At 40.2% G+C, this 144179-nt stretch overlaps 2 protein-coding genes across 7 annotated transcripts; one reads left to right on the top strand and one right to left on the bottom strand.

Annotated features, from left to right (window-relative positions):
* The first annotated feature begins 29058 nt into the window (after nt 1-29058).
* On the top strand, nt 29059-53337 carry WDR41 (WD repeat domain 41). The gene is made up of 13 exons (XM_031610150.2): nt 29059-29214; nt 32345-32460; nt 36726-36774; nt 37653-37784; nt 38138-38200; nt 38703-38814; nt 40238-40300; nt 41492-41602; nt 43506-43690; nt 46102-46223; nt 47083-47171; nt 48666-48796; nt 50709-53337. The coding sequence occupies exons 1-13, from the start codon at nt 29164-29166 to the stop codon at nt 50859-50861; spliced, it is 1377 nt and encodes a 458-aa protein (XP_031466010.2). The 5' UTR covers nt 29059-29163; the 3' UTR covers nt 50862-53337.
* Nucleotides 53338-53400: 63 nt separating this feature from the next.
* PDE8B (phosphodiesterase 8B) lies at nt 53401-132949 on the bottom strand. 6 transcript variants are annotated; one of them, XM_090132695.1, is made up of 23 exons: nt 120579-120738; nt 120186-120330; nt 97188-97247; nt 90312-90502; nt 89029-89088; nt 87932-87989; nt 84590-84678; nt 80322-80400; nt 79672-79812; nt 79193-79281; nt 78475-78535; nt 70107-70158; nt 66824-66901; nt 65949-66025; nt 64603-64767; nt 63768-63813; nt 63211-63346; nt 61950-62148; nt 61116-61333; nt 60544-60679; nt 57473-57640; nt 55401-55530; nt 53401-54903 (listed from the first exon to the last, which is right to left on the bottom strand). In XM_090132695.1, the coding sequence occupies exons 3-23, from the start codon at nt 97212-97214 to the stop codon at nt 54788-54790; spliced, it is 2316 nt and encodes a 771-aa protein (XP_089988821.1). In that variant the 5' UTR covers nt 97215-97247; nt 120186-120330; nt 120579-120738; the 3' UTR covers nt 53401-54787. The 6 variants fall into 6 exon arrangements, with proteins under 6 accessions (XP_089988821.1, XP_089988819.1, XP_089988820.1 ...); XM_090132693.1 differs by lacking the exons at nt 120186-120330; nt 120579-120738 and adding an exon at nt 132771-132949; XM_090132694.1 differs by lacking the exons at nt 120186-120330; nt 120579-120738 and adding an exon at nt 132771-132949 and having other exon boundaries at nt 97188-97244.
* Nucleotides 132950-144179: the final 11230 nt, after the last annotated feature.

Raw genomic sequence — 144179 nt, 5'->3', positions numbered from 1 at the left:
AGCTGTTCTACAAACTTCCAAAGTAAACAAGGTCATTTATTTCCAGTAGCAGTGCTGAAGGACATGGAGGTTACCTGCAGGTTAGAAAAGTACTTGTTGTTGGTACATTGTGAGAGTCTCCATTCTCCACAAGAAAGCAAAATGTAAAACATTACTCACGAGGAACACAACTGACAGATGTCTGCACATCTTTCAACATACAATAAATTTTAAGCTGTGTTATACTTTATTACCCCATGAAGTTACATGTTGTACTGTCTGTGACATAGCCCTAGGGGACATTTCTAATGCTGGTAAGAATGGTGTACCATAAAAAACAAAAACCAGATCCCAAAAGAATCATGCATTTAGTAACACACATTTTTTCATCTATATAATTCATTTAAAAAAGTTGTGCCATTTGCTAATTTTTGGTGTCTATTATATACTGCCAGGCATTACACATGCGAAGTCAAAAAGCTTTTTTCAACTCAGCTCTGCTGAATGGCAATTACACATTCTGAACAATCATACAACTTCTTTAATCAAATGAGGTAATATGAAATTGGCTAGATTTTCCTCAATACTTTCAACTTCAGTGAAAAATACAATAATTAAACTCTCGGTACAATGACTTTCAAACCTCTGCGCACTCTCAGCTCCCCACTCCCCCCACACTTTCTTTGCTCTCTGGATAATAAATCCTTATGAAAGATGCCACCACAACTGAGACAGATTGTGAAATTGTTTAATAATGTTGACTCAAGTGGTGACATCATTTGGAGACTTTTGCTTTTTTTGCAACATCTTTTTGAAGACAACTGCTAACTGCCGGATGTGACAGAGCAGATACAGCCCTGGCAGCAGGAAGGAAGGTGCATGCTGCAGGAGGAGCACGTCCCCAAGTGAGCAGGCTGGAGTGGGGTGAGACAGCTGTGCTGCCAGCCATGGATGAGCATGAGATAGCATCTGGGAATGAAACCAGAGCACTGCTACCTTTCTCCTTCACTGGTGGCCCATCTTACAAACCCTTCTGCAAAATTCTTCTTTCAGAAGAAGGACAGAAGGAGATTAGGTGATGCCTTGTACTGTGGGAAACAAGGCAGATGCCCAAGTAAATCTGTTTAACATGTTTGGGGAATGGAAACACCTAGTGGAAAGTAAGCTCCGCAGAGTCTTCTGTACTCTCAAAGCAGCCGTCACATCAGGGCTTAGTCACCTTGTGGTCCTGTGCAGAGGCAGCAACCAGGCTATGGAAACACACATTTGACAAAGCTGTGATTCTATTTATCATAGAATCATAGAATCATTTAAGTGAGAAGGGGAAGGTCATCTAGTCCATCTACCCTGCAATCAGCAGGCACACCTACAGCTAGATCAGGTTGCTCAGAGCCCCATCCAGCCTGACCTTGAGTGTCTTCAGGGACAGGGCACCTATTTGAGAAACCTGCTCCATTGCTTCATCAACCTCACTGTCAAAAAGTTATTCCCCATATCCAATCTAATTCCCTTCTCTTTTAATTTGAAACCATTTCCCCTTTACCTATCCCAACAGATTATGCTAAAGAGATTGTGTCTTTCCTTCATATAGTCCTCCTCTAGGTACCAAAAGGATCTTTTACCCAGAGGATGCAAATCTGCTTTAAGAAGATGATAATGAACGAACCCGTGAAGTTCTTTCCCACTGTCATGCATTTTCATGCGCAAGTGACATTAGCGTAAGTCTCACAAATATTGCCAAGGTTTATCTCAACTGGCTGTACACTGGGAAAATCCCACTCCTGCAGCTCCTGCTGTGGAGATATGATGAGCCTGAATACCTGCCTGGGTGGAGGACCCCCTGTGTTCCAACAGGCAGCAGTGCACTGCGAGACAGCAAGCCCTCCCCAAACATTGCCCCTCTCTGGAGGTGGGTGTCTGGTAAATCTGAACATTACCTATTTAAGTGAATGCAAAATGTCTGTCTCCCAGAAGATGGGCTGTAATTCTGAGGATGCCATGGAAAGAAGAAGAAAAAAATTACTAGCACTAGTAACAGATGTGAAATTACATTAGATAAATATAATCATTAGTTTCAGTCTCACCCTGGTTAATTTGTTTGTGGAAATGTGCAACCCATTATTCATTAGGTAATTTTTCACACATTGATTAGAAAGGCATGTCGAATTGTGACCCAGCACATTGGGGTTTGCCTATCTCACAGTGAACTATATCGCTTACAATAGTGGAAATGGGGGACAAAATGTTTATCTCAAGCTGATTTTGTGCCAATAAATAAAGTAAATCAATAGCCAGTGAAGTGTGAACGACATTTCTCTGCTGTATAATATGGTTTTGGGGGCAATTTGACATGCTACAAGGGGAAACAAGGGTCTTGAACAGAAAGGTAATAAAAGCAAATCATGCTGGTAACTGTTACTGAAGTCTTGTATTTTTCTCTACATGGGCAGCTTTAAGATGAGAAAAATAAGGCCTAAAACACCGAGACACTCCTCACCCCTGTAACACAGGGATGACACCCAGTGCAGTGGGCCGGTCCCTGCAGGGCAGTGTCCTGGGTCTGGCACTGGGTGCAGTGGGCTCTATGGAGTGAGGAACTATATAGGTGGTAAACTGTCCTGCATCGAATTGCAGAGACAGAACTCCTACATTTCCAGGAGACAACCATAGCGTGGATGCAGCTTTTGTTAAGAGGAATGGTGCAAACGGGAGAAACCTTATCAGCTTGGTGCATTAGTCCAGTTCGCCACAGCAAAGGACTCAACCCTTCATCATTTGCTGTTGCTAATTTTCTTTTGTGAATTGCAGGTAAGATAAAGAGGAAAGGAGAGAAATGCTGCTTGCAGCAGATACTGCCACATCTCGTGTTCGCAACCATGCCCAAAGTACTCTTTCCAGAATGCTATTTGTGCAATACATGTACAACATCAGTGAGTTTTCCTAAGCATCAGTTATGGGGTGCCTTGTTTAACCCACATGACAGTTAACGAAAGGCAAATAAGAATAAATCAAATTATCTTTATTTAAATTCTACAGTTGCTCTTGTTGGCATTGCTCAAAGAAAGAATGGAAGTGAATGTGCAGCTCAGTGCAAGCCAGCTATCAGAGAAATCTCAGAGATTATTCTCAGGTACAACTGTTGTCAGATTAAAAAAAAAGAGCAAGAGGAGCTTTGGAATGGCAGACAGGAAAAACGATTCCTCAGGCACACTTAAGCACCTCTGAAGCACTCTGCAGTTGCACCACTACAATGCTCTGCACAAGCCACTTCCAATATCCATGTCTGGTAAAATGTAATACCAACCCCAGGCTGGAGAAGAAGCATTTTAACAAACTCATTCAGGCTCCTACAGGCCCATGAATGGAGCAGACTCAGCAATCAACACTTTCAGATTTTTGGGGCTGTTTTTTCCTTCCAAATGTGCCAATTTGGTCTGGCTAAAGCCAGAAGAAATCCTGGCAGCAAGGAACGTCTGCCCAGTTCTATGCAGTGGAGAGAAGGCGAGGCATCCAGCGTCAGGCTGCAGGAAGGTTGCTCCAAGGCATACCATGCTGGGACCTGGGACCTGGAATGGCTTTGCCCATGGGGATGGGCACAATAGTATCTGAGGACAGCACTGCTGAGGTTTGGAAGGACTCAGTTTGTGATCTACCTTCACACCAAAGTAAATTATCCAAATATGTATGAAAAAAACATCAATACACCTTAATATCACTTAAAATTAGTTACTAACGTTATGTTTGTAGTTTTCACAGAAATCAAAGTAAATTGCCTGGAACAGTTGATACCTGAACATCTGCAGAAATAGACCAACGCATTCATTAAACTGATAGGAGTCTCTCGACACCAAAGGGGCAAGAGCACTATCTACCTGACAATTCATAAGCTGCCTCTGCCTGGCATTTTAAGCCTTGGATGTTTCCTTTAAAATACGGATTAAAATAGCTTGCAGTTTTCCACATAATGCAGACTGCATTAAGATAATTAACATTTAATTAACAGCAGGTTTTCCTCGGCAGGTCAGATTGCGAAGGGCTCACAGTTGTTGCCATAGAAAGTGGAAGGTTGGGCTGTTCGGTTTCCAGAACGGGAACAGCTGCCTTTGAGCCCTGGCAGCCTGCAACCATCCTGGGTAGTCTATAATTCTCCAAAGGACAAGGAGCCAGGGAGGCTGTCAGTGTCACAGAGACCACCTCAGGCTGCTGGAGAATGTCATCTGCTTTAGAAACCGGTGTGCTGTTGTTAGGATATTTTTCTAATTGAACTGACAGTAGAGCTTTAAAACTCCTGTAAGCACTCAGTCAGCTAATTTAACTGTTTTCCTCTGATATGCTCCTTAATTGCATGAACAGAGCGGTGCAATTATTTCTCACAGTTTTGCTTTTCATCTTTTATTCTTGCTGCTTCTCTTCTCCTCAGATTCTTCACTCTTTCTCTTGGTAGCCATTTGGGGCTCGTTATGAATATTATCCAAGAATAGATGGATGCACAGATTTCATTAAAAAGTCACATTGTTGCTCTGAATTGAAAACTGCTGTCAAGATGTTACAAATGATATTTGTAAAGGGATCTTTTAAAAGGACAGAAATACTGAAATGAAGATAACAAGATAGATGTAGTGAATCTGTAATAACACAGACTAATACCTCCTGGGGATAAAAAGAAAGCAATCTCAGACAGAACTCGGAAGAGTGCGGGGGCTCCCCAAAGGCTGGTCGAGTTTGCCCTTTCTCTCCAGTAGGCATGAGACAAGGCTCTGAATGGTAATATCAGAAACATGCAACAGCCACCGACTGCATTTATCAGTAGACTGATTCAAGGCTACATGATGTGAAAGCAGTTGGTCCCAGTCCACTCGTGGACTTTGACAATTGCAAGCAGAGGGGGTCCTGGAGTCCAGGGCAGTCAGGGGCAGAAATTCAGACAAAAGAACCACCAGTGGTTCAGCCTGTGGTTTCATTCCCCCTTCTGTTTCAGATAAGAGTTATGAAGCAGCTTTCCCTCTGTTGGTAGCAGCCCTTAATCACAAAAAGCAGTCATTCAACTGCCCCTGAGGGTTTGCTAATCCCCATAATTATGTATGGCTGCATGAGAATCTCAGGAAGTCGTGACCCTAGGAATGTACGTTACACATTGTAAATATATACAATGCATATGTATGGTGATATGTGAATCCAGATGACCATTTAAAAAAGGTTTGATAAATACTGAGTAGATGCTGCTCCTCAGGTTTTGGAGAAGACAGAGAAAAATGTAAAGTAAATAAAGAAACTGTGCTGTCTGCTACCCATGGCTGGTCTGCCCAGCCTGCCCCAGCTTTGCCTTCCGTGGTGCTGGACAACAAGATGGGTTGCACTGGCCCAGGAAGCTGAATGCATGTGGCTCAGATAGACTCAGATGAGAAACCCAGAGGTGGACGGACTTTTTGCCTTCACACACCAGTGCCAGAAAGCCATAGGAAGTAACTGAACCCAGTGTACCTGAACCCTTCAAAGCTGCTGCACACTTGGAGCCAGGTGGGCTGTGGACATCCCTCTCCCCAGTCCTGGAGTTGGAGCCAAGCATCGGGGTTTGGGCACTGCTGCATGCCCTGTGTCTCCTCTCACTCCAGCTAAGGACCCCGCTTCATGCAGAAGACTTGGAAAGCAGACTAGTGCTGTAGTCACAAAGCAGAGGCAAGAATTTCTGAAGCAAAAACTGCCCCAGTGCTAAACTGCTGAGTAGTGAAGCAAAGTAGCTTCTTCACAAGATCCACGCTCTGCTGAGAGCTCTGCAAAATGGGGAGAAGAACTATCAAAGTTTGCTGGTACCTCAGTGGCTTCATGCTTGGCCTCCTCCTGCAGTCAGAGCAGCATTGCATCCAGTGCACGTCAAAATCTGTATGTACATTGGGATGAGACACTATGTGAGAGCAAACAGCTCCCGGACAGGTTGAGCTATGCCTGAGCTGGCCGTGCAGGACCCAGATGTTGTAAATTGGTTGCCATGCCTTGTCTCCCACCTTCCCATTTTTCTTTTGTTTCACCATTATTATAAAAAATTGGTGGATTGCTAATATTACAAGTCCAGGGCAAAACTACTCATACGTTCAGTGTGAGGACATTTAAATATTTAAAGCAGATGGTTCCCAATGACCTTACATGTCTCCTTTATAAATGTATGTACTGTCTTATAGAACCATCTGCATCCCAATATGCAGCTCATATGTTTCCAAGTGTTTCCTCGTTAACTGGCAGAAAACTTCATCTTCCACCTGACACGAGGTACAGGTTCCAGCCCAGCACAGTGGTGCAGATCTGCACTGCTGCTGGAGCAGCATTTACTCCCAGTCGCAAGGTCTGGTGCCTTGCTTTTCTCTGTCCAGGTGGACTTGGAGTCTTCCTTCCATAAGTGGAGCCTGGAAAATTCAGCTGGAGAATGGGTGATGCACTAGCACATGGCTGCTGCCTTGGCAAGGCTGCGTGAAATGCAAAGCAATGCAGAGCCACCCTTGACTCCACTTCCTTGTGGATCAGTCTTGCTCCTCACTTGTAGAGGAGAGCTGAGCCAGAACACCAAAAGCAGTTTCCTGTTCCCAGAGGGACCTGGAGAGGTGGGTCTTGCTCTCACACTCTTGGCTGATTCTTGGCTGGTGTGGAGCTGTGTGCTCATTTGAATACCCTGGTTGTCTGGCTCCTTGCAGAGGAAAATCCTTTAATTTTTTAGCACTTCCCCTGTGACTGGCTGCCTGCTACCTGCACTTTTTTTTTTTTTTCCTTTCTTTTTTGGTAGGAAATCAGCTTAAAGGATTGTCCATAAAGCATACTTAAGTGGCAGGTAGATGGGAAGTGGCATGCCTCTAATTTAAATTTCAATTAGAAAAAAAATACAGAAATGTATTACATGAGGAACTGCTAAGAGTTGTATAGAATACTGTGTTTTAAGACCTACTGTAGATCTATGTCTGTGCCTGTGAAAGAGAGGATAATTAGTGCCCGTACTCTCAGTCATATCAGACTAAAGGTAATGGGGTGTAAGAAATGGTTCATTAGGCTCTCTCAAGTACTTTTACTGTGTCCATACTATTTATACCAGCAGAAAAAATTCAATGTCTTTAAAATCAAGTCAAAGCATTCACTTTAGATTCTTCAGTTTAAGAAATAACATTGAGTGATGATCTCTTAAAGTCAAATGGAAAAAAAAAAAAAAAGTACATTAAAAAAAAACCCTTAAGCTGCTTTTATTAGCATTCTGTGTCGCTCCAACACAGCCACCGTGCCTATGCAAATCCTACTCCTCTGTTGTGCTTCCAGCTATATGTTTAGCTCGCACAGGGGAGAATTTGTGGACACAGGAGGCAAGCAGGCGAATGCCTAGCATTTATTTTCAGAAGAAATTTGCGTGTGGAATATCATTTTCTTTCGTGCCTGAACAAAAGAGCAAGCTGTGTGGAGAAGAGCAACAAATGTGAGCAAGGGAAAGTGAAGAGCGGCTGCTAAAAAGGGGTTAAAAAAACAAAATACGTGTAGCTTGACTAAGTGGGGAGGACAGGATGGCATGCTACAAATGTTTGAAGGGTACAGCTATCAAATGAGGGTGGGAAAGTTATTTAGGCTGACAAAGGAGATATAAGTAGGAGTAATAGGATGAAGTTAACAAAGGAAAAATTTAGGTTAAGAATCAGGAAAAGCTTCCTGACAGCAAAATACATAATAGAGCTCTAGAGCAATTTCTCTTGGGAAGCAGAGAAGCCCCATCGCATGAAACACTATGCATTTAAAACTAAATTGGAAAAGCGTTAGAAAATATAAAGATAAAAAAATATAAGGCACATTTCTGCACAAATGAAGCTGGGCTGGGGCTGCCCCTCATGCCCTCTGCTTCCAGGTTTTTCTGCTCCTTGGCTAGCAATGTGCCATTTGTACCTTCTAGAGAAGTACTAGCACAGCAAGGGTAAATTTGGGAGTCAGTCTATTAGCATAAATTACACTATATATCTACAAGATAATAAGGGCACAGCAAAGACACATTGTACTAATACTGCATTCAATTCTGAGTGCACTTTTGAACATACTTCATTTTTTGATTTGCTGTCCTGGTCGTCTCCATTTTGAGAGTTTGGCCCCGGACAGCATCTTACTCTGGTGCCTGTAGAGTCCCTGTACAGCCGTGCTTGGAACTGTGAGATCCATACGTGGCTTAAGCACCAGCAGACACCATGAGAAATAGCTGTGGAACACTCGCTGCCTCTGAGCAAATCTGGGTGTTGGGTTCTGTTTGTTTTGGGACACTGGAAGGGGCTGCATAAATCATTCAGATTCCTCCAGGATAACATGCTTTGCAATTGACCTCTCTAGGGCACAGATTGGCCCAGTGGTTGTATTGTATAAGGACGAGTGGGACGCTCAGCTCTTTAACATACAGACAATGGATGCCTGCACCCAGAGAGAATACGCAATTAAGGCATCCTGATTAACCTGATATCACTGAGCAGATACAGGAGGAATAGGCACATCATGAAAGAGGTAAAGACCAATTATCTACCTATGCAAAATCTATGCCACGTGCATTTAAGTGCCGATTTAAACTTGGGCTATTGCCACCTATTCTAAAACTGCCCCATGAAAGGACGAGCTTCTAACGGCAAGATATTATTGGGAGGTTTAGTTATGCTAGCATTGTAAATTGCCTTTGCATACATTGTAGAAGATGTGGTGTCTTGGTTTCAGAAAGCTGAGGCTTTCCTTGTGCAGAAGAACAGCTGTTTCTTGGCTAGAAATTGTTTGATGTGAATATGGAGTTATCTTGGAGATGCTTGTCTTAATACAAACGTGAGCAAATGGTCAGTAATCCAAAGCCTCTACAGAGAAAGTGCTTATGCATAGCTTTAGGTTAAATGCCATTCAAGGATGACAGGGAGCAGCTCATGCGTAGTCCAACAAAGAGGTCCAGAAACCAATGGATCCAAACACAGACCGAGCCCTCATGTTGCTGTGCACAAAGGCAAATCAGCTTTTGTGATCACCATGAACACGTTGGCTTTCACATTGCCTTTGACATTTTCCTTCATGCAAATATTGCTCCCTTATCTTCCACAGTAGTTTTTGTTTACCTTGAGAATTTAAGCTAATAAACATAGCTTCCACGGTCCTTACAGAGATAGAAAAAAATGTCAAAATTTCAGTTGACTTCAGTGTTTGTTGGATTTCTTTTTTTTCCTCCTAAGCAAGGACTGTAGAACCCCTCTGTAAGTACTTCACAAACCAAGAACTGAGCTCTCAGAGTTCCATGCATTTGATATTTGCTCCATGTCTGATGCTCGATCCTGGGAAAGACTGAATGTTTTGTATGTTTTATACTCCTGTAAAAAGGAGCCAGATATCCTCTGTCTAGAATTTAGAATGAGATCTGCCCCCACATATTAACACATCTGGTGAAATTTTGCTCTATGACTGCTTTTTACTTCAGAACTGCTCTGTAAATCAAGTTTTATCACAGTCCTGTACACTCTGAAAGTGCTTAGGAGGTTCAGCAACCAGCCACCATCCTGCACTGTCCTATGCATGGAGCTGAAAGGTGATGTCCACGTCAAGGAGGTGACACTGGTGACAAACAAGCACTGAACGACATTGCATTTGCTGCATGGGCTGGAGACTCCAGGCTGAATTGTATCAGTGTAAAGCTGGAATCTGACCTTCTTACTTCCACGGAGTGATTGCCATCTCATGCAGTGGCACCAGCAGGAGCTGTGCCACGGATTGGGTCAGGTCCTGCAGTGCTGGGCGGGGCCCATCTCCCTCCCCTCCACATCAGGTGTTTCTGCACAGAGGCGTCCTCTGTTGTAGACCTTTAAATGGCACTTTTGGCAGTTTCACGCAGAGCACCTTTAAAAAGAAATTGCTTTTCAGACACTACTTTGTGGCTTTCTCTAGTTACACATTTTTTTCCCCCAAAATTCAGGGGAATTCCATAACATTTTGCAATTAGCTAAGGATTATATTTCCTTATTTTTATTAATTTTATGTAAAGTGGGATTTATCAGTGGAGCATTCATTGACACTGACTTCAATTTATTCTGATGAAACTGACTGACATCTGTGTGTGCTGTTCATCAGTCATAATTTAAACCATTCTTAATTGCATTAAATGTAAATTAAGACATTCAATTTCAGCCATTATTTTTCATAAAACATTGTGAACTGAATTTTAGTGGGTCATGAGATCTTACACTCAAAATAAATAGGGTAAATTCAAAACTTACCATTGATGTTCATATTTCACCCTTTGTCGACTGCATTTCTTTTGTAGCTTGCTAGATTGGAACAATTAATTTTCTCTCTGAAGGGAACATGAATGGCTAAAGATGATGTAGCTGGATTTTTTAACAAATGGCTTTATCATTTCTAGAGCTCGCTTGTTACCACAACGTATTAAATATATTAAGAGGAAACTAAATTAACCTTTCATCTAAACCAAATGACAAATTAAAACAGAAAGTGCAAACAATGCCAGAATCAGTTCTCTGATTTTGAATTCACAAGGGTACACTGCTGGAGTTATTTGCTGAGCTTCCTTGATGAGGTTTTCAAAGCGAAATCTGTAAGGCAACAAGGGCTTGGAGGAGGCAATGCTCAAAATAGCAGGAGGCTGAGAAAGCCATCCTATCTCCAAAGAAGACTGGTGGTCAGAGGGCGGGCACAGGGCCCTGGGGAGGCTGGGGTGGATCCTGACACTTGAACGTTTTTGCAAAATGGGGTTCTTGAGGAACGGCTGCAGGGCTTCCTTCTGATTGCATTGGGTTTTGATGGACGGTCACCAATCTCCTGTCTGCTGATTCTGGGCTGTCTGGCATGTCTACACAAGCTTTACAGGAAACAGAACAGAGTTTCCATCTCAGTCTCATCCTTGCCCAGGCCATGTACTCGGGGTGCTGGTGTGGGATGAGGTCAGCGCCTGCAGCCCCATGGTGCTTCCATCCTGCTCCTCCCACTGCCCTCCCTCACAAGGGTTCTGCTAACGATGAGAGCCATGGTGTGCCCCACTTGGGCCCTCAGCTGGGGCTGTGTTCCCGGGACCCATCCCCTTCACCCACTGAGCAAAGGTGACCTGTGTGGCCTTGGATCTCCGGGATGGGGTACAAAAGTTGGCCAGTAAAAGGGGGACCACAGCACCTCCTTGCTTTTCTTACATGTGTTGTAGAAATTTATATAGCTATTATATACAGCATTTACATTCCCGTGTCAGTTCAGCTGATGGAGAATGAACTGTTGCAATAAGTCTGGAGACGGGTCGTGATGCAATCATTCTACCAGTTTCTTGCTATTAATATATGTCTCTTACTCATTTTTAAAGATAGCATAAATGAGAGTACTGAATATAAATGGCTTTTCTAAGTCATTGAGGTCAGTGAAGCATGTCATTGTTTGCAACTTGAATTCCATGAAAGCTCCGGCTGCCTAAGATGCACACTATGTATTTTTCCCCTAAATAAAACACACAAACAATATTCAGTATGTTTAATGATAATTATAAAATAATACTGTGTACCATGAGTTTCCAGAACTAGTTGGTAGTGCTTAATAACGTGACCTTATGGTGTCATCGTTAGTGTACGTGATGCCTATATGCCAGCAATGTATAAATTATTTCTCTGGCTGTACGTTAGCAAACATTTGATTATGATTTATTTTGGGGTTCTCTGAAAGATGAAGTAAGTTCTTTAATATTAGCATTACTAATGATTTTAATGAGGCATTAAAATGTTGCAGTATTGTAGGAACATTTTTCTTTTTTAATATTATTTCATTAATAGTTTACATGAATGTTAATGTTAAATTGATTATGGAACCTGAAAGAGTAATCCACAAAATGTCAAAGTGCCATTAGCACAGCGAAAGAGCCCTCCAAAGGCAGGGATCTTCTAAGAGCTAATGAGATATCTCTGTACTGCATAACACTGAAGCAGCTTTTTTTCTAAAATTAAAACTGAAAATTAGCTTTTAATATTCTTCACTTTGGGACTCTCTGGCCATTTCAGGGACTGAGTGCTCAGGCTCACATGCACACAATGCCTGCTCTGACCCCAGGACCAGAGATTCCCACAGAATGTGGGTCTTAGGTACACGAGCCTGAATTAAACACTTTAAAAAACCACGTACAAGAAGATAACAAGAAGGTGTTTCTTAGGATACAAGGACTGCATTATCTGTCTATTGATGCCTCTGCAGAGTGGATCAGCTGCAGGGATTTATGGTTCACAGGCTGTAAGTTCTGTACATATTGCTCTTCAGTCAAACAAGAGAGAATGCAATGAACACCTCCAGCAAATTTTGCTAAAACGGTTTTGAACTAACACTGCTAAAATAACTAATTTAACTCACATTTTTCCACCCCAGAAGGCAGGCATGTTTGGAGCAGCATGGGAACATACACTGTGTGAGGAAACCTAAATGGCAGGAAGGGACAAGGAAGGATGGAAGAGGATTTGGAGAACATATGTGGGGCTATCCAACAATTGACAGGCTTAGGAGGTAGGAGTGTCCTGAGAGACTCATCCTCCAGCAGCTCTGACTTCAGCAGCCGGCACTTATGCAGCAGATGACCCAAGGTTTTACTGACCTTGACAGCTTTACACAGAGAAGTTGATGTAAAGATGAAATATTCTTAAACAATGTCATCTGTGTGCTAGGTAAATTCATGCTTTTGTGTCCAGTCTATACATTTCTTGAATTTCCAACAACAGTTTTATTATGACTGGGGCAAAGAAAATTTGCTCTATGTTTGCTTTTTTCTTGCATGACAAGAACACACCAAGAGGTGAAACAGGTCCTTCTCTTGTTCCCTGCTAATGGAGCTCTGTGATATTGTAGATATGAGACTATCTGGAGATGCTTATTCATGTTTGAGCATCACAGCCGCACCAAAGCAGAAGGTTTATTGTCTTCTAGGTATTAATAGTTGTGCCTACCTGTCGTGTCTCAACAGGCCAACTGCTATGATGATTCAGTCTTGGTTACTGATGCCCAAAGCTTTACCACAGTGGTAGTTTCCTGGATCAGATGTCACAGTATTTTCCACTAACAGGGCCAGATTCTTGACAGCACCTTTCCAACAGGCATAGCTAAAGACCCAGATGTCTATGGATCCTGAGTGCTGGGAATGGGAACAGCCCCAGGTGTCAGGGCAGGGAAGGTGGCCCTTGTACACTCAACCTGAAAAGCACTAAAAGAAGTCAGGGCTTTGTCCCTGCATGGTGTCCTTCATCCATAAGACTCTAGTTGCATTCCAATAATGGGAATTAATTAGCCCAGCAATATCCATAAGTAAAGCACTTCTGTACTGCGGATGAAGAAACTAAGACTCCACAGCCAGTGAACAGGTTCTGTTTTTTTTTTCCTGTCTCTCAGAAATGTGATGGCAACTTTAATCACTAAGCCAACAACTTTCAAAAGCAGTTCATAGTTAACAAACAGATAATCAGGAGAGACCAGACCAGTTGAGAGAGGAACAGTTCTGGCCTTTATGTTGAGTTCCTCATTCCTCAGTTCAACACAGAGCTTTTCTTCATTACGATTCATCCAGGAGTTGCATGCAGAATCTGAGGGTATGATTTACTCCATTGCACTTAAGAGGGTACGCATTTATTATCACTTTCTGTGTGTGTGTATCTGTGTGTAATCTGAATATTCCAACTGGCACTTATTATATGGAAATTGTGTATCACCTCAATGTGATGTTCTAAGCACAAGGAATATGTTCATCCTCCATAGACCTGTTTTGTAGAAAATGGCAGAGTTATAGGATTGTTAAGGTAGTAAGCTGCATTGTATTGTTCTCTTCACAGCTGACAAACTGAATGGCCTCTCCCTGCACCTGTCCACAGAAGAACCTTCCACCAAGCCTTACTGGAGATGTTCCCAGGGTGAGCACTGCAGGGCTGTCTTGATCCTTATATATTGGTGAATAAGCAAAGAGTTAACCTGAGAGCCTTTGCCATTTGCAATCCGGTGTGCTGGCTTCCTTCAAGGCAGAGCTGGGAGTGAATTCATTTTCAGCTGAATATGTTATTAAGGAACAGGATTTATTAATGACTTATTAATGCAGATGGGTCAAACCGAGCTGTGGTACAAATCCTCTAGGATTCAAAGGAAATACACTGCTGGTTATGGGGCACGTGGTCTGTGTATGGCTAGGTCCCGCCATCGGACGTGGATATATGGGCAATATTACATATTCTGTTTAACACAATATACTTACATTAATTACCACTCAGAATAATAAAAACTTCCCATTTTACAGTGACATTTATTTACCGCCAAGCATCAGCTCAGGCGGAAGAACTCCCAGTTCTCTACTGTATATAATCTCAGGGTCTGTCATTCACGTGTAGAAAACTCAGCTCTCTATTTAGCACAGTGTTGGTGAAAGATAGACATTTACAGGGCCCCTCTGCCCTTGAGCTGTTCCATTAGTGCATGGAAAGCACCTTGCAGCCTGTGACAAGCGCAGCAGATCGGCACTAAATCAAAAATCAGTGCCAGCCAGGGATCTAAGCCACCATGAAGGTCACAGCCATCAGCTGCATGCCATCTCAATCCAAACAAAACACGCTGGATACAGGGGGATTTTCACTACTCACAACAGGAGACAAACACTTCATGTTAAAGTAATCCCCTGATAGCAGCAAAATGGGTAACTGACCTTTTAAAATACTTCTGAGTATTTAATAAAACTTTGAAGGCAGAAGAAAGGAGATGTTGGTAATTTTGGGGTGCTTTTTATATTGTAACTGAAACGTTGGCTCTGTGCCACAGTAAATCAGAACGTTAACAAGGAATTTCTCTCCTGGTGCTGGGAGAGCCAGAATGTTCTAAAAAGCTCATGAGTTACTTCTCAATATCCTTTCCCCTCCCCCCCAAATACATGATCTCTTTTCAGAATAATTTGCTGTTGAATGCTCTGAAGCTTACCCAGGTATCTCCAAATGGTTGGTTAACAGGAAAGAGATTTAAATGAGGATACAACACAGCTATTTTGTGAACAACATCTTTCCTAAAAAAAAAAAGTGTAAACCAAAGCAGTACCCAGAATTGCATATTATAACAGCAGAACAGAACTAAATGAAAGGAAAATAGTGGAGGGACAAAGAGATTAAGAGGCTTAGGTGAGTTAGTGAAGGTGGTCTACAGCCTAAGCTGAAATGAGATGAAGAGATATGGGAAGGATCTGAACTTCTAAAGCCACGTGCCTTCTCTCATTTGGACTGCAGGAGAGGAAGCAGTGCTGGGGATGAACCCCTATACCAGTGCAGATGTGTGCGGGGTCTCTGCCTGGGACTGTGCAGGAGTTGCCCTTGCTGTATGTGGCTCAATCCCTTCCCTGCACAGAAATGACATCTACAGCATCTCCCCTCTGAAGGACTCCATCAATCCCAAAGGACAGAGAGGGAAGACTGGGGTGGAAAGATAAATATTTATCTGTGAGCCTCAGCACTGGGTTAGTTGACGGTCCACAGTGACTGGAGCACAGATGTTTCTGTCCTTCTGCAAGTTCCCCTTGGTCCACACAGAGCCTGGGGAAATGTTGGGATTTGAGAGCTAAACTTCAGCAGGATTCCACTGATTTTACACCTTCTATTTGGAAAAAAAAAAAAAAAAAAAAAAAAAAAAAAAAAAAAAAGGAGCAAACTCCTTCCCAAGTAACCTCTGCAGTACAATGCTTTCCCTGGTTTCTTCCCTTAGGCTTTGCTGAAGGAGAACTCTTCCCCATCCCTCAGCATGGAATGTGTGCTCTGACAGATACAGTCTGCATTTCCCATTTCAATTTATGTTTGGTAACAAGGAAGAAGAAACACAAATATGCTGCCTGCCTGTCTGAGTATGGCATGCAGGATGTGTGGAAGAGCAAGATGGTTTCCTTCCTACACTGTCCAAAACTGTCAGCCCCTGTGCCACTGTGCGGGAGGAGAATAGAGGCCCTTGGAATCAAAAGCCAGGGCAGGAAGGCAGAACTGCTCCCCTTGGAGATCTCTACCTCCTGCTTCAGGAATTTCTGTTAAAAGCGTAAAGGGCATAAAACAAAAGGAACGGGTATTATATAAACAACATTTATGTAACCTACAAGAACAGATCTATTAAGTGTCAAAGCTTATTTTAACTGTAGCACTTCAACTTTTGACAGGCTATTTGGCTGCATTGTTAATTATACAGAAAGCTAATTTAAATAAGATATAAACAAAGGCATTGAGTCATGCTACAAGTCCTCTGGTGCACGGCAGCAAACATACTTTCTTAACGCTGTAGGAAGTGGGGCACACGTAAGCAATCCCTTCCTCACTGTTCCTTTCTGGCTATGGGAGTCAGTCTCGTCCAGATGTTGGTGTGTTGTATTTAATAACATCCACAGACCTGCCTTCCACAGGCCTATCTATTCCTTTCCTGGAACTATTTCAATGTCCTTTTTCTAAATAAATAGGAAAACCAAAACAAAATGAACAAAACAAAACAAAACAAAAAACAAACCGACTGCTGATGTGTTTTTTGGAAGGCATGCTTTCTCTGAGTGAAGAGTATTTGTGAACAAATAAGGTTTGAGTAATGAGTAATAGCGCTGCTCTTAATGCTCATTTTGCAATTGAAAAAGCATGCGCATCCACATAGCTGATTACTGCAAGTTATATAAACCTTATTTTTGTCTCAGAATGCGCTTGCAAGCGCAAAGAGCTTTACAGCCTATAGCAGAGGCGGGGTGCTCCTCCCGTTATCTAAAGGCTGCGTACGCGAAAAGCAGATGCTTTGAGACCATTTTGAATATCGGGAAAACAAACGGAGTTTTCCCCCAGCCCGAAAAGTTCCCTGGGGTCGCGGAAAAAAGGAACGTGACGGAGAAGTGTGCCTGGGGGGCGGCTGCCATCTGGCGGCACGCAGGGCCGGGCCCGCGGCTGGGGCAGCGCCGTCCGCTCCGCACGACCCGCGGGCACCGCTTCGCCCTCACCAAACTCACTGATGCCGAGTATTTGTTTTAAGGTACCTTTAAAGGAAACTATTCTTAGACTCTCAAGTGACGAAGGCACTTGAGAAGTAGGCAGCATGAGAAGCGTCCTTTCGTCTTTCCTTTCTTTTTTTCTTGTTAGTTAATAAAGTTTCTGCGTTCATCACTCATCAGGAGTCAGCCTGTGAGTGCACTGTGTTTAAACGCTCTGGCTTTTCACTTAATGCATCCCATCTGTTTCTGAAATAAATTGCAATAATCCGTGTTTAATGTTAATCAATGTATTACTAAATATGCAAATTATATTAAAAGACGTGGTTTGAAAAAGCTTTCATTTGTAAATATGGTAGCTTAAAAGAGGAAGCATATCTAAAAGCCATTTAGATACAGTAGCCTAACTCTAACAGTGTGGCTGATTTATAAAGCAGTTTGCAAGTTGATCTTTCTCCCACAAGGGGATATGTAAAACTGTTGCATATCAGATTTTGTTAACATCTGATGGGTTACTGCTAACAGTGTAAAAGCCTAATATTCACAACCATGCCTCTTATTTAAATTAAGGCAATCTTATTCCAGCTTCCTCATCCCAACATATGAATTTGCATGAAGAGTTTATGAATCACAGTGAAAGCAATTTGAACAAGCTTTTTAATCAGTGCTACACCTTACTACCTGATTCAGGTAATCCATAGTCCAAGGGGCTTCTCTGGCTTCCCCTCCCTGTGTCGGTGGGATGAGTCCATTGGGTTACCTGTCCCCACAGGCACAGTCCCTCCACTCCAGCACACTACTCTGCAGGGATGTTTGCCACTGGGGTGCTGTGCCCATCACCAACATGGCCCCAGTCCCAAGTCCAGGCAGGCTGCACCGCTGTGCTTGTGTTTCTGCATCAGGCATGAAGCAGAAGATTCTGTGCCTTCATTGACTTCCCGTAGAGCAATGGTAGTGCCCTTTGTGGAAGGGCATGGACAAGGCTAGCCACTGACTCTCTTGTCTCTTTTTTAGTCTTGTTTTCTTGTTTACAGTCCTGCTGCCTTCACCGGACAGACTGCTTAATGAAACCATGTCTTCACACTGCAGCAGCCCTAACTGGAAGTCCCAGGTGTCGCCAGCAGGGCGGCAGGTGAGAGAGCGAGCAGTGATCTGCAGAGCTCACTTGTGGTAAGGAGCAGGGAGCCCAGGAGTTGCTTATGGCTTTCCAATGGCTAGAATTGCATGATGATTCACAAGTTCCATCCTTCCCTAAAAATGGGAAGGAACTTGTCATTGTTCCTCTGCTAGCAGCGTTTGCTTGGAGTGTTTGTTTGACAATGCAGTTTCTCTATCTCTGTGTCTAATTAGAGAAAATCCTTGATGTTTAAAGATATCAGTCAACTTCTTAACACAGTTATTTGGAAGGTAGCTTACTCCTTGCCCAGTGAGTCAAATTGTAGCTGCATACAAGGTAGTTTCTAGCTTGTTTTCTATTTTTAAATCTTTTTTATTTTATTTTATTTTTTCCTTTGGTATTTTCTAGGGTAAAATGACCCAGAGGCCAACTTACCTTACACTCAACTGTGCTCTATGGGCATCTCATGGGTCCTTGAAGATTTGTCTTCATTCCTGCACCTTTTGGATGTGTGAGTACCATTTTGAACTCTCAGATAAGAAGGAGCAAAACTGAAAAAGTTTGACTATCCCTCTTTCAAATAGCACTTTTACGACATATTATCTAATGTTTGATGGCTATCCCACAGTTTCCATGAGAAACTGAGCACAGGTGACTTCACCTAAGTTTTTTTTTAAAAAAATGCCCTCAGATCTGGTCATATCCGTATATGTCAGCAAGATTTGCAGGAGCTGAAAGTGGGAACAAGGTTAGCTCAAACTCTGTGAACCAAAACCACTGAATTCCACCTGTCTCTGTTTATGACACCAGTGCTGCAGCTCAATAGCCTTGTAATACCACACATCATGCAGAAACAGAGATAGTGATCGATTACCATGCATTGTTTTATGTTTGACCATATGGAAACATTCCCCTTTTTGCCCTGTAAGCTTAATAAAAGTATTTTTGGAAATGAAAAGCTGAGAAGTAAATAAAATCTCCTGTTTTATCCTGGAGAAGAAAGAGCAGGGAGAAGCACACTGATAGGATACCATGAAATGAACTGCATGTGGGGCTTGAAAACAGAAACAAGGGGATAGCAGAGAGTATTTACTTCTGTCACTGAGCTGCTCCACCCAGAGCTGGCCTGTCAGGGAGGTGATATGTATTGCTTTTCCTTTAGTTTTATTCTCACTGCTGCATGCCTATAAGCTGAGTGCCCACTTCTGGGTCTGAAGTAGTGGCTTAGTTTGACCTCTCCTTTTCAAAGCAGCACTATTCCCTAACATCACAAAGCCTGAGGTTTGCCCTCGGCCCTCTGGGGATTTTGGTGATGGCACTGTGCCTGGTAAATGAGATTGCCCTCAAGGAAATTTTTTTCTCTCATTTAATCAAAACAAAAAAAGTTAAAGTAACTACTAGGTTTGGAATGAAGATCCCTATTCATAGAGGATTTATTGACAGTACCTTTGAAAGTCCTGTTTAATATGCAAGGTAAACAAATTAAAATCCCAGCTTGCGGTCCAAGGGCATTCACAAATTAGAAATGACCCCCTGCCTGCCCTTAGAGTGCTAATGATGTAAAAGCTGAGAGAAGCTGAAGCCTCTGGAGAAAAAAGAGTGGGTCAGAGGGGATTTTGTTGAATGTACCAATCTGTTTGTCTTTGACAGGCTCTTTGTCTAACTTGGGAGATGACAACAGGAGCTGAGCCGTCTGGCGAAGGTGGGGATGTCTGCCTACAGGGAGCTGTGAGCCTTGGATGTGTAACGTTGTATTCATTTAGCTGTTAGTACCTCTTGGCTGTCTGAGACCAGGGAAAACAATCCCCATTGCCTGCAACCGGGAAAGTAGACAAGGGGAGTAAGTAAGTATCTAAAACTGTGGCACAAGAAGAGTCTTCAATCACAAATCCAGTTAATCAGTTTTGCTTCACAAAACATTGTTATCAGAAAGTTTGTTTCTAATCCAGCCTGAGAAAAGAAAGACGTCATCCAGTACATTGGGCATCCTAACCTCACCCGAAGGCTGTCACGGGGAACAGTGTGTGGTAGCAGTGTTGGTATCAAATACACCAACTTAACAGTACAGCTTGAAAGCCGGCCTGGGTGTTCCAGTGCTGCTAATGACCACATATGAGAGACAATCTTCATCACACATTGGCCCATGCCCTTCAAGCCATTTTTTTCCACTGTGGTCATGAAGAGAACACTATAAGAGAACACCTTCTCAGGAATCATTTGTGCACCAAGTGGAAGATGGCAACTATTATCCAACTTTCTCTGCAGCCCAAATGCAGCCTCTGCCTCTACTTGCACTGGAAAACACCGAAGACAGATTTCTTGAGGGAGTAGGTGAGGAAGGCCAGCACAGCGACAGAACAAGTGACACAACCACTTAGCAGGCGCTCAGACACACTCTTCTGCACCACTTAGACTTTTCTGGCAAAAAAATTAGCCCTGAAAACATCTCTCTGCAACTTTCAGTTGTACATCATGCAAGGATTTATGTGATCAAGTCCAAAGAAAATGAAGCCCTCTCCTGACTTAAGCTTACTCATTACTTTAAGGGGGAATTTGTATGAAGAAGGTGCAAAGTATATGGTCTAGTACTGCTGTCTTTGGTGGCATTTCAGTGGTTTCATACAGGGAAGGGAGTCAGAATGAGAAAACCATTTCATTTAATGACATAGTATGAATTAATATAGTAATATTTTTTAACCATGTTATGTGTAGAAAAGAACTGTTCCCTAGCCAATCTTCTAAATCATTATGGCTCATCAATTACAATTTTTCTGAACTTATTATGTAAAATTGAATGACATTTTATCTCGAAGTGTATAGACTGAAATGCGAAAGAAAAAGTCTCAATATATAGTGCACATGTAACTTATACTTCAACATATTTCCTAACTGAAATTCTGGAACTAAGTTTGGGTTTGGTGATCACTTTCTATGATGGAATATTTACTCTTCTATGTATTTAGTTACTTGCTATCCTGTAGCTTAATTTGAATGAGTGGATGAAATATCAAAATATTTTAAAGACTTTGTCTTTAATCTGTTGCTCTAAGCAGGAAGACTCCTCTTGAATGATGTGCCACCTGAAAACTAGTATCAGCATGTGACCCACATAGAGCTCAATGTACTTAAAATGCAAACTTACCTTCTACTGTTTCGGTAGGACAATTTGGATGTGCACATTGGAAATGTGATGAAAGTACTTTGCTAGATTGGGCTTGTCAAATGAATGTTGAAATGTCCACATCATTCCCTCTCTCATTTAGAGACTGGAGCAAGGTATGTATCATCTTTTATTTCCATCTGATTCTATGGCTGAGGTTGTTGCCTAAGGGCCTTGTCCCAGCCTGGTGGGCCAGGAGATAAATTTAGGAAAGGACTTCCCTAGAATAGCCAACTCTGCCCCTTCAGGCACTTTTCCTAGTCTGACTATTTGCTGTTGCACAGCAGCGTATTGACTTAGGGGCTTTTCCCACTGAAATTTTGCATTTCTTAAAAACAAACAAACAAACAAAAAAAAACCACTCCTAATCCTAGTACAAATTTATTCACAGCAAGTTGAAGTATGACCACTCATTCTGATACAACATCAGTTTTTTCTTCTCCTTTCTAGTGTTTCCATGATAGTCCAGGGAGAGTTGTTCTCCCTTTTCTGCTTGTGCTTGGCTGAGATAAACTTCAGATGTCATTTGCAGTGAGCAGCCTTGGGTCTTATAGTCCAGCTCACATAATGGCATTAATCTGGTTAGGTGACCAGATTGGTACACAACACTGAGTGAAATCTTGCTACTATCCTGCACACTGGTCTTTATAGATCCATATACATTCTAGAAGTATCCTACCATGGAAGTTATATAAATTATTTGCAGACTTACTTCACATTGCCAATGCATCCGTATGCTCAGGAACTTCTTCTGAGGCAAGGCCCCCCAGGAGCAGCAAGAAGCAACCAGATTTCACATCTTTGTTACTTAGCGGGGTGTAAATATTGAAGACTTTTGCTGTTGCCAGTCTAGGGTTCATTGCTTTTCCATTTTGGACCTCTTCAGTACACACAAGAAATTTTACTTCTATCAGCAATCAGGCTATACTTTTCCTTTGAAGAGTAATTTTATTTATTTATTTATTTATTTATTTATTTATTTATTTATTTATTTATTTATTTTTAAGGTCAAGAATCTTCCCAGCCACTTCTGAATTAGGGAAGAAAGAACAAGCTATGGTCCTTTTTGCACTTATTGTGAAGGGACTTACGTGTTGAAATTTTGAATCTTGTTTAATACTTAAGTATTCACGTACCTAAATGCCACCAGAGAAAAGAGCATGAAAAATTGTTATTGGCAAGGAGGAAGATAACAGAAATGTTACATACACAGAGCAAGACTGTCTAGAAAGGGTTATTTGTGAATCTTGTTCACAAGTACACAAGACGTTTCAAAATCAAAGGAATTCTTCATTGGTCCAGTCCAAAGCTCAGTAACAAAATCACCTGCAACTGACTAAAACAGAATAAAGCTTAGCTTCTTAATTGATAGTGAAATGACTTTTCAGGTGAACAATTGAGATTTTTAAGGTTGAAACATGAAAGAGCAGATGGAAATTTGATCTTTAAGCTTTTCTTCTGCATCTCATGGCTACAACTATCCTTATGTTGCTGCAGCAATTTTGCTTTAGAAAGTGTGACTGATGATAATCCGACTTACTGTCTCCTCCAGCAGTGTGCTCTGAAAGATTTCGAGGGCACCGTGTAGGCTTATTTTTATTTATGACCCATGCACAAATGTATTTTAAACAGTAATTTAGATTAGCTCTGTTTGCTTTATTAAATATGATTGCTGTGTATTTGTGCTTCTGTATCCCACTGGCATCCTAAGCAGGTTCTAGAACTCCTTTCGCCCAAGTGCTGCACAAAAACAAATTTAAAATAGTCTACCTTTCAAAAAGGTTATAAAAGAAATTCAAGCAAGGAGACCACAAAGAGACACAGAAACTGCAGCACACATGGGGTGTGTGACTAGGTGACTCTTACGGTCAGTGCTGTAAGGACAACCTGCAGCACACCAGCCCAGCAGTTAGTGGGGAAGTTATGTATGAGAACTGGAAGAAAGGATTAAAGGGAAGCAGTGTGCTTTCTTCACAGACATTTCTCTCATAGGTTCAATAAAGTGTGGGGAAAGCTTATAAGTAAATGTTTGCCAGCAAAGTAATGACAGGGCATGAAATGGCTGAAAGGGGAAAAGCAAAAGAAAGGGCATTTTCACTGCTCAGCATCAAGCTCCAGCCTTGGAATCTTAAAACTGACAGGGACATAAATACTTCAGGAGGGTTCAATGTGCACAAGAATGTGCCTGGAATGACCAGAGTCAGTCTCTGTGGTATGTTTTTTCCTCTGATGGCAGAGAGAGCTGAAGATGTACCAAGAGCACCTGCAGCACCTATGTTAGGTGCCTAAGTTAGGAGGAGCAAGTCGAACTTCTTGTTTCTGCTTCTGGATTGGAACGTATATCGTACCGGAATCCCTTTGGTTTCATGTAGCCATAGTATCAAATTCTGTCTGAATTTCATCATGGCCTGGCATAAGTTAATATCCATGTGTTGTAACGTATTAGTCATAATTGGATTTAACTTTTCTCGTAAAGTTGTTGAAATGTAATTAATTTTAATGTAATAGTGATCTCTAAAAATTGAATGGTATCTTTTATCGAATGGCTGTTGCAGGACATCATTAGCTTACAGACTTTAGTATCTAGAATATAGTAAAATTTACTTGATTCCATTAAATGTCTATCAGATGTCAAGCTGGGTTTAAGGCCACTGAATTTAAATTATTAAAACATACACAAATTGGAAACTTAAAAAAAAAAAAAAGCAGCAGAGTACAGCTTTAATTTCTTTGTTCAAATCTACCATGAGGGTGAGGAAAATTTCTTTTTAAACAAAAGAATCAGATCTATTCCTTATGAAAACAAATGATTTAGAAAAACAAGGTTAGAATGCCACCTGGGGGCTTCTATTGCCATCACACCGCACTTAAGATCAGAGCTGCCTGTGATTCATATCGTCAGATTAAAAAAAAATATTCTGCCCATTTTCTTCATGAATTATGGCAAGACTTTCAGGAAGGCATTATTCCATTTTATGGCATCTTCTTCCTTAGTTCTTCAACAAACATATAAAAGGATAAACGGGCATTGTAGAAGTAAAATTAATATGTATTGCAAAGAGAGGCACAGCAATATGACTTTATGTAGGATGATACATTTAAAAAAAAATAAATTTAAGACAAACTCAATATACATACATATAAAAAAAAAACATTTTTCTTCATAATATGCATTAGAAAACTCTTGATGATATCAGTGACACAACAAGGCCACAGAGTTCCTGCAAGCAGATATGGAATCATTCAAGTACAAATAAACTTTGTAATGTGATAAATCAAAGCATTAAAATGGAAATACACAAATCACATTTCTAATCCACTGAATTATACCCTTCATTATGGCTCAGACCAGACAGGAGAACCAATCATTCATTTTGCCCAGTTAGGTGTTAAAGCTAGAGGAGAAGAGGTAGCCTTATTTCTCTAAAAATTTTTCTAAGTAACCACTAAACTTTGATTCAGTTAAAGACAATTCAACCCCTTTCTCCTCTCCTTCCCAATCTCGTGAGGTTCTCTTTGAAGCGGTGAACTGTAGAACTGCCCAACCTAACCCCAGCAAAGTCAATGGCATGAGCTACAACACAGTCATAAGAACCGAAAGCACTCAGGTACTTACTGCTGGATCTCTGCACTACATGAGCTGCTCTGAGGCCAAAGATCTGGAAACCTGGCTATCCTATTCCAGGTGGACATTGTGGCAAGATGGAGCATGAAGTAAGTCTGTGTCTCGTAGTGGTGGCTGGTGTTATTTTGTGTTTATCTACATCATGGATTCATCACCTGAACAACAGAGGAAGAAGACTTTGTGCAAAGGGGATCCCACATAGAAGGGAAAAACGTGAGTTTCTAATGTCCCTTCAAGTCTAGTTGGAGTGTTTGACTGGTAGGAGTGTCAAAACCATTGCTTGCAGTCTCCTCATATCTGGAAAAAGGCAGTATTATTTGTTTGCATTTGTGGATCTGAATCCCCTCACTTCTTTGGCCCATGGCAAACTCTGTATAAGCCAGTGACCCCTTCTTCAGAGAAGAGACATTTCCTCCCTCTCAGACAAGACAGACTGAAACTGCAGAAGACACATAGATTCAAGCTAATTATCACTCATGGTTGGACTTCCACTATCTAGCAGGTTCTTAGAAGCATTTGGCTCCAACCTCACAGAGGGGTAACATCTCTGCAGGGTGTCTGAGCGTTTGTGTTGCTCACTTGACCTTGGAAACGTGACTTAATGACCTCTTAGCTATTTCCTAAGAGGATGAATTGGATAGAAATGGAGTATAAAGAAGTGTAGAATGGATTTCTAAGGCATGTGTGTTGTTCATAGAGGAGTGTAACACACTCTTAAAATATCATATGTTGGTTGGAATACTCTGTTTCCTTAATATGTGAAAGACTATATTTGATTCTGGCAGAGTGCGAAACCCTTGCAGGCACTTTTCAACTGACATATTTATTAGAGATAGGGGAAAATACTGTCTGGATTAGGTATGGATTTTGAAACTGAAGCACTGAAGCTGACTATATCTCATAGGTATACGGTTTGATTGAGAGAACTCATCTTTGAAAAAAAACAAGTATTTTCTGGTACTTCCTTTGTAGAAGTCTTTCCAATTGCATCTTAAGAAGACATTTGAAACTGTTTATTGTACATTGCTGTTCAATTCAATAAATGTGGTTTATTGAAAAAATAAAATTTGTAACTCAAGGAAACTGTGATACATGCTCCAGCGATATGTTAACAGAAAAACATTAGTGCATTAATAATCTTTTCCTTCTAGTATATGAAATTAATTTCTGATGCATGCACATGTTAGGCATAGTTACACAGTTCTATATCTGTATGTTTTGTATGTAGATATATGTACATGGAGATCTACACACATATGCATGTTCATGCAGCAAAAAGATTGGTTCATTTGTTTAAATGTCTAGTTTACTAGTTTGTATACTAAACTATAGGCCATTACACAGTTTGTTAACAGGACTGCAGGTGACTGTGTGAAAGGCTTCTTATTATTAATGATTATTTGAGAGATAAAATGATGAGAAATAGAAGCGCCATACGTGTCTGTGACACAAATCTGAGAGTATTTGGAGAAAAGTAACAAATACTAAGCACCCAGACCTAGTGGTATAGCTGTTCAGTATTCTTACTATGAAAAGCTCACAGGAATATTAATGTTGTCAGTCTAAAGTAACTATAAAATTGCTGTTTCTGAAGAATTTGGATTTTTAAATGTACGAGGGCTGCTCTGAAAGTAATATTCCCTACTTCATGATGTTGGCCCATGATGTCTGAGGCAGATGGTTGTATGGCAGCAGAGGCTGAACCTCGCCACCAGTACTCATTCTGTTATGTTTTGATGCCGTGTCACAGACGGCAGCAGAGGGGCACTGACAAAATGGCATCTGACATGAAGAGAGGGTGTGTCACTGAGCTCCTCCTTGCAGAAAAAATGGCACCTACCATTATATATTCATTGACTTGCTGAACATTTATGGAGACCAAACAGTGGATGTGAGCTCAGTGAGGCAATAGGTGATGCATTTCAACATTGGCAACAGTGGCAGTGGTTCACCTCCACTCGTGCAGATTTTTATGCATGTAGCATGAGGCCAGGATTTTACAATGGAAGACATTGTGCTAGAAGTTGGAAAGAAAAAGTGTCCCTCCATCTAGCTACAAAGGACTAGGGTCTAGAAATGACAAGCTTGAGGAAGAGGGTCTTTGTGTAAACTAGAATACTTATATCAGATTTCATGAAGTGACAGATGCCTTCAAACATTATTCTGATATTGCTTAAGAGCCCTAGCACAACTCTTTACCAAAAGGCAATGGTTGACAACAATAAACCATTGCATTTAAAAGGAAACTTCATCTCAGCCTGGCAACTGGCATGCAGCAGTGTATCACACCATTACCTAACATCTCTACAAACATAGTAACTGTACAAGCTGCTCCAGGAAATGGGCCTTTATTTATTTATTTATTTATTTATTTATTTAAGTATTGAAAGATGGATTTAAAAAAGAGGAATATTGAAATTCAAACAACATACAAAGACAGAGAAATGGAGACTGGAGTAAGAGACAGAAGCAGATTATGCTCTTAGTTTAATGAAGGATTTTGAAGATGTTTGGATGCAGAGCTCTGAAGTCAAATTTAATTAAAAAGACAAAAGGAGTGCTCCTGAAGTCCTTCAAAGCCCCACAGTGTTCTTGAATCCACGTAGACCATGCTGGAACATGGTACACTTTCATCTCATATGTTTTGAAGAATATATTCCAGCAATTTTTATGACTGTATGACATCTACAGTCTTCTAGGCTGGCTGCCATGAACAACAAAACTCTGTATTTCTCCACACAATCCTACACACTGCAGCTCTGTGGTTTTTTTCTATCCTGTTCCTTCCAATGTGTGAATGCCATTACAACAAAACAGGTTAAAGCAGGGAGGTATGGTGGGAAAGGAAAAGTGAAGTTGAGGTGTGTATTTTCCTCAATGCATTAAAGAAGAAAGAAGATCCATGTTTGTGTTTTTGATCTGAGTAAGCAGCATTCCCTGTTCCTGCCCCTGTTGTACCAAGTGCTCTCTCCTTCTTTTTTGGGTGGTGGGATGTGGATATCATCTATGCAGATTACAGCTCATACAACTGTAAGAAGTGTTACGTTGTACAGTACTTCCTTCCAATAAGTCAGCTGCAATTAAATGCTCACTGCAGAAAATAACAAGTGCCCGTATGGAGAAGATAACAAATTATTTAGGGAGACTGTTAAAGAACAGATTAGTGAGGATAAGATATTACCATGGAAACCCCTGCAGGTGTAGCTGCAGGCACACAGTCATCCCGGTGACTGCGCCCTTAACCAGCAATCCAGAATGCTGCTGAGCTGACAATCCAGCTTCAGTGAACTTTGCAGACTAAGTAGACAATCAGAGCTGTGCTGCTATGGGAGTAAACTCCTCTTTAAAACTGTTTTATGGTGGCCACCAACTTCAGTCTTCTGGGAAGCAGTGGAGAATTCACAGCTTCTAACAAATGGCAATATTCAGATTGCATGCCACCCTGTACTTGATGAACATGCCAATACAGGCACTTCATCCCAGACACTGCCATGCTTTCCATGCAGGTCTGTCACTGCTAATTCAGGTCTGAGCAAGCCACTATTCTCTCCTGCTGTAGGTACTTTGGAAATCTCAAATACACCTCAGGATGCAGTGGGGCGCTGATTATCTGTAGCAACATGGGTGAGCAGTCAGCAGGACGGCAAACAAAATATGTGGCTCAGAGGCAGTGAGTAGCGCCCATCAGATGTTTTTTTTCTTTCTTTCTTGGCTTCCTGTGTCTGCCCAAAAATGGGGTTTGCATAGTCTTTTGGTTGGCTTGCATTTATAGTCTTGCCCCCTTGAGCATTTGGAACTCAAGCTTGAATCTTCAAAGGAGGAGAGGGCAGGACTGAGGGATGTGAGACCGGCATTTAACCTGACCGGATAGCCCCGTTTTGGAGGCCGGGCAGAGTTGGATCCTCCAGTTCAACGCAGACATCGTGGAGCCCAGGGCGGCTCAGCAGTGGAGAATGGAAGCAGTCACAGCCAAGGGAAGCTGCTAAACGCAAGAAAATGTTAGACACAGTCAATTCGGGAGACTTTTTTACTTCAGGAAACAGGCAGGAGGGTAGCAATAACACGGGATTGTTATTCTCAGATTGCAATACATTTCCTCTGCAACTGGCAGCCGGAAGATCAGTACCTAGCGAAAGTCCTTTCCTTTGTCACCGTGTGCAATCAACGCACTCGGCGCTCGATTGCTCAGGCCTCTCCCGGCCCGCTCGTTCGTCGGCACGGAGCTCGATTAAGGAGGCCCTTCCAGCGGCGGGGAAACCGTGCGCCGGGGCGGCGCGCAGGCAGGGGGTGGCCCGCCGTTGCGGAGAGGCGGCGGCAGGGGGATGCTGCGCTGGCTGATCGGGGGCGGCCGGGAGCCGCAGGGCCTGGCGGAGGTACGGCGGGGCCGAGTAGGGCCGTTGGTGGGGGGACGTCTCCCTTCGGCCCCCGGGAGGGGGTTGTGGGGTGAGGTGGGGCGTGCTGCCTCTCTGCGCTGAGCGGGGTGGCGCTGTGAGCCCCGCGCCGGGGCCGCGCCCGGTGGGAAGGCGCGCTGCGGGCGGTGAGGTGTTGACATGGGCGGTGTGTGGGCTGGTTCTGCGTTGTGCTCGGTGTCACTGCCCCGTCCCGGGGAATGCTGAACCGAGCCTGCCTTTAACAGGAATTAGCAGCGCTGCTGTAGGGGTTTTCACTCTTAACGCTTTCGTAACCCAGACAGGCACGAGGAAGTCATTCTTCAGCTGCTGTGCGTGTGCAAGCCGTGACAGCGTCTCGTTTTGTTTCTAATGTCAGTGTTTACCACGGCGGCAGTGCCACTGACCTGTGTCATCAGCCCAGACCTCGGCTATACTGCGGTTGTATTCAGCAGGTTTGTGTGCAGGGCAGGAGTTGGTAACAGCAGTGCTGAGATGGGCTAGGCAGCTCCCCTGCTGTTTGCTCCTTCCCGGAGTTTAAACTTGAGCTACTTTCAAGGCACGCCGTACCTTGACAAGGCATAAGTGTGGTGGAGTTCTCCCATTCTGCCTTTCTTGGCTTTCATAAGCATGATCTATGGGACTTTCCTCCCATTGCGGCCACTGGTGTCAGTGTTCATTCCACGTGCCGAATGACGGTATTTTCCCCCAGTGGAAAACTGACAAATAAGTACTCATAAAGATGATTTCTGAAGCGTATGTTCCCCTTTGCACTGTGTTGTGCTACAGACAATATGAAGATGATCTCCATAACCATTAATTCTCTTTGTACTCGAACAGCGTAGATGAGGAAGTCCATTACAGTCAGTAGGCTTTGGGATGGTTGCGTTTGGTTTCTTTGCGTCTGGTTACTGTGGCTTCAGTCGGTCACAAAGAGGCAGAAGCACTAGAGTCTGAGAGAATAGTGAAAACCTCTGGCAAAGGTTTTTAATTTTAAATTCAGGAAATATGAATGTCTCGCTAGCCATTCCATTCTTTCAATTTCACAAGGTATGATTTAGACTTGAGCTCCTGAATTTCTTATGTTGATGGCTGCAGTATGTGCCTGATAGTCCATGTAAACTATTTTATTGTCCTCCAGAGTACAGGGTAACTGCAGAATAATCTCTATATACTTTTGTATCCAGTTTTGGCAGATTGCTTTTGAACATCCCACCTTTAAGTGTTTCTAATCACAAGGATTATCAAAAAGTTGTGAAGCTGTGTTGAATGTTATTATTGCAGTGACGGTTACAGGCCCTGCGTGAAAACCTGTAAGTTGGGAATCAGTTCCATTAGGATCAGCATCTAATCTTCTCTTGTAAAAACTTGGTGTTGCTACAGGAGGGTTCAGTTAACTATTAGTTTACATCAAGCAGACTTATTTAGAGAAAAAATGCAAGTATAATCTAACACTTGAGAAGATACTGGTGAAGATCTGAAGCAAGAATGGCTTGTAGTATGGCACAACTGGAGGAAAAACTTTTGTTTTTTTTTTTTTTTTGGTTGTTGTTGTTCTCTATATCACATTGCAGCACTACCTTTCAGTATTCATGGGCTTTTTTTGGTGAAGTGGAAGTAAGAAAAAATAAAATTAGGCAGGTTCAAAGGAAGTATCACTGTGTTATACTGAAGAAGAGGCAAAGACAGAATATAGAATTAGGATGTTAATGTTACAAGTCCTGGCTTTTTCAAAGCAGTGGTACAATTATTTTGTGAATATATGTTTCCGTTATTAAATAAAAGAACTGGACTCTTGACTATAGTACTACTTGTCATCAGCTCAATGCTACTGATATATTTTAGGATTTCTAAAATGCTAGATTTTTTTTTTAAAGGCATATTTTGATTTGCTTTTCATGGCCGAACTGTTAGTTTTCATATTTCTCTGACTTTTCTTTATATCTCTGAGGACTATACTTCCAATGCTTTAAATGGGAACTGCTATTCTCACATAATTGCATAAAATGAGGAACAGTTGCTTCATGAAATGCATCAGATACCACAAAACCAAGATAAAATTGCAAGAACTAGCATTTTGACAACCTCTTCATTTTAAATATAACACAGATTTCCTTCCCTTTTTATTAATTTTGTTGTTCTTAACTTGTGAAGTACCAACACAGAAATAATGGAAAATAATTGGTTGTTCCTGCAAGAAAATTGATGTTTCTGAGGATGTTTGTCTCATGTAGGTTTATCTCTCATTTATGCTACAGTGTTCAGTAATTACAGTTTTACAGTGTAGTTTCCGTGATACCTTTAAAGAATAGATAGTCCTAGAGGTAATAAAGTTAGGAAGTGGAAGAATTTTGTCACTGAGTTACTGCTTAGCAATTTATATGTCCTTGGCATTTTTAAAATTTATGTCTAATAGCAAGTTGTTCCATAATGCTGAAGACTGTAAGCACAAAGAAATTGCCTTCTATTGAACAAACTGGTGATTGGCATCAGCATAACTATCCTATTCGACTCTGCAGTCCTTATACAATGTTTTGTATAAGGCTTTGACCCTGCCATGTGATCAGCTTGCTCCAAGTGATTTATAGTGCTTTTAATTAATAGTCTTGTTGACGTAATTGTAGATGCTGTTCTATGAAGTGATTAATTGTCCTCCATGTTTTTTTTTTTAAGCTGTTGGCTTTGGTATTTTGTGAATAGAGTCACAGTGGATGAGACATGTAGATATAGATACATCATTGAAGGTGTTGTCTTTGTATATAATTTCAAAATTGAGTGGTAGGTGAAATATACGGAAGATGAAACCTCTCAGGAGGGTATGTAATTTAATGAGAGACTAAACGTATGGTGTATGTAGCTGGTGACTGAACTGGCTTTTTGTCTCGGTAGATCAGTAATAAAGCAGTACAAAATGCTTTTTTCAAACAGAACATGCTTTATTTTGATTTAAAATACATTCTCTAGAAGGATATTATCTACTTGAAGTGATAAGAAATGAGCCTTTCTGGCGATATTAATTAATTGCACATGAGGCTATAAATAGATTGTTAAATGTTACAAAAACCTGATGAAAGTAACAGCACAAAATATTTTTTTTTTTTTTTATGAATTTTAGAAATCATCTGTACAGACCATTGGTGAAGAACAAGTACAAAATCCTTATACTGAGCTCCTTGTGTTGAAAGGTCATCAAGATATAGTACGTTTTCTTGTACAAATAGATGATTACAGGTATGAAATTGCATCTTAAGTTGTTCTATAATGCTCTTGGGAATGCTTCAGATAATAGTTTTGAAAATGTAGAAATGTTTTCAGTTCTATTTTTGCTGGGGAAGGGTGGGAAAGCACTGGTTTTAAAAAGACATGGGGTGAACACTGTTTTATTATGTTCTTCCATTGTTTGTCTTTTTATGAAAAAAGAACAGTGAAGGAGTTATTTTCATTTCTCAAGTTCATTTATTTGAAAGAAACACCTTTAGCTAATTGAGCCCATAGTTTTCTGGGCTGAACTTTCCATTCTGTTTATGCATACACACACCTGAGACATCACGGAGTAGTGCTTCCTTTTTTTTCCTGAGTGGTCTGATGTGTTCTGTGTTCTTGATTTGAGTTTATTTGTTACATTTCACCTTTTGGTTCCACAAATGAATGTACATCTCTTACAGATCCCCTCAATATAGTAACTGAACACTATATTCTCGGTGATACTGAATGTTGCTATTCCTGGGTCAAAAGCAATGCATTTGTTGTCCTTTGTTCTGAAATTCCAGTGCTTAATTCACTTGACCTGCAATTGACACAACTGAAATACTCAAATCCTGAAGTGTTCAGTAGTTTAATCCTATGCATAATGGCTACTAAAATTTGAAAAGGGGCTAACCACTATATTGTATATTTACTCCAAATTCCAGTTTTCAGTTTGCTGTACTTACTTGAAACCTTACAGTTCCATTATCTCTCTCATGCAGTTTTAACTGTGCATTTTTTTAATGTATTTCCTGTTATCTTTGTTCCGTTTTTATTTTTTTTAACTAGTTAAATTCCAAGGAAGGTGTCATCTAAAAAAAAATCTGATTATGAAGCAAAGGTGAAGTCACTAGCTTTACCTTTGCCTCTTTGGAAGTGTGATTAGGAGAATGAAGTATGGTCCTTTTTTCTTAGTATAAAATTAACCTTGCATGCACTCTCATTTAACCTAATCATTAAACAGAGGAATTAATTAACCGCCTTAGAATAAAGTTGTGAAGCTTTTAGTCAATAGTAACCAGAATGACTCTTATCTGTCTTGAAGAATTAAATAGAAAACCCTCAGAACTAGTTATGTTACTTAATAGTCAGGAGTCTATTTGCTGAGGAGTACTTATTGTCTTTTATGGATTGCATGCAGAGGAATCTTTCTGACGTACTGTTCAGTACAGTACACAAACAGAAACCAAGCTCTTACCTATACTTTGTCTTCACAGTGTTAAACAGGCATTTTGTGAAGGAATATTATAATATATTAATAATATATTTGCAAGGCACGTCTTTTCCCCTTAGTTCATTTTTTCCCCAACTAGATCATCTTATGTTCTGTGGGGAAGTATTGGTGATAAGTGGATGGTTGGACTGGATGATCTTGGTGATCTGTTCCAACCTTGGTGATCCTGTGACTCCAAGATGTAGAATATATATATTCCATATAATCTTCCACAGAGTGAAATATATGTTAGCTTGTCAGTTTTTGTTCTTAATTTACAACTGTTTAACAGGAAATTTCATTCATTTCCATGACATTTTTTCATTACGCTAGTTGACCAGAAGTAAAATTCATTTAAAGCTAGAAGATTGTGATTTGTTTTTCCTCAGTCCTTTCCCTTCTTTTTCAGAGAAGTTATAAATTTTCTTCAGGTTACACTTTTCTTAAAACATAGACTGAATAAAATACCAGACTGTTCTTAGGTTTCAGGCACTTTCTGAGGTAAAGAAATCTTTTATCATTTGGGCATCATTTTATGGAAGTAGGTAAATTACTGGAGTTTAAACTAATGGTGACTGGCATAAAGCTATAGGCTAGTTGGCTACATGGAAGATAGATTGTGAAATAGCATCTGGATGAGGAGTAAGTTACATAGGTGGTTAATATTCTGAGAGTTTGGGGAGTTTGATAATCGCCTCACTGAACAGTAATTCATGGGTTTTATTTATGAAAAATATTGTAGTTTCTGGGTTGTTAAACAGCTGATAATATTTTTCACTTGATTCTTTTCAGTAAAATTAGTATTGTTACTCAGCTTCTGAAATGTTTTTATTTAGTTTTCTGCTGCTATTCCATTGTGTGCTTTTTGTCAACTGTTGTAAGCCAAGTTTCACGCTTCAGATCTTTAGATAATATCATCTTATTGAGAATTTTGCAGAAGGATTTTCTTGTTTTCTCAGTGGCTCAGCTAAAACCAGTGAGTGGAAAATTTTCTCAGATTGGTTTTTGAAGATACTAAATAAATCCTGTATAAATGTAACAGAAAGCTGTTTTTTTTTTCCTTTTATCTTGTATTTTTTTGATCATGAAGTGAGGGTCGTATTGATTGGGAGATTGCTAAAGAAGGCTAAGACTCAGCAAGTGTCTTCCAAAAAATGACTGAGATAAAATTGCATGTAATACTCTAGCATTTGACACATTAAACTAAACAGAGTTCATAACACATTTTAAGAATAGCTTTCTTGGTTGCTCATTTGACCATTCCTTACCTCTTCAGGAAGCAGACAGGGTAACAGAGGATGGTGATCATGGCTAGAAAAGAATCAGGTCACCTGCGAATCTCCACCTTGGTTAACAGGATGTACTTGTAGAGTCAGCTACCCTACAGTGTACCCCTTTGCTTAAACAGAAATCCTGGTTAGATGTTGAAGACGAAAAGGTGCAAAAGAGCACTGCATTAAACTTCTGTGCTGATAAATCATGCTCAAAACTTCCTTCAAACACCAATTTCTTTCTCAGAATTCTGTAAAGCAGCACACAGTTCCAATGTTAGTTGAGAAGCAACTGGAATTTAAAGGGATCATGCTGAAATGTGAGAGTCTGATTAAGTTCTTGACCTTGTGGCAAAACAATGTGTAATTCAGCTAAAAGTACACTAAAGATGAGATATAACTGTTATTAAGGGCACACATGGAAGATTTTTTTTCACTATATTCCCTTTTAAGAAGGGGTGTGATAGGATGTAATATAATAAAAGATACAAAAAAAGCGTATTTAGCACACTTTTCTTACTGTAACAGGAAAAAAAAAATGAGAGCATTTGAAAATAATTGGGGCTGAGGGAATACAGCTTTCTGCCAGAACACTTACTTTGTGAGCAGGTTTCACGGGCGATGTAACTGCAAAGTAAGAGTCCAAAAGAAAGGACTTCTTTATAGTTAATAAAAATATTCATATCTGGCAACAGAAAAAAAAAATCAGAAGTGATATAAATTTTCTTCTTCTCTACTTTCTTGCACAGAAGTAGACATTTTAGTTCATTGAACATAGAATGGCTTGAGTTGGAAGAGATCTTAAGGCCATCAAGTTCCAACGCTCTACCGTGGGCAAGGCTGCCACCCACCAGCTCAGGCTGCCCAGGGCCTCATCCAACCTGATCTTAAGTGCCTCCACAGATGGGGCACCACAGCTTCTTGGGCAGCCTGTTCCTGTGCCTCACCACACTGTGTAAAAAATTTCCTCCACATATCTAATCTAAATCTCCCCAGTTTAAAACTGTTTCCCCTTGTCCTATCACTATCTTTCCATGTAAAAAGCCTGCCTCCTTCCTGTTTAGATGCTCCTTTTAAAAACTAGAAGATCACGGTGAGGTCTCCCTGGAGCTTTCTCCAAGCTAAACAAGCCCAGCTCCCTCAACATTTTGTAATAAGAGGTGTTCAGTCATTTTCATGGCCCTCCTCTGGAATTGCTCCAACAGGTTCACATCCTTCCTCTACTGGGGTTTGTACATGGTACTGCAGATGGGGCTTCACAAGGGCAGAGTAGAAGGGACAATTGCTTCTCTCTCCCTGCTGGCGCCTTAAATACAGACCTTCTGGCAGGTTTTTAAGCTACCTGCAAATATCAGTAAATACTGGGCTCTTCTACTCCTGTGCTGAACCCAGATGAGTGGTTTCTAATTTGTTTGATGTCGTGCAGTCAATTGGCTCTGACTGATAATATTTGGCTTTAGGGTGTGAGGTTATTCAGTATATAACATATTTCATTAAATTTTCAAACAACAAGAGAATTGGTTCTGCAATGTGGGCTTCTGTTTATAATAGTATTTATTGGAATTCTCTAGCTTTGTTCTTTGTTGGCAAACACCTATTTAAATGTACTGACTTCAGGACTTCAATTTGAAAACTAATTGAGATTTATATTTATTCCTTAGATCAAAATCAAGAGTCTCATATTTCAAATATTTTTTATGTATAATTTTACTTCTGTTCCATTGTATTATGATATATTCAAGGTTTCACTTTGTATTTCTTATCAGGTTTGCATCTGCAGGCGATGATGGAATCATCTTTCTGTGGAATGCTCAGGTTTGTCTTTTTTAATGTGTGTGGGGGTAGCTGATTTGTTTCAGAGGGGGTAAGCATTACGAAGAGCTGTTTGAAATATCTGCTAGCATAAAAAAAAATTGCTGCATTGGTTTGTATCAGAAATACTATTTGAGAATGTAGAAGTGGAGTTCGTCAAATCTCAGTTTTAAAAGAACTCGGAAAATAAAAGATGTGTTATGGACATAAGAAAAAAATAACTTTTGAAAGTTAAAATGTTTTGTGGTGGCATAATGATTTTACACACATTGCAAAATTATATGTTGATGTGAAGAGCAGAAGTGATTATGAAGTTATGACTAATTATTTTAATATATGCTCAGTGCTTGCTGAAAACACTAAGGTGCTAACTGTGGACTCTGATTATATAGCAAGATCCCAGTATTTATCTCTTTAAGGATATCTTAGTAGCTCTGTTTGCAATAACTGCATTAAAACTGATGAGACTAAATGGAGAGTAATGCAAAACTTCACTGGAAAAACATCAATCAGTGATAGTTAAATTCTTCACTCAGTGTCAGAGCAAGGCCTTGCTTGCTGTGATAAAAATCTCATTGTAATTTTTAAAAATCTTTTAAAATAAAGTAACTCATATGGAAAATGTGCTCTGTAAATGTGAAAACCACTGTATCTGTTATGTAGTACACTTCATGTATATTTTTTTAATATGTTATTTAACCCAGGTAAGATCTTGGAAAGTGTTGAAGGTCTAGTGAAGTGAAACTTCACTAGATTTTGGAAACTGAGATTTTAGACTCTTAGAAAATTTTGCTTTCAAAAGTACTTTGATACTTGTGTCATGTATTACAATAGGTTTAATCCAGGTTTTACCCTTAATTTTCCCTGTTCTTATTTTTCAGACTGGAGAGAAACTTTTTGAACTTCATGGTCACACACACAAGATTACAGCTATAGCACCATTTTTTTCATCAGATGCTTCTGAAGAAAACAGTCATTTGATTTTAACAGCATCAGCTGATAGAACAGTTATTGTATCCTTAGATCTGGAGAGGTTTTGAACTTTTTTTTTTAATTATGTTTTTACTGGAAGTGTTTACAGAGGCTATGTGTTGTTTGAATTTATCAGCTCGTAATATGCAGTACGTATAATTGGATCAAACTAGGATTTTTTTCTAGTCATTGCTCACAATTAGATGTAATCCCTGCTATGAAAATGAATCTTAATGATATGCAATTATTAGTATGTCATTTTGGCCTTTTGAAAAGATGATCGGAAGCTATAGGACTGAGTTTCTGCATATCTATATCTGAAACTCTCCTTTAGTTAAAAGCACAGCAGTTATAATAAATATATAAAATCAATTTCCTTAATAAATTAAGTCAGGTTTGGGACTGCACTACTGGCAAACAGGTGCAAAAAGTATCATGTTTCCATTCTACTGTAAAGGTAAACTGAGGAAACCCAAAATCTGCCTGACTTATTGTGCACAGTAATCTTTTCCGTGTGGGTGTTCTTATGGGCAGGTGTATTTAAATGAACAACAGTGTAATTTTAGAAGATGTAACCCTTTAAAAGTGACTGCTTGAGAACTGTTATTAGGAAGTTCTTGGTTTCTTTCTGAGACTTTGAATTCCTCAGTTTTGTTTTTGAAAGGCTATAGATTAAGGGTGATTTTATACCTCTATTTTGTTATTGCATTGGAAAAGGCAATCTGCAATCAGACTATTGAATGTTAATTGAAAATTTCATTAGAGGTCAGATGTTGCATTGTTGATGGATAAATGTAACATATAGTATGTAATTAATTCTATATTTCTCAAGAAACTGACATTTAATACTGTATTTCATAGTACTTACAGGTTCATCTAGCTAAAGCTCATGATCACTTTAGTGAAAAATTCCCTGTAGAACTTTTGCAGGGGACATATATCTGATTTTTGTTCTACAGTGTTTGACAGTCCTTCAAAGACTGGATGTATGGTTGTCTGGAGGGAGTGATCTATGTGTTTGGAACCGAAAATTAGATCTCTTGTGTAAGACCAGTCATCTTACTGATGCAGGTAAAAATGTAAATGACTCATTATAGCAGTTAAAGTGCAAGTAAAATGGATCTGTATAATGATGCAAAACCAACTTGGCAAATTCTCTTTAATTTTAATGATAACATTATGTATTAGAGCCACTTTTTAAAAATGTCAAACTTAATCATTTCAAAATTAAGACTGCTTTTAGTCTCCTGTGCTGTGTGAATTTCAGAGTATGTCAAACCTCAGTACGTGTAATGCTTTATGGTTACTCTAAATATTTTGCAATAACTGTATTCCAATTAACTTGAAATCTTAGAGGGCTGTACTCTCTATTGCTGACTTACATATATTTACTGTAATGGGGGCCAGATTCTTTCACTTTCTCTGTGAAGGAGCTGGAGTTTTATTATTTCTATTTAAAACTTAATGGTATTAGTAGTAGAGTAGTAAAATTTCTTTTTATTTTTAAGAATCAGTGATTTTTTTTTTTGTAGAAGATTGAGATCAGATTATATTTACTGTATTTCTGTCAAAACCTCAATGTCAGTCATGCTTTTCTGTTAATAGCCTTATATTATTTAGCTATGCAAAGAAAATAGTTACACTTTATTGCTATGCTTTACGAAGATAGCTATGAAGCTGTTAATCAAATTCAGAGCTGAAACCAATATTTTCCTTATTTCTGTCATATAATGTAATAGCAGTAAGTAAAACCCTTCTGAATCTGTGAGGATACCAGTATTTCTTCAGGTTTGATGCAAAGTATCCTACCAAATACCAGTTCTAATTGGTGTTTGTAGTTGGTAGCATAGAGTGCTGTTTAAACTTTCGTATGTAGGGTTGATCAGTGGAATGTGCTGCACTGGCTCTCCTGATCCTTTTCTTCCTTTTCGGGTGAAGAGACTGTTTTATTCTTTAGGGAATTTTTCCATATTAGTGTGACAACACAGGCTGGGGCATGTCTATGTGGAACGAAGGCAGGATAACAGTAAGCTGGACATCTTCTCTTGTGCAGTGTTTTGCTTCAGCTGGCTCTGCATAATATTTTAATCTCATGTATATTGTGGCAATATCAGTATCTAATAACTTCAACAACTTGTATTTAAAGTTTCAGTAATTACCACAGTATCCTTTATGTTGTCCAGCATTAGGACATATACATCTTAGCCCTACTTAAAATAAAAAGATTATTTGTAGGAACTTTAGCTCCTATATCAAGTTCAGTGCTAAGAATTCTGCTGTTTTCTGAACCAAACTCTACCTCCATCTGAAGTAATCTGTTCATTTCTGTTGCAGTTTTAGTTTGGCTTTTGTGCAGCATGATTTTGTTTTGCTAGTAATTTGTATGTGGACAGAAAATTACAAAAAACGTTATTGAAAAGGATTTATCAGTTAACTATGTTTTCTTTTGGTCAATAAATACTGTTTTCTCCCTTATTTCCTTTATTTTTAAAAGGTATTAGTGCTTTGGTTGAATTGCCTAAAAATTGTGTTGCGGCTGCTGTTGGCAAAGAGCTAAGTGAGTATTCTGGATTTCTGTTAGGTCTTTGTATCCTTTGTCATTGTTTATTAGAGATACAACTCCAGCAGTGATACAGGTATAGGAAAAGTGAAAGGTACTAAGGTGTAATTAGCAACCTTCCTATATTTTTCTTTATTTGATAATAAAGCAGATAGAACTCATCTCCTTCAGGAATTTCATTGAGAAATGGTCAAAACTTTTCTGCATTCTTTTAGTATTATTAATGCCACCTGTCCAGATCTGACTGTGGGTATCTGCATTTATCCTTCTGGTCTGGAACTTGTTTTCATACCTGTTCAATGCCTGGGAACTCTGTATCCTAAGATACAGAGTGCAGTATTGCCAATAAAACAATATGCAAAGCTGCAAGGAGATGATGTGGTCATTTTTGATACTCACTTAGAGATAGGCTTTTCTATGTATGCAAACTGTAAATCATCTGCTAGCTGTTTGTGGGGAGCCTTTTAGAAGTGTTTTATGAAACTATTGAAATGCCAGAATGTATGAGTTGTGTCAGGAGATAAAGTATAGCAAAAAGTACACAAAACAAAAGATTTTACCTGATATTATTAAATACTTGGATGAAAAAAAAACATCTAATAGTGTGCTCAAAGATTTAGGAGCAAGCTAGAAATAGTCTTCCTTTGTTTAGACTTTGGTATATAGCATAAACTTCCATCTGAAGTTCCCTCAGTTTTGACATGCCCTTGAGATAGCATAAAAGAAATTCCAAGACTGATAAAAAGGAAGTCTTAATTCCTGGAGGTTTTGATTGTGTTATTACAGAGTATTACATCCTTCTGTTTAATAAGTCTTTGAGACAGTGATTGTTTTTTACCTTATTTATCAATACAGATGTTGAACACTTTCCACTTCTGCTTTGTACAACTTCTGATCTGGTCAGTTCTCTAAATTTCAGAGTTACTAGGTAGAAATCTCGATCCCTACAGCTGCTGTAGTAGGAGACATTAATAATAACACTGTAATAAATTATTCACATTTTTGTGTTATGAGGAAAGCAGTTAAAGAGATGATCATAAATGGTACTGTGCATCTTGCACTGTCTCACTTTTAATGTGCTTAAATTTGTGTCTGTCTGAATATGATCTGTTTTATTTGAGCATATCTATATTTTATTCTGACAAATGATAAAGCTTATTTAGTCAGTTTCTCTCAATATCTTTGAAGTCATTTTTAGGTTAATTGCTTCCAGTGAAAAGTCTGAAGGTTGGAATATCCTTGAAGTAAAACGCCTTGTCGATCATCAAGATAACATCTTGTCATTGGTCATTGTCAATGGTAAGTGGGGATTTTGGTGGAATATTTCAACTGCAAGCTTCTTCTTGGGATCAAACTTGTAACTGGAGTAAAGCTTCATAACTTGTAGGTGATCCTTTCTGTGGTAGCTGTGAAGGCGGTGAAATGTGAAATGAAATCAGGTACGTTTATGATGTAGAAAAGGCTCAGGGGTACAGATGTAGGCCTGCACTTAGATGCATTATTTAGATGCTCTGGAAGATGATGCAATCTCTGTTGCTTATTTTGGCAAGACCAAGGGACTGCTTGAAATTCTGCCTAGGTAAAGACTGCAGTTACCCTTCTGCTTTGTTGTCTTATCTGTCTCTTTGAGTTCCCTCTGAGCCCAGGACAAATTATTCCCATTGTGACAGAGCGTATATTTGTACTCTAGCTAATATGTGCCAGCCAGATTGGCACAAAGGGCTTATTGAACTGAGATAGAGAGAATCACAGAATCGCCAGGGTTGGAAGGGACCTCAAGGATCATGAATCTCTAACCCCCCTGCCACACGCAGGGCCACCAACCATCCCACCTAATGCTAGACCAGGCTGCCCAGGGCCCATCCAATCTGGCCTTGAACACCTCCAGGGATGGGCATCCACAGCCTCTCTGGGCAGCCTATTCCAGTACCTCACCACTCTCTGTAAAGAACTTCCCCCTGACGTCCAACCTAAATCTCCCTTCCCTCAGCTTAAAACCATTTCCCCTTGTCCTGCTGTCACTCATCCTTTCAAAGAGTTGATTCTCCTCCTGTTTGTAGGCTCCCTTTAGGTACTGAAAGGCTGCAATGAGGTCACCCCGCAGCCTTCTTTTCTCCAGGCTGAACAAGCCCAGCTCTTTCAGCCTGTCCTCATAGGGAAGGTGCTGCAGCCCCCTGATCATCTTTGTGGCCCTCCTCTGGACCCTCTCCAACAGCTCCCTGTCTTTTTTGTACTGGGGGCTCCACGCTTGGATACAGTATTGCAGATGGGGCCTCACAAGAGCGGAGTAGAGGGGAACAATCACCTCCCTGTTCCTGCTGGCCACCCCTCTTTTGATGGAGCCCAGGATACCATTTGCCTTCCGAGCTGCAAGGGCACACTGCTGGCTCATATTAAGTTTTTCATCTATCAAGACCCCCAGGTCCTTCTCCACAAGGCTGCTCTCAAGGACCTCTCCTTCCAGTCTGTATGGATGCCTGGGATTCCTCCGGCCCAAGTGCAAAACTCTGCACTCTGCCGTGTTGAACCTCATCAGGTTCACCCGGGCCCACCTTTCTAGCCTCTCGAGGTCCCTCTGAATGGCATCCCTTCCTTAACCGTGTCAACCGCACCACTCAGCTTGGTGTCGTCAGCAAACTTGCTGAGGGTGCACTCAATTCTGTCATCGATGTCATTGATAAAGATGTTAAAGAGCACCGGTCCCAAGACAGACCCCTGGGGGACGCTGCTCATTACCAGCCTCCACCTGGACATAGAGCCATTGATGACCACGAATAAAACTTGGGTTCTCTGGTGGTTGTTTCTGGCTTACTGATGTACCTACTTAGCAAAGGAAAAAGAGGCTTTTTCATGTAAGCAACATATGAACTTCAAATATTGTACATACTTTCAGTGGTGGGTCTCTGCCTTTGTCATACTGTGCTTTGCAACAAGTGAATGTCCTCTTTGCTAGTTCTGATTTTACAGGAGAGATCTCATCTTCTTTCGATTGCCTCAGCTATTCTAAGTAATCAAATAAAAATTTTCTCAAGGGGGAGAGGAATTTGTTCAGTCAGTTAGTGACTGTGCCTTCCACATAGCTTTATGCTAACATAAGCTTTATTGTTGTGTAGGGCTGTAACCTTGTCTGAAATGGATGCGTTTGTTTGTTTGTTTTAAAATAATATGATTTCAATGTAATTATTATTTTTTTCCCCTCTAGATTTGACTTTTGTGACAGGTTCTCATGTGGGCGAGTTAATAGTTTGGGATGCACTTGACTGGACAAAGCAGGCATCTGAGTGCAACTTCTGGGACTCTTCTGTCCAACCAGATGCACGGACAGAAATAAAACTATCCCAAAGTCCAAATGAAACTTCAGTTAAGCACTTAGCATCTGATGACGAGGTAGGAATTCTTAAGCTGAGCAAAGTACTGAAAAGGGCGAATGTTCTGTGTTTTCAGTTTCGTTGCTGTTTTAAGCGGATTGATAGACTTCTTTAAAATGGACACAATTTTCATGTATGGCTTTTGGTCACTGAGCTAACTGCAGATTGTAGGATGTTGACTGTATGGGAGCTAACATTATGGATTGTTGCAACAACTATTTTTTGACTGAAAAAAGAAAATCAGCTGCTTGCAGTACTCCTAGAAAAAAAACAAACACATTCTGATGGTGTATATCTCTCTTGTGTCATGGTTCTGGAATGGCATTTTTCAAAACAGGACATCTCTTATACGGTTACTTTGGAGATGACCTAGGAGAGCTCAGTCACTGTTGAGAAAATGGTAAAAATCCTCAGACTGCTGTTTACTTCTGGAAAATGTCACTGCCCGTTAGTGACAAAGGAAAAACGTTTTATTGTTGGAGTACAGTGGGATTCTGTTCTGGAGCATGAAGGTGCATTGCAAGGGAATGATTAAGAAAAAGAGCTCTCTTAGGAGCTCTGTTGGCAGACTAGGTAGTTAGTTAGTTGGAGAAGAAGAGCTTGTCTAATTTGATGCTGTGTTTGAATTCGTAGCACCATCCAGAATCCAGTGGGATGGTGAAGGTTTGGCAATACTAAAGAAGTGTGCTAAGGAGTGCAACCTCCTGTCCTGGTGTATGCTTAACCTGCCTGTTAACATCAGTGTACAGTTCATGCTTCCTCATCTGTTTATTTTCTTGGGGTTTTAAATGACCACAATTTTACCAGGACTGATGTAAAAGAAGATTTTCTGTTAAGAGCACGTTTAGCAGAGCGTAAATGGAACCTATGTAAAAGTCAAGAGTGTGTCTCAAAATGGAAGACTAATGGAAAGACTTTAATTTCAGTGGTAATAGAGCTCTCACCATAGATGTACATAATAAACAAAAAAGCCCCCCAAACTAAGAACATTAAACTACTATTGTATGTTGAGACAGTTGTTGAATGTAGGCCGGTCACTCTAAAAGTAATGCCTCCTATTTATTTCCATGGAAACTACAACAGCTACAAAAAGCACAATAACACTGTTTGATAGAGCTAATTCTTAGCTACTCTAGGCTATTTTTCAACATAGTCACCACTATTAGTCATGTATTTTTGCCAGCAATGGACAAGAGCCTGCATGCCATGCTTATACAAATCTGCACAAGTGGAAGTGGCCCACTGCCACCACTGCTGAAATGTACCATATACAATCTGAGTACGCTCATATCCACTGTTTGATCTCCCTAAATATTCAGCAAGTGCTGATGAATGTCAGCGGGTGCTGTTTTTTCCATATGAAAGAATTCAGTGACACACCTTTGCTTCATACTGCCCCTCTGCTGCCATCTGTCACACAGCAACCAAATGTAATGGAATATTGGTGGGAAAGTTAAACCTCTTCCATACTGCCAACTGTCTCTGAAATGAGCCAACATAATAAAATAGGAGGCATTATTTTGGAGCATTCCTTCTCATGTATAAATAGGAAATTTTAGTTAAAAAAAATCTAGATTACCAGTGTTATGAAATGTTGACAAGTGCGTAGAGTGAACTGCTTATGAGACATTGATGCTGAGGCTCTGTGGATGGAAGCAGGCCATTCAGGGAAAAGATCCTTAAACAAGGTATGTCCTGGAATATATTGAATGGGTGTGGTTTTCATTCCTGTTTGGCAGCCAGTATTTATCAGGTATGGGTGTTCTTTTTTGAAATCATAACAGCTAAGTCACAGTAAGATCCAGGTCCAATGATGTGCCAGGTATTTCTGGCTTCTTAGAACTGTGGTGGTTACCAGATGAAATCCCTGTGTTTTACTGAAGAAGAACATTGCATGTAAAATGCTTACTGGTCTTCACAGTATTGTGTAAGATATGGGAGTGGAGCCTGTATCCTTGGGTAAGATCCTTTTGTGCAGATTTATTAAATTAAAAAACAAAAACGATAAATGCAGAATTCTCAGATTTCTCCAGAAATTCTCAGAATTCTGGATTCTCACTACTCCTTGAGAAAAATAGGGTTCGTTAAAACACACAGAGCTGTACTTTCAGTGTAAATATATAAATGTTTAATTGTAGAAATGTTTTAATTTATTGGTGTTCCTGGTTTCTCTTTAGACTGTAGGACAGAGAATGAAAAGTACTGAAATTCAATAACTGCTTTAGTAGAGTCTCTCTCATTTCTTTGAAAAGATCCATCTTTTTTTCTGAAATTTGCTGTTTTCATATGCTTAGGATAAAGCAGTTAACGTGAGTACAGAATCTAGCCATGTAATGCTGACTATCATAAGGCCTGCTGGAAATCCATAACACACAGGGTGATATTTCACTGTCTGTTTCTATAAGTTGTTCCATTGAATTTTCTTTCCAGTATGTGTATGCTGCAGTTGGGAAAGGCATATACGTATATAATCTCCAAATGAAGCGTGTGATTGCCTGCCAGAGGACTGCTCACGACTCTTCTGTACTGCACATTGAGATGCTTCCAAACAGGTACAAGTCATGGTACATCTTGTCATGCAGTAAAGAAGCTCAAAACTTGGCAGAGTAGTTAGTCTACAAAGCTACATCTAATTTCTAGGGCAGGGACTTAATCTTTAGCTTGATCTGCTTTTACTAGGTAGAACTTGTTGATTTGATTTTTGAAATGCAGTGTTTTTTTTGAAATAACTAATTCAGCGTGCTTGATAGACAGACAGATTCAAAATAAAATATCTTGGCTATATTCAAAGTCAGAATTCATAAACACTTTTGTCTACATTGTGAAAATACAGCTTAATGGCATTTTACTTATATAAAGCAAAGACCTATGGCAGATCTGTTAAATCATTTTCATTAAATATCTAAGAACTAACAAAATATTTTAGCAAAAAATAACAACTTCCAGCCTTCTTTCATTAGAGTGGAATTTCTGGCTAGAATGTCTTTTGGACAGCCAAGTTAAAAAAAAAAAATAATGAAAATTACATATAACAAGTTTTTAATGTTATCTAGGAGTTGCATTTTTAAATCCCTTTATTTTTAAGTTTGGAGCAAAATTCTATCAGAAGCTAAAAATTGGGGTCTTGATTTTGAAAATTCACGTTTTTCAAAGCACATCGTTTATGTGTAATGAAAAAGGCTATTTCTCCTTATGTTCTCTTTCCATAAATAATATGGTTTTGCTTAATGAAAAAAAGCTTGCTGAAGTCATTTTGTGTGTTTGCAGAGTCCAGATGTGCTTTAGTGTGATTTTTTTTTTTTTAAAGTTTGAAAATGTAAATTTTCCATTTATGTTTCAAGTCCACTATAGTTTGTCCTGCTACAGCTTATTTGTATCCATGCTTGTATTGCCTATCAACTGTTTTGACAGGCAGCTGATATCCTGTTCAGAAGATGGCAGTGTCCGCATTTGGGAGCTCCGAGAAAAGCAGCAGCTGCCAAATGAACCAGTTCCAACAGGTTTGCTTGGAATGTGGGTGGAGTGAAAACAGCATTTAGAAAAAAAAAATCAGAGAACTCTAATTCAGGCGTAAAGAAGCTTGAAGGCTTTGTAAGACAAAATAATGTCATGTGTTCAATCAACTGGGACAGATGTAAGAGGGGAACCTGAGAAGACATTGGGCATACAAGCCACCTAGGATCTGATTTGAGAATATAGAAGGTCCTACTGGAGCAATTCTGTGCCATAAATATTATTTCAGTTTTCACTTTTATTAGTTGGTCTAAGAAAAATTACTGTCTCTCCTGACAAACTTTCATTCACATCTCCTTTACTGAGTACTCTACCTGCCAAAAATAAGTTGCAAGATTTTGTAAAGACAAGTTTGCAAATGAACAGCTAGCACAAAAAAATGATTTCTATATCTCTTTCTTGAACTTCGAACTCACTTTGAGACTGTCCCAGCTTCATTTGCATGCAGTCCTCAGGGTCTTGTTGCCTGGCTGATAGAAATGTTGTAAGGATTTTTTTCTAATATTTTTTTCTAATGGCAGATCTCTTTGCTTTCTGGGTTGGTTTTCAGGAATGTCCTGCCTCAGTATTGCTGATGACAACTGGTCTGTGCAGTTCAGCTGCTTGTTGTGATGCATTTGTTTTCATGTTGGAAATATCTAACTTTGATAATTGGAGTTAGGTTTGAAATAAACTATATGCTATAGTGGGATGGCTAGCCTGCTGTTGCTGTGCTGTTTTCATTCTAAGGAATCCCTTAAGTAGTTATTCATCTCTCCTGTCATCTTTGTACCAAGGCCTTGGCCTAGCACACTTCTTTCTGTCTACTGATAGACCTGAAGGAGGGGTTAGGAGCAAAGATGAAACTTCACTGTGTACAGAACTTAAATTTCTCGTTCTGTAAATGTCATTACACAGTTCTTCAGATAATGTATTTTCTTGTATCTAAGTGGAATGCGTGGAGGATTATTGGTGCACATTTTGGATGATGATTTTAAGACTAAATGACAAGTCAGTAAGTAGTATGAAAACAGGCAATTCAGCACCAAAAACTTGCTTGCTACTTGTGTGCAATGCTCTAATGTGCAATGGAGGACGCACAGGGATGAGATTGGCACCTCATTTTTCTCTTCTGAGCACAAATGACAGCCAAGTAGTTTAAGAGGACAGAGCATCACTGTCCTGCATCTGTCTTTGCCATTCAGTTAGTTCATTTAAGCATCTTCTGGAATTTCTGCTGAATACATGTATTTTCTCATCCAAGTGAGTAATGCAAAATTTGCCACATTTTAACAAGATTCAAAATGTCTGTTTTCCTCTGCCATCAAAATGAGTAATTCTGATTCAGAAATGCTGCTAGTACCATGCTCTAGTTACTTTGCCATGCAGACTGTCCTACTTTTAGATTGCAAGCAACTCTCAAAGATTTCTTTTTAGCTAGTGGAAATTAAAATTGGTTTTTTGTTTGTTTTCCAAAAGAAAACATTTTTTTTTCCCTACAGGGTTCTTCAACATGTGGGGATTCGGAAGGGCAAACAAGCAGGCAAACCAAGCTAAGAAGGTGCAGGAGAATACACCTATGCATTTTTTGGAGCTCGTTGGTGATCTGATTGGTCATTCATCAGCTGTACAGGTAGGCCAGTTTTAGTAGGATGAGAAAAAGAATTTCATTTACTTATGTAATTTTATGTTCTTTAATTACTTGTGTAATACTTGTGTATATATGTACTTCTTTAAGCAGCTGTAACTTTTAACTCTTCAAGCCTGGAGGCTGGGAATGTCTTCATCGTACTATGAGTTGTATGGGAGTCCTGGGCGTTAGGTCCTTCTAAATTCATCAGAAATTTAGCAACTAATAAATACACACATTGTATGGAATATGTAGAACAGTATGAAAACAATAATATTAGTAAATTAAAGTTCATTAGAGCTCAAACAGTGACAGATGCATGAAGACTGGCTGTACAAAAATGCTACAGAAAATATGGTAGGATATTGGGTTCCTTTGTAGACTGCTAACAGTCCAACTGGAAACTGGATGTTTATTCAGAATTTCACCTTAAGTTTACAATCTGTACAAAGGCTCATAAAAAATGAAATCAATTCAGTAATTGTACCCCCTGTGCTGTGAGCCTTAAGGTTGTCTTCTAAATTTAGATCAGGTATTGTGCTGTGCTGCCTAACAGAGTATATGTATTTTTTTAAATGGCATTTCCCCTTCCACACTTCTGTTTTCAGTGTTAATGTTTGGTGAAAATATTGGAGTGAAAGATAACAGTTCACTGTAAGAAAGCTATACTCTTGGTAGGAGTAGGAGAAAGGTTTGGTAATGAGGAAGGGAGGAGGGGGCAGGTCCTGGAGTAATTTTGCTTGAAAGTATGCATGAGACTAGCAGGATTTCAGAACTGGTAAAAGCTGGAAGATTCTCACTAATAAATAGAACGATCCCATCTGCTACAGAGATTTCTGCAAATCTTCCTGCCTCTCTCTCCCATCTTTTTCTCTAGAACTATTTCTAAAACTATTAGAAAAGACTATCTTAGCAGTAAAATAAGTAGGTACCTACAAAAGGAGTGTCTAGTTTGTCTCTTGCCTTCTTTGCTCTGTCCTGATATGTTTTGTCTTTACTGTGATGCTTTAGAGTCAAGTAACAGCTAAAATAATGGTGAATATGATTTCCTGCAGTGCTCTATGTATGGAAAGTATTTTAGACCTTTGACAGACTGGAGCAGTTGAGGCTGGAGATGTTGAGTGGTGGATGAAACGTGATGGTCAAAGATGTGCGCTTGGCCTGTATATTTTACTGGAATCACAGAGCTAATAACTGGCTGTTCCTGGGGCAAATAGGCTGTAGCACAGTCTCGGTGCTTCCTCCAGGCAAATCTCTTCAGTATCTTTAGAGGTCAGAGCACTGCAAGCATGCCATGATGTCTTTGAGTGGCCTTGTTCCACTGGATGCTGTGTTGAAATGTTAGCTGATGAGAGGCAGCCTTGTGGTCACTGAAGTCAGGGATCACTACTTATCTTACTGGCTCCACTGCTCTTGTGGAATTCCTCCTCTACTTGTATATTTCTCCTGTATCATAGTTCTCACTGGCCTATCGCTCTCTGTGTGTGACCTAGGCCTGGTGGGAGTAGCTTGTGTTGTAGTGTGGGTATTGTGTAGTCAAATGAACGGTACAGTGGCTTTTATTTCTGAGCAGAAACTGTAAAACAGAGGTCATGCAACTCATGCCCGTTCTACTACTGACTTAGAAAACGTTTTATTCAAGTTGTTGCACCTTAGCTTCTCTATCTGTAAAGCTTTACTTCCTTCTCCACATGGAAATCTTTCAGGGCAAAGTGTTATCTGTATGAACACAGCCCTTAAATATTTTATGACATCTCAAACATACAGAAAATATATGTTGTAATTTTGAATACCTGATGTTTGAACAGAACCATTTCAGAGACATGTACTTCTTCAGTTCAGGTTTACACTGAACATTTAAGCCAGCTGATAATGTCGTGTGAGTGTCATAATAATTGTAATGGTTTAATTGCAGATGTTCCTGTACTTCAGTGAACTGGGACTGGTTACATGCTCTGCTGACCATCTCGTTATTTTGTGGAAGGATGGTGAAAGAGAATCTAGACTCCGCAGTTTAACGTTGTTTCAGAAACTGGCACAAAATGGTGATTTGCAACCAAAATTTTAAATTGCTTGAATACAGGCTAAATATGCATAACTGGATATACATTAAATGTGAATGTGAAGGAAAGTCTGCAGTTTTACTGTGGGTTAACCTACACTGGAGTTGATATAATACCACTATGACGTCTAGCATGAAGTGTGAATGATTCAAGTTAGTCTTTACATAGCATACTCATTGAATTCATTTGTTTGTCAAGAAGGTGCTGTCCTTACTGGGGATTTTCAGGATGTAAAATATTTTCATAACCAGGAGTAATTGATCTGTTCTGCCAGCTGAGCACTGAGTTCTTGAATAAATTTTGACTGCAGAGAAACTTAACTATGTATGTAAGCCCAAATAGTATTTTAGAGTTTAAAAACGTAAAGCCTCCAAGTACACAATGCCTTTTTCAAGTCTGAGAAAGCAGCAGTAATCTGCAAAGCTGAACAGATTTAAAAACAAACATAATTTAAAAAAAGAAAAGAAAAGCGCTGGGGGAAAAGAACAACCAACCAACCAAAAACTCTCCAATTCTCCAAAACCCTCCACTAAGTTAAATCCAGAGCAGTTATTTATAATCATCATGAGATGGGGAATAGAGGAAGGAATTATCAAAATCATTAGAAAGGAAGTGGGAAGGAGGATGGATTACCATTCTTTTACTGTTTCTTCTGGAACAGAGAGGACCTAAGGTCAAGAAGACTTGAGGAATTTAAAATAGGGCTCCACTGCCCTCAGTTCTGCTCCTCAGACCTAGCGCTCAAAATAGCTCAGGATAAGTCTTCTGGAACTTTGCAATGCCATCGCTTCCTTCTGAATCAGTGAGTTAACTGTTTTCAGTACTGTAGACTCCAGTGGTTTAATTCCAGATTTGAAGTCCAGCAACTGCAGTATATGTAATTAAAACAAAGTGCTAAGTGGATCCTGACCAGAGCAAAAGCAAAAGGAGGCACTCCAACTTCCTAGGAGGAACTGAAGAAACTTAGATTTGCTTCCCCCAGTTCCCATGGATATATGCATTTCCCATAACATCCAAAAGACAAACATTGCCTCTTGAGTCTGAACATAATTATCCCTGGAAGGGAGGGGAAAGAACAGTAACATTTTAGGTTGTATTTTTCCCTGCTTTTGTGAGTCTGTTGAATTTAGAACCCCAAATGGCATTAAAAAACAAATAAACAAAAAAGATAATGGAGGAATTGTTAAGTAATGCTTCCCTTTATATTCAGGAAGGTGAAGCTTTAAATCTTGGAACTGCATGTTTTTTTTCTCAAGATGGCTATCCTATGGTAGGGAAAGAGATTGGATTACAGATGGTCATAGGATGCCTTTGGGTATGTGTTACTACACATGCGAGGATGAAAGCATGTTAACTTCATCTGCTCATTAGTCTCCATCTAATGCACTGTTTCAGATAGTGTTCATCAGCATGTGTTGCACTCTGTACAACTGAGGTACAAAGGTACAAAGTGGGCGAGGAAGTTCCTCTTTGGTTCTTTTTCCCCACTGTGCCTGGGCAGCCCAGAGGGCCAACTGAGTGCAGCAGGCCCAGCACTGCCAGCGGGTGAGGCGAGGAGTTGTGCCACTCTACTTTGTGCTGTGTGGCCCCCCCTCCTGCACTGGGTACCATTGTAATGACACAAGATAAGGACATTAAATGTTAGACAGTGTCCAAAGGAGGGCTGGTGAAAGGTCAGGAGGGCAATGGGCTTTTCGTTGTTTCTACGATTCCTTTTAAATTTCTTTTACCAGATCTCAGTAAAGCAGAATTCTGCATGTTTTTGTGAAAGTAAATGTCTTTGTCAGAAATAGCCTTAATACCTGTACAGAGAAAAGAGGCAATTTAAGCATGTATGTACTGATAATAGTATGAAGCAACAGAAGTAGTCACTGGGACAGGCAGGAGTCTGACAAAAGTGGTACATAAAGATTAATTCACGCTTATTTCTTCTACTCTTAAATAGGACATTAGTCCACATGAATTACTTTTTACCCACAGTAAAAAAGTACACAGGATCTGGCAACAAATATTTCACATTAATGCTTTAACTCAGGTACTGAGGCTGAACTTTATTTCTTACGTCCCTTCTACCATTGACATTCCTCTTTGTCTGACAGAGCTGTGACAATACTGAATTGAAATGTTTTACATGACTATGATCTTACAGTTACGCAGTATGATCTTACAATATTTAATAAATTAAGAGGACAAAGTTTGAAAGTTTAAATTCTTTTCTCTAATGCATGCTGCAGTGAGCATTCAGTCATTGGAACAGTTAAGATACAACCACTGAGAGCACTAGTTCTAGATAACGGAATGGTAAAAGCAGTTTACTGTATAAAAAACAGAGGTTCAACTCATCTGAATAAAAATCCCTTGAAAAAATGTTGCATGTATATTAAGAAATAATGAATATATATCTTTCACCAGAAACACCATTCTTCAAATATACACAGTGCAACATTTTAACACATAGCAACCAAAAGTAAGGTTCTATTACAATTCTAACAAAAATATACCTTATATACATTTTTTTCTGCACATACATTTTATTTTATTGTTTTCCAAACTTGGTACAAAACATACAAAAAAGATTGGCACATTACATAAGCTACCTGCAGTAAACAATCACTGTCACTTTTCTTCCACAGCTATCTAAGCTCCTTTTATTTTTTTCATAGTTCAGTTGTAGATACAGTGTAAAGGTGTGGAAAAGAGTCTGCCTCAAGACCCTTCGTTTCGACTCAAGTCACTGATATGATGCTTTTGTCTGCAGTGCAAAGTGTTTAAAAATCAGCAGTTCTGCCATTATTAACTGAATAATCTGAGAACAGTCTAAAATTTGAACTCATGTTCATGGTCTGCATGTGGTTAAAATGAGATGTACAAAAATACGCATTTGTGCTTAGAAAGCTTTAGCATAAATTTCATATTCTAAAACCAATGAAAAACTATGTCTGATTTCTGACTTACTTATTTACAACTTCTGGAATGTTTTTTTTTTTTTTTTTTTACACGACCAAACAAAGCAGCATTTTGTTAGGAAGGAAGAAGCAGTACAAACTGTAATGCTGTTATAAATTATAACCTGGAAACTTTTTTTTTAAACAAAAGATGGAGGTTCATCTGATAAGTAAGCAGCACAATGTATGGCCTTGTCATAAAGTTTAGATCATTTTAATAAAATTGATGTCTGTGTACAACCATCACATTATAAAAAGGGATGTCAATCAACTGCCACAATGGTTTATATGTAATACTTGACAAAGTATCACATGTTAATATCTAAGATGGCAGAAAAAAATGTGGATGGCACCAATTACACAGAACATGCTTATTTTCCTCCACTGTATTGTCAATTTATGGGAATTTCACAAAGTTCACAAAGGAACAGGTTTATATTGTCTGTAATGAAAGTTTTGCTTTAAATGGTGTTGTGTTTGTTTTTAGTGTGCCCAGTTTCTTGAGGATTACTTGTTCTACTGTGCATACTCTCTCTACAACTGTGCTTGAAAGAGCTAAAGAACTTTGGCAGAATTGGAGCAAATTTATGCTAGGTAACTGAGAAGTGTTTATGGTTGTTTTTCAACTTATTATTTTCCTGGTGACTAGATTACCTGTGTCTGAGAAACAGCTGTGTGAAGTGCTAGTGGATACAGTTGTATTTGATACAAGATTCGACAGATTCATATTCAGTACTAGAAATTAGTTTTGGAAGTACCTTATCTGCCACAAAATGATATTTCCAAAGTGCACTTGTTTATGGCCTTTTTGAAAATATTTTTGTGTGGAATTCAGAGAAGCTTAAAAATGATAGATAAAATACTTTGTTCTTGACACATAGTCTTAGTTTCACTTGAAAGAAAACACTATCCCCGTTGTATCCAAGTTAATAAGCAATTCACAGTGGAACTGGTAGTTTGGGAGGTCAGTTTTTCTTGTTTTAATGTCAGTTGTTGTTTTCTGATGGAAGCCTGAGACTCTTGCATTTTAACTCATCCAGCATTTTCCAGTGTTTGTAGTTGTTGGCCAAGTGTTGCATCAAAACAGGCAGGTGTGCGAATGCTGAAACAGAGGAACAATTTTGCTACATGTACAAAAAGTACAGCAGAACAGCCCAGCCTTGTCTAAAACCAGCGTTCTCCTATCTCTTGTAAGTTAATGCTAATAGAGAAAGATTTTTTTTCAGTCTTTCTCCTTCAAGTTAATCCCTTTCTTAGTGTATAAGGAGTTTAGCCATTTATTCCTATCATGCAAATACTTTGATATTCGTTTCTGCTTTTGAGCAAAAAAGACCTAGATAGAAAAGCTTGGATTTAAGCTACTATTCCTTCCCTCTTTACATAATTGGTAAGTACTCAGCTTTTGTGAAATAGGGAGTGTCACATTGCATGGTGACAGAACCCAAATTCAACATCATGTGCTGTACTGCAGACTGAAGGCTGCCTATTGAATACTGTGCTGCCCCTGTGGAAAAACAGACTAATGGCTAGCTTGAGATTATTCTTTTTAATCTGTACAAATTGCTGCCTCAGAGCCAGGAAAAAGCCAGAACTACTTACCATCCCATGCATCAAACATGTCTGTTATAAAATAATCAATGAAGGAAATCTGAGACTTGGGAATGCTGCAGGTGTTTCTGTCAAACACTGGCATCACAACAGGCAGACCCTGTCTCTTCTCTTCATCTGTCTAAGAAAATGAAACACCAGTTAGCCTCAGCAGCTTTCCTGCCTTCATGTTGAAAGAGCAAAGGCCAGGGGACTAGGTGAATTGCAGTGGGAGGCTTCAGACAAAACTTTGAACCCCAAAAGCGAACTTCCTGTGCTTTATTTCCTCTGGAACGGGGACTAAAATTAACATCTCTTCCACCTCGCAAATACTGCTGCTGTGGTGCTGTGACTGTTCTTAGCTCAAGACAGAACACTGTAATCTGGTGATTGGGGCACACCAGTTAAAAATGGAAAATGGAGTTTCAAAGTCCTTTAGCAGAGGACAGATTTGAACTCCTCCACAGCTCTGGTTGCTGTTCCAAACCATTTATCTTTTAAGTAAGAGGGATGTTGCTGCCTGTACTTATTTTGCTTCTCTCTTCTGTTAAAAGAATAACAGAAGTCAGAATATGCCTTTTAACTCTGCCCATAAATTTAAGAGGGCTGACTGTATTGTTCTTAGTGTGGTGGTGGAGCCAACCAGCCCAGTCAGAATTGTAACACACATGTGAAGTATCACAGAATCACAGAATGGCCAGGGTTGGAAAGGACCTCAAGGGTCATGAATCTCCAACCCCCCTGCTACACGCAGGGCCACCAACCTCCTCATTTAATGCTAGACCAGGCTGCCCAGGGCCCCATCCAATCTGGCCTTGAACAATTCCAGGGACAGGGCATCCACAACCTCTCTGGGCAGCCTGTTCCAGTAACTCACCACTCTCTCTGTAAAGAATTTCCCCCTGACATCCAACCTAAATCTCCCCTCCCTCAGCTTAAGATCATTTCCCCTTGTCCTGCTGTTATCAATCCTTTCAAAGAGTTGATTCCCCTCCCCTTTGTAGGCTCCCTTTAGGTACTGAAATGCTGCAATGAGGTCACCCCGCAGCCTTCTTTTCTCCAGGCTGAACAAGCCCAGCTCCCTCAGCCTGTCAAGTATTTTTGTCAGAACTGAATACTGGACGTGGCAGCAAAGCAGCCCCAAAATTACCAGATGAGGTGAATGAAAAGGAGAGCAGTTCTCAACACCTTATATTGCTGTAGGCTTGCTACTGCCCAAGATTGGCAATTTAAAACTAGATTGCCTGCTAGTATGCTACCTTGGAGGCTTGAGAGATGCACCTCCAAGCAATCCTTGATCTTGCTCTGAAAACAATCAAATGTATTCAGAAGGATTAAAATAAAATTAATAGATCCTATTCACTAGTATTCTTTCCTCCTGGTAACAACTATTGTCTTTATGCTCTGAATTTGCATGGCGGGCATGCTAGGACACCCATCCATCCTTCTGTCTCTCTGTTCTAAGCTGTAGGTTTCCATGCCATTAGCGGCAAATAAAAGCTAAGAAAATGACACTTGCTCAAAATAGAGAACCTGAATAGTGCTTCACTGCGAAGACACAACTGTTTGTGTTAAAAAAAATTAAGTATTAAGAAAGGACACTGGACTTCCAGTTCTGTTCTTAGGGATCCCATGCAGTAAGCATTTTTCTGCCCATGTGCCTGCATACTGGCCTGCCCCATCCTCTGCCTATGGTAATGATCCTTCAGGTACCATCTTAGAAGAGAAAGCATCAGATTCAGTTGAGGGGTTTATCAGGCATGGAATTGCTCATCATGCTCTGTTCAGGGCATGTATTGACTGGGACCAGAAGCTAGAACAGTGATGATGATTGAATGTTAGACAAATAAATTTACTGAAGTTAGTCAAGTAACTTGGTTTCTGTTAGATGGAGAAAGTTGAATGTCTAATGCCTTTCTACCACTCTGTACCACAAGCTTCAGAAGAAGCAAATGAACTAACTTTGGAGTGAATTCTTCTCATGAATGGAGAGAAAACTACTGTAGAGTCCACAGTGATGCCAGACAGATTCCACTGGAACAACAGACCAGCTAATAGTAATCCAGTGATAAAAATGTACATACCTGTGCAAAATATTCCTCTGAAATCCTCCCTGCCCATTCAATACATAGTTCTAAGGGACGACATGGATTTGCTACATCTGCACATTTAATCATCATACGCTTGATCAGTGTTTGGTTATCTGGAAAGTTCTTCATGCTGGCTGTACATTCACAGTCACTTCCTTCACTCTGTAACAGAGAGTTGGTTATAAATACTGATGGCCAGCATCCCTGCTAGGAGTAAATGCCTCATTATTAGCAGTGCGTATGTGGCAGGTAGGTACCCAGCGTGATGCCTTCTTCCTCTGTGCAGAGTACCAGGAAGTCAGAGGAGAAAGCAATGTCTGAGAACAGCAGCCTTGCAGAGTAGCTGATGGTAGCAGCACCACTGGTAGTAGTTTGGGATGTTCTCAGAAATAATGTATTTTGTGAAATAAATAGAAGCTCTGTTAGCTAGGGTAGGTCGCCTTTCTCTGCATCCCAGCCTTGCCTTTTGGGAACTGGACCAGAGCAGGAAGTCATCCATCTACAGCAAGCTGACAAACCATCGTCACTGCTGTGTTTAGAGTTTGAGGGCTATGATGGGAAGAGACTGCTACATCCAGGTGGGTGTTTTCAGATTTAATTCACAAATTAGAAAACTCAGGCACAGAGGGATGATTTGATTTGCACAATTTCCTTTAGAGGCAGAAAAACAAGTGTATGCCACTCAGTTTCATCACGTTCAGTTCCATTGTGTTTTCAATGACACTTGCCTCTTTTTGTGCTGGACTTTGTACCTTAGGCCTGGAATACCTTTTGTCTTTGGTACCTGCTAAATTTGAGCCTCACCTAAGCTAGGAGATTAACAGTAGGAAAATGAAGTAGTGGCAGACTGAGGGCAGGCAGTCTCTGCTTGCTAACAAGGCTGCTGCATACTGAAGCGTCCACTGACTGCTGTGGAGAATGAATGGAAGGAACTGAACATTTGTGAAATGTCTGCTGTGACATCATCTTCTGGGTCCTGAATAGATTAGAAGGGCACAGGTATCTTATGTTCCTTACTGAGTAATAAAAAGCCTCTACCTCAGCTCAACATGGCATTAATGCTATACTCAAAATAATACATTTGTGTAATTATGGCCTTCCTTCACTGCTAAATTCAACTCTGAGTCAGAAATTGAACATAAATACTTTTTACCACCACTGCTAAATTAATGTCTTTGTGGTTTATGGGCAGATACTTTGCAGTTGCCAATTCAGCATTAATCTTTTAACTTTATGTTTAGCAGTTAATTTTTTCAGCATGGGCAGCCCAGCAAAGAGCTGCTAGATTAGACCTGCTTGTACACCGCTGTTCAAGATTAAAAAGATTAAAAGTGCCACCATTAAGAATAAGGAACAGAACAATCTACACTAGGGAAAAAAACAGATCTCTAAGATGTGTGTGGCTTTTGCTACACTTGTATTGCTTCTAACTCATCTATGTTATAAAAAAGATAAAGGAGGCTGATTAAAAAAAAAACAAAACAAAACATTTTCCAAAGGTACACTGTGGTGATTGGAGTAGAAAATACAGAAAACATACAAAAGCTGTTTAGGAACTTTTAGAACAGATGCATTAATGTAATAGAAGTAAGATTCTCAGGACTGCATTTGGAGCTTGGAAACACTGCGGTTTCAATGGGACTTGTGAACCAATCCTACAGACTGGAATGCCAGAACGTGGAGATTCCTTAAGGAAGGAGGTGGAGAAATACACCTGATCTGCCAGAGGGAGACTGCAGTGCTATCTGAGAGTGCTGATTTCCCTTTGCCAACTCAGAGAGCTCTTCAGAAATTGGAGCTTAAATTGGAGCTTTTCAGAAGTTGGAGCAAGTTGCTGTCTGGCACATGTTTTAAGCACAGGCAGAGAAATCTGAAAGTGGCTGATTCTGCTAAGTGAGGCATTACTGTTCTCTGTGCTTTGATGTAGAGTGGAATTGCTGCTGTCTTGGCTGGCCTATCCCATGAGAACTAGCCTGTGAAAAACTCTGCTTAGGTGGTGTGATGGCAGCACAATGCAGAACAGTGACGGAGACCTCTGTGGTGTTTAACCATTGTCCCTCTGAGCCATGTGGGTTCTGGCAGCACAGATGCATCAGGCAGAGTCAGACGCAGTGCCACATCAGTGAGCCCTCCAGAGCTTGGAAGCTCTGGGACTAACAGTGCAAAGGGTACACAAAGCCAATGAAATTCAGATGCATTTGTGATTTCCAGCTCAGACTGCTGGGAGAATGGAGCTCAGTTGTCCCTCCAGGCAGGCCAGTTAAAGTTATTCTGAAGTCATAAACCTCACCAGTCCTGGTTGGTTTCTGCATCCATGACAGTTTATGGAGGAAAAAGTTGAGTTATGGGGAAGTAATGGAAGCTATTTTAATTTTTTAGTATAACTGAACTTTACTTTGTTCTTATTTCTTTTTCCCATTTCTAATTAAATGCTTCTTTCACCAAGAGGTGATAAGATGATCTTTGTTTAGGTTACTAATGCTGCCAGGAGAACAATGTCAGACAATGTTCAACCTCAAGAGGCAACGAATGAAGGCAAAGAGGGGCCTGAGCTAGTAAACACATAGATAGCACATGAAATAGGCCTGGGCTGGCTGTGGAGCATTAGTGTGCATGAATTGACAAGAAAAATGGCCCAGATTGCTTTTGATGAGATCAGAAATGGGGCTGGGGTGGAGAGTTGTCAGGAAGCAACAGAGTTGTTCCTCAAGGCTTGAAGACTCCTGATTGCACAGGAACAAAACTGCAGTTTCCTCAGAGCCCCAGGCGTAGGGAGGTCCCTCTGCTCAGAGGTAGGATTGTAGGCACAGGTTTTTGGGTTTTTTTGCATGTACAAAAGCGTCTACTTCCATGTCCTGGGAACACAAAATGGCTTTGAGAGCAAGGCTTAAAAAATAGAAGTAAGCTAAAAGCAGTGTCCAGACATGCATAGGAAATATTTTTTCACACAAATCCAGTTGTGTCCTTTGGGCAAGGTGATACGATGTGAATGAAATGATACCTTATGTTATCTTGGAAAAACTTCACTGAGATGCTGAAAGGTGTGAAGTCATGCAGGCACTTACATGTGAGCTGGTCTCCTCAGATGCCATTGGCTTGTTGATGCTGTTCACAAATTTGTTCACGTGTTCAAAGTGCTTTGTCATCTCTGTTGCCAGAACCATATCAATAATGGCCTGGCGCAATGTCCGATAGTGATTTCTAGGAAATGAAAGTAGTTCTTGCTCACAGTCCTGCCAGACAGAACCTTGTCCTTCCCTTGTCCCTTCCCAGACTGTTGCAAAACACGGCTCAGGGGCTCACTCACATGAGCTGATGCCTTCATGGCTATGAAAGGGGCAGGGTTTGAGAAGGGCCTGCTAGCTGGACCATGCCACTGCAGTCCATAAAAGATTACCAAATACCCACGTGCTTCCAAACAATAGAAAACATACAGTGCGACAAAATGCAGAGCACAGGGGGAATCAAAACCTATTTTAGAATAATGTTTACTTGGGATTCTGGAAAAGGTTAATTATCAATGTCTCCATTCAAATTACATTTCCTGGTTCAAAAGTTAGGCTCTTAATCTGCCCCAGACTGAATTCCCCAAACGACCAGCCCATGCAGACATAATGCCCTTCTCCAGCAGACCCACCTATCAATATTCTTGAAAATGTTGCATTTGCTGTCTTTAGCTGTCAGCTGAAATGCCAGTGCTGTGTGATGGCTCTCTAGCACAGCAGTATCATTGTAAAGGACAGCTAATTCACTGCCTGCGTTGCACAGGAAAGAGTTGGTCCGTCCAGGGTGATCTACATCATGAATGGTGGCTGCTATTAATGCAGCCACTTCATCTAAATGGCCAAGACTTCCCTACAGACAAGAGAGAGATCATGACATGGCACAAAAATTATGACAAAATAATATATGATCATTTCTGTGTACCCACAAATACACAACCTTAAGCTTGAGTGCAGGGACCCGCCTCTTTGCAGTCATTTCTCACTGTGCACACTGGTAACCTCCTCCAAAATCCTCTATCCTCACCCAAACCCTACTTTATTAATTTACATTTTACTGTGTTGTCCCCTAACAACATCCTCTTGTAAGCACACTTCCACTTTGCACATCCGTCTGAATGACTCTATACTAATGGTACTCCTACAGACCTTGTATGTTGTGCAAAGCTTTACAAAGAACTAACACTCAGTTAATAATAGAGAGAAAAGATCTTTTTTTCCTTATTGTCACTAGTTGTAAGTATAAATTCCTTCCTTCTATCAACAGACTTCAGAGAAACTGTGTGGGCCTGCAGGTATCACAGGAAAAGACTTCAAGGGCAGAGTAACTTTATGGATCCAGGACCATTATGGATCCAGGACCATTATTTGAGTAAACAAATGACTTTGAACGATACATATAAAATGGCAGTTCAGTGTGGCACCTGAGCAAGCATACCCAACTCCTACCTCCTAGGCAACAGTTTTACCTTAACTCTCTCCTTTCCCAGAAAGAAGGCAGTAGCATGCAGGACGTCTGCAGCGTGCGTGGAGTTGTGGTATGCATTGGAGGAGTGGTAGTTGGCTTCCATCACCTGCAGCCATGCTCGCAGTGTGGCTTCTGAGCAGTTCAAAAACTCAGGGACCCCAAACCGGCCAAAAACTTTTAAGCCTAAATAAACTAGTGGCCTAGAAAACAAGAGAAGATAGCACTGCTGTAATGTAAGTATTTCTAAAAAATGATGTTTTCGTCAAAGAAACCAAGACCTTAACAATAAAAGGTGGGGGGAATACTGAGCACCTCTATTCTGCACCTGAAAAAAGCCTAATCAATTAGGTTTCAAATGGTTACATCTTCCTTCAAACTTGATGTGTTTTGCAAAGTGGCATAGTTCCACTACAGATTCACCAATTCTTAAGATTTTATCTTGGGTTTCAAGAAACCTCAGATAAAAATGCTTAAAAGCTCTGTTCCTTTGTGTTTTGAGTATCTCTCAATAAATCAAAAATACATTTTCTTTTGAAGAGAAAAAAGCACAATTTCAACACAGCCACATCCCAAAGGCTAAAAAACAATAAGATAAAGTGCCAAACACTTAGAGTTTCACATAATCTTACGACTCCATGGGTACAGATTCCTACTTCCTGAATGTATCAGGTTGGCAATATGCAAACTATATTGTTTCGTCTTACAATCACTACAATCAATTAATCAATCTCAGGCTCTTGATCTTATCACTGACTTATCCTCCAGCCCCATTTTTGTTCTTGTAATCAAAAGCCACAGTTGTCTCACAGCTCACAAAATCATAGGGTTGATTTAGTTGATGGAGGGGAGCAGCTTGCTTTTTCCTGCCTGACCATTTGTGCAATAGCAGGAAGGAGGGCATCGGTGAGACATCTAGAATGTAACAACACTGGGCTGTGATGGTGTGACCTGAGAAAGCTGGAGGGAGTCAAACAAAGTAGGGGTTGAACAGGAATTGAGCCTGTCAGGGTCAGAGATGATGTCAGGGAAGACAACAGCCTGCAAAAAGCTTCCTGTGGCCTGTGCATATATCTTAAAGCTGATGCATGCTTGGCTTGTAGATGCTGTCACTGATATGGACATGTACATGCATGTACACAGAAAATAGGAAGACAGCTCTCGCAGACTTGCAATATCTTTCTTCAGTTTTCCTGAGTAGAGCACTTCATGCTACAGCACCTCAGTGACAGTTTTATGGGCACCCAGAGAAAGGAATCAAGTACCTTTTATTTGTAACAGCTTCCAATTCAAAGATATTGAAGTCCCAGCTTTCCTCATTATCCAGGAGCTGTGCAATACAAGGTGGAACATCATTGATAGTATTTGGCACTGAAAGGTGACTATGGCTCAGGTTCATATCTGTTGAAATAGAATTTGGGAATTACAGCATTTATGGATTTTTTCTTCCTACATGCAGTATTCTATTTAGAAAACAATTCTTTCAAGAAAAACAACTCCTTCCCTTACAGTACGAAGTTTGTAAAAGCCTACTATATGTGGTTTTTGTCACATCTGATTATCTAGAAATAAATGAAATAGATCAACAAATGACAATTTAGTTAAGTTTCTGGCCTGATTTTCTACATTTTAAATGCATTGTTTTGGCTATTTGAGCCTGTTTCAGATCCAAAATGGAGGCAGTCCAACACTCGCTCTACAGTCATTTATATGACCTTTTCTGAAGACATACATCCTACTGCTAGCATGAATTTCTCTGTCATTAGCACCTACTTACAAATGAAATCACACACGCAAAGAGAAATTTAAAATGGTGGCTTACTCTTGGAAAACACATACTCATTTCCGGACAGTCTTCTCAAGCCATCCTAAAATAAACAAGGTTATTAGAAAATTATGGCAAAAATAATTTCCACGTCTCATTTCTTGCTAAAACACTCTACACGTACTCCCTCTTATCTACTGCACCGTGCGCTGAAAGTACTGTCCTACTTGTAGCACTACAATAGAATTGTAAGTGTCATTCCTGCTTTAAAGTCTCTCAAAACAGACACGAAAGGATCCAAGGAACACTAGCATGAGACCTCCTGAAAGGATATTACTAACCATATAGTGTACTGCCCTTCTTGACCCCTCCATTCGCACTCGAAGCATTTCATCATTCACGTTAACCATCATCATTTATTTTCTGTTTCCGTTTCATTTTTTTGACAAGGATTAGCTCAGTGTTCATTACAAAATGGGGTAATCCACGTTGAAACCCAGGCAGTCTATTTTTGGCAGACAGCTTTGCTACTGTTAGAGGACCAAAGTCATACCTTGATGGAAGTAAAAGCCACTATTCTCATCTAGTTGTCAGATTGAGTAGCTGTAGAACAATCCCTCTAATTCCATCCATGTTTCTAGAGTATCTAAAAAGTATCCACTTGAGACAAGGCAGATCAGATGATACGGTTTCTTGTGGTGACTATGTTCACCACTATGAGAATGAATGCATCTGAGAGACTGAGATATAGCCGTCCTGGTACATAAGCCAAAACGTTTAAGTAAAACAGCAATACATTACAATTCTGCTTCAGCTGCTAATGGTAGCGGGTCACTGCACTGTGATGCATGACTCTGGTAACAGTGATTTCATCTTTACTAATTTTACTTACAGTCATCAGACCTCCAACAAGATCACTTGTGTGAGGATCCTCATCTTTGGTACCTAGCTGAGGGGAGTAAAGTTCTGTTGTCCGCAGGATTTCCAGAACTCTGTCCAAGGCCTCTGCTACAGTGATGGGGCTGTTTTCCTGGGCAGCATTAATTATGTTAATAACCTGAAAGCAGATTAGGGAGGTAGGCAAGGAAGAGTGAATACCAAATATTTTTCTAGCTATGTAACAGGACTAACTGAATTACACTATTTCCCATCTAGCAAATCCTGTGTAGTTTCCCTCAGTCCTTTAACTCTGAAAATGTAACTGTGTGCTTTGAGTCCCTGGTACCCATCTGTTGTTTGTTACTGGCAGACTCCTAGGAAGTGAAAGCAGAAGGGTATGAAGTACCCAGAATAGCTATAGGCAAACAGACCAACACATAACCACATCACAGTTCTGCAGCACAGCCAAAGCTGCTCAGAAGAAATCACTTAGTCTCAAGGAAAACTAAAAACAAGAACACCTGTGAATCAGATATCCTCACAATGGATGTAAAGCCTTCATTTTCTCAAAGCAGGTGAAAAAGAGCAGAGAGCAGCAACAGTTGGGCTGTGAACAAGGGACAAGAGGATGGCTCTTTGTTGCCATTCACAGTATGTCTAAGTTGCTATACAGGAAAGTAGCAATGGCACAGCAACCCTAAGGACTGCTCCTGGCAGTGCCTGGACTCAGATAAAACTTCAGTCAGAACTGCTGCAGGGGCACGACTGGCTGTGCTTATGGAGAAGGAGAGGAGTTAGCTGCTGCAATGGAAAGGCAGGTGCTAGGAAGCAAAGAGCTTGATGATTAGAAGACTGGGAGAGTAAAAAATGGTTTGAGGACAGGAGAGAGCAGGCATGCTGTTTGGTGGGATAAATTATCATGCAACTGGTTTGAGATAGCAGATAATGTAACATGGATGGTGAAGAAATGAGTGCAAGAAAGTAGGAAACAGAATGTAGTGCCGAGGCTGCCTCTTCTGTATGCTGTCTTAAAAATACCAATGACAAAAGCAAAGATGAGACTGTGAAGTACGTGTTCTCCTACATAAGCACAGACAACAAAGCAGGTTTCTTTTCCTGCCACAAGCAGAGCACCTAGCATGGACAGACACCCTTTTTACCTCTTCTGTCTTTTTCTTCATGATTAAGTCTTGGAATGAGAGGTGCAGACGGATTTAAGAAAGGAAAGTCTAACTTTAAATATTTTGTTAAATAAAAGATGCAGTAAAGGTCTGGCTGTACTGCCAAAAAACTATGTATTTCCCTATAAGGGCAACTCCAAACTCTGAGCCTGTAAAAAAGGCAATGCTCAGGACTCACCTTTGTGATAGGAGCTTCTATTGTCATTGAGTGGATCCTTGCCATAGAAGAGTACCGCCGGGTCTGTAAACTTGGAGCTGCCATGAGAGAGAGCACTGTTTAGGCACAGCAGAGTATAAATTAATTATCTGACACCATTTAGCCAGTGCCAAAGACTGCCATTAGGGAACAGCATGTTGGAATCCAGATAGTTTCTGTTTCTTCCCTCTCTCTTCTTCAAGTTTTTGCTTTGCTGTTCCTTTTCCTGCATTGTAGGCTGCCTCCAGTGCAGCCACCTCTCATTGCTGCTGTCAGTTTTTCTCCATCCGTCCGTCCGTCCGTCCATCCATCCATCCATCCATCCATCCCACACTTCAGCTATACCGAAAGAAAGCTGTACTTACACTATACTGTACTTCATGCCCAGGAACTCCCACTCTCCCCTTGTTTGCCGATGGACTTGAGTCAGCCACAGCTTTTCCTGTGAGCCCCTCATTTCAGTGTTGCAGCTGCTCTAATGAAAGCCATTATTGCACCCTATAAGGTGTGCTTCTCTCACTACACACTGAGGTAGAAGAAAATCTCTGCCACCACTGTCCCAGGCCTGGCAGGGAGTCATAGGTGGGATCAGGAGCAGCTCTGCTCTCAAGTAATCAGCAGAAATCAGTCCCTCCATGTCCCCCACCAATGAAGCCACCAATCCTCTCAGTGAAGGCACCGTGCACTGATGCTCGTGCTGGAGCATTGCTATGCATTCAGAGTAAAGAATTTTTAAAGAAGTTGTAAGACACTGAAGAAATCTCTGTTCAATCACCCATGAGCCTGACTGGTTCCTCTTTCACTCTGTGTTTTTGCTGCCTCTGTTCTTTATTTCTAACTGTTTTCTATTTTCTTACCATCACTACTTTGTGAAGTTATCGACTTAACATCAACTGAGTCTTTCCTTCTGTTCTTGCATTTGAAGGAATGGGATTCTGTAAATGCAAAACAAAACCTTTTAAAATGTGCCAGTAACAAATGCTTTTCCAAACTCTGAACACTATTTAAATAATCTTTACGGTACTACGTAAGTGGGGAAATATTGTAATCTACAGCTCAGGACTGGGGACTGAGGGACTGATATACAAACTTGGAGTACACGAAAGTATAGCAACTTGCCTAAGGACACCTGGAAAAATGCTGTGGAAGCACGACAAAACCATTAATGGAGCAGGGAGCTCACTTCACCTAACTTCAGCCGCCTAAAAGCAGCAGTCCTTCAGCCTGTCTTTACTTGAGGTAGCTATCAAAGACCTTTCTGCAGTAACAGAGATAGGCAGTGGCACACCCATTAACAGATCATTCTACTTCAGAGTGGACCCCTCCAGCAACCCTTCCTGTTGCTCTCTGCTGACCACTGGACAACCCTGAGCTTAACTGCCAGAAAGTTTGATAAGCGAGAAAAATCCCATCTTAGCCAACACTCTCCTGGCCCCAGCACAAGGATGAATCTGCTCTCTCCATATTCAGACAGCTTTTGTTTTTAATTTCAGTAATTATTTGTATGCTATTTAAGAAAAATGCAACATATTGAGAACAATTACAAACAATTAACCAGTTGCTGGGGAAATTAACCATGCACCACGCTGTCATTCTTGAAATTGCCATTTTCTAAAACAAATAAAAAAAATAAACAGAAACCATCATATTCAGACAAATGAAAAAGCCAGATGAAACTAACTCAAATAAATGACTGAAAAATGTCTCAATTATATATAAAAGAGCACTCAGCAAAATGCCATTTTCCTCCAACACAATGCAGTCTGCCCTCTCCTTCACCCTCAAAAACAACAACACTGTATCCAGGCACCTCTGCAAAAATCTTCATAGTGCCTGTTCACAGAATATCTGAGATACCACTCAAAGATCAGAGACCACAGAAGGCTTTCAAAGGGAGATAAACACTATGTGAAGAATCAGGACCAACCATCATCACCTTTGTCAAAAGTATATATATGCAGCCCCTTTGTAACAAAGCATTAGTATACAGCCCTCCAGAATTAAAAACATGATGAAAAATGATGAATATAGTTCCTGCCTTAAGAATTTGTCCTTGTCCACTGTGGAGAAACTGAAAGCATCTTTTCCTACTGATATCTAACAGCTAGATAATAAAAGCATGTCATTTTATTAATTCATTAAAGAATGACATTTTATTAATTTATTTAGTAGGACTCCAAGTCTAAATCCCTTTCCTACCTTAACTTTTGCAGATTTTGAAAGACATTAGAGTGAGAGCAAACATTTTTACACACAGACAGAGCTGCAAGTGGCAGCAGGAGGCAAGATAACCCTCCTTGTTCTTAATGTCAGCTAGCCAGCTGGAAACTTCGCTGGTGCCACCTAGAGAGAGAAACAGGCATAGAAAATCTACTCTACAGCAGTTGAAAATACTTAAAAAAAAAAAAAAAATTACCCTTCACCGGGTGAGTGGAATCTCTTCCCATCCAGATTTGTTACAAAACATGAAAAATTATAGAATCACAGAATGTCTTGGGTAGGAATGGACCTTAAGGACTATCCAGTTCCAACTTCCCTGCCATGGTCAGGGAAGGATCACACCCAGCCTGGTCTTGAGCTCCTGCAGGGACAGAGGACCCACAGCTTCTATGGGCAGCCTGTGCCACTGCCTCACCACTCTCCAAGTAAATAATTTCTCCCTAATACCTAAGCCACCTGAAGGTTTAAACCAGTTTATGCTGAAGTTAGAAAAATAATCCATGCGTACTGAGTATTTTGTGAGGATGTGGCCAGCAGGGAGAGGGAGGTGGTTGTTTTCCTCTGCTCTGTTCTTGTGAGGTCCCATCTGGAGTACTGCGTCCAGTACTGGGATCCCCAGCACAAGAAAGATGTGGGGTTGTCTTACCTGTGCTGTGCCCAGACTAACAGTCCCTGTGACTTTTTGGCTACTTGCTTTAATTGTACCATAGCTATCAACATGACTTAAATGATATGGCTTTCCAGTCTTGCTTGTCACAGTAACAAGAAAGTCTAAACACCTAAATCTTTCAAACAGATTAGTACACTAACAACATTGTGTTAACTAGTAAGATGTATTCTGCAACTTAATTCACAGGTGTTCTCATCTTCCTCTGTTCGCAGACTCCATTACTAGGAAAGGAACAGTGAGAAAGAAAACCTGCATTTATTACAGGAACACAGCAGCAAACTGTTTAACACAATATGGATCAGTTCTAATGGCAACAATGATAACGAGGATATCAAATTGCATGTGTGGTCTCTTATCCCCACTCTCACCCTCCCTTGCAGATTTTATTCTGCACCATAAAGTTCTCCAATGCTTCTACATATTCTTATGTTACTTCGAAAAACAGTGAATGTCATGCATTCACTTCCTAATCTCTCAGTATGTTATATCCTTCCAAGTGAAAATCAGAAGCTGCCTGATAATGCACAGCAATGCTGCCCAGTGTTTGCTGTGGGAAAGGTCTTGGGTTCTAGAAAGCAACAGAGTGCAAGGACCTTTCTCTCAGAATAACGGAGTAATGCTGCATCTACCTCAGATCAATAAAAGACCATTGCAAACTTCAAATCATCCCTTAGAGTCTCCTCTAGGAGACCAGGGATGTCTAGGGAAAAGTGTTATTTAAATAGCACTGGAAGGAGTGATTATCTCCTTATGTTCCTTCCTGAAGTCACCTTTAGTAACTTCTGCAGACAGCTCTTGGCTGAAATCTTGAATCTGTCTGCAAGTAAACAGAGCTTCCTAAGACTCGGGGCAAGGGCTGTGCAGACCTTCTGCTACACCACCACCGTGCTCAGGGCTGATGGGACACGACTAGCTTCAGCCTGCACACTATAGAGAGGGTGGATACTCTGGCACAAATTGGCACAGCTTCACTTTTATTTCAAGCAGCAGGAAGTGATAAGGTACTTCAGCTTTGGGATGAGATACAGTGCTTTAATACAACAAACAGCAACACAACTTGTTTTGAACACTCTGCACAGTAGATTGAATTATTATTGACTATTACAAACCCAGTTACAGTGCAACATTTGAGCAGTTGGCCTTCTTCTCTGAGCCCAGGCTCCACAGAGGGAGGAGACATTTCACAGCAACAAAAACTGGCCACGACTTCAAGGACAGAGGTATATAAAGGTAAATGATAATATTCTAACCTGACTGAGAATTGTCTCCTGAATAATTCTCATCACGGTGACTCTTGCAGAGCTGAAGGTGCACCAAGAGTAAATTACGTATGTAAAGGAAAAAAAAAAAACAGAGAGATTTAAAAAGAGCTACATTCAACACCGTCCTTATCCAATATTTACTATTACTTTCAAATAAATAAATAAATAAATAAATACTTAAATAAATAAATAAATAAATAAATAAATAAATAAATAAATAAATAAATAAATAAGAAAAGACTCTCCTTCAGGTGTAATTAAAAGTAGAGAAATAATATGAAAGCAAACAAACATTCAGTGCAGGAAACAACAGTGCTTTTATGTAGGAACAGTCAGTTCCTGTTTAACTTCCAAGTCTGTAAGAGATCTGAGGTTCCTTTTTAGGTAACGTTTTAAGTACAAATTTCATATGAACGTGAAAAATTCCAGAAATAAAATGCAAAAATAGAGGGAAAAAAAATACTAAGATGTTATTCATTTCTTGTCCTCTGTACAGTGTTTTTGACATTATTTTCTTTGTACTGTCTAAGCCAATTTTGTATACACCCTTTCATGGACTAGTGATACAATGGATTTTCAAAAAAGACAGAAAAAGAACACTTGAGATACTGTGGAGAAGATAGGTCTCATCCATCAGAAATTCATTTTTCAGTGATTTTTAATCAGTCCCATGAATGAAAAAACAAAAAACAAAACAAAAAAAAAAACCAAAAAAACAAACAAAAAACCCCCCCAATATCTAATTTGTTTGTGTTTCTGAAACACCTGAAAATTTAATAGATATTTCCGTTTTTTCTAGAACTTAAGTAGGACTTTTCCACCATCTTATTGGTTCCACCTACAGCTTCGTCGTACAATAACAATTTAAAAACTTTTCTGCTTTTCCATCCCTTTCAGAAACGAACACACAGTCTGTCCAACATGTGACAGCTTAATATCTGCTGGCCACTTCAGCCCGTACCTATTTACTCTAGACAAACAAGCCTTGAAACTCAACTCTACTCAAGATGAACAGTCCTTCATGCTGCATTTGCACATCTTTCATTATACATCATACCGAGGAATCCAGGGCATTTACCTCATCTGTGGTAGGTAGTTCCTTTGATCAAATCCATTGCCTGCCTGCCTGCCTATAACAAAGCACTAGATTGCAAATTCATGGTTGCAACCAACAAGTAAAAAGTGAAGTACAGCAAGATAGCATCTATGCACTCTGTGTCCATGTGACAGAGCACGGTGTTGTGCTGCTATAGGGATTACTCAGGAAAGAAAAGAAAAGAATTACATGAAACCTCCTTTTCATCACTCCTGAACCCCTTCCATCTTGTTTTCCTTTTTGCTTCTGGGGACAGGACATAAAGAAAGAGAAGAGAATGAAGGACAAAAAACAAAATTAAGGTGTGCTTTTCTGTGTGGGGTAAGAATTAAAAAAGGAAGAGGAAATCCTGCAGTAATGTTCTACGTAAATCTTGTTTGAGAGAATTTAAGAGGACACTCTTCCCTCATAAAACTCATTTTAAAAGCTTAAACATCTCTCCTACAATTATGCAGAAACTCTTACAGAGATTATCTCAACAGAATAAGATTGTGGAAGCTTGTCATATAGTACATTGATACAAGGCATTTGAACTGCTCATTCCAGTCCAAAATTGGAGTTCTTGGATATATCTCTTCCTGCTTCCCACTACTGAAAGAAAACCTTGGCACATTCCTCATTCATATGAAAAATAAACTGCATTTCAGTACTTCTGAAGTATTTCTCTTACCCCTTGCTGTAGGCATGACATCAAAGAGCCACGTAAGTTAAGAAATGAGAGCTGTTACGTAGTTTATCTTGAACTGATAAGCTCATAAAAGGCGAAACAACACCTCTGTTATAAATACAAGGATGCACAAACACTGGAGAAAATCCTGCCAGGCCTCACTTCACAAACTTAATTAATCATTACCTAGGCTTCAGTACATCGGAACAGTCACATGAATGTCAATCTCCATTCGCAAATCTCCACAATATGAACACTTAGTACAGTCTCAGATGTATTATTTTCTATGAATAAATCTGTTCATTTTTCATATGTATTTACATGGCACAGTGGCTTCTCGCAGTGATTTCTAATTACACTGCAATATCGAATGCTGTGATAGGCTTTAGAGAGACTGTCAGTAATGATGAAGAACATGTTTATTTAAATTTTAAAATGTGAAACAGTGTACAGAGTCAAAGAAACATAGAATGGCAATAGTTGGAAGGGACCTTAAAGACCATCAACTACCAACCCCCTGCTTGTGGGCAAGGCTGCCCTCCCACCAGCTCAGGCTGCCCAGGGCTCCATACAATCTGGCCTTGAGTACCTCCAGGGATGGGGCACCACAGTTCCTCTGGGCACCTGTGACAGGGCCCCACTGCCCTGACTAAAACATGTCTTCCTCCTCTCTCATCTGATCTCTCCTCTTGCAGTTTAAAAGGGCCCTGTCCTATCCCTATCTTTCCATGAGAGGTGGGTCCATGCCAACCTTATAAAGTTCAACAAGGCCAGATGCAAGGGCCTGCACCTGGGCTGGGACAGTCCCAAACATAGACACAGGTTGGGTGGAGAATGACTTGAGAGCAGCCCTGCTGAGAAGGATTTAGGAGTGTCAGTTGAGGAAAGATTCAACATGAGCCAGCAATGTGCACTTGCAGCCCAGAAGACCACCATATCTTGGGTTGCATCAAGAGAAGAATGTGACCAGCAGGTCAAGAGAGGTGATTTTGCCCCTTTATTCTGCTCTCGTGAGACTCCACCTGGACTACTGTGTCCAGTTCTGGATCCCCCAACACAAGAAGGACACGGAGCTGTTGGAACAGGTCCAGAGAAGGGCTACGAAGACGATCAGAGGGCTGGAGCACCTCTTCTGTGAGGACAGGCTGAGAGAGCTGGGGCTCTTTAGCCTGGAGAAGAGAAGCTCCAAGGAGACCTTACAGTGGCCTTCCAGTATCTGAATGGGGCCTACAGGAAAGCTGGGGAGGGACTTTTTATAAGAGCAGATAGTGACAGGACAAGGGGAAATGGTTATAAACTGGAAGAGTAGATTTAAACCAGACAGTAGGAAGATATTCTTTACTGTGAGGGTGGTGAGACACTGGAACAGGCTGCACAAGAGAGGTTGTGGATGTCCCCTCTCTGGAAGCATTTAAGGCCAGGCTGAATGGGGCTTTGAGCAACCTAGTCTAGAGAGAGATGTCTCTGCCTACGACAGGGAGGTTGGAGCTAGGTGATCTTGAAAGTTCCTTCCAACTCAAATCATTCTATGATTTTATGATTGGAAGGCCATGTCTCTATGGAGCCTTCTCTTTCCCAAGCTAAAGAAGCCCAGCTCCCTCAACCTATCTTCACAGAAGAAGTGTTGCAGCCCTCTGATAATCTCTGTGGCTCTCCTCTGGACCCACTCCAATAGATCTGCATCCCTGCTGTACTGGGAGACACAGACCTGGATGCAGTGCTCCAGTTGGGTCTTCACAAGAGCAGAGTAGAGGGGGACAATCACCTCCCTCTCCCTGCTGGCCACTGCTCTTTTGATGCAGCCCAGAACACAGTTGGCCTTCCCAGCTGCAAGCACAAGCTGCTGACTTGTGTCCAGTTTATTGTGCACCATAACCTTTAAGTACTTCTCCACAGGGCTGCTCCCAGTGAGTTCTTCTCCCAGACTGTGTTCATAGTAATTCATGAATGTTTGTAAGCTTCCATATGTTATCATAGAATCATATCATAGAATCATAGAAAATGATGCTGTGGGTGTGTGCCTGAGTTGAAAAGGACCACAAAGATCATCTAGTTTCAAAGCCCCTGCCACAGGCACGGTCACCAACCACTAGACCAGGCTGACCAGAGTCACATCCAGTCTGGCCTTAAATTCCTCCAGAGATGGGGTATCCACAACCTCCTGGGCAACCTGTTCCAATGTGTCACCACTCTTTGAGTGAAAAACTTCCTCCTAAAGGAAGTTATCTGAATGTTGAGTTTAAGCCATATATGATTATGCTGATGCACTGTAGCATTAGTGATTTGGATCAAAACTTGAATCATGACAGATACTATCCTGTAATTAAATATGTACTTCATTTGATTTCCTTGCATGCTTCCATAACAAAATATTTTTGTTCTGAAAATAACCCCCATATATTTTATGGCAGAATAAATTTCTATTTATCTGAGTATTCAGAAGTGGATGTCAGCATTTGCCAAGTAGGACACTTCTCCATATTTTTAATTATCTGCAGAAAGTGTTCTGAGAGAATAATTAAAATCCTCAACAAAAGCTGAATACAAACTGAACTAGAAGAAAAAAACAGTGGAGGAAAACAATTGTGCAAATATTCTATTTGTCACAGAAACAAGTCTTTCCGGAGTTGTTTTTCAAAGCAAGAAATAGTGAAATGTTAAGAAATGTGCTTTTCTTTTGCTTCACTGAAGACAACAGCAGTGTACTTGCAGCAACCATTGGGGTCCCAGCCCCCCTGGCAGGCACCCACTGCCTTGAGCTGCCCAGAGCCATCGCCTTGCACCAGCCTCCCAAAGGCTGGTGAGCATGGTCTGAGCAAGGTGACGAAGCCACCACATACACTGACAGTGCTGTGGTGTGGGCTCCTCGGTCAGGAACTAGGTGAGTGTCCAACATAAAGTGCAAATCTCATCAGACCCACACATTGACCAGTGCTGGAAAAAAAAAGGATTTGGGCCAGTCTCATTGTTTATCTCACAGGGTACCAATCTTTCAAGGAAATCCCCAAAGAATGGCAGCCTCAAAACTTCAGGAACTACACTGACTCCACCATCTGGACAGGACAAGACATCTCAGCAAGAGGCAGTAGCTTAGAAGGTCTATATATTCTGGATGTTCTGGCTGGCTGAGACCTCCTGGCCAACAGAAGCTGCAGCTGCAATGCTGATGCACATAGGTGGCACCTCATGAAAGGATGTCAAGGCAAGCATGGGCTATTTAAGCCCCATGGCATGGAAAAATTAAGAAGCACCCTGTTGTACCTGAAGCAGTTTCTAGTGCCTGAGGGCACATAATCAACTCACCCAGCTGCTGCATTATCAAGGAAGAGGCATGTTCTTTTTACAGGAACATACTGACACAAAACAAGAGATGAAAGCAAGGGACTGCCTTCCAGTAGAACCCAAGGATGAACTCAGAGCATCTAAAGAAATAGATAAGATTACTTGCTCTGAAACCAAAGAATAGGAGTGCTTGTAATGGGCTTGCCTACACTGGAACTTCATTCTATACAATTCTTTGCTCAATCTCACTTGACTCAATGGCAGCACATCTTCAGTGCATTAGGGGGGAAGGGAGAAAGTGGCTGTATCTCAGCGCAAGCTCTGTGTGTGGTCTTCTTACTCAAATTCTCTGCAATTGCAGACAGAATGCCATTAACTGTTGAATTCCTCAAGCTTTGAAAACATTTATTTCACAAATACAGAAAACCTACACAGGTAGACACTTGCCCTCGTTTCCCTGTTTCCAAGAGGATGGTGTACAGCATTTGAAAATATTGCAGTGTACTGAGAATTAGAAACATACAGAGAATCATAAGGCTAAGTGAACCAAATCCAACAGGTAATTTTTATACCTTAGGGGCCATTTTATTAACACTGTATTTGTATTAAATAACTGATAAACTTATTTTTAATTTTCATCACGTTTTCATGTTTTTTGAGTCTGTCCCACCAACTGCTGCAGAAAATGAAACCTTCCTGCATAAGTCAGTAGTGCTTTCTTTTTCGTTGAACCTCTCTTTACCACAAGAGGGTGCAAAACTGCAGTGTTCAAATGCTGATCACAAAAAAATCTGAGCAGCATCACTGCAGAAGTAATTGTAGGAAATAAATTGTAGGAAGTCTTATGAATACAGTACAGATATTATTACACACAACCACCATCCCCAATCTAAACCATAACAAGACCTCAAGATGCTGTTAAGAGTTTTCTATTTGATGCCAGAGCATCTGATACTGTACTAGAGGCAGGAGAGATTTTTACCACACACATACACACAAACACACAGACAAAACAAACAAACAAACAACAACAACAAGAGCCCACCTAGGTTTGTGGGCAGTACCTTATTTTTTCCCATATAGACCTTCAATCTCTACAGAATATATTTTCTGTCAGGTTGTAATCTTTAACCATTGTAGTAGATTTCTGTATCTGTTCAGAATGTTTCAGAGGTCATACAAACTTGTCTAAGACTGCCCAGGCATAAAGATCATTGTATTTGTGCTTTATTTACTAATAACTGCTCATCATTCAGTACTGAAAAACATGAACTGATTGTGCTTTCCAACAGTGCCAGTAGTATAGAGAGCATGGCCTTTGACACATATTTGTCAATAACATTTATTGTTAAGGTTACTTGCTTAGTCCTAAGAGCTGGAAGACCTCCACTGCTGGTTTTTGGTTTTTTTTTTTCTTTTTCCTTTTTTTTTTCTTCCCTGTTTTTAGCTGATGACTGCAAGCCTGTAATTGTTTTGTACTGATCATCTTACATAAACAGTATTACATTTACACGGCACCAGCCTTTCAGCTGTGTGTACACTGTAGAAAAATACATCAAATGGTACCTCACTTTCAAATCAACATCAAAGCAGCTGTAAATGAAACAACATGAACAATGAGGTTTTACTAATGAATAAAAAAAGAAATACTGTGTAACGTTAGTACTTCTTCCATTACAAAAGTTTCCTGCACTCTAGGCTGTACTTTTAAAATTCTGCTACTGTAAATTATACCTTGCTGCTAATGCTAAAATCAGTTTTTTGATCCAAACAGGAGGTCAGTTTATAACATCTCAAGCATTGTTTTTAAGTGGCAGAGGTTCAAATTTCTTCCAGAAGCTATGCGTACTTCTTTGTTGACTTGATACTATCTCTGCAACAGGCATGGTTTCAACTAACAGACAATTTTATAGAATATTACCTATTAACTTCCAATACTTTTCTTCCAGTAATCTATTACTAAGGATAGACTTGTTATACTGAAGAACAGGCAACTAGAAATCCTAGTGACCTTACACGCATCTTTATGCACACACTGTCTTTATCCTCAGATACATAAAAGCACATTTAAAACTTTATACAAAACAATATATCCAGTTCCTAAAACCTATGTTTTAGGAAAAAATGGAAATTATAGGAAATGTATCATACTCCATAAGCACATCCTCAGTTTAAATGTTAGCAGCTACCCCTTACGCTCCCTACCTTCAATCTCACTCCCACAGACCACAGGTAGATTTCACTCTTTGACTCAGAGAAGTCCAAAATTTCTTATTCCACTGGTTTTTGAAGCAAAACATACATGCCCATTGGCTTCAAAGGCTCTTTCAGATAGTGTGCAGGAGCAGATCAGCCAAACAGCTTCTCATGCCTCCACAGTTTTTACAGGACCTGGTGGACATGTGCCTGAACATATGTGAACACATGTGCAAGGAACCTCCAGTCTCCCAGTATGTGCCCACTACACCATGTCCTGGCACTGGGCACCACTGAAAAGGGCCTGGCTCCATCCACTTTGCAACCTCCCTTTCAGATACTTATAGACATTGATGAGATTCCCTGAGCCTCCTTTTCTCTGGGCTGTACAGTCCCAGCTCTCTCAGCCTTGTCTCACAGAAGAGATGCTCCAGTCCTTTCATCATCTTTGTTGAACCCTCTCCTCTATGCACAGGTCTCTCTTGTATGGGCGGCCAAGGACTGGACACAGCACTCCAGTTGTGGCTGCACCAGTGCTGAGCAGAGGGGAGGAATCACCTTTAACCTGCTGAGAGCACTTTGCTGAGTGCAGCCAAGAACCACTGAGAGTGGCTCGAATTATGGCTTGGATTGCAATTACATTCCTCCACAGTAGACACAATATGGAGTATATGATATCTCAGGTCCTACACCAAAGGCAATACTACACAATTTTTATTTTATTCAAGATCCACATATTTACAGATCTTTTAACAGCTGAGTGTAGGTCATTATCAAACATAAGTCAGATCAGACTGTCAGAAGATGTAGAAAAAACATCTTGAACTCCCTTTCCATTATGTACATGATCCTCCCTAGTACTACAGACTCAGCTGTCATATCCACGTTCCAGAGAGTAACAGTCTTTCTCAACTCAGCAGTCCTACAATAAGAGAACAGCCCAGCAGAAAAAGGCTAAGCTCAATGCAAATACTTTTTTTTTTTTTTGCTTGATCCAATAATCAGTGATAATCTGGCAACATTTTTTACGAGAGGATGTGATCTACATCAATTTCTTAAGCAAAAAATATAATTACTAAATGAGATGAGAATTATGACATCAAGAAACACCGTACCTGCTTGTTGCTTTCATTAGTACAACGCAGCCTTTTGAGGGACACAAAGTGTCTGATCTTCCTAGCAACAGAAATAATCTATTGTTATCACATCAGATGGTAAAGAGGGAAGCAAAATGACATACTGTTATTTTTTTTAAGCTGAATTCTTGATGCTTTAATGGAACAAGATAGTAAAACCAACACCAAACAACTGACTGAGCAACAAGCAGTGAAACAGTTGTGTTTTTGTTCTAAGACACACGACTATGCTGATGCTGAAAGAGTTCACTCACACATCTGGGAGCAGAATTTGGCAACATGCACATCATACATGGCAAAAATGCAAGCATATGCAAGTGTGCACACAAAATGAATCACCTGGCTGCTGACTCTTTCAATTGCCTGGTTAACAGTTTGAATACTTTGGAGTAACTTCACAGAGAAATGCATGGTTACATCAACACAAACACCAATTTTCAGCTCTGTATAATAGCAACATTATCTTATGCTTTCACAATTTTTTAGCCAGCAAGGGAAGACACCAAAATGGACAAATCAGTAAAAATCATGGCCTTCTTAATTTTGCAAATTTTTCTTGCACTGCTTGAAGTCAGCAGCATTATCACCACCCTGCTCCTTAATACATGGAGGTTCATATCAAATGCATGGATAGGGAAAGCACAGAGAAGGATTAAAAGAGAAAAAAAAGCAAGTGTGTTCTGGAGATGTTAATTACCCTCCTTGACCAATCACTGGTGTTATCTTCACATGTTGCTGGATACTGTCTCCAGATTTTCTTCTTGCATAGTAAACTCCTTGCCATTCCTAAGAAAATATGCACAACAGAGAGCATCTAACAATACACAGTTTGCAGTCAAATATTCATTATTCATTTATTATCGCCTTGTCCTATGTAGTAAACAGTTACATGCTGTTTTATGTTTATATTCTAAAAAAGTGTAAAATCTTGTAATCCTCAGTGCTGCCTTAAGCAGATATTTGCTTGTCTAAGGACAGTGTAAACTTTTTCATATGTTTCTCTCTTCACAAGTGCCCAATATTTTCAAAAAAGTTTAGGAATCAGAGGAACAGAATTCAGATGAGATATATGCAGCTCGAGAGAACAGAGTCTCGTGTTTTTAAACCCAGAGCTTAAAAAATAAAACAGACTGGAAATCCAAATTAGAATTGCCCAAGCTGATTTTAGCTACTTACCTTTCCTTTTTTAATACATGCGTTGATAGTGTCTGACAGATCTGCACGGTTTTTATCACTTTTTGGTAGCTCAGTAAGTTCCTTGCCAATGAGCTCTCCCTTCTGATACCCCATCATCTGCTCGAAGGCCGGATTAACATACTGTGAAACAAAAGAACTTCAGGATAAGAAGGACATACTTAGAAGATAATTACTCACATAAACCTATCAAAGTATTTCAGGGTATGCGCCTAAATCCAAAACCACACATCCCTGCACATCTGTCACAAAAAATATTATGCAAATGGTGAAACACTTCACTTACATTTGTTAGATACATATTTATTTACTTATTTATTTATTTTACAGAAGGAGTTGAACATAGGATCTGATATAGAAAACATGGAAAACCCTTTACTGTACAGGTTATCTACTTCTGCAATAGATTTCATGTTCGTTTTCCTACAAGCAACTGGAAATGATCATCTGAGTAAAGTTAGAAAAGGAAATGTGGTAGAAATTCAGCAAGTATCAACAGGCAGCATCCAGAAATGCTGCAGAAGTATGGCAACAAAAGCAAAACACTGAATTAGAAAAGACATTACAGAACAAAGATTTCTTTGGGATTTCTGTCTTTGAATTCTACAAAATGATGGATTTTTCCCCCATACCTGAATAACACGATCTTCACTGGTTATTTCTATAGCTTCCTGACAATGTTCTAATGCTGTAAATACTGCATTACATGCCCTGAAATTAGCAAATGATTCACATTAGTTTTATTGTTAGAACATTTTGCTTATCGTAAACAGATTATTGCACTGTACTTATTCATGGATTAATCACAAATTGGCATGCTGTTTCAACCAAACCAGGTAGCCATCACCATTATAATTAATTTTTGGACACTCCCATTGCTGATATATTTTTCTGAGACCACACTGTAAAATTGCTCACAGGCATCGCATTGCTTAATAGCAAGTTGCCTTTTCCAAACACCTTTTATAGAGCAGAAAGTAAAAATTAGTAAAAAAAAGAACAAATGGCTGCATACATTGCAATAGAATGTTTTGTGAACAACAAGGATGGGGAACACAAAAATCAGCACAGCACATTTTATGAATCTATGTATATAAAATATATCCTAAGATGTACCCCAATAAAATATGTCCTGATATACACATACATAATATGTGCTGTGCTTATTTTACACGTGTACATACAAACATACATATAAGTATATATATATATATGCAGAAATGTATAACAAATGGACCTCGATTATCAAAGAAGTTGTAATGCTACACAATTAGAGGAAACGATTTAAGCCATCACAAAATCCTAGTCAGAAAAATATCACTTTTCCTGCATTCAATTTATAATTCAGTGGCTTGACTTTCATACAGGCTAGTCTTAATTAAGGGCAAAACTAATCCCACCTTCCATTTTTTCAGGGCTATCCTTGAACTAATGCAGGAAAACAAAATCTTTACCCTTTTACTACAGGACTGATACTGCTTAAACTATAATTTACACAGAATGGGATTGAAATAATGTTATTTAATGCTAATTAATTATGTTAATTAAAACTATGTATTAATTAACACAATAAACTATGGAGATTTAGTGCATACTAAAAGACACAACTCAGACAAACGTGCTGTGATAGATCCCAGTCCTTTTTCTGGCCTAAATTCAGACCAATTATCTGCTATGTATGTCTCACTGCGTGGAGCATAAAATGCACCATGCATAAACATCCTTGTATACATCTATACCTCGTGGAAATGTCTTGCTCACAGACTGATCAGTGCATGGTTAGCACAGAAGTATTCTACCTCTGCATTAAGGAATATAGGATGTTGGTAGCTTTGCTCATCATGGAAGTAACTCAGAAACAAATTGGAAAGGAAATACACATGAAGACATACATACACAATGATGTGGATGAAGATTTGTAGGAAGAAGCATTGTAAGTGGAAGACAACTGTACTCCTTCAGTTTATGCAATAAAATGAACCATCAGTGTAATTTTACAAGGGACAACCCAGCAGTTCACGTTTGCTCCATGGTGTGATTTTGTGCTGTGCAAAATAACTGAGTTGTATCAGTGATAGATACTCATCTGGCAAGCTAGCACTAACAAGTCATTAAGTAAACTTTCTGCAAGAAAACACAGAGCTGTTTTGAACTGTTTGTACTATTCAAAACCTACTTCTTCATTTGATCTGGCAATCAAGCTAGTTTTGGTAAATGCACATGTCCCACAGGTCCCAAAAAAACTTCAGCACAAAAGAAACAAAAAAATCTGTCTAAGAAACAGTGTACCTGTCTGAAATAGGAAAGACAGTTCTGTTCACTGAAGTGACTTCAGATACTGCTTCCCTGGACTGGTCCAAAATTCTCATAGATTTTCTCTTCTATGCAAACACCTAATGGGTTTTGTCCCATTGATTTACTTTCTGAGAACATTATGTCTTTCTTTTCACATATACAAAGACATATCAAAGACCAGGAACCCTGTGAGATAATACACAGTGCAACATTTTTTTTTCCTCCATTTCATTAAACCACAGAGAGTAAAGCAAATTTTAACCAAGTGGGGCTAGCAAATCTAGTGGTGCTTATTTTTTCATGGTAAACTCCATCAAAACATCTGCCTCTCTGGGCAAAGGCAAGAAGAAGTCCTCTGTCACAAGGCATCAGCTTCTCTAAGTTACAAGTATGCCTTCTCAGAAAATTCAGAAGGCTTTCAGAAGGCTATTTCAATCCCCCAGGTGTTAGCACAAAGCTTGTTGCACTAAAAAAAAAAAAGTAGAATTTAACTCCTCTGGGTCTGTCTTGGGCAGTGGCAGCAACAAACTCCAAAATACCACACCTATACTGCTGTGGTACCAAAGCTTTCTGAAACAGCAGTGCACAGAGGTGATGTAAATATACAGACAATACAAATGTGTAGATAAATACGTGATGCATTATTAATGTACAAAACACATGATAACACAGAAAACATCTAATTTGCTATACATTCACATAAATTAAAGGGATGGAGGTTCACAGTTTACATAGCTAAAATTAGAAGAGTAAAAGCAAGCCAAATTACAAGTGGGTGGTACAACACTGTTTACATAAATAATACAGAAAAAAGAATTGTCAGTAGCTGAAAAGCTTCTGAGGACTGACACTCTCCTCCAAATTTCAAGATTTTTTTATTGGTGATAGTTTTAAATAATCTCACAGAAAAATATGGCAACCAATATGTGAATCATGTTCCCTGTTTCTGAGTTTTAATTATCTGCATTCATAGTTGAGATCAGTAACAGAGAGATGCTTAAACTCTCCTGGCACCAAATTCTTCAAGTAGGTTATTCCATGTGTTACAGCAGGTAATTTTCAATGAGAAGGACATAAAGTTTATAACAAAAATAAATAAAGAAAAACAAAACATAACACAAGAAGTCATTGACACATGTTTTAGAGAAACAGAAGGATAATTTCCACTCTTTTATGCTTCGATAAACACTAAGAGAGAGATGGAAATGGCAAAAAGCTACTACACACAGACTAATAAGCAATGAATGTCCTCAGCTAGGAAATTAAGGAGGTCATCTGCACATGTTTTTATGGTTTCTGGTAAGAGTCTTACTTGATACATCATCAGGCAACAAAGTGGAATGCTGTCTGAACTGAAGAAGAGTAATCCTCAAGACGATATCCAACAGCTGGAAGAAGTTTCCTTTTTGTCCACAGTATGCTTGTTATTACAAAATCTGGCTTATTGGACCTAAACACAAGCTACAGGTATTCCTTGTATGAACATAAACTGATGTTTGCTAACTAAATTCACACTGCATTTACAACTGAGCCAAGTCACATTCAGCTCTAATTAACTTCTAAAATTTCTGTGCTTTTTTTTTCTTTTTTTTTTCTTCTTCTGCTGAGCTTTGGAAAATACATATTAAAATTGTGACAGCATGAACCCTATTCTTTTTCCTGAAAATTCTACTACAGTCATATTTTGCATACACAAGCACATATTTGCTTGAACATTAAGTTCCTTTGTGATAGTTTTGTGAATGGAATCTTAAAAAAATCTTCTGCCTAAGCAGCAGCACTGACTCCAGTAGAGAAGCAATATTATTTTCTGTAGAAGGAACTGCAACTCATTTATGGGAATCCAGATAAATATGCTTTCTTTGTGTGACAACTCAAAGGTCTTTTTTTAATATATAGTTGAATTGTAAAGATATTTACATGTAGGTGAAAGCACCAGTATTAAATATAAAATCAGTCATATTAAACTGATTATATAATTATGTATTCTTTTTTATCTTAGGAAGATAATTTTACAATTAAATATTTCTTATTAAGAAAAAAATTGTGATCTTGATTTGGCACAAACAGAGTATGAAGGGCCAGCCCAAGACTGAGCTCAGCTCAAGACATGAAATCTCACACATATAAGATTAAGAATGACTTTGAGAAATTTTCCTGACATGTCACTTTGCAGCCCAAAAACCTTTCTTACACACAAGTCAGCATTAAAGTGCTACCCTTCAATTAAATGAACAGAAGCTGTTCCACAATATTTCTGCTAAGGGATCTCATTCTGATTGCAATACCAGTGATGAATGCTGTACTACTGCCAAACTCAACGTGGGCATCTCAAGACATATGGGCATAGGCAAGCATCAGAATAAAGGACAAGTACTGCATTCTGCATTAATGAAAACTGTCATTTAAACCAGCAGTGAATGAAGAACATCAACAAAGCTTTCTAAAGGTACCACTTACTAAAGCTCTTAAATTTGTCCTCTTTTGCCACTGATCAAGGAACGAGGCTGTAGGAAATGGTTAGCATATGAAGTACACATATCTGCAGTTGGGAACGTAGACCAAACAGTCTTTATTTCTTATGCCTTCTTATATGTCTACATACCGTAATTTGAACTGAGATCGCACTTCCCCATGTTCTATTTGAATGAGTTCATTGTAACAAGCAGTTATGCTGCTATTCTCCATGAATTGCTGGAAAACAAATCAAGAGTGCATGAAATAGAATGGAAGGTTTGTAATCTATTATTCCTGTTCTTGCATCTAAAAATCTAACATTATAAAGAGAGCTGGCAACAGGACGACAAGGGGCCATGAAAATGGGACCGGAACATCCTTCATATGAGGAATGGCTGGAGGAGCAGAGACTGGTCAGGACAGAGAAGAAAAGGCTCAGGAGAGACCTCATTAAGGTAAAATAAATACCTGAAGAGAGTGCAAAAAGAACAGAGTCAGGCTCTCTTCAGTGGTGCCCAGTGTCAGGATGAGAAGCAATGGGCACAAAATGGAGTACTAGAGGTTCCTCCCAACACCAACTTGCCAATGTCAGGATGATAGCTGGACTTGATGATCACAAGGATCTTTTCCAACCTAAATGATTTTATGATTCTCTGCTGTGTGAGTGGCTGAGCACTGGCACAAGTTGCCCAAAAAGGCTGTGAGTCTCCTTCTTGGAGATGTGCAAAAGCCACTTTGACATGGGTAATCCGCTCTAGGTGTCCTGCTTGGGCAGCGGTTGGGCCAGATGGACCCAAAGGTCCCTGCCACCTCAGCTATTCTGGGATTCTGTAGAAATGCTGTCATTGCGCCTTTTGTGTTAAGCAATCATCTATTCCATGGGAATGATTCTCTAGTCACTATGACAGTATTGCTAGCTAAATACAAAGTGAGTATAAAAATATGCTGAAACCACAACTGTCAGCTTTGCCACTAGGTTCTAGGTATTCAGTTAGATAATCTAAAAAAAAACCCAACAGTCTCAAGTAAGATCAGTAGCATTTGGATGTTTCATTAGGAACACCTACGCCTTAATTCAGAACAGGAACAGAATACCTTAAAGACATAAAATATCCATGCTAAAAATTAAAATAAATTTAATGACATTTGGCATTTCATCTGTTTTCAAGTAAGTATTGTAGCTGAAACTCACACACTGTGGTAACTTTAATTCATAAGTAATGTCAGTGAGCTGTCACTTTTGAATTCAAAAGTGCAGAAAAGTAAAATTTGACAGTTGTTAACAAGACTCTTTTATATGCTCCAGATGGAAAGAATGTCCTCTGTTTGTTATGCAGAAGCAGTTAGCAGAGAGGTATTGTGCTTGGTCCAGCTGCAATGAGAAACTTCACATTCATCACAAAAGTATTACCACATTCTCTGACTTCAGTTCAAGTTTACTGCTCACTAGTAAACTTCTGCTGTGAGGATTTACATCAGTGATTTGTAAATACATCTGTAGATTCTGCTTTTCACAGAAAATACTCTGTGACATCATTAGTTTTTCAGAGTACAGCTGCATGCTGAGTCAAGAGCCAGCAGCCAGATCTGTCAAGGACAAAGAGCTTTGTCTGAGGAATGTTTGCTTCTCCCTTTTATGAAAAAATGTGATTTGGGAACCAACGGCTTTAGCCCAAATTTAAAACTAACTTACCATGGGCCTACTTCACTTCTCCGTTTAAGATATTAAATATTTCTATAACTGTTACTTTTCATAGAAGAAAAAAGACATTAAGGCTGATGTATTTGTAGGTGTATTCCCCCCCAAATATTAAAGGAGCTCTAGGGAATCTTCAGCTCTGAATCCCATGTAGAAATTGAAGTTTTGTCTATAAAATTCTAGAAAAAAGTAACAGACTAATTGGTTACAGAATCAGACACTTTATTAATCAACTTGGAGTTGCACTTAAAGGACAGGTATCATAAAACAGAACAATTACAATTAAGTTTTGTCAAGCTAAGGAGGAAGAATGGGAACTAGTATGACAAATGCTGATACACTGAATAGTGATAATGCAAAATAAACTACTGGAATAGGTGGAGTATAAAAATAAAGTTAGGGAAGATAAAGCTGTAATTTGAGCAGATGGGATTTTTCAAAAATCAATTTTATTACAACGTTGAGGAAAAGATCCCTGGATGTGCTGTCCCTCTACTTGGAGAAGGTGTTTATTTGGGGTTTTTGTATCTTTTTGTTTTATAAAAATAAAAAAAAAATGTATACATATATTTGCAAGAAGGCAAGATCTATTACCTCTTTCTGGCGATGTTCCACAGTGGTGACACAGGTGCATATTCTTTTGGCGAAGAAACTCAGGCTTAGCATGAATTAGCTCAGATTCTGGACTCAGTATGAACCAATAGGATAATGTTCTGACTGGGATAATTCTTCTAAATATATACATTTATTCCCCCCTAACTACAGAGCCTACTGATGAGCTCCTATTGATTAACTTTCTTATGAAGAGCTAGCTTTAATATTACAGATGCTTTATGTTACATTAGGAAACATTAATGACCACCCAAAGCCACTCAAACAAAGGCTAGAAGATGGTAAGTAAATGAAGCTAGACTTTCAGAACCGAGAAATCACTGCTCTCCACTACAAAAACATATTAAGAAACAGCAATAAACAATTATTTCCTCCTCTGGTTTCTTGTATAGGACAGCTTATAATGTTCTGAATAGAAACGGTTCACACAAGGTAACAACTCAATTCAAACCTCACTGAAAAAAAAGAAAACAAAACATCATCCTTTTTCAATTCAGCAAGAGCAGGACTAGGCTGGTACTCCATTCAGAAAAGATTCCTAGTATGCACACAAACATGTCTAGATGACTAGGCACACATTAATTAGGGTGCCATGCCTTTGATTTTTAAATGCACTCATAAACAAAATCCACTCAGCATCTGTACAGACCACATGGATTTAATCATAGAATCATTAAGGCTGGAAAAGGTCTTTAAGATCATCCAGTACAACCATCCAACTACCATCAATTCTGTTCACTAAACCATACTCCTTAGTACTCTATCTACCCTTTCTTTAAAGATCACCAGGGACAGCGACTCCAACTCCCCCCTGGGCAGCCTGTTCCAGTATTTCACCACTATTTCTGAAAAGAAATTTTTCCTAATATCCCACCCAAACCTCTGCTGGTGCAAATTGAAGCCCATTTGTCCTACTGCTGTTACCTGAGAGAACAGCCATATCCCTGCTTAATCTGGAAGGACTACCTGAATCACAGATCCTCTTATCTCATATGTTTTTCCAATACATTTCTGAAAACAAGAAATCATCTATGACTACTATCTCATAAATACATTTTTGACAGAAGCAAACATATAGTTTACGTGAAGGATTTAAATGTGAGTAAGTTGAAGTGCCCCTAATTTACAGAGCAATCACAGTTACTTTATTAAATACATAATATATGAAAGAAGACATACCCTATCAAAGCCTGCATTAAGAAGGGGAAGAACAGAATTCTCTTCTTGATCAGCAGATCTGCAAGACAAAATGCTGGTCACACAATATGCAGGAACTAGATGGCACGAATTCAGCAGTTATCCAAATATAATGTACTATGAATGTTCTTGCATAAAATACACACATCAAATCATGATATTACAGAAGTTGATCTTCTGAGTGCCTGTCAAAGATGATACAGGCTTTAATATATACTTGCAGCTGTTACTTCGGCCAGAAAATAATTTCTACAGCAAATTTGATGGGTTTTGCACAGAGGTCCCTCTTCTCTTCACAGACAAACAGGGATGTTCCAATAAATAAATAGACAGATAGTTTAACAAAACAAAGGATATCTGATGATATCCTACAAGAAAGAAACTAAAATAATGCTATTAAGTGAAATGTGAAACAAGCTATAAGGTCTTGTTAATCTATTTTCTAATCTTGGCAGGAAAAGTTCTCCTGTCAACTCAATTTGCAAATGTTTTAATTGAACCAGGAAATTAACAAAATTAGAATGGATTTAGCAATATGTAGAAGTATTAATAATGATGGGAAACCACTCTTTTTCTAAGATATTTGATAAAAGATGTATTTAAGTCAGTAAGAATGCATTGAGTATGAATTACTCAATAAGGAATTCAGGACAATACAATACCAAGTTTAGTACCATCAGAAATAAGAACCACTCCATTACTGGTTACCTAATAACGACAGCATGTTATCTGATCTATTTCCTTTACAACACAATAAACAGCTTTCTATTCTTTCATTTTAAAAACAAATGTATCAGTGTCTATTTTTTTTTTCAGTACACAAGCCACCTCATAACAATTATCTGAAGTCAAGGTGATATATTAGTCTATATGAATGGAAGTAATTGAATACTTACATAGGCCATATACATCACTTAACCATTTCAGGTAAAAATAACTAACATTAAACTAATTCTTTAAGTTTTTAAACTTATGAGTTTATATCTTATCTATGAGATAGCTTCTATTATTAGCTAATTTTTATATTTCATTCTCACAGAATAAAACAAAAATATTTCACAACACAGAGTAAAACGTACGTGCGTGGAACCACAGCAAGTATTACAGTGTGTTCTGATGGCTTTGTGGCACGAATAGACCTAAGAAAACAACATTTTCTCAGTTACACCACATGCTTTCTCAGTGTTACACACAATGTCTTCACAGGCAATATAAATGAAAAACAGTACTGGAAGAGTCCAACGAGTTATGAAAACTCGACCAAGCGGTCCTCACTTAGACATTCAATTTCTTTTGGTATCAGCCTCCTCAGAATCTGCCATCTACAATACAGAGCAGTACAGAGACAACAGCTCCAAATGCTCTTCAAACCTAGTAAAAGTTTGTCCTTCTTACCTAGGTAAGGGCAGGGCAGGCTGCCCTGAACACAGGGGTTGACAAGATGCAATGTCTATACAATGCACTCTCAGTATCTGCTAGTTCAAAACTCAATTAAACAAGAATCTCCACCACCTTCTCCCACCTTCACAGCTGTCCTTTTACATACTGTAAAGTTTTCTTTGAAGTGTACAAAGTGTTCTTGGGGCACACAGGTAAGAAAAGAAAGTATAGCAAATACACTTCTCTATAAAGGACTACGACCGCCATGGTTAACAAAATATCACCACTTTATGTTACTGAGAAACTGAAAAAAAAACACAACCAAGAACACTCTATCTTTCACCAGTGAAATATATACTTTTTTCAAACATGTCACTCTCTCCTGAATAAAGAGTTGTCATATACATGTGTACTTCTTCCAGAAACACTTCCATAACCTTAAATATGTGAACTTCAAAATATTTGTCATAAACAACAGAAATTTCAATTCATGCAGGACTGAGAAATGTAGCATGCTGCATGGTAAAAGTGATTTTCCATTTCCACATGTACAGAAGAGTAATGTGAACTTTTGTGAAGAGCTCTCACTGACATGTGCCTGACGTAGTGGACAAACAATAGCATTAGTTTCAAGCCTTGCAACTTAAAATCTTTTTATAGCACTAACTCAGGAAAGGAGACTCAGGGAGAAGCAGATACAGAAAGCACAGAGTGATTGCACAACAGCTGTGGCTTATGCTCTGAATAATGCCCATGATTTGAAGAGAGAATTCTACAGGTCAAATGTCACCCTGGCCAAAAGCTTATTTTTCAAATTCTACTCCTCTTAAAGTGGGAAGAAAACCTCTTATCCTCAATGTCCAAATTTCCAATTTGTGCATTCTTCTTCTTCTTCTTTTTTTTTTTTTTTCTTATAATCAAGAGTATGGATTTTGTATAACATATTCCAGAATTCAAGAATAGCATAAGGCCCCTTAGTTACCTGCAGATATCTTCTGCATCAAAATATCTGGAGTTCCTGTGATCTATAACAATTATTTCCTGGTGCTTCTCAAGGAAACATTCAAGTGCTGATTCTGGAGTCCGGGCAATGTTGCATCCGTAACCAGCTCTGTCACAGGCCCACCAGAAGCCGTCACTTTGGTTGTCTTCTTTTGCGAAGATCAGCAAGACCTGCAGAGCATACAGAGCAACATCATCAGTTTAAACATACAGAATAGTTTTTGCTAACCACATGGCAAAAGTCTTAACAACCACTTCTACTATTTGAAAGATCAAGTGGAAATATTGGACTACGGATGGTAAAAGAGCTGTCACAGTGGATAACTTAATTAATAGAGTGGTTATCAACTATGTAAAACTGATACTTACTGCTTTTGAATAAGCTGTGATTGTTCTGGATGTAAGCATGTTGGCAGGTGACAGGTTACCTTGCTGTGCTTGTTCTTAGAGCATCATGGCTTCAGGAACACTATGACTATTCAGGCAGTTTTGACACACAGATGCCTATCTAAACAGCTGCCAGACTCAGCGAGTAGATGTTCAAACATCATTCCCATTTTCAGGTTGTTGGAGTTACACACATTTCAAATTGTAAGGAACTTCCTCAAATGTAACTGCCTTTTTCTTTCAAAACAGAAAAGAACAATAGACAAACAGGTATGGACAGGGTTGGGTAGTAGGAAAATAATGATTCAGACATCGCAGCTGATCACTAACCATGTCACTCCATGTGACAGATTAATAAAAACATCAAATTAATGAAAAACTGCTGTGAAAAAGAAAGGCTTTAAGAAGTCAAAAGTTCAACTATAGGTATTCACATTGCACAAAAAGGCAGAAGACTGAGGGTAATCTATATATAAAGCAAAATCCTGTTCATTTTACAAACAAAAGTAACCCCCAACTTCACTGAAACAATCTGAGCAAAATTTTCCAAAAATGCATACAAGGAAGGTTAATAACCTTTCATCTGTGATGTTGTATGTCTGTGATATCATGACATGAAATTCAACACCATCAGCCTAGAAGCCAGACAGTACGACTATACCCTTTCTTTTATTCTGAGCATCTGGAATGGTGAATTCTAAACAATTAGCAGAACCATTACTGTTACTGAGGCAGGACTATCATTCAAGATTTCATTAAAAAGTAGTAAAAAATTATATGTTTGGAACTTATTCATCTGAGAGTTTTAATTTATTACTAAGGATACGCTGGGTTACTGTCACTCACATCCAAGGTAGCAACTGTCACTCTACCTAATCCACAATCTTTTCCAATCAAACATTCAAAAGCAGTTACATGGTTCTGCTGCAGACCTTTGCATATGCTCTGGTAAAGTAGCTACTCCGATTCAATCCTGTCTGGCTCCAGCTGCTGCTGGAGAACAGGTTTTTTTGTTGAACATGTTTTGATATCTTTCTTCTCTCAACATTTCCTATTTGGAAATACAGGACTGCAAAATTCAGCCATTTTCCAGATGCAAAATACTGGAGTTTAGTTAAACCACCTGATCCCCCACTGGAAACTAAATATCAGTGTGTGAATCGTTCAGAGAATATTAACTTTAAAAGGTACCATTAAAGCATTACTACCATGTCTGCTCATTAAAATTTGTATGAAGCTTACTGTAAAGAATGAAAACACAGCAAAACTTGAACTATGCAAGTTAGTTGCAAGCTAATGCTCCCAAAATCAAAATGAAAATACAGCAATCTGTGTAAATCAGACTGATAGTATGACAGGAAATTGAATTTAATCTGTATTTCTTGATGGAAAACATTTATCTGTTTTGGTATATGGTTTGTTAGCCTTGCTGTGAATAGACCTTTTTTATCCAGTGCTGCTTTGATATAGGAATACTATAGACTTCTCCTGCTGAGATTTTTTTTTTTTTTGTAATCTACTGGAACTCCTACCACATTTTTCTGAATTTGTTTTGCACAGCTACTGCATGTCTTGTTCCCAGTTTATCATGCAAATACAGAAAACGGACAGAGATCTGCTTTGAAAATCTCAAAATACAGCCCAGTGAGCACAGGTGCATATACACCAGAAGGAAACAATGAGGAAATCAGAAATAGAACTTAAGAAGTCATAAAACATGATATCCAAATCTTTTTTATGCCCCTGTGGTATCCTAGTGAAATTATTTTAATAGTGTCTTTAATATAGCCAGGGGGATACTGTGTGAAACCTTAAATGGGCAGGACAAACAATTAGGTGCTGGGCATCATCAACACTTTGGCTGCTGCTCAAGAGGGAAGATCATCGTGATCAGAACAGACATGGAGTCCAGCATCAACACTGTGAAAGTGATGATGACCAATGACTGTCATAGAGGGGAGAAAATGCAGTATTTGAAGGGGGGACAGGATTAGGCAGTAAAACAAAGTGAGCAAATGATGACAGGTGGCAGACAAACTCTACAGCAGTTCTCTGGAAGGAAGCAAGAGGTATTTGCTTAGACCAAACAAGAAAGAAATGCAGTTATTAATATAGAAGACAGGGACTATGGGAAAAAATAAAGCATTTCAGTTTGTGCATTAAAGCCATGAGTGCAGAAAAGCACCACAGTAACTGCAGGAAACAACCACATTCACTTCCAGTATATGAAATTCTGTGAGGAGATGATGGCAAACTTCAACTCAAATGCCAATAAAAGCTTTAGGAGTGGTAATTACTATAATTTCTGTGCCTTCCTCACCTTCCACTCCTTCCCACTCCGAACTGTTAACTCATTGGTCATTAGGGAAACTACAGCTCATACATGGTTTCACTCTAATACGACATAAAGATAACAGAACAAGAGTTTTTCCATTAGTCATTGCTTTAAAAGACATTCAGATTGTATGTTGAAACATAACATAGTCTGACCTTCTGTCTCTGCCCTTTCTTTAACAATTATTAAGGTTGCAGATGTAAATTGGTTTCCTGTTTTGCAACGTTGTCCCCACTAGTTGATAACAAGTTTCTACCTATAGTCTGATCTCAGAAGCTAAGCTCTCATTAATCATCAGCTGAAAAGATTCCCATTCAATCCATTTGATTTCATGTGAAGGCATTTGATGCAAGTCAACTCTTAGGCCACTATGGAATTATCTTCTCTATCAAAAGCATTAAACCCAACAGAAGTTCCTGATCACATCCACTGATTTTTTCCTGACAATCACTGAGCCTGTTTTCTCCTAATCTTTAAATCACATAGGGCACTGACTTAAAAATCCTATAGGAGGTCCCATATACAAACATCTGTCAGCCCTAGTTCTGCAAATGAGTACCATATTTCTTTTTTATATGCACTAGACTTTAACACATCTTTCTTTCATGTTGCTGGGGGAAGCAGCACATTTATAATGAGGCTGCTCTGAATGTAATGCCCCTATTTTATGATGTTGTTCCATGACATCAGAAGCAGATGTTGGTGCTACGGCAGTAGAGGTCGAACCTTCCTGCCAGTATTCCTTTCCATTTCGCTGCCATGTGACAGATGGCAGCAGAGGGGCACTCTGACAAAACTTTACTGACGTTCAAGTGTGTATGAAACAAAGGCGAGTCACTGAATTCTTCCATGCAGAAAAAAACCGACATTTATTGACCCACTGACATCCATTGATGCTTGCTGAGCATATAAGGAGATTGAAAGGTGGATTTGGGCACAGTGAGGCAGTGAGGGGTGTGTTTCAGCAGTGGTGACAGTGACATGAAAGGCAAGCCATGTTTTGGACAGCCATGCACAGCATTCACACCACAAAATGAAGAGCATTTTGATCAGCTTATCTGTGTGAACTGGCAGATTCTGACCTGGGAACTGTGCAGAGAGCTGAATATCAGCTTCAGTGTGTTGGAAACAACGGTGGCAATGTTAGAATATGGCTAAGTTTGTGCCAGGTAGGCTCCACTAATGCTCACACAGGAAAAGAACAAACATCATATGCAAGTTTTTTCAGGACCTACTGAATCAATACAAGGCTGAAGGTGACAGTCTCTTGGACTGCATCATTACTGGTGATGAGATGTGGTGTTACCACTACAAGACAGGGTCAAAATGGCAGTCCATGGAGTAGCAACATGGGAATTCCCCACTGCAGAAAAAGTTCAAGACATAGCCCTCAGCAAGTAAAGTGATGTGCACTGTCTTTTGGAATAGAAAAGGGGTGATACTTTTGGATTTCCTGGAACCCAGACAAACCATCAACTCTGACTGCTACATCAAAATGCTGTCTAAGCAGAAATCTGAACTTCCAGAGTAATGCCAGAGAAGAAGACAACCTTTCTCTTGCAACACAATAATGCCAGGCCCCATACATGAAGACCATGGAGCACACTGACACTTTGGCTGGACTGTCCTACTGCATCTACTGTAGAGTCCAGATTTGGTGCTTTCTGACTGCTGTTGGTAAAGCTGGTAAAGGATGAACTGCGTAGTCAACATTTTCCTACCAACAAAGCCACCACAGCAACTGTGAAACAGTGGGTCACTTTCACTGGTGTATGAAGTGCACCAGTGCACAATTGCAGCCTGCAGGCTCTTTTTCAATTAAAATGCACAACCAATGGTGGTGAATGTCCATGAAAAATAGTGTTTTGTAGCTTAGAATTTGCTCTATCAAATAGTGTTATTGTGCTCTTTGTTTTATTTTCCATGGAAACCAACAGGAGGCATTACTTTCAGAGTGACCTATGTATGTACATTTTTCTCAGTCATTTCTAAGGTCTCACAACCAAAATAAGGCAATTTGTAAGCGCTGGTACAAAATTGGGTCAGACACATAAGCTGCATGCTGGGAGGGCATTTGGAGGGTAAAAGCTGGTACAAACCAAAACAGATTTGTCCTCTAACACAGATGGTCATAAAATCTGAGGTGAAATCTATTAAATGGTTTATGGCAAGTCATAGCCATAACAAAGGTCACCTCCCAGACAGGAAAACACAACCCATTTGCCAGCTGGCATAGGTCTGGTGCCAAACAACAGTTCAAAACATGCACAAGCATACAGTGAACACTGCTAAGAAAAGCCCTGGTGACAATTGTTTTAATAAAGTGTATTATCTTATTAGACAATTAAGAACATGATTAAGCACCACATAAAGATATTTAAAATGGGATAGTTGGTAGCTCTTTGCATGTCACAGAGAAATACATACCTCAATCATCAAGACAGAATAAAAGATTAGCACACATTATTCAAATGAATAGGTATGTGCCATCCTTGTCAAATAAGCTGAGGTCACGTCACTTGTTCCATAAGGGAACTGAGTTTACAGAATGTATTTTTCTTTTAGTGCAATTAATTTAGAGTGTGTCATAGTTTTTACAAAACACTCTTCAGATACAAGTTTTACTTAAGGCCTGATTTCAGCTTTTCAGTACCTAAAGAAAGCCTATGAACAGGAGGGAAGTCAACTCTTTGAAAGGGTAAGTAACAACAGGACAAGGGGAAATGGTTTTAAGTTGAAGGAGGGAAGATTTAGGTTGGATATCAGGAGAAGTTCTTTATCAAAAGAGTGGTGAGGTGCTGGAACAGGCTGCCCAGAGAGGTTGTGGATGCCCCATCCCTGAGGTGTTCAAGGTCAGGCTGGATGGGGCCCTGGGCAGCCTGGTCTAGTGTTAGATATGGAGGTTGATGACCCTGCATGTGGCAGGGGGGTTGGAGATTCATGATCCTTGAGGTCCCTTCCAACCCTGGCCATTCTGTGATTTCTGTAATTTCTGTAGCACCACAATTTGTTGCTTCACTAATAAAGGGACAAAATAACACCCACAGCTAACAAAATACAAAGATGAATATCAAGAAAGTTTCCAGAACAATTTCACTTCTCACATGAACTATTACATGATTAAACTGCACAATAACAGCAAATACAGATAGTATATTTTTGCAAATCCAATTTCTACGAATAAAGTAAAATGTTGCCATAGACAATGAGTACTCTTATTTGAGTATTATCTTGAGCATCTTACTGCAGATTATCACAGTCTACTCAGCATTTTTCCATAAGAAGTTCCACATATTTATGTTCAGTGTACTTGCTAAAATGAAGATTGGTCTACTGCTGTTAAGACTGAATTATACTTATTATTATCATATTTAATACATAAAGAAAAATGTAAGGCTTTATGGCCTCAGGAACAGCATAGCATGTCTTCCATGTCTAGGCTTTTCTACTTGTAGGCAAGCATGGCAAGAATAAAAATAAACATAGAAAGAGTGGCTGCTAAATCTCTCTGCAATTTGCAGTTAACTGACCAAGATAAAAAGTTACTTCCAACTGCTTCACAGAAGCACTATTAAAGGTTACACTATATGTTAAAAATAATATTTTTGGCATCCCTCTGTTTACAGGCAGAGGTACAAATTTTACAGAAACAGTAGTGAGCATGGGTAGAGCTGCTGCTTATGAAAAAAAATTCAATGCTCTTGTTGGAACACATGTGACTTCTTGCATCTGTGACCTGTAAAAGCACAGTTCTTTTTTCTGCTGCACAAAACCCAGAAAAACTTGCCTGGTGCCTAACCTGTATCATACTGCTTTCTGCTGTGGCAAATCAGAACTCAGCAGTTCTGACATTCAGAAGCAGTTGTTTTCCTTGCTGGTGCACAGGCACACTCCTACTGACAGGACACAAAATAAACAATTTGATGTTAATGGCAATGTGAGCACCTTCTTTACCACGTTAATTTACCCACAGGTCTCTTCTCAAGCACTCAGACAAACTGAAACACCAATTATCCAACTCACAGTCCCTGCAGAAGTAAAATGAAAACATTATGCATACCAAGAGGGTTATGCCTTAATTTTTTCACCCATTAGCACTGAATTGATTGTATCAAAAAACAGAGAACATCTTACCTGAATTGGATCTTGTGTCAGTCTCATAGGCCCAATTTGTACCTCTGTAGCTGAAGCCTGCTAAGTAAGAGTAATAGAGATTTTTTTCCACTCCACTTCTCGACAAGATAGCATTTTGCAAGCAAGAGTGAAAGAGCAAGCATAGCCAGTAAGACTCTCAGAGGAAAGCCACATGACATGCAGCCTTTATTCAGCTGCTTGAAGCGTAGTTTTGATAACACATAACCACGCTCACAATTTTGTTTCATTTACTTCTAAGTTAAACATTGTAGGGCTTAACACAGAAAAATTCTAACCACCATCTTCCTCCTTCCCCAGAGCACTTCGATTACAAAGGACTTTTATTTTGTTTAAGACTATGGAAAACTATTATTTTTCTGGCCAAATATTGCCTTATTTGTTTGAATGCAGTACACACCTTCAAGATCTTGTCATGTATACTGAGAGTAATATTTTAATATGTTTGGTTAGAAAAATAGTGAGTTTTCAGACAAGATAGTTTGTTTGGATTATAGTTCTAAAGATGTTTTCCAGAAATGTAGCCTTTAATTTACAGGGGGAAAAAAGAAACAAACAACATCAATATCCCTAATCAGGGTGTTTTCAGAAGACTTGAGAGCACATCACAGTTTAAAACTACAGCAACAAAATCAGCAAACATTGGCTTTCAATGCTTTGTTGTCTTATTTCCTAATAGCTGGACTACCTTCATGCATTTTGTGTACTGATACATTTCAATATAGTACTCCTGTAATGCTGATTTGCTTCATTTTAGATTAGTTACAGACTGTTCTCAAGCAACTGAACAATGTCTATGTCCTCCCACAGATGTATGTACTTAAAAAAGTCTTTGAACCCTCTGAATGTTGCTCTCCTCACGCTACAGAGGATTACTAACAAGTTAGCAATATTTGAGGGGGCAGGTTCACTGCCTTCCTGATACCAATTACTCCATGTGCTTGGGGTAGGTAGTTCAAGCAACTGCCATGCAGGTCAGGTGTTTCAACAAAGCCCTAACTGCAGGCATATTTCCAGAACTTTCCTTGACTCTCAGGAATCCTGGATTCTTATTTCTGCACCACTTTGCTGTGCACTGCTTGTTAGGTCAAGCCTTTTACTTGGGTATTACCTTATCCTCAAATATAGTATTTTTTCAAAGGACTTTACATAAATATTCAACATGGATGAAGTTACTAGTATTTGGTTTTATTCCTTGGAGAACACACCAGTGTTGCAGGTATTAGCAGCCTTGCCTTGCACTTGAGACAGTGGACTTATGCACAGTGACAAATGACATGTTGGATTTTCATGCATCCCTAAGCATTGATTCTTTTGAGTCCCATGTATGCCAGAAGGTAGTAGCAGGCAGTTCTCCAGAATATTAAACCACAAAGCCTTGCCATTGTATTCCACAGCAAAAACTGCCTCCAATATAAGAATAGCTAACCTTGCCACACATGACAGCTTCACATCCCACTTGATCTCCTGCCATGTTGGAAGGGAACATCACACAAGGAGAGATATTAGAATAGAAATGGAAGTTAGCACTGATCATAAGTCGTGAAGTAATTAATAAAGCTGAGGAAACAAAGTTCTCTCAAAGCTCCTAACTCCTCTCTCCTCACAAACAGAAAGACAAAAATCAGAAAAAAGTGCGCTCATATTACAGTACATTATTTAAGAAACTAAAATATTTTTAAAATTGTGAACCATTTGGATTTAAAGAAATGTTCTTAAGTTGTCTCATTTGTAGAATTGATAGTAAGGGGAACACTCAACAGATACATAACACAGGCTTTGGTCTGTATCAGTCCAAAAGCTTCTTTTTAAAATGCACATTTGAAAAAAAACACATTGATAAGAGCCTATCATTCTTCATAAGGTACACTTAGGACATCAATAACCATTTTATGATTCGTTTAGCAGTGCCACTATGGAAGTGACATTCTAAATAAGCGATCTCTTCTTTGCTACCACTTTGCTACCATTTCAGAGTGCATTCAGTTTTCATTTCTTAGTTTTGTCCAAGATGAAATAAATATGCCTAAAAAACAGATCTCCACTGTCAACTCCATCAGATTCTTTTCAGAGATTTCTTCACTTATCTTAGCCCAGATATTCAAAAAATAAAACAAAAATTCACATAACTGTGACTAGGAGATTCTCTTTGTGCTGCTTTCACGTCAGAAAATACTTGAATGGAAGGACCTGAAAATCAGATCCTGTCTTTTTTTTTCTTCCCCCAAGTATTTGAGAGCAATCCTGTCTCTGCTGGCAATAGGAAAGCTTCATGAGGATTAGAAAAATCTGAGAGTCACAACATGGGTAAGCTTGTCACAGTCCTGCTCTGCAGAGATATGATTTACTTACAGTCACAGCCACATACTGGGATGTAGAAACGGTGCTGCTCTTCCTGAAAGACTGACATTCTGAAAGAATGACCTTTAGGCCATTCTTTATACAGCATATGGAAATAAGAGGGGCACCCTCAAATTAAGGCTGATAACAGGGCTGAACATGGGAAGGATTAATAAACCATCTCACTGGATACAACAAGGAGTATGTTCAAAGCCTTCCTTCATGGACTTGGAGCTCTGAGTTTCATTTTACTAACTGAATCAATCCCCTAGATTTGTATGCCTAAATTGCATTTGGTACAAACAAGTCTCATTTTTCTTTCAAAACGCTGCTAGAAGAGGCACAAGTGCCTCGGCTTCAAAAAAGTAGTATGGATTTCTTCTTGGCTTGAAAGAACTAATTTCAAATCTTCCTAACTCCCAGAAAAGTAAGATGATGTGGATGCTGCATATTAATGATACCATGACCATACCTCTGCTCATTTCCTGGCTCAAGTGAACATCTCATTGCTGATGATTTCCAATTAAAATAAATCTCCCATTATTTTATTGACTGGCAGGAAGGACTGCTAATAGCCTTGCATCCTAACTCAATTAGTACAGTATTTCATGACAAACTTTTCTGGTAAAACATGCAGAGCTTGTTTCCAAAGAGGTCAGTGAGAAAATTCCTGTTTTCATAGTGCAGAGGAACAGATACCATAAATAAACTGACCATCTGGGGATAACAGAGAGCTTAAAAACTGTGAAGAAATTTTTTGTTTTAACATTTTAAACTGTCTAACATTATTTCCAGTTTCATTGTAACCTCCAGAGGAATCAGCTACTAATCAAAGAATTAAAGACAAAGTAAATGGTATTTTCTTAAATCCTTTTTTTTTTATATAAGTCGGTGATTATCAATTACCTTCCTTTCAAAGCAGTACTTTAAACAAAATGGAATCACCACTTAATAAAGTTCTACTCTTTTTAGTCACTAATACAAAAAGCTTTTCTCTTCATATGACTGAATAGTTAAGGCCCCTGCAGTTTATGAATCATCAATAATTAATAGCACAACTATTGTAAACATGGTGACTAATTAGCACAACAAAATCTTCTTGAATAACTCTTCGTTGTTCCAGAGAAACAACAGCAGCTGGAAACAGCAAAATGGGATAGCACAGTCTTCTGGATAGGCACAGGAAAAACATGTCTGACAGAGATCTCCCTTTTTCCCTGATCAAGAACTGGCTCTGAAAAAAATTACAATCACGTGTGACCTCCATATTGGACCTCTGACTTTCCATTCTCTTGATGGCTTGAATTCCCTTCTGAGACATAGAGCTCACAGCTTTTCTAAAACATCCCCAGCTTGCAGCTGTCAACAACCAGAGTGAACAGGTCCTCTTCCATTGTTGAGCAATGTTATGTGCCTCTCTTCTTTCCCTTCTTTACACTGTCTCGTGTTGTTTGGCAGAACAATACTACAAACTTTCTTCTCTTTCTCTTTTTTCTTTCTTTTTTTTCTTCTTTCTCTCCTTCTTTCCTGCATTTCTTCTTTCTTTCCTTCTTTCTTTCTGTCTTTGAAATAATTTCTTGTTCATTCACTGATGTTCTTGTGTAATTTCCTGAGCTCAGTCTTTCTATGCTTAGGGTCTCTCACATGCTTCTTTTGTTACAGGGAATATCTTTCTTGTTCTGTTTGGCAATTTACATGTGTTGAAATAAGAACACATTCACAAAATAAAAATGAAGTGTTTTCAGAAAGATGCCACCTCAGACTCAGTAAGACCCTCAATCACAATCTGCCAGTGGCTGTGAGAATAAACAAAACAGATCACTATCAGCTCCTTCCAGGACTCCTGCTGCTGAAGATCTGGTCCTGAGCTAGATGGTTTTTGGCGTTTTGAGATCTGGTCCTGGCTGGATGGCTTTCCCAGACACCATTCCTCCCTGATTCATTCATTTAATCAGTTGTCTCAGATAATTTTCTCCTCTCACCAACACAGCTATTCACCCAGCAGAGAGCTAGCTCTGTTGTAATGTACTCCTCAATAATTCAGAATGCTCCCATCTGACTGTTTATTCATCCTTTTCTGCAGCTTCCAGTTGATCTGTGGTTTTGCTTTCCCTGCTGCTCAGGGCCTGGATTTCCTTGGTTCCCACTAAAGGGCTGTAAAACCACTGCTCTCTTCAATGCCAGCCAGCTGCCATCTTCCCAGAGTCCAGAAGAGCATTGAACATTTGGATAGCTAAGGTTCATGTAGAATTATGTTACTTTGTTAATTGAAAATAATGATCAAATGCACATACTGTTTAGAAAAAATAAAGTCTTGTTGTTGATTTAGCCACTGCAAACTGCAGGCATCCATCCCTAAGAGAAGCCTAACCCCTCAGTATGTCATGAGCATCTTTTACAGTGCTTAACAGCAGATACGCAGGAACTAGTAAATAAAAATTAAAAGCATAGAGGACAATGGGAAATGGTTTCAAACTTAAAGATGGTAGATTTCGATTGGATATAAGGAAAAAGTCTTTTACAGTGAGAGTGGTGAGGCACTGGAACAGGCTGCCCAGAGAGGTGGTAGATGCCACATCTCAGGAGGCATTCAAGGCCAGCCTGGACCATGCTCTGAGCAACATATGTGGATGTCCCTGTGTTCATTGCAGGGGAACTAGAATTGGACTAGGTGATCTTTAAAGGTTCCTTTGAAGACTAAAGGAAAGCAAATGTAGTTCCTAGATGTGGTACTAAGGGACATGGGGAGTGGGGAGATACTAGTGATAGGTGGACAGTTGGACTAGATGATCTTGGAGGTCTTTTCCAACCTTGGTGATTCTTTGAATCTATGATTATCCAGTTTTCACTCTGCTGGCTGCCACTGAGATCAGTTTAAAGAACAGGTGACACATCACCATTAGTAGTTAGTTATTCAGCAATTTCAGCTTTATATGAATTCCTGGGTGAATATGCCAACTAAGTCCTAGTAATCTCTTCTCCTCCCCACAGCAGTACACAGATCATACCCAGATCTGCTTCTTACATCTCCCAAGAGCAGGGTGCCCAGAGGACAGCTGGCTCAGTTGCCCTGTCAGCCATTTGTGCAGCTTGAGAAGGACATAGTCTCATAACATATAGTTATCATTAACAGAGTGCTAACTGTCAAGGATGTTTTTATAGCAATGACATAAAATTAATAAAAATGTCATAAATGAAAAATGTGCACCCAGGAAGACATCAAAATATAAAATGTTGCATCACACTCTGATACCAAATACTTTTCTTTCAAGAAATCCTACTTTCAATAGATCCTACCATTTTTTCTTTAATTTCAGTACTGATTTTAAGAAAAAAAAAAGAATCCCATTTCTTATTGGATTTCCTGCTTAACATTTTACTTCCTATGTTTTGATGAGAAAGCCAGGAGTTTCTTCCTTTGGACATCAAACTACTTTAAGGTATTGAGAGTTTTTCAGTCTTGTGATTAAGTGGAATTTTAAAGGTATATTTAATTAGAACTGGCTTGATACCTACACTTTTGTAATACAGTATTTATGAAATCAAGCTAGCTGTGACAAGGTGACATTTCAAGAAACCACTTATCATAGGTGCTGTTATCTCTTACAGAAAAAACCAACAAAACAAAACAAACGTTATGCTGCAACATTTTTTTTCTAATCAGGGAACAAGTCACAGCAAAAATCTAATGTATTGATTTTCAACAGTATTTTCTCTAAATTTTTAGTATATTTTCCTGCTCACAGAGCAGCAAAGCACAGGCATTCAAGTCTGAACAGGAGGAAACTCCTTCTGTTACAACCAGGTATTCAAAACCCAAATAGGAAGAGGGGCCTTGAGTAATGCTTAGAGATACTCACTGTAATCCCAATGAGTAAAGAATCACAAAAACATTTTTTGGAAGAGATCCCTGAAGGTCATTCAATTGCTCCAACTGGTGCTATTGTAACACTATATCAGGCCAGCCATGCTTTTGTCTATGCCTTTCCAGTATGACTGCTGCTCTGACAACCACTTCCCAGCTTGTACAGATGAAAAAGGAGTTAAAATCTAAAGAACGGCCAAAATTATTGACTTGTAAACTACAGTGTAAGAGAGAAATATCTGCTATCATAATGTAGTTATGTCTTACCTCACTTCTTCTACCTACCTGTAATATTGTGCAATTTCAGCCCAAGTTTTGGGAAAACCACTAGTATATTTCATTTTAAATTGAGATGATCTACTGTAGGCAACCTGCTGTAACAGGGTGGTTGGACTCGATAATCCCTTAGGTCTCTTCCAACCCCTGCAATTCTGTGATTCTGTGAAAACAGTTCTAAAAGTTAACAATGAACTCCTATGGAGTTCTCCTTCAGAGAAATAAAACTTTAGCAACTCTTAGTATATTTACTGGGGCAAGGTCATTAATAATATTTTTTAAGAAAAATAAGCTTCCATGTTTCAATCCAGCAGCACGAAGGTACTGAAAAGATAGACTTGTTTCACAAACAGCAAAGTTTTTAGACTTGTGGAAAGAAAAGTATTTACAGAGTACTGTCTCCAATGAGATTTATTTTGAATACTGGCTTTGTCAGCAGAGCTTTCTCTGAAAGTGCATTTTTTCTGTTAGCATGCACATCTCAGGTTATGTTAATGTCCTTGCAGGGGACACTTGGCACAGTGAAAATAGACATCTGACAAAGTGCACACAATACACTCAACATTTGTGGATCTCAGCCTGAAGAGACTTCAGATTTGTCATTATTGTCCAGTCTTAACTTAGAAAGAAAATGAGTCTCATGCTTTACTGATGAATCCAGTCAAACCTTGTTACATCAGTCTTCTTAGGGAAAAATACAGCAACTAAGTCTAAGCTATTCCAGAAATACCAGGTATTTATACAGACTTGGAGAAGAGCCACTTGAGAGCAGCCCTGCGGAGAAGGACTTGGGGGTCCTGGTGGATGAGAAGCTGGACATGAGCCAGCAGTGTGTGCTTGCAGCCCCGAAGGCCAACTGTGTTCTGGGCTGCATTAAAAAAGGGGTGGCCAGCAGGGAGAGGGAGGTGATGGTCCCCCTCTACTCGGCTCTTGTGAGGCCCCATCTGCAGTACTGCGTCCAGGCCTGGGGCCCCCAGTACAGGAAGGACGTGGAGCTCTTGAAGCAGGTCCAAAGAAGGGCCACTAAGATGATCAGAGGGCTGGAGCACCTCTCCTATGAGGAAAGGGCTGAGGGAACTGGGCTTGTTTAGCTTGGAGAAGAGAAGGTTCTGGGAAGACGTCACTGTGTCCTTCCAGTACTTGAAAGGAGTGTATAAACAGGAGGGGGAATGGTTGTTTACGAGGATGGATTGTTTGAGTAATCTTCAGCTGAAGATGACTACTTCAATGTTTTAATGCATTTTACATAGAAACTCCACTAAAACAAAAACAAACCCCCAACCGAGAAATGAACAATCAAAGAAACAACAACAAAAAAACCCTCAAAACTTCCTGACTGCACAGAGTACCACCACCATATAAAGCAAAAATCATTATTTCCCTATTTCATAATAATTATGTATGTACACTTTTTTTTTCCCCAATCTAACTTAAATATATGCTAGAATTAACTATTTTACTGTTTTTATCAGAAGGCCAGATAAAAAAATTATTCTGAGTAAACTGTACCATCTCAAGTATGAAGACTAAGGTTCTCTCAAATAAAACAGCTTCCAGCTAAACATTACTTTTTTTTTACACAGATACAGTCAACATGATAGTGTGTGCCATGGCTCACACTAAAAAAATTGTGCAGACAACAAAAAGCACATATCTCATCAAAATAAACAACCCAGAGCCTTGCATACTGATTGAATAATTAATGATCACATTTAATTCCATTTAAGTTTCTATTTTAACTTTGACAAAACCACTGCAGATAATCCAGACAGCAGCAATAGTGTATGAATCTAAGAGATGTCAAATACTGACATTCATATATCACCTCTTGGGAAGTGCACAATGCCTTGCTCCCTGGTGAATTATCTAACGGCATGAATGGTTCACCGCATGGATGTTACTCAAGACCAGCATTATTAACCTCTGTGTTTTGTCATTCAAGACTAAAGTGTTCATGAAGCTTGTCTCATCTTTTAGGTTATAAATCACAGAGGGAAAGCTCACCTCACCTCACCTCAGGTATTTTTATAAGGGAACACAGATTGACTGATCCTATAAACCTACCCAAACAAAGACAAAAAGTGAGGAAGTGTGGGAATAACATCTGTACAAGTTGGGCTTAGTGGTACAAATGAAATGGTCAGAAGAAGGGGAAAATCCGACTCAGAAGAAGGAGTAGCAGATGCAAAAAGTAAGAAGTGCCCTGATAAACCTGGAAAGTTAATTACCCAGTCTTAAACACCAGAATTCAGTCATACTAATTTCACTGTCCCTACTCTACTCATGCAAATACTGGTAGGAACAACATCTAGTGTTAAGATTTAACTTCTGCATGCACTTACAATCCAAATAAGGTCTGCAACAGTTTAGAAGGAAGGCACTGCATAGCCCTGAGCTAGCCTGCTGCACTGGAGCAAATTATTACTTAAGCAGTAATAGTTTCTGTGTTACTCAGCATTATTTTCACATACTGGGAGGAAATCATCGAAAGCTTTCTGAAAAAGACTTCTTCTCCAAATGATTAGTGGTTTTTTTTTTTTTTTTTTCCCAGAATTAAGTAACTAGTAACAACAGGAACTATGTGCATAGTGAACTTTAAGAGAGAATTAATTTCCTCTGCAGTATATAAGTTCTGAAAATTTCCAACCACCTCTATCTAGAACTCATATCCCCGAAAGCCACGGAAGATTTCAGTTTCCAATTTACTGACAAACTGTTTGGTGACAAAGCTTTTATTCAAGTATAATTTCCCTATTTTAGTGGATTAGAGTCAGTATTACACATAGCTCCACTGAAGAGCTACTTGTGCATAAATTCTGAATTCTCAAGAACAAGAATAAATGTGCTTAAGTCTCTGGGGCCCAAAGGCATGTGTCTCATGGCCCTGATGGAACTGGCTGATGTGGCTGCCAGGCTGTTCTCCACCATATTTAAAAAATCATGGCTATCAGGCAAAGTCCTCAGTGACTGGAAGAAGGGATACATCAGTTCCATTTTTAAGAAAAGAAGAAAGGAAAATCCAGGGAAATACATGCCAGTGAGCCTCACCTCTGTGCCTGGGAGGATCATGGAACAAATCATCCTGGAGGCTATGTTAAGGTACATGAGGGATGAGGTGGTGATCCACAAGAGCCAGCAAGGTTTCACCGAGGGCAAATTGTGCCTTATCAATATGGTAGCATTCTGTGATGGAATGACAGCATCAGTGGACAATGGAAGGACAACTGATGTCATCTACCTTGACACGTGCAAGGCTTTTGACATGTTCCTACAACACATCCTTACCTAAGAATTGGAGAGATATGGGTTTGAAGGCTGAACTGTTTGATGGATAAAGAATTAGTTGGATGGTCATAGCCAGAGGGTTGTTCTCAATGGCTCTATGTCCAGGTCTAGATGAGTGATGAGTGGTGTTCCCCAGAGGTCTGTCTTGGGACAGTACTCTTTCACACCTTTATCAAGGACATAGATTATGGGATTGGGTGTGTCCAGGCTGGGGCGCCCAGCACAACAAGGGTGCAGAACTGTTGCAGTGGGTCTAGAAAAGGGCCAGAAAGATCGTCAGAGGGCTGGAGCACCTTTCCTATGAAGTCTGGAGTAGAAAAGGCTCCAGGGAAACCTGAAAGCAGCCTTCCAATACTTGGAGTTTATAAGCAAGAGGGAGACCAACTTTTTACACAGATAGTGATAAGACAAGGGCTTTAAACTGAAAGAGGATATATTTAGATCAGATGTTAGGGAATTTTTTTTACTGTGAGGGTGGCAGGGTGCTCGCACCAGCTGCCCAGACAAGCTGTGGATGCACCATTCCCAGCAGGGTTCAAGGCTAGGTTGGATGGGGCCCTGGGCAGCCTGAGCTGGTGAATGATTTAGTGGTTGGCAACCCTGCCCTTGGCAGAGAGTATAGAACTGGATGATCTTTGATGTCCCTTCCAACTCAACCCCTTCTGTGATTCTATGACTACAAATTACAAAATACATCAGACTGTGCCCTGCTTTATATCTACAAATACAAAAAGGAGTAATGTTCCATAAAACACAAAACTTATGTTCATGGGGACACTGAAAATGTGCATTGTACCTTTTGAGGATTAATAAATAAAAAATGACTTCTATATATTTAAGAGATCTCTGTACTTTGTGGTCGGCAGTGGCTGCAGGAGGTATCGTGAGCTTGCCCTCAAGTTATTATCCAGAGTAGACCATTCTGAGAGATACGATATTATCTTGGCAGCTTGATCTGATCCATTACACCTGCCATTATGTATTTGCAATCCTGCCCTTCACTGAAGCTTAACTTAGCAAGATATTTAAGCACACCAGTAAAACCATCCAGCTTGACTGGAAAAACCAGAGCAGTGGCTGGACTTACATTTCTACAGTGTCATTGCACTTGGAAGAATCCTTAAACAACCTTGAGGTGGTTACTACCTGTGTCTGGCAGCTAAATATAGAACACCTGGCTAGCTCTGTGACACTACAAAGTTCTACAAAGGAGCACAGAAGAAAAGCGCTGCTGCTCTGGGAGGAGTTGTGAATGTGGAAATTTCTTGTTCAGATTGTGTTACGTGACTGTAAAGACTTTAGACCCAAATTCTGTAGTGAGCAGCATTAAAATACTTGTAATACCACAACTGAAATAACCAATGATATTCCTGTGTTACTCAGTGCGGAGAATTCAGCTTTCCTACTGCACTATCAACTCATCATAGGGATTCCACAGATGTGATCAACAAGCCAGTCTGACTTTCATGTATGACTGCAAAGGAACTTTTTATGTTCCATGACCGTAACTATTACAGATATTTCACTACTTTTATGTTAGGTGGCCTGCAGTTCAATGTCTCTTTTATTTCACAAGAAGCATTTAAACTTTAACAGAAACTTGTGAAATCAAATGCATTTTCAAGAAACGATTAAACAGTCAGAGAGCAGGTCCCTGCAACTGTGGGAAGTCATCTTCTATAATCCCTTTAATCTCAGCAGTTTTGGAAAAGTTTGTTACCATTTGTCTCTGCCACTATTTGACCTAAGTCCTGGAACACTACTCTGAATAAGAGAAACTTCCTTTCACTTTTAAAACCTCCTACTCTCTCCTCAGGTCACCTCTGATTTTTCTGATATATTCATCCAGGAGTCTTCCAACATACAGCAGCAAACATAAGTGCACAGTGCAGCACTTCATACTGTTTGAATTTCAGTCCATTTCTACTACTGTGCCCTCAAGGTTTTCTGCTACCTTACCTAAATTACTTTCATCCCATTTGCTGTAGCTTTTTGAATAGCTTTGCCTTTGATAACACAAATTCTTTCCCGAAACCTTGAAGGTTATTAGCTTTCCTTTCTTTAGAAAAATCTCTTTGCTTTTATCAGCGCTCACATTAGGCTGACCCAGTAAGCTTAATAACATTATAGTGAATTGCATCTTCTGTTCAATATAACACAATGTCTTTAGGAACTCTGGCACTGCTTTTTACCATGTGTGACAACATGATGAATCTGTAGTTACCTAAATAACTTTCTCTGCCCCTCCTGGAAGCTTCTTTCCCTCCATTTATGTCAATGAAATATTTCTTAAATTCCTTGAAAACTGACTGTACCTCAGGAAATAATTTGGGCTCACTCCAACAGCTCCACGTCTGTCTTGCATGGAGGTACCAGGCCTGGAGGCAGTACTGCAGGTGGGGCCTCATGAGAGTAGAGCAGAGGGGACAACCACCTCCCTCTCCCTGCTGTCTCCTCTCTTCTGCTGCTGCCAGGGATGCAGCTGGCCTTCCACACTGCTGGATCATATATCAGTTAGCCTATTTTTCACAGGAACAGCCATTTCTACCAATAAAGCAAAGCCATTCTCAAGTTAGATAAAAGGTCTCATTTTCAAAGCTCCTGTGAACCAACATATTTCTAGATCTCCAGCAGGTATGAGACAATAGCTCTAACAGCCTTTAAGACAATTTAACAGCCAGCATGGTTACTTTATCCTGCAGACACTGAAGAACGGGAGTTTGCTTCTCAAAGTCTAAAAGTGGCCTTGATACAACATTTATGTACATCTTGGCTATTGATTTTTGTTTCCCTACAGAAAGGCGATTGCTGCTTCTTAGGTCCAAATTATGACCATTACTTGATTTTAGGAGGCCTTGGGAAAGGAATCCAAAATAAGTTAGAATTAAGGGTGAGAAAGGTGAGAAGTCATTTTCCTGGTGATGAGAACTATAGAAACTTTACTAAGAGTGCAGTGTTGACCCATTTCAGGGTCAATTAAAAAAAAAAACAAAAAACACGAATGGAAACACACAAATTGCTGAAAAAGTGCCATTTCCATATAAATGTCTGAGTACTGGTTTATGGTTAATGTTTCCTGTTTTAGAAGTTCCTTCTGTTCCATTTCCTCTCACAGCTTTCAGAAAAGATTTGCAGATCCAGTTCTTCCTGCAAAAGTTCTACTGAAACACATTCATAATAACCAACACTTTTGTGTCTGACTTTATGGCAAGAGCCCAAGACATATCCTTATATGCTTTGCCCCTAAAAATAATAATAAAAAGTTGTCCCCAACCCTGATATTTTAACTTCACTCATGATACATACATGATTGCAAATTAGGAACTCTTTCTGAAGCCAGACATCTCAGAGGAACCAAAAGCCACAGCATTAAAGACATCAGGCCATCTCAGAATTTTGAGTGCTTAATTCCTGAACTTACTTTACATAAAAGGTTTCCTTACTTCAACAGTTAATAAAACTTATGATTTTGTAGTTATCAATCACTTTAACAAATTCAGAAAGTGAAAATAGGATGTCAGAATGGAAATCTCACCCATTCACTCAGCAGATAAGAATTGTTCCTCCATTTCTCACGCATGCCAGAGACTTCAACTGAATTTTTCCTTTGGTGCATAATAAGATACTTGCAGTAATTGCAATGAAAATGTATACAGGTCCAAGAAACTGGATTACAGCATGAACAAACTAATTTTACTGGTAACCACCACAAATTATTTTATTATCCTTGGAAGACTAGTGTAGATGCTGCAACTGAGTACAGAAATAGGATAAATATACTTGACAAGCAAGGACTAATAAATGAGCTCTAGTGAAAAGACTGATTCTGAGAAAATGAAACAGCTGCAAGAACATCTGTCTTATTTAAGATGGCTTGGTTTAATGATTGCCTGCGCTACTCTTGAAAGGTAGACTGCAGACGTTTCCTTCTGAGATTACTTATCATTGAAATGTGTACAGCATGAAGCAGTACAGAGTCTTCATGATTTTTTAAGTACAGAAGTGACACACTACCGTCAGTCACTTTCCATTTCCTGACTGTAACATCAGATAACCACTCATATGCTTCCCTCGTATGACTAGGTTCTCCATAGAAAGAAGCATTAACAACAACGAATTGAACAGCAGCCGATTGGCCCAACTTTAAAAAAAGTCACCAAATGAAGAGGAGTAGCAACAGGCAGAACAATCCCATCTGTGGAACGAGTGGCCCTTTCTAGCTAGATCTGATTCATCTGTCAAATGCCACTTGGTTGTTCTCTACAGGGGTGACACAACTGAGGAATTAAGGCAGGCCCCTTAGCACAAGGCCAACTGCGTCTCAGCAGGAACTGAGCTGTGTCCTCTGCTTCCAACCTCACAATCACTCACGGAAGGGCAGTAATTGTGCGTACTCAGCGCAGCCAGCTGCTGAAGAGTATCAGTTTCCACACTGGATCAGCTTCTCGGTGTCCTTTTCACACTTGATGCTGCTGTAATCATTAAGCCTGAAGCTGCAGCAGTGTAAAGCTGGTTTAAAATGAATGTGTGTATCTCTATGACAGCATGTCTTTGGGCCTCCCAGCTGCAGCATGAAATGATTGAAGTTAGTTAGCACCGCCAGACAGATGGAAGTTTTTCAGCTGGATCTTCCCTGCCACCAGGAGTAAAGCCTTTGTAGATGCAGTAATTCAGGTGGGCATTTTTATGTAAGTATAAAGAGAATCTGAGGTTAACTTTACTGAGTTTTGATTGACTTCACACTTATTTCCAAAATTTTATCTCAGAAATATTTCTCCTTTTGAAGTGATATTTCCATACAATATCCATTTCCCATAAACAAGTCACTTGTCAAGCAAATTTCTGAGAGAAAAGCAGCAAGAATTTGGAAGGAGTTAAGACAATATGCATGGAAGATTATCATCCCTCCTTTATGCTCAATCCTCTAATGGTCAGTAATGAAAGTACTGTTTTAAGCCACATGTCTGTGACATGGTATTGTCCTGTCTGATGCTGTTAATGGCATACAAACTGGTAGGATAAGATCTGTTGCCAGATACTCAACCACTTTCATAACAGTTGGAATAAGGAGGCAGAACTCCCCTCCTCCATAGTGAGAAAGTAAGCGATCATCAAAGAATAATTGCAAAGGCTTGACAGTGAGTAGACACAGGATGTGAACTGTGACCAGAAAGAACCAAGAAGCTCACACATTTAAAAGTATTCAGCTTTGATCCCATTCTCAGCAGCAGAAACACCTCCGCAACTGGTCATATGGAAAAGAAAAAACAAGAGCAAGAACAGAAAAAAAGAACAACCACAAAAACTGGATTGCAGAGACCAGAAAATGGCTCACCCTGATCATCCTCAACTGAAGATGAGCATAAACTAAGCAAACATACAAAAGGATCTGCCATCATCAAAAAAAAAAAAAAAAAAAAAAAAAAAAAAAAAAAGGCAGAATATCCTAATATCCTCTTCAGTGGTCTTGTACTGAAAGAATGAGTGAACTGGTGACATCTCCAACTGATGTAAAGCTAGAATACAGCACGGATGGTATGCCACTGTCTCCTTTAATCATCAACAAATGCTGAAGACTTACAAGGGAGAATTAGGAACAAGGTATTTGAAGATGCTACAATGCCTACCCAACTACTAGCTACAGCTATAACAGATAAGGTCTATGTAAGAGGGAAGTGATTTTGGAGCATGACTGCGCATTAACAAGAAGAGAAGATATCAAAGTCCACTCATCAATTTCCACTGAACTGGAAGTGAAATATGTTGACATTTTCAGAAAATCTGGATAGCCTTTTACCCATTGCCATCTTCTTCTCTGCAAGAGACCAAGTCTTCATCTCACTAATACCAGTGGAGTCTTTCTCAAAGCAAGATTTGGATCATAACATGTGGTGAACTTCAAATTTAGCACTCCATGTACAAATTGCACATTTCTGCACTGGGGCAGAAAAGTACAAAAAAGCATAAAGGTTTTACTGTTGCATTACTGAACATTGGTTCCAGTTTAATTTTTTTTTTTTTTTTTAATAATACACTGTTCTTGATACACAAAAAATTCTAGAGTACTCTTTGTCAAGCACCTTAAAAAGATAATCAAATTTGTTTCTTAATTTGCTGGTGTTCAGTCAGAAAGCTAGTTCTGTTACCTGTTAAACGTTCTTAAAAATGAATGTCTGCAATCAAATTTAAGCTGATCTCTCACCTAAGCTTTTGAAATGCACGGAATCACAAATCACAGAATTGTAGGGGTTGGAAGGGATCTCCGGAGATCACTGAGTCCAACCCCACTGCAAAGCAGGTCCCCTACAACAGGCTGCACAGGTAGGCATCCAGGTGGATATTCTCTTGAATATGTCCAGAGAAGGAGAATCCACAACTCCCCCTGGGCAGCCTGTTCCAGTGCTCTGACACCCTCAATGTGAAGAAGTTCCTTCGCATTCTGTTGTGGAACTTCCTATGCTGAAGTTCATGGCCATCTACCTTACCATTCAAGTATTCCTAAATGTGCCTGACCACAGTATCTTGTAAGGATAGCTTGTTCTTACTCAAACTCAAAAATGACTGTCCCTGGGGGTATTCAAGAAACATTTATATGTTGTACTGAGGGACATGGTTTAGCAGGAAATAATTGTGATGGATGGTTGGATGGGATGATCTTGGAGGTCTTTTCCAACCTTGGTGATTCTGTGATCCTATATACCACTACTATCCTTTCAAAACATTGGTTACACAGATGAAACACCTTGCAAATGACAGAAAATTGCTTGCACTTTCCTCCATTTTGTCCCAGCAGATCCTGTACAACTATACTACTTACATTCAAAAATAAAACAAGAATATGTTGAAGATACTCTTTACTGACTTGATATTTAACAAACTATATTCCAAAACCATATGTGTATCATAAAGTTGTAAACACAAGTGTATCTTGGGCTTGGACAGATAAACTGCATCATTTACTGACATCAGAGAATAAAGATGAGCATGGTAATTAAGCACCATCCTGTCACAGTACAGTGAACCAGCCTTCTCTGGTTTACATGTAAGCTATAGAAATACAGAGCCCTTCACAATTTTAAGCTATCTGCTGACTATTTGCAATTAAACAAAAAATAACAATAATGCAATAATGGGAACATGAAAGGATAGCCCTGAAGAACCCACTTTCAGAACAGCAGATTTTTCAAATCTTATGCAAGGCCACAGATGCCTTTAAGTCCTAAGGGTAAAAAATAATAAAATAATAAAATAATAAAAAAAAAGGTCCTTGATCTAAAAATAGTCTCTTGTATAAATTTGGTGGAACCCATGAAAAAGATTCTCTCCTTTGAAGATGATTCATTACTGAACTCTTTGAACTATATGGATAGTCCCTAAGCCACTGAAATGCCAGAGGGCCAAAAAAGATCTACGTGTGTATCAGCTGTTCCAGTTAACACATATCTGCAAAGAGACAACAAAGGAATCTTCCAAGTTGATAGAGTAGGAAAGAAACAAATTTAAGCCTGAAGGCTAAAACTGTTGGTTTGAACTATTTTTAAGAGTTTCACCTGCTTTTTTTTTTTTTTTTTTTCCCCTCTTAACTCTGTAAGGATATGCCTGGACAAACTGTTAATTATTATGGCAAAATCCAGGAACACAGAGAAATACAGAAATCTGTTTCACATAAATTAATGAGGATCCAAGGGCATCACACAGACATAATCCATTGCAGGATCTTACTAGAGGCCCTAGAATATCCTCACACTTTACAGTTGAATGTAACATTGGTCAGCTCTCTAGTTTTTATTTTATTGCTAATGTTAAGATATTTGACTTAAGCATCTGGCTTCACACCTGAGTACTTCAGTTAAACAACTAAGCTTGCTGCCTGCCTGAAAGAAATCTGACAATTCTAAAACCAGAATGCCTAGAATCTAACTTACAATTATGAAATTCTAAGTGTATTTTAAAATTGGCACATATCTTGCTTGCCTCCAGCCTGTGACCTTAACAATATTTATCAAACCTATTGTTTTCAACTGCATTAGAAAAAAATATCTTTTTGAAATGAGAACAATTCAACTAATCCTGCAGTAAACAAGTTCTGTTTCTCAAGTTCACCTGAAGGACAAGCATAGTAAAATGTAGCTCTGTCACTAAAATGAACAGAATGCATCAGGAAAAAATATTGCACCAGATAAAGTGATGTTAATACAAAGTCACTTTTAAAAGAAAAGCTGACACTAACATCAAATTCATTCCCACAGAGCTGAAAGGTTGTGTTAACCCTTCATGCTAGAGCACAGGAGTAATTTCACAAACTTATACCAGAAGTATCTCCATATTTACAAGTTTCATCCTTATGCCTGACTTGTTTATTTTCTTTCCTTTTTTTTCCTTTTTGTCAAGCTCTCTTTAGGTCAACAAGAGCTTGCAGTAAGCTGCTTTTCCTGTAAAAGCAGTGGTTGAGCTACCAGCACTTTTCCCCCAGGTATCCCCCAGGTGCAACACTACTGTAAAGCAGGATGGTCTGCTTGGAGCAGTACTCCAGTGAAAAAATACTTTGAAAAAGACTTTACTTTCAAGAATGCACATCTTCCAAACAGACTGTTCAGAATCCTCCAACTTGTCTGGATAAATATACTTTTGTCTTGTTCTCAAATATAAGATGACATGGATTTATTAGCCCTATATCATTGTGGAGGAGGAAAAATAAAAACACAGAAAAAGCCCAGACTATTTAGGTGACTTCAGGCAACAGTGAACCCATCTATGAATTCCCTGTTGCAGTGAAACAGATGTGTAACTGAATGGCTTTAGAAATATCTTAAGAATACCACAATAAAAGTTCAGAAGTAGCTTTTTCAAGACGACCACTATAAAACAAACTTCTCAGCAGTGAGCTGCAAACTACATTCCTGTAGTTTTGTATGAGATTTGTATGAGAATAAGATTTAATATAAGATTTGTATGAGAAGATCTAAATTCAGACATCTTCAGGACTTCTACGTGTCATCAGCAATCAATGACACCAGGAAAAATCTTTTCCCCAAAATCTTTTCCTTCCCATATACTTCTGCAGCCCCACTACCCCTGTCTTATGTCTAAATCCAGGCCTTTTCTGTAAAAGATGGTCCTTCCACAAATGCTGCAGATGTATGGATTTTCTTTTGAACAATTACGTCCTGCTTTGCATGGAATGGAATGGAACAGAATGGAGTAGCTGGAAGTGGTCTTCAAAGATATCAAGTCCAACTGCCTGACCACGTCAGGGCTAATTAAAAATTACAGCATTTATTGACAGCACTGTCCAAATGCCTCTTGAACACTAACATCCATGAGGTGCAGTCACCGCACTAGGAAATGTTTCATGTCTTCTAGTCCAGTTACCAGCTTTATTGCCTCTGGACATTTTCAAGGACCTTAACACCCTTATCATACTGTGGAGCCCAGAATTGCACACAGTATTCAAGGTGAGACCGCACCAATATTGAACACAGTGAGAGTCACCTCTTTTGACCACATGGTTGTGCTGTGTTAATGCACTCCAAGATGCTGTTTGCCTCTTGGCTGCCAGGGCATACCGCTGGCTCAGGCTGAGCTGCTGGTACCAGCACTGTCAGGTCCCCTCCTCCTGAGCCATTAGTTTCCCATTTGTGCCTGTGTACTGCATTACTCTGCCCCAGGTAGAGCAGCATCCACAATGCTTATGATGATTATCCAATGCTCCAATGTCTCTGGATCCCTCTACAAGGCCTCTCCTCCCTACACGGAGGCAACAGCCCCTCCCAGTTCAGTGTCATCAGCAAACTTGCTTAAGGTGCACTCCATTCTTGCACACAAATCATTGAAATGTACAACAGGACAGGCCTTAGAATGAACACCAGACACAGCTGGTAACTGTCAGCCAACCAGCCAACCAGATGTAGCCCGCATTCAGTACTCCCCATATTAGTCCTTCATGCTCTGCCGTCAAGCTACTTTATCACCCAAGGCAAGATGAACAAATCTCACAGTGGGTCAGTTTGTCCCGCTGAAGGAGGCTGTGAGGAAAATATCAAAGGCCTTACTAAAACCCAGAAAGAGAACACCTGCTGCCTCCCTTCATCCACTATGTGGGAGACCTCATCACAGAAGATCAGATTACTGAGGTAGGGTTTTCCCTTCACTAACCCATGTTGGCTACATCTGATAATAGTTTTGTTCTTTGAATGGCTTTCAATATCTTCCAGGACAGTCTTCTCCATAACTTTCCCAGACACAGTTGTTGGACTGACAGGTCTGTAATTTTCTGGATCTTCTCTCACAGTCTTTTGAAGCTGGGTATAATGCTTGCTACCTTCCAGCCACAGGGACCTCCCCAGACTCCCACAGCTTTCAGGAAATGTAAAAAGGGTTTCAGCTGTAACATCCACTAATTCCTTCAGTTCTCTGGGGCGAACCCCCTCAGGCCCTGTGGATTTATGAACACTGAGCTATTACAGCTGTTCTTTACAGTTTCCTTGGTCGCAGATGGAAAGTATGTGCTTCCTCACTCCTAATCCTCCAACTCTGAGGTCTGGGCAGCCCAAGAGCTGTCATTTGTCATTACTCGTATATACTTAGGCAAAAAAAAAAGTCTTCACCATCTCTCCTCCAAGCACCCACTGGACTCTTGTGCTCGGTAGTATTCTGCTGAACTTTCTGTGCCTCCAACCCAGCAGGTCGAGGGAGCTGCCCCACTACTTTGTTCTTGTGAGATCCCACCTGAAGTACTGTGTCCAGTTCTGAAGCCCCCAATACAAGAAGAACATGGAGCTGTTGGAATGGGTCCGGAGGAGGGCCATGAAGATGAGCACAGGAGCACCCCTCCTATGAGGACAGGCTGAGAGTGTTGGATTCTTCAGCCTGGGGAAGAGAAGAATCCATGGGGACCCTATAGTGGCCTTCCAGTACCTGAAGAAAAGCTGAAGAGGGGCATTTCATAAGGGCATATAGTGAGAGGATGAGGAGAAATGGTTTTGAACTGGAAGAGGGTAGATTTAGAGTAGATATCAGGAAGGAATTCTTTTCTATGAGGGTGGTGACACGCTGGAACAGTGAGCCTGTGTATGCCCCCTCCCTGGAAGCATTCAAGGCCAGGCTGGATGGGGCTTTGAGCAACCTGGTCTAGATGGAGGTGTCCCTGCCTACAGCAGGGTGTTGGAATTAGATGATCTTAAAGGTCCCTTCCAACCCAAACCATTCCGTGATTCTATGAACCCCTCCCCGGAGCAAAGACAATCAAGCATGTCCTTCAGTCTCCTTAAAAAGCAGTGCTCACTGGATGCTGTTGTATCCTGCTCAGTACTGCCTCTGTGAGTCCCCACCTCACCAAGTCTGCAAGAACATAGGAATCTGGACCTTCTGAGACTTTTGGTCATCATGGTTTTCTTCACTGTGTTCTCCGAAGTAAAGAGAAGTAGCTTGAAGATAGGCTGCAGAAATGTGCCCTTCATCAATTAACTCACTGGTTCCACAAGTCACAACACAGTTCAGCACATAAACACACCCTTAACTATTTAATGCATCTGAACAGTTTTATTCTGAGATAAAACATAACACTTTCTCCTGAAAGTCTGTGTTATTTTCCAAAGTAATCAAGCAACTGCTTAGGTAACTCTTTTCTTTGTGACACGAGTGGGTAAGCAGGACAGAATTCTTTGCAAATGGTGGATTTCAGGGAAGCTGTCTCAGCCATACAGAAGGAGAAGTCCACGACTGTCAGCACTTCAGGAGGCAGGAGACATATTCTTTGAAATCAGAGGACTGAACCTGAGTGTCTGTTCTCCAGAAGGTAGCCTAACTGCCATATTATCACCAACCTTGAGGAAAGTTTCTGTCAGTTTCAAAAGAAATCTGCTTCACTTTGAAAATGAACAGGAAATTTTAAGTTCCATTTTTCTCCTCTTCTAAAAGAGATTCCTTGGTTTTCAGGCCCCACAGTGCCTTGCTGAGTTGTGGTCTTTGATCAGATGCAATGATTACTAAACATAACTACAAGACAAGAACGACTGTTGACAACTTTCAAGTTCACAGTGCCTTCCAAAAGCCATCTACTCCAGTAATGGGGGAAACAGAAAGCTTTTCTGCTGCTCCTGTAGCCAAATTGTTGACTCCAAAGAAAGGGAAAAAGGAGTACTGGAAGCAGCTCCGAAGTTAATAGGTCTCATGCCCAATTGCACATTAAACTAAGCTTATTTTTTAATAGTATAAACCATGTGCCACTGGTAAGTATACCAATATTTTCATTAAAATGGCTGTAAAATAAGAAGGAAGTCAGACACCACTCCTCCAAAAATAAATAAGTTGTAATTAAATCTAACAGGTTACAGCTCCACATGCAAACTGGCTATGAGCACAGTTTGTCCTAGGCTTATAAATAGCTGTTCAATAGCTTGCTTTGCAATAGCTACAGTGCTTCAAAGCTCCCGTCTGCCCATTTCATCTCATTCCCCTACCTTGCGGTGGACATTACAGACTCTGCCAATGCACAGTCTCTCAATTAACAGCCACTTCTTTGGATTTCTCATTTAAATATAATTTTGTAATATTTATGCACATGATCACACACTGTAAACTCACAGGAACCAGGAAGAGACAGTGGTTCTGTGGAATCCCTGTGGACCTGCTTGGCGTGCAGTCGTAGCGGCCAATATCTCTGCAACTTCTGCTCCTCCCTTCCATGCTATGAAACCACCTGATTCTGACCTGATTTTCCCATTCCCCCTTAGAAAGAATGCTGTCATTTTAAGAGGCAATAGGAATCCAGGGCAAGAAATCAACAAATTGTGAATCTACAAAATTGGTTTTGTATTTTCAAAGGAATAACTCAAATTACTATCAAGAGTTTCATACTTGAGACTGCCTCTAAAGTAGCACCTTTTAGCTAACGGGTTGCAATGAGTTCTTAGTTCTACTTCTATATTGAAAATATAAAATATTTGACACCTGATGGGCAAATCAATAGGTTGAGGTGCATAGGATTCTTTTTGATCAGTTTTCCAGAGTAATCCTCTTTTAACAGAAACAGAGGTAACCTAAAGGAACAGAATATCATTAATGCATTTTTTTTTTTTTACTGCTGTCAATATGGATGAGAAAGAAGTGTATGAATAAGTGGATGCAGAAGGCTGAAGAAGTGGCTGACACAAGTGGTTGACCTGTGAGGGAACATGAGCTGGTCCAGCTGTTTTTCTCATGTGAAGAGTTACCTGCACGAGGCAGTACCTCCAAAGGTTGTGCAGCGTTCTGACTCACTCAGAGATAATATCTTGCCTTTCCCTCACCCAGAAGCAAAGGTGGCTCGAGGTCCAGAAGCCCACAGCACCGCGGTGTTTTGGGGAGAAGCGGGAGCTCCTACAAAATGAGCACACTGTACTTCATAGCCTATAAGAACTGCCCCCAAACACCATCCCACAGAGCAGTGAGGCACAGCCAGCTGCTGCGGCCCTGCAGGACAGGTGTCTTGCTGGGCTACAAATGCAGCTCCTGAACTGGGCCAGAGGGAGACAGCAACGCACAAGAGATCGCTGTGTAGCACTCACTGCTGCAAACTTATGTCCTCGACCACAACACAGTGCACTTTAAACACACATGCTGCATACCGCAATGCGCTCTGTGTTTATTTATGCATCCGTAAAGGCGACAGTTGATTTTCTGAAGCCACAACCTTGCTACCATTGACTTATTTTGAAGTCCAGAAAATTCTAGGCCTTGGTTACCGTGACAACAATCCCCCCAAAGAGGCAAACTCTGCTACACTACAAAACACTTCACATGCTATCTCCTAGCAACCACACAGGTACATAGAGCCTTCGTCAAAGGAAATTTCAGAAAAGTTGCACGTACATTAAAGAAACACCTACAAGGTTCACATATTACGTGCATTCTTCACTTTGGTCTTCGCTAAATAAGCCTGTTACTGAGACAGAACTGAGCCTTTGGGAAAGGAGATCAACAGGTAGCCAGGAAATACAAGCAGAGAATGGTCTACAAAAATAAAATACCCTGAAATCTGGCAGCACCGCAGGTGACATCAGAGGAAAATGTAGCCCAAAGCATGGCTGCTTTTTCACTCCTGGCTCCACATTGCATCTGCTTCACTACTCACTCTCACCAATTCTTATTCCGCTGAGTGTGCAGCTACCTGATCTAGGACCACTCATACCCGTGGGACTGGAAGAGGTACAGCAACCTGCCTGAAATAAAACACAGAGAATTTGAAAGGCCCTCAAGAGGATTAAGCACAGCTGAGAGTCTGGCACCTCAACACTACAGCAATAGGGCAAACTGATGATGGATGTAGAGAAGCCACCTGTGAGAAAGGGTTTATGTTAGCTGTTTGGCAAATTTGCTCTGGGTAAGAGTATCTGGAGAGCAGGTGTGAAGTTTAGTTGTACAGCCTAAACTGCTGAGTTACTTCACTTTCTAAACCAATCCACCACTGTTAGTATATAGCTTGCCAGGTTATTCCTCTCCTCAAGGAGAGAAGAGGGGAAATGATGCACCCATTTTCTGTATAACACTCTAGCAATTATAAAGCACACAGAAATTGAAAGATATTATCAACTGCGGGGATTCAAGTTACCTTCTACATCCCAAGAACATGCATTATTCTCAGGATGTACTGCATAACGTCTCAGTGCGTTATTTCTTTCACCTGTGCGGTCAGTTTGAAATCCCTCTTCTCTGCATTCAGTGCTGTCAAGGAGAATTAGAAATTGACAAATGATCCAAATCAGGCTCCTCAAACAATAAAGCCCCAGAGTCTCATTTTGCACATAGCAAATGGTACAAAGTAGGAAACAGGTGCTACTATTACTTGGTTACTTTGGGCTCTGAAAGACTTATGGGGGTGCAGTCATCCTGAGATGACTGTTGATTCCGTGTCCAAATGATTGAGTCAAATTGATCTCTTACAGTTTTACAACACATTTCCTATACCAGCTAAGGAAAAAGGAAACAAAGAAACAAAAAACAGGCATGCTTTATATGAAATGAGAGAAATGTCTATCACCTAGAATAGTTCTGGAAGTCCAGAATGTTGTGTGACTCAATGCCAAGAAAATTTAACCTATCAGACTGCTCTTTTTCCTTTGCCAAGCAGCTTATTATTTTCTGATGACACTGTTTTCTCCATTCTGTAACACTTCAACCTACCCACTTCCACTGTCAGTGTGTAAGAGAACAACTATAGCACTTGTTAAGAAGGAATAGGAAAAGGTCAAATATGGAGCAGCAAATCTTTGCAAAAGTCGCTTCAGTGTGCTGATAATAGGAAGTCTGGGCGTAGTCCAAGAAAAGCACTTTTCAACTAGCAACCTTTTTTATGGCAAGAGTTGTTCCAGCCAGCACCTCTCACAGACCAGCTGGGCTAAATTGAAAATAGCCTGCACTGTCTCATAGCTTCAATATACCAACACTTCTCGGATTGCTCCTAATTTTCATTTCCCAGCTCTGCAGTCCCACAGTATGTTCAAGAGAACTATGATGTCTTAGATGTCAAATCAAGTTGTGAACTGATTGTCACACTGAGTCACAGAGCAGGACAGCTTCTCCTTGTGTTGTCTAGAGCTTTGTTTTTTAAGCTTACCCTGTGTCTAACATGTCCCATGTTCTACAGAATGTACTACCAGCCAGTAGTTACGCAGTAGTACTGTTTAAACAGAACAAGAAGTGCCGGCAGTGCAGTATAGACTTTTTGCATGGTTGGACATGATACTTCTGTTTAGATCAAGGCAGTGCACAGGGCTGCATTTACCCAGGGCCTGTGGACCTTGGGACAGCACTCTCTGTACCTGGGTTTCTCAGTACTCTCCATAGCACTCTGACGTCCTCAGATTTGTAACCGACAGCTGCATCATTTCTGATATTCCCAATAAAATAAAAACATAAATAAGTAAACCAGAAAAGCTAGGCGCTTGATATATTGAGGAGGATCATCTTCTCCGTGCTTCTACATCAGAACTTAACAGAGTCATAGAATCATAGAATTGTTCAGGTTGAAAAAGACCTTAGAGATCATTGTGTCCAACCTCAACCTAACCATACTGCCCTAACTCTAACAACCCTCCGCTAAATCATGTCCCTGAGCACCAGATCCAAATGGTTTTTAAACACATCCAGGGATGGTGACTCAACCACCTCCCTGGGGAGCCTATTCCAGTGCTTAACAACCCTTTCTGTAAAGAAGTGTTTCCTGATACCCAATCTAAACTTACCCTGGCACAACTTGAGGCCATTTCCCCTCGTCCTGTCACCTGTCACCAGTGAGAAGAGACCAAACCCGCTCCTGCTGTAAGCACCTTTCAGATACTGGAAGAGAGCAATAAGGTCTCCTCTCATGAACTAATATTAGAGATACTGGTCCATTTCATTTCTTATTATTCCTGAGCTTTGCTTCTGTTTTAATACGGAAATGCTTGAAAATTGTCAAAGCTTTGGAGGTTTATAAACACATTTTTCTCTTCCACAAAGAAACTTCCTGTCATTTCAAGAAGAGGATAAAGTAATCAATCAATGAAAGACTGTGAAGTTGTTTGTTTGTTTTGCTTTCCCATCTGTTGCTATGTTTTAGTGATAAGAGCTGTAAAGCTTGTTTGTTCTTGTAGTCCTCTGGCCAATGCTTAAGTACTACTGTGTGCAAGAAGTGTCCATCCACCCACAAACTTTTGCTCAAGATCTCAATATGGTATTGGCCATAATAAAAATATGCATTTGCATTCTTTAAGTCCTACAGTGGAAATACTTAGTTATCTTTTCAAATCACCAAAGAAATGTCCAAGAAGCCTTTTCTTCTTGCTGAACAGCTGGTATATTTGCACTTGAAAACTGGTGATATTTAGACAATGGATCAAGCAGCTATTATTCACCCAGTATCATCTCATATTCAATGTTAGCCTTCAATTAAGCAAATTAAGTGCATCGTATCTTTATAAAGGCCAATGAAAGGTTTGAGATGTTAATAGTTTGCTGCCACGAGACTGTTTGCATTGTTTACAAGTAGGATTTGGTGTTGCAGTCAACTCATCACAGAAGACTGCATCTACTGTCTGCGGTGAGTAAACTGTAATTATCAGTTGGCCATAGCTAATACATAAAGTGTGTGTTTTATTAAGAATTAAACATGGGCAAGAAATGGCAGTTTTTCACTTCAGTGCTTGAGTGTAAATATTTTAATAGTATAGCATATGATTGGGAGCCTCAAACTAGGAGTCCTGTTTCCTATTATGATGCAGACTCATTTTACACAATCTATCATCTCTATCATCTATAATACTCAGCAAGTCCCCTTAACTTCTCTGTCAGCTGATCTGTAGGTGTTGGTTAGTAAGGTTCTGAGATCCACAAAGCAACGCACTCATGCTAGAAATATGAAATGACTACTCATAACCTTATAAGCAGGATGCAACCAACACATCTGAATGGCTGGAACAACTCAGAACTTTTTAATGAAAGAAAGAAGAACAAAACAGATTATCTTTCTAACACAGATCTCTCCCCAGCAAGAACAAATTATAAAGAATTAAAGTAAAATCTAAAGTTTTGGCAAGACATTGTAAGAGAAAAGTGATACGTTCTGGTTTTGTTTGTGAGTTGACATCATTATGAGTTGATTTCTTTCAGTGCCAGATTGATACTGAGATGTGGACCAGTTTTAAAACATTCTATAAATATAAGTTCAAATGCAAATAATGCAATACTCGACTGTGTAAACAACTAGGGAACAGTTTAGAGCAGAAAATGCAGACAGATGAAGTAGCATAGCTTAAGTGGGGTGATCAGTTACACAACTGGAATATTATATCAATTTGCCATACATCTACCAGCCTTCTGACCTCTGTCTTTGTTTCCTTGCCTAAACTGTTAGATGACATTTCAACCCTGCCAATATGTGCAGTCGAACTCTGTAGCAGCTGAAGCCCTCAGGTATTCCTAGACACATATTCTCTACCAAAATAAAGAAAACTTCTTCAAATGTTAGTAAATTTTGTAACCTAATTGAAGAACAGTATTTCCGTGCTCTTTTGTTTTTTATAGCCAGATACCAAATATTACTTTGCCTTTGTGATAGTTCTGTAATATTTGGACCTCATTTTGGTCACAAGAGAACATATTGTCCCAGAGGAAATAGTGGAAGGAATGGTGGCAAAAATGGGGAGCTCTGACTTGGTTTTACAATGACGAAAAATATTTTACAGATTTTAATGCATGTAAGATGGAAACATTTCCACTGTGTCACTGCACTGTGAGCAGTTCTTAACTGAATGGAAGCACCATCTCCCTGAGCATTGGTCCCCACACTTGTGCAAAATGCTGAAGCAGTGACATTTGGGTGCCAATTACAAAGCTGAGAAACTGAAGTACACTGAAAGAACATATCTGAAATACGCTCACTTCTGACAACTAGAAAGCTGACAAGTACATTTGCTTACAAGAGCACATGGTGTAACAGAAAAAATGTAAGCAAAGTATAAACAATCCCTAAGAACAAAAAATGGTATTACCACTTTCAGAACCTCCTTCCAGATTTCAACTTAAAGAATGTGCAATAATTTCTAATTTGCACAACTATTTTATTCTGCATTTTAAAGATTTGTGGTTTATCTCAAGAAGCATCCCACTGTGAGTAGAAAAAAATATATTTATTTATTTATTTATTTATTACTTTGTGGATTGAAGTGGATTCAGTTGCTTTGGTTGTTTTTTTTTTTTTTTTTTTTTTTTTTTTTTTTTTCCTGTGACCTGACCTACGTTTTCATTAGGTGTTTTCTGATTTATTTTTTTAATTACAGAGTACATTTTAAGTTTACCTAATCTCCTAATTTCTTAATTATAACCGAGTGCTAGAATCTATTTAATCCCAGAGAACAACTTTACGGCACGATACCTGGCTTTATTAATACGAGCGAGGAGGGGCACCCTGGGGTGCTTCTGCGATCATCACACCGCTTGTTTTGTGAAGAAGTTTTGGAGCGGGGCGTCGCTGCAAAACAGAATCCTAAATCCTAGTTTTCCTAGAATTCCCCTATAGGGAACTCGCAGGGAAACCAGTGCCCCACGACGCCGGCAGCACGCGGTGAGTCAATGCAGCATCCCGGAGCAGCGCCTTGCCCGCCCGCACACCGCGCGGCGCCGAACCGAGCTGCCGCAGACGCGCCGGCTCGGAACGGAGCCGGCAGACGGCCGCTGCCCGCCCGCTGCTGGAGACCCGCGGCTGCCGGCCGTGCGGATGGGGACGGCTGAGTTCCTGCGGACGGCAACAGCTCATTCCGACCTACAGAGGAATGGAAGAGCTCAGCATCCAGGAGGCGCGTTCTCTAAGAGGGACCAACCCGGCGGACCTCTCCCGGACGCCCGCTCCCCGCAGCGCCGGGAGCAGCCCTTCCCCTCCGGCCGCGCAGCTCTCAGCCCCGGGGCTCTGCAGGCGGGCAGGGAGCGGTGAGTCAGCGGGGACGGCTGCACCCCAGCGCCGGAGCGGCTCTCCCACCGCGCTCCGCTCGGCGCTCACCTTGAGGCTGGCGCTGCCGGTCTGGGTCTCCGCCTCGATGCCGCAGCAGCGCGGCGCCCTGGGCTCCCTGCGGCGGGGGCCGGAGCAGGGCGGCGGCTGCTGCCGGCTCTGGTAGGCGAGGACGGCGGGGATGGAGTCGGCCGCGTCGCTCTTGACGAAGAGGCCGTGCAGCGTGGCGGCACCCTGCGAGATGGTGGTGGTCTGGTGGGGGGAATTGGACTCGTCCGAGTCCCGGCAGTAAATCACACCGCTCTGCGAGACGTGGATGCTGGGCGCGCAGCCCATCCCGTCCCCGCCCCGCTCGCCGCCGGCCGCGGCCCGCTCCCACCTGCCGCCCGCCCGGGCTGCGGGGCCGCCGCCCTGCGCCGCGCTGCCCGTGGCGCCACCCCCTGCCGCCGCCCAGCCTGCAGCTCTGCCCGGCCGCTCCGCTCGTTCGGCGCCCACCTCGCCCGCAACGCCTCCCGGCCGTCGCCGCGCCCGCCCGGCGGAGCGAGGCCGCCGCTCCCTCCCCTCTGGGGCCGCCCCGCGGCTCTCGGCGCTCTCTCGGCCCCGTCCGGTCCCCTCGACCCCGTTCCGTCAGCTCGCTTCGTTTGCGAAAGGTCTCTAAAATGCTTCTACAGAAAAATCCGACTGCGTTTACTTCTCTTAGCGCTTGGTAAGCAAACGTCAGGTATTTTGTGGGACTGCAGGTAGGAGCTCGGAGCCACACGGTATCTACCGCAGGTGTGGGAAGAAGGCCAGGACTGCTCAACAGCTGTGAGTGCTGCTTTTCAGTCGGGGCTCAGAGCTGCCCCTGCAGCCTCAGCTCGTATACCCAGTAAGTACCAACCCCTGCATCCAGTCCCAGAGACCATCAGGCTCAGTCTGGAGGGGATCTGCACACCTCCTCAGCTTTCTACTGTGAAGTGTCATTGACCTCAATGAAAGTGCACACAAGGTGTAAAGCTAACCATGGTTCTTAAGCCTTTGCTACATTCTGGTTTAAACTCCTCTGTTTTCCATGGCACTTTATAAATCCTTCAAGAATTGGTACTGTCATCCAGCCTCTATGCTTGCTGCCTAATACAACATTTACCCAACATCCAGTTACCGAACAGTATGTCTGTATACATCTTTCCACTCCTTGGAGCACCTCTTGATATTTGGTCATTCTTCCTCCCTCCAGTTTTTAATAAGCATTGTAAATACAGTAAAAACATGAAGAATGACTGGTATAAGTACTGTGATGCCGAACAATATGCTCTAAGCTTTTCGTTTCACTTCCTGGTGCTCCAAAAGCAGTCCTGCGATGATCAGAGACCAGTTCACTCCTTGCCACAGGAGTGATGGCTTCACAGACAAAATGCCTCTGATCTTCTGCTTGTGCCAATCAATTCCATGGGTCATTGTGGCAATACAAACACTCAGTCATCCATCAAGGGCCAGTCTGAGATTAGCAACCTATAGGACAAATTATAGCTTTACCAGAGAGACCCTGTCTGTGCCAGCCTTAGTAAACACATTTCTCTCAGTAGTTTTTTCCCCACTTGTTGTCTAAGTTCACAAAGTTGTGGCTCATGTCCTGCACATACTGCATGTTTGCAGGGCACTGCCCTACTGACGGCTGTCTTTGACACCCAGTGTGAAACCAGGCTTGGTTGTGAGTGAAACAAAGAGAACAATGCCTCATTCCCCAACCCATTGGTATAGCTGCTGTTGCTGCTTAGGCTGCATTTCTGGGTGAGATCTTTCAGTCTACCAGAGCCTAATACACTTAGTCGCAGATGAGCATGTCCTGTAAAATCCATAGGCTGGATGGGTGGGCTGAGGCCAGAGGTTCAACGAGACCACATGCTGGGTCCTGCACTTTGGTCACAGAAACCCCACTCATTGCTACAGATTTGTAGTAGAGTGACTGGAAAGCTGCATGGAGGAAAAGGGTCTGGAGGTTCTAATTAACAGATGGCTGAACATGAGCCAACAGTGTGCCCAAGGTGGCCAAGAAGACCAGTGGCATGCTGGCATTATCAAAATAGTGTTGTCAGCAGGAGTAGGTGACTGCTCGTATGTGCTCAGCCCTGGTGAGACCACATCTTGACTACTGTGTTCATTTTTGGGCCCCTCACTACAAGAAAGACATTGAGGCCCTGGAGTGTGTCCAGAGAAGAGCATCAAAGCTGTGAAGGGCTGGAGCACAGACCTATGGGGAGCAGCTGAGGGAACTGTGATTGTCCAGACTGGAGAAGTGAAGGCTCAGGAGAGACCTTATCACTCTCTACAACTTCCTGAAGGGAGGCTGTAGTGAGCTGGGGTTTGACCTCTTCTCCCAGGTAATGAGACAAGAGGGAATGTCTTCAAGGTGCACCAGTTGAGGTTCAAGTTGGATATTAGGAAAAATTTCTTCTCAGAAAGAATGGTCAGGTGCTGGAATGGCTGCCCGCGGAGGTGGGGGAATCACCATTCTTGGAAGTGCTCAAGAAACATGGAGAGATAGTACTGCGGGGCATGGCTCAGTGAGCATGGGCTGATGGTTGGGAATGGACTGATGGTTGGACTAGATAATCTTAGAGGTCTTTTCCAACCTTAATGATTCCTTGGTTTTATGAAGAGAGGAATAAGTTTATTTTTTGCAGTATATCGTAGTTCTTCCTCATTTTAGTGTTACTATACTGAAGAACTAACCTTTCTTTAATGAATGGGAAACACAAGGTTAGCATCTGAATTACTTGCTGTGGGTCATACCAGAGATTTAGAACAGAATCAGGATCATCCCACATGAAATCCATACATGCACTGTAAATGAAGTGTCCCAAAAAATCCCCTAAGAATTGTTGGCTATTTAGGTTGAGATTTAGTTAATAAAAAAAGAATGTGGGAGTAAACTGTATTTTGACTTCAAAGATGTCACATCACATCCTAGATTGTGTTCTCAGATATTTCCAGTCCATTTCTTCAGAAAGATTCACTGTTAACTTATTTCATCAGACAGGGAATACTTAGGTTTCCATAGCTTCCCAATGCTCAACATTCTATACTGTTCTTACTGAGCTCTGTTAGAATTTTGCTACTTATTTTAGACAGCATTTCAGGCACCTGCCCGTTCTCATGTGGACTTCCTTTGTCTGGGCATGATATTTAGATATTTTTAATAGAGATTTAATCATAGGAATAGAGCATAAGTCACATGTCTGGAAAATTTTGACTAAATGCAATGTTGAGTAGCTCTCCCTGTTCTGTTCTACTGATTTTTGGCTAATGGGGAAGAATCACCACCGAAGGAATGAAATTCCCTGTGTAGAGTGCCAGAATGCTTGAGAGGAAGGAAGGCTGCAGGACAGAGAACTACATGGACAGCCAAAAGGCAATAGAAAGGAGAGTCGCTGCTTCATCTGACAGCAGGAGGAACTTTGAGGAATGGAACAAGCAAGTGATGATCAGTATGAGCAGAGGGTGAGGCAAAGTAAGTGGATGGAGAGGAATAGGATGATTCCCCACAACTAGAACAGGTGAAGAAGTGGAGAGGCAGGTTACAGATTCTCCTCTAATATTGCTACTTTTGCTGCATCTTGCCTGTGAGAAGACAGCCATAGATTTATTGAACAGGGCAGAGAGGGAACATATAACACACACACATACATCCTTGTACCATGTCTTATGGCTTACCTATCCTGACTTATGTCCAATAACATGGAAGGTTTTACTCTAAATAGCATATGCTAATTCAACCAGGGACAGATAAGGTACTGATGCAGATTCTGCCCTCAGAATTATGTATTTCATATGGCCTCAGCGTTTAGCCAGTGCATCCAGTCACTGGACGATATGCATATGCACCAATTTTTCCACTATTCAAGATTCTTCACTGGTTTTAGTTGCAACTGTACAATAAATTTTACACTGTACAGTTTCCTACAGGACTAATTTCAGCATGGTGACTTTAAATGTATGAGTGATTCTTGAAGACGTCAGCGGAACATCTGTACAACCTTGTCTATTTTTCCAGTAAAAAGCAAGAGATGCACACTCTCTATGGCATTTACACCTGCAAATCCCCCCATAATGAGGAAAATGTACTCCTCCAAACTTTGTATCCCTTCCAAATTCAGTCACAGGCTTCACTTGGACCTCGGTATTAACCCTGTGCTACAAGTAGGTTGGTAAGCTTACGTTTGCACTATTGAAAGTAGCATCTGCAACTCTGAGTTCATTGCAGTAAGAATATACTACTTCAGAGGTCACATTTTACAGAAAATCTGGTACTTCACAGCCAGCTTCTGAAGACAGTTACCTCTGTTCATCATTCTTTTACTGTAAACCAGTTTAAGAAGGTACAAATTAGCTTGTATATCTAAAAAAAATCTGGGCTCTGAGGAGGCTCAACAGTTTCTCAGCCCTTTCATATTGGTCGAATGGATTTGAAAACTACACTAAAAACTAACATGCATGCCCATATGGGAGCAAAGTAAATACCTAAACATTAATTTAAATTAGTCAGACCACATGCTGTGTTTGTAACTCAAAATAGATATAAGGAAAAAATCATGGTAGGTAGAATGAAAACCTTCTATGCATACCTCTATTTTGGTGAAAACAAAACAAAACAATGACTGACCAAACCAAAAAAAGAAAAAACACAGCTCTATAATAACAGATTACCAAATGCTTACCTCATTCTTTTACTCATTTACAATACAAGAAATGATGTTAATTGAAAAAAAGGAAGATTTTAATACAAGAATGAGGGTTATTTCTTCTGCCTGAGGAAGAGCAGAATATATATTTCAGTCCACAATTGTGTGATGATTCTCACACCAATGTAAATGAGTAACCCACTGCAAGCAAATAGTTTCTTCCAGTTCATCTAGAAAGCAAAATCAAGTCCTGTATTTCTTTTCTCTGCTCCAAACTCCTCTATTTCATAACTTCGAAAAAATAATGCTGTGGCTTTTTTTTTTTTTTTTTTAATTTATTATGTGTTTGTATGTGTTTGTATACTAAACTCTGTGTTTGTGTACTAAATGCAATGAGTGCTGTGAATAAATATCACACTACAGTAATATCCTTTTAGGCAGGTACTGCTCAAACTGAATGGTTTTGCTGGGATGATAAAACTTATAAGCAAATTTGGTCTTCTTTCACAAACATATTTGACTGGCTTGGACTATAGCAGCTATCTCAGTTTTCACCATAAGTACATAGAATACTTTGCCCGATGGATATTTTGCAAGTGGGAAGACTGAGTCACAGACAAGTCCAGTACCAAAGCCACTCAAGGGAGCAGAGCTGAAGAGGCACCCTGGAGCATTTGCCCTTCCACTAGCAGCCTGAGTCTGCTTGGCACAGAGTGCAGAAAGGCAGGGGCCCTCCTTCGCTCTTCACCTCTAGCTCTTCCTGCAGAAGCGAGGCAGGGTTGCACTTCCCACCTTCCCACATCTGCAGCTGTTTCTCTCCCCTGGGGCAAGTAAATGTGCAGTCCTGGGCTTTTGCACCTTGGTGCTGACAGGGACATAAGCCCAAGCCACAGGCTGCCTCAGAGATGCAGATTGCCTCCAGGAGACAGACACCTGCAATTGTTTTCCCTAAAATGGGCTAACACAGCACTGTACTTCAGATCAGCAGACTCTTGAGAGACACAGATACCCTATGGCTCTGAGGAGGAAAAGTAACATATAGAAACATAGATACATGCTTTGGTCGCTTGCACTGCCATTATGTGTTATTGTTAATTCCCTCAAGGAGCAGAACTCTGGGCAGCACGCTGGCCAGATGCCAGCAGTTATAAGCAAAATTTGTAGGGCAACAGTGAACACATCACATTTACGAAGCCTAGATGTCTCCTGCTCTCCATCAAGCCCTTTGGTTTGCTTAAGCGTAGGAGTGAACCACATACTTCACAGCACTCAGAGTCAAAAAGATCAATCCACAGTTCCCATAGCACCACTGAAAAGATCCCCAGCAACACTTCATTTCCTCATCATCAGCTTGTTACTCGCTTGTTACAACTTCAATAACACAACTGTTCCCCACTGACTTATTGTTGCATGGGAATATTTGCACAGCAAATATGGCTCTGGTGGTTAAAGCATTTGGCTCTGCACATGGAGCACTGCTGAACGCTACTCCCCGCGAGCTGAGCTGCGCTGAACGGGCCCAGGCTTCATCCGCAGCAGGCAGACACTCTTCCACCTGGACCCGCTGCACCGGCCAGCTCTGACCTCCCCGCTCCCCAGACGCAGGAGACCCGCAGGCTGCCCGCCGGCCCAAACCAGCCCGTCCCTCCGGAGCGAGGAGCCCCTTCTCTTCTCACCTCCCTGCCGGGCTCTGCCGGCAGCCTCGGCACGTTCATCCTCCGAGGAGCGGGCTGGAGCTGGAACGGGAGCAGCGCGGCCGTCCGACCCGCACAGGTGAGCGGGGTGGGACCCACCGCCGGCACCACCCCGGGGCCGGGCCGCACAGCCCCCGCCGCTCCCACGGGACGGAGGTGAAGCCGGCTGCCCCGTGCCTTCAGCCCGCGCCCTGTTCTGTTCGTTTCGTGATCCGAATGGGAATGTTTAGAATGGGGAAAGTAAAATGAATCGGGAGCTGGGTTTGCTTGGGTGTGTTAGTAGTTACGTAGCCTTTGGAAAAAGGCAAACCCTTACAGCCCCTCGAGAGAGAGTAAATCCATCCATGGAGCAGATCGCTTGTGTCCAAGAGATATCTAGGGTCCTGAGGTAAAATCCAGCCCCACAGTCAAAGAGAGGGAGAACAAACAACCAGGGGTTAAGAGAGGGTAGCGTTACCCTGACCTTAGGCAAATCACAAACGTCAGAGATGTGACCCAAGACATGCTGCAAAGTTTATTTTCATCATCATGATACTCCAGTTTGCAACAAGTGCCACGTTGGTGGAATGCATTCTCCCTTGGGAATGATATCTTTGGGCTTGACTGGAATTACTTCTCTCACGTCATTGCTCTCTCCTTCAAGATTCAAAAGCAGTATACTTCCATTTTGGAGTACTGCTTATTCTTCATACTTCATTATCATGGTTAATACTGTCGCTCTACAGTGAAACCCAGTGCCTCAGCAAGTGAGCTGTACAAGATGCTCAGCAAACAAAACAGAAAATAATCCCTACACCAAAAGAATAAAAGATTTGCATACAAGACAGAGGAGAGCCATTGAATGTCACAAAAATAAAGCAACAGTAAAGATGACTGGGAGCTATGGGATAAACAGTAGTCAAGTCACAGCTGCTGCCTATCCGAAGACCCACAAAACAGAGACCATATCACAAAACAAATTCAAAGCACTGAACCCGTACAGGAAATCAGTTCTTCAGAGAAGCAGCAGAAACAGTATGGGTCAGCAAGTTGTGTCAGATTGAGGCCAGGGACAGTGAAGAGCTGCCCTACTTCCTCAGAAGAAGAGACACCGTCAGCAGGCACAGCTCTGCTTGAGCTCCCCAGAAACTCCAGAGAGACTGTGCACTGAAATGTCCTTAACTGGAGGTCAGAACACCCACCGTTTAGTGACCATACATCTGCAAGATCTGTTGTCTAGGAGTGCATGTCCCTTCCATTTTCTCAGAGTGATCAGTGTTGAATAGGACGTTTGCTATAGCCACATTCTCAGACACCTGCACCTGTAGCCCAGGTCGGTCTCAAAGGAGGTATAAAATGCTGTGAATCAGCCTTTAACCGCAAACCTCAGAGTCAGCTTTGCCCAGTTATTTCAAAGGACATTCACACTAGCAGTGCTGCAGCAAGGAAGCGTCACAGCCTGCCTTGGAATCCTGGCTTCCCCAGATGGACACATCAAGGACTAAACAAAGGATGCCTTTTGCTCTGGCCATTCTGTACAGCCAAGTTGTCTTTCCAGCTAAGACATAGGAAGATAAGAGAAGGGCAGGAATGTGCTCAGACCTTACTCAACGAACACATCAGGATGAGGTCAAGGCACAGGGTCTTGGAAGTGCTTACAGAGATAAAGTTTTGGATACATTTGTAAAGATCTTTTGTGGCTTCCAAACAGATCTTCCCCACATTTCTCCTTGCACCTTCCAGCTAATGTGGCTTTTCAGGACTTCCAGAGGAATGCTGAGAACAGCCAGTGTCAATTCCAGGCAAACACTGAGACGCTGACACAGGAAACAAAGCAGAATTAATCCTATTGCTAACAACCATGCTCAGTATGTGGCAGGCAAGTGGCCCTTGGGGTGCACTCTCAAGAGAGGATAGCATCCTCCATTGTTCTGTCAGCACAGGTTTTTGTGAGCAAACAAATGGCACAGGCACAACTCCACTTGCCTTTTATTCACTTGGGACTTGAGATTGGGTTGCTGGTGCTAACGTCAATGATTTAGAAGACAAAAAGTAACTAAGTCCTCGTTTCCAGGGAAGCAACCCAAATGTAGTCCATTACTCTGCCTATTCTCCTTTTAGATCTAGAAGTAAAAAAAAAAAAAAAAAAAAAAAAAAAAAAAAAAAAAAAAAAGTTAATTGTCTGCTTTTTCATTACATTTTCCATGCATATAAATTTTAGGATGTAGTACGGACTCTACTTCAGGCTCAGTATACTACTCCTACTGAACTTAATGGGAATGTGGCTGTTTATATTTTAATAGGAATGGAATTAGGCCCTTCATTTGAACTTTACAGCCTTTTTATTTGCTTTTTTATTAATCCATTTCATCTCTCTTAATTTGCTTCTGCTGTGTTCTGAGAGCATTGTAAGTACACTCTAGTGTTCTGAGTAATAACTTTAAATTCTAGTATGCAAACACTGTGCCTCCTAGTGGGTAATGTACACAGCCTTCAACTCTCCTTTGGGTTGTATTTTCATATTAATTTCTTTGGGACTTTCTTCTGTTACCATCAAGAAGGTAATTTTCAACATTTTTATCACTCCAGAAGTCCCTCGTTTCTTTCTTATGATGTTTCTCTTGCTCTTTCCACCACACAAACCAGTTATGTTCTTAACATTTTGCCCTCTTGATTTCCTTTGCATAAATCTGCCATTAAAATTAATCTCTTCCACAAATTAGTTTGTGAGGAGCCCATTTCTGAGAAGTTATTACACTTATGCCACTAGTAAGAAAGAGGTTATTTGACTGTCTCCTTGTATGGACTTTCCCTAGCACACCATTTGTGCCTGAACAAGATGCCCATGCCGTAATAGCAACAGAGCTCATGTTTCCTAAGCAAGCAAATTGCTCACTGCACTGGCTCTGAGACTTTGGGCTCAAGCAGACTACAGAGCTCAGACTAAGATTGTGCTTGACCATTTGTTTAGCTTTAGCAAAGTACAAAAGACTTCTGGTCTTGCAGATTGAACTCTTCCCTAGGAATAAGTCCTCAGTCATTTCCCTGCCATCAGAATTCCCTCCTCTGATTTCATTCCTACCTCTTTGGTAGAAGTAAGATTTCTGTGTTCTTTGACAAAAACTATTTTTATTTGTGTTTGGCCAGCCTTGAAAATATTGCTAGATATCGATAGATAAGTTATTCAAAATCAGCTGTTTAAAATGAACAAACAATTTTTATGAACATCCATAATCTATGTGTAAGCTCCAATATTAATATCAAAAATTTACCAGACTGTAAGCTAAACTAGAGTACAAAATAGTGTTGCATCCTTGTTGATTTGTTGTTGTTGTGTTGGTTTTGTTTTGTTTGATTTTTCTCTCGTTCAGTACTTAAAAACAAACTTTGTATTAATATCTCCTCAGGTTTTTAGGTAGTTATGAGGGCAAACAGAGACAAATCATTGAAGATTGACACTGGAAGCTGTGGCAAATATCTAACAATACTCTAGCAGAACACAGCTGGGTGAATACAACACTGTCTGACAGAGATGTCATGTGATGCATACTCCAAAAAGCATTGCTTTTGTCACTAGCTAAGAAAGAACCATTCTTCAGAGAAGGAAACATAATTCAATAATAGTAGTAATAATAATTAATAATAACAATAGGAACGAGAACAATAGCAATACATTTGCTTGCATTCCTGAACAATTAACTGCCACTTCACGTAAAGGCACAGATGAAGCTGAACGAGCTGTGGGCTTTATGCTGCATTTTAGGTGCCTGGCTCTTGATTATACATTGCATTTCCAAGTTGCTCCCCTAATTCTATTCCATCTGCACATATCATCTGCACATATCTCTGTGAACTTCTTGACCAAAAAACCAAAACAAAACAAAAAAACCCAACCCAACAAAAAAAGCACTAAACAGCTGAACTGTTCACAGTCCCATTTTCAACTTTGGCATGCAGAAACAAGAGAATGGCAAGAAGAGATTTCTGTTCACTTGAGAATGAGAGGTCTCAGTTCAAAGAGCTTCCACCAGGCTTCAGACAGTCCTGATTCCTTAGGCTTTACTGGAACAGTTAATATGAGTGAACGGCTACAGGATCCTGCATTAATCCTCTTGCTATCTATAGGCTTCAAAGTGTATCAGTTGCTTGAGTTGCTTTTAATTTGTTCTAATTAATCTTTTGCAGTGTGATATTTGTATGCAGTCAGTGCCATAATATCTTAAGTCAGCTACGCAGTTCATAAGCTGGAATGTATAGTAGTGTCTTATATTGCCTTGGAGTGCCTCATTTGGTTGGTAGGCAATCAATTTATTGTTAAGTGTGTTTTCAACTGAAAGTGTGATTGGTATCCTGTACATCCTTGCAAGGTAAATCAAAAGTAATGGAGTGTAAAAATATTCCAGCATAAGAAAATCCGTAAACTATAAGCAGAAAGCTGTAATCATCACAAAAAGCAAACAGTCTCCAAGGGAATCACTCCTCTATAGACTTACAGCAAATTGGAAGAGAACACAATGCTACATTGTGAAGAACTACAGAAACAGAAATGTTTAACTCAATGAGCCCCTCTGGCAGAATTAAGCACATCTCCGTCATTCATAGCTAGAGTATGGAACGTACACCTCATGAAGTATATCAGTAGCACATGAGAAACACTGCTCAAATTGCTAGAGAAGACAGTAAATTTGTTTTCTCTCCCTAGAGTAAACTTAGGACTTTTTGTCTGGTTGTTTTGCCATGGAAGTTCACGTGAAGATACTGTCTTGTTATCTCATGATTAGGAAACATAACTCTTTTGTGGATCATAGTCCTCTACTGACTCAATAAAAAGTGCCACTATAAAAACAGATGAGGTATGCATTCTTTAACTGGAAAGCAGTTATAAAGTAACCAGTAAACCCTGATTTGTAGCACTGTGTATTCAAAAAAAAAAAAAAAAAAAAAAAGGCATTTTCCAAAAATGGATTTTTTCATTCCAAACTAAACTCATAATAAAAGCATTGTAAAAAAAAAACTTTCTCTAGTTCAAGTAATGATTCTCTACTCTTTTTGCTGTCTGCTCCATAAACAAATACCAACTTTTGCCACTGAGATCTGCTTTTGAATATCCATTGGCATACATTTTACTATTACATTAATTTAAGAGTATTCATTTTAGGCATCACAAGAAAATTTCTCTTCTATTCATTTTGGCAGATTGTGGGCTTATGAAAGATATCTGTTTTCCTGGAAAGACATAAACATGGCTTTCAAGAGCCACAATACTTGGCAGAACTGTACTTGCAGAAATCATGGCTGAGTAAGATCATGCTGGTGAAAATGAGAGATAAGAAGGACATGTATAGGCAGTGGAAGGTGGGATGTGTAGTGTGGGAAGAATACAGGGATGCCAACCAGATGTGCAGAGCTGGGAGCAGAAAAACCAAGACACTGATGGAACTGAACTTTGGCAAAGGATGTGAAAAATAACAAGAAGGGATTCCACAGGTACTTCAGTCAGAAAAGAAAGGCAAAAGAGAGTGTATGTCCTCTGATATACGAGAAGGAAGAAATGTGGAGAATGTGAAAGTACTCAACAAATTATTTCAGAAAATCACAGAATCACAGAACTGCAGGTGTTGGAAGAGACCTCAAGAGGTCACTGAGTCCAAGCCCCCTGCTAAAGCAGATTCCCTACAGTAGGTCATACTGTAGCTGTCCAGAGGGGTCTTGAATAGAAGAAGACTCCACAACTTCTCTGGATACCTATTCCAGTCCCTTCACTCTTACCATAAAGAATTTCTTCTGCAAGTTTGTATTGAACTTCCTATGTTCAAGTTTTAGTCCTATTACTCCTATCTCTATGCACCACTGAGAAGAGCCTGGCCTCATCCATTTCCCTCCCACCTGTCTCTAGATATTTATAAACATTAGTCAGATCCCCCGTCTTCTTTTTTCCCAGGCTGAACAGACCCAGGTTCCTCAGCCTTTCCTCATACAGGAGATGCTCCAGGCTCTTTATCATCTTTGTGGCCCTCCTCTGTAGCCTTTTATGAGATCCCTCTGTTTTTTGAACTGGGGAGCCAGAACTGGACACAGTATTCTAAATGTGACCTGACAAGGGCAGAGTAGAGAGGGAGGATCACCTTCCTCGACCTGCTGGCTACCCTCTTTTTAATGCACCCCAGGATACCACTGGCCTTCTTGGCCAAGAGGGCACACTGCTGGCTTATGGACAACTTGATGTCCACGACAACTACAGATCCTTCTCCGTAAAGCTTTCCAGCAGGTCATCCCCTAACCTGTACTAATGCATGTGGTTATTCCTCTCCAGGTGCAAGACTCTATACTTCCTCTTGTTAAACCTCATCTGGTACCTCCCTGCCCAACCCTCCAGTCTGTCCAGGTCTTGTTGAATGGCAGCACAGCTTTCCAGTGATACTGTACTGACGTTACAAAGCTCCCAGCTTTGTAACATCAGTAAACTTGCTGAGGGTGGACTCTATCCCTTCATCCAGGTTGTTAATGAAGATGTTGGATAAGACTGGATCCAGCACCAGCTCTAGGAGAGCACTGCTAGTTACAGGCCTCTAACCAGACTGTGCCACTAATGACATCCCTCTGAGCACTACTAGTCATCCAGTTCTCAATCCACCTCACTGTCCATTCATCTATCCTGCGCCTATTAAGTTTCATAATAAGGATGTTATGGGAGACAGTGTCAAACACTTTGCTGAAGTCAAGGTACACAGCATCATCTGCTCTCCCCCCATCTACCCAGCCAGTGATGACATCATAGAAGGCTATCAGGTTGGCCAAGCATGATTTTCCCTTGGGGAATCTATATTGACTACTCTTGATAATCTTCTTCTCTTCCAATTCTTACTCCTAGGGACGCACCGATCTAGAGCTTGGAAGAAGTGGTACTTAAGTGTCAGCCAGCTCTCATGGGTACCTTCTAAAGCTATAGCCTCTGAGATACCTCCAAGTAGGTCTTTGAAGAGTTCAAAGTTGGCTCTCCTGAAATCCTGGGTAGCAATCCTACTTATTGCTTTGCTTTTTTCACACAAAATCTTGAACTCCACCATCTCATGATCACTGCATCCCAATCTGCCCCCAGTCTTCTCATCCCCAACCAGAGTTAGTAAAAACAACATCAAGTAGAACAGCCCTCCTCATCAACTCCTCCACCATCTGCATCAGAAAGTTATCTTCAAGACATCGCAGGAGCTGCCATGTGTGTTGCTTATCCAGCAAAAATAAGGATGGTTGAAGTCTCCCATGAGAACCAGAGCCCAAGATTGTGTGACTATTTCCAGCTGTTTGTAGAAGACCTCATCAACTCCTCCTCATCAGATGGCCTGTAGTACATACCTACAACTGTGTCACCTATGTTAGCCCACTCTGTAGCTCTTACCTACAAGCTCTCCACTAGTTCATCATTCACACCCAAGTGAAGTTCATTACAATACGATATAGGCCGTCTAGGAAGAGAGAGGAGCAGCTTCATGTTCACAAAACATGGTCCTCACAAGGGACTTCAACCACCCTGATACAGCACAGCACAGGACCAGAAATCAGTGAGTTTCCTGGAATGTGTTGATAATAACTTCCTCTTCCAAGTGGTACAGGAACCCACAAAAAAGGTGCTATGCTGGACCTTGTCCTCACCAATGAGGCTGCTGAGTAATGTGAATCTCAAGAGCAGCCTTGACTACAGTGACCACAAAATGGTGAATTCAAGATCCTTAGGGCATCAAAGAGGGTGTACAGCGAGCTTGCTACTCTGGACTTCAGGAGAACAGATTTTGAACTCTTTGGGGAACTACTTGGTAGAGTGACATGGGATAAATCCCTGGAGGGAAGAGGGACCCAAAGAAGCTGGTCAGTATTCAAGGACTATCTTCTCCAAGCCCAGAAGAAGTGAGAAAAAGGAAGGCAAGCAAGAATGCTGGGAGTCTTCCATGGGTCAATAAGGAGCTCCTGGACTTACTTTGACACAAAAATAAAGTCTATAGGGAGTGGAAGTGGAAATGGGTTGCCTGGATTAGGGTTAGGGTCAGGGTAGACTACAAAGAAGTTATCTGAGCCAAGGATCAGGCTAGAAAAGTTAAAACCCAGACAAAATTAAATCTAGCCAGGGATGCAAAGGGAAACAAGAAGAAATTCTGCAGACATATCAATGATAAAAGGAAAGTGAGGGAAGATATGGGCCCTCTCTGGAAGGGAACTGGAGACCTGGTCATGAGGGATAAAGAGAAAGCTGAAGTGCTCAACGACATTTTTGCTTCAGGCTTCACCAGCAAAGGCTCTAGCTACACCACCAAAGGTGCAGAAAGCAAAGCTAAGAATTTGGAGAAGGAAGATTTGCCTGCTGTAAGTGAAGATCAGGTTTGAGACCATCTAAAGAAACTGGAGGTGCACAAGTCCATGGCATCCAAAGAGATCCATCCATGGGTTCTGAGGGAACTGGCAGATGAAGTTGCCAAGCTGCTATCCATCATATTTGAAAGGTCATGGAAGTCTAGTGAAATTCCCACTGATTGGAAAAGGGGAAACATTACCCCCATTTTCAAGAAGAGAAAAGAATATCCAGGAAATTACAGGCCAGTCAGTCCCACTTCTGTGCCTGGCAAGACCGTGGAGCACATCCTTCTGAAGGCCCTCAGGCACATGAAAAATAAAGATGAAGTGATTGGTAGTAACCAACATTGCTTCACATGCCTGACAAACTTGGTGGCCTTTTATGATTGAGAGTTACAGCATCAGTGGATAAAGGAAAAGCAACTGATGTCATCTACCAAGACTTGTAGATGTCAGATGACAAACTGACACTGTCTCACATGACATCCTAGCTGCCAAACTGAAGAAAAATGGATTTGATGGATGAACTTGCTGTACAAGGAATTGGCTGGATAGTTGCATTCAGAGAGTTGCAGTCAACAGCTCAGTGTTGACGTGCTGACCAGTGATGAGTGGTGTTCCTTGGGGATCAGTGTTGGGACTGATGTTTTTAACACACAAACATGAATCCCACTATTCTATATCCCTCTACAGCAGGAATATGTGGTAAGTAATGCATTGTCAAGCATGATTACATTACAGGATGTTACACTTGTGCAACCAAATACAAAGTTTACATAACCGACTGTGTACTATTTGCAATGCTTGTGACTGAACGGACAAGCACGGGGCTAAGGAAGCTATCATGAATACAGACCCCATGAAACGTTACTATCTGTAAAGCTCATTGGCATTATGGGACAAAAGACAGCATGCCTGTGCAAAGTAATGTTAACATGATGTTTAAAATGGACGCTTCTGTACCTGCTGGAATAAAAAAATTTAACAGTTGGGTGTATAATCTTTCCAGTGTTAAAGCTCTGAGAAATCACTACTCAGCTCATCATGCAGAATTACATCCTGATTTTTTTTCAATTCATGTCATGTAAAGTACCTCATGAACACAATAATTTCTGAACAATTAAGGAGACTGATGAAGCAGCAGAATTTTTTTTTTTCTGCATTCTACAGTGTCTAGCCCAGAACTATTACATCCCTGGTATTCAGATCTGCAAATCATGACAATCTGCAGACAGTCTCAATTTAGAAAGTTCAGCCTTGTTCTTGGCCCTTTTGCATACAATTATACACAGTGATGAATTAGTGTAAGTACATGCAAGAAAGTAATATTACCTGACTCTAGGAATAACTAGAACAAGTTTAGAAAATCTTGTGAGGTTTCAGCAGCTGACAGAAAACTTATTGCACAACTTTTCGACTACCTATCACAATAAAATTGTTATCCCTTATTGCAGTACCTGATATAATACATAGGTGTTTATTATATAAATTAGTATACATGGCTGTTTTGTGGTTTCCACACAGTTAGCTGTAGTTACACAAGTCTTGGAGAAAAACAATATTCAGAGTGGGAATGGAAAAGCAGCAACACCTTTTTTTCTTTTATTTAAAAATCAAAATAATAATAAAACATATCAGCTCCAAAAGAGGTACGGTGACAGGACAATGCATCTTCTTCTGAGCTGTAAGTCCTGTCTGAGGCTCTAATCTGCCCATTTCCACAAGCAATGAAGATGACTTGTATTGCCCTCCGAGAAGCATTTAAGAATCTTCACTACTGCTTAACCACAGCAAAAAAATATGTTCTGTCAATGGGATTGTAAAAATGGTATCTACACAAGAGACTGAGAAATCTTTCAGCAGTGTAAATAAGAGTAGATTATAAAACACTACTGTCAGTTGTAAAATATAGGAAGTCACAGAGAAAAGTCAAAATTGCATGAAGGCTTCATTCTGATGTAAGGATAAAGGATATGAAAGTTACAACTTCTATGCAAATGGGTCTTCTGGTAATATAGTAGAGTGAAGATATGAAATCACAAGTCATAGGACAGTCTTAGTGATGTGTGGAAAACGCTTTCTAGCAAATGTAATTAACTGCAAGTGTGAAAAAATGAATACTCTTTTTTTCATTCTCTACTGTATTTCAGTACACAACACCATTTGCAGCTTGTTTGCTGACCCAGATTACCTTCAGCCACAACCCAGGAAGGTAAAATATTCTTTATTTGCAGTCAGAAATGATTGTGTGCAACATTTCCAGGCTTATTTCAATAAAGCAAATTCAAATCCATTTTAAAATCTGACCTTTAAAATGACATACTAGGTTTCTTACTGGATTGTATGAGAATGATAATTCTTCTGTTGTGTTTAATTTCAGATGATAATGAATAACACAACTTCTGCTAAAAAAGGAAACATACTCCAAGAAAAATCATGCTGCCTTGGACTTAGAACAGTACCAGTTAATTTTCATTAAAAATAGGGATTCCCTCTTGCAGAAGCTGTCCTGCCTCAGTTTGCCTCCAAAGCTTGCACATTCACCCCATTATTTCTCTCTTCTTCATACCGTTTTCCTTTTCTCCCTGTTAGCATTTCACTTTAACCTTTTCCCTTCCTATCTACAGGAATACACCTTGGTCTTCCAGTCTGATCAAACTTCCCTTCTTCAATAACTAGTTTTCAAATGACTGAATTCTTTTATTTACCCTTTTTTCACCTCTAAAGTTTTGGACCATGTTGTTAATTCTCTTTGCTTATTTTATTATATATATTTTTTTGTAATTAAGTGGTGATCCCTTAAATCAGGCTTCTAACATATTCTTTCTCTCTATTCCATCAAATTGCACTTTGATTATGTTGTCATTTACAGCATACCAGAGACTGTTCAGTCATCTGAGCACAATCTGGAGTATGATTCTAAATAAAGGAAAATTAAGATCAATTTAACGAAGAGAGAGAGATGATCTTAACAGAGTTCTGCCTCTTCCTGTGATCATCATGGCAGGAGTGCCTCTCCTGTGAGGAATGGCTGAGGGAGCTGGGCTTATTCAGTCTAGAGAAGAGACA

The sequence above is a fragment of the Phasianus colchicus genome, chromosome Z (genome assembly GCF_987193195.1).
Source record: "Phasianus colchicus chromosome Z, bPhaCol1.hap1.1, whole genome shotgun sequence".
In the NCBI taxonomy this organism is placed as follows: domain Eukaryota; kingdom Metazoa; phylum Chordata; class Aves; order Galliformes; family Phasianidae; genus Phasianus; species Phasianus colchicus.
Note: the sequence above shows the minus strand (reverse complement) of the source record. Positions and strands in the feature narration are given on the sequence as shown.

Excerpts from the sequence above, each read along its gene's own strand:
- PDE8B (XM_090132697.1), bottom strand. The coding sequence starts at position 126,769 with ATGGGCTGCGCGCCCAGCATCCACGTCTCGCAGAGCGGTGTGATTTAC. Across the intron at positions 84,679-87,931 it reads TTAATGCAGGCTTTGATAGG|CAATTCATGGAGAATAGCAG; the intron begins GTATGTCTTCTT and ends TTTGTTTTCCAG. Across the intron at positions 64,768-65,948 it reads TAGAAGCTCCTATCACAAAG|GTTATTAACATAATTAATGC; the intron begins GTGAGTCCTGAG and ends ATCTGCTTTCAG.
- WDR41 (XM_031610150.2), top strand. The coding sequence starts at position 29,164 with ATGCTGCGCTGGCTGATCGGGGGCGGCCGGGAGCCGCAGGGCCTGGCG. Across the intron at positions 36,775-37,652 it reads TCTTTCTGTGGAATGCTCAG|ACTGGAGAGAAACTTTTTGA; the intron begins GTTTGTCTTTTT and ends CTTATTTTTCAG. Across the intron at positions 48,797-50,708 it reads GTCATTCATCAGCTGTACAG|ATGTTCCTGTACTTCAGTGA; the intron begins GTAGGCCAGTTT and ends GTTTAATTGCAG.